The sequence below is a fragment of the Urtica dioica genome, chromosome 7, assembly GCF_054948205.1.
Source record: "Urtica dioica subsp. dioica isolate 48M chromosome 7, U.dioica_male_clone48M_v1_H2, whole genome shotgun sequence".
In the NCBI taxonomy this organism is placed as follows: Eukaryota; Viridiplantae; Streptophyta; class Magnoliopsida; order Rosales; family Urticaceae; genus Urtica; species Urtica dioica.
In genome coordinates, this window is record NC_142762.1 from 47,537,620 (window position 1) to 47,673,685 (window position 136,066).

Here is a 136,066-nt window from a genome sequence, read left to right on the forward strand (position 1 = left end):
TTTTCATTGACTTTAATCATTAATGCAATTAAAAAAAAAATCATATTTGAAAAAAAAACAACTTAAAAGAAAATGGTGCTAAACGAGGATCTTAGTTTCGTCTCATTTTTCAGATGGTTCTGTGACAAAAATTCCAGTATCAAATTTCATAATATGAATTTTTTTTTCTTATTTTATATGATACCGATAATACGGAAAATGGGGTCCTGCCCAACTTTACTCATAGAAGAAAGCTTTCAATGAGACACAATTCCACATGTTCTAATTCCTCGACACAAAGTACCAATTTATCGTTAAGAACAAAACCATGACAGATCTAATCTGCTCATTAATTATTAAAAAAAAAAATCGACCATAATCACATTAATATTAGACAGAGATGGAATAATATTCGACGCATACGATTGTGGTTGTGGACGTGTTCCCTTTATACGATTCTCAACGGCCATTTCTATCCATCCACGTCTTGGATTATAATCAACGCAATGCCCTCATTTTCAAATCACTTTTTTTTTCGAAACAATTTTCAAACCACTTTCCATTAACCGAATATTGTGAGATTCTTTTGAGCGTATCGCTGCCTATATTCAACATTCAACTAGCGCTGACCTAATTTTGGTTTTTTGGTTTTTGGTTTTTTTTTTTTTTTTTTTTTTCCCTCCTTGGCAATCATATAAAATCTAGCGATTCTTGATCCCTTTTTAGATCCTATAGCACTTTAACCTGGGCCTAGACCTTGATATATCAGGTTTGGGCTAATTTTGGTCCAACCAAATTGGATATCATAGTAGCCCAAAGGGGAAAAAATACGAGTACTTAATTTGAAAACGGTAATTCCTAAAATACCTCACATTTTCAAACTTTTCATACAAAAAATTCGGAAAATTTTGCCCATATTTAAAATGAAACAGTAAATACGGATAAATTAGCTAAATGAAACTATAAAGAAAATAAAATAAAACTATAGATAAAAAATATTGTAAAAAAATATGAAGAGAATAAAAAATAATAAACAAGGTAGTTGTGTGTGACGATCTAAATGGTAATTGGATTTCCCGTGGTCAAGTAAAGGACTAAAACATCAACTAATGGCAAACGACCCCAAACTGAACTGAGGTAGGATAAAAGAAACGACCCGATTCTGAGAACATTTGCGCAGTGACATGATGATTGATCTGCTAAATATGTTTACGCGAATTCTCAATCTATTTTATTTTTATGCAATCTTACAAAAAAAAAAAAAAAAAAAAAAAATACAGCACTGACCCAATATTTTTTGTTTTTCGTTCCAAATATATTGAATTCAATAGCTCCAAAAATAGAAGATTGTTTTACGTATTTTTCGAAAGACATTTCAAATGGACAGTTCAAATGACTAATTTGAATATCTAGTTTATACCGAAACAACTTGAATGAAAAAACCAATTTAAATAGTGTGCCAAACAAACCCATTGTAAATTTTCTTTCATAAATATATACTTGTTCTAAAGATATTTTTTTTGTTTCTTTCATAAATATAAGACATTTTGTATGGCGTGTAAAAAAAATTCCAGATCCCGCTAAGGACTAATTGTATTTGTAAGTGATTGTTTATTTGAATTTTGAACACATTTATTACGCAATAGCTATTTATATCAACCTGTTTATAAGGGAATCAAGTGGAAAAGAAGTGCCTTTACTTCTTTTACGTGCAATTATGAATTATTTCAACTGTACTATAGGACCTATAAACTATGTTGAAAATAAAAAGTGCAGTCATTCACGTGATAAGTCACACAAACATGTTACACACAAATAGATTTTCTTTGGGCAAGCACCGACGTAAACGGAACGGAGATCTAGCGAGACAAAGAATTATTCATTGGGAACTTAAAAAAAAGCTTTTATAATTTTCAGAAACAAACGGCGCATCAACGGTGTCCGCTGTTTGTTGCTCATGTCACGTTGCCACTCTACTATTTTACATTATCTTGTTTTAAATAATAATAATAAAAAAAAAGAATTATAAGGCTGAGTGGTGACTATAAAGTACGGAAGTGTTTCATTTCATATGATTTTATTAATATTTAAGAATATAGAACTTAAATCTTAGATTTCACCTACCACTTAATATTAATCTTGTATCAAGCATATCACATCAATGCCTATAGAAAATAGAATTGTCAATAGTTAAAATTTGTTTAAAATCAGTAAAAATATCTAATAATTAATTACTAAAATTGAAAAACAAAGAATATGATAGAGAATACTAAAACTAAAAATTAGGAAAATACAAAAAAATTGAAACTACACAATATATATCTCATATAAAACGTAAATATTTTACTACACCATTAAAAAAAATCTGAAAAAAGGAAGAACACAAAGATATAAAAAAGAAAAGAAAAAAAGGAATATTAAAGAATAATTTATAAAATGTATTAAAAAAAGATTCAAATTTGAATGTAATAAATCATGTTGCATTGATGTTAGCTACGTCATAAAAATAATTAAATGCGGTATTGTAATGTAATTAAAAACTCAATAGTCAAATTGTTGAAAAGCTTAAATAATTAATTATTTCTTTAATTAATTAGTCTAGAGAGACTATTTTGTAATTTGTCTAACTTTTCTAAAATTATTATTAGGTTGGCTGTAATTTTACAAAATCAAAATTCAGAGAATCTGATGGTAACAATTTCTCTGTGTGTTTCCAACTTTCGTTAGATTTAGACATTAAATCCTCGCATAATTGTTTGAATTATTGGGGGTGGATGAAAAATGTTATTAAATTTGGGGTGTTATAGTTAAATAGTCAATCGAAAATAATCGATTTGTAATGTAGTCGAAATTTGTCTAAAATAAGTGAAATAGTTAGTGTGAATAGTTAAATGATATAAATCATTAAAATTTTAATGACAATGTCAAAATATATTTTTGACTATTTTACTAAAAAAAATTAAAATTTTAGTTACTTCATTAATTAATAAATTGGATAATGTTTCCTTAAATTTGGCAGCATGCATATGGCCAATTGGCATAGCTAATATATGTCTCATATTTTACCTTTTAAAAAAAAATAGGAATATAACAAATTTTACCATGAGAAAAATAAATACTAAGAAAAGGGATAGGAAGGCGACGAGCAATAACAATCATATGTGCAAAAACAATGTTAGGTTAAGAGCAAAAAAAATATTTTAATCGCATATCACCGACTCTTAATAATTTCACAATAAACAGTAATATCCTTTTTGAAGTGTATGATATATGGTTGATAAACAACTCTCACAGATAGAGAGAGTATTTATCAAACGATGCATTATTCACATAGCTTTAAAGATGGTCAAGAGAGTCGAGGTGAAGAAAGCAAAATAGATCTTACGTACAAAATATTTATAAAAAAAAAAAAGGAGAAAGAGAATGTTGAGGTTTATTCTGGTCTGATCTCTATAATTATTTATGTAGGGTGTCATGTCATGTATCTATATGAGATAAATGTGAGGTGTAAAAAGACTGGATATTGGCAAATACAAAGTTACGCTAACATTATTTGACCCGCTGTCTAGGAGTGTTCAAGGCTACCTTTTGAAAAATAATGACAAAAATTGAACAATAATTTAAAATGCCATTAAAAGTGCACTGAAAATAGTATATAGTAGTACTTTCAGTTTGATATTTAAAGCTTACACATGGGCGTGGGTTCGAATGGCTGTTCTCTACTGGTCCATAAGAAAACACACGCGCGTGTATATATAGTAGACAAACAAATAAAAAAAAAAATACAAGAAGAAGAAAGGTAGAATTAGAAAGACAAATTAGGTTAATTATGTAATAGAAATTCGATTTATAAAGTGAATAGGTGTCAAAAATCATATTTATATGTATGTATCTCAAATCTTTCATACCAAAATACTCTTAACGAACAAATCATATTTTCAGCACTCTAATTTTCGAGGTGATTTTTGTCCAAATTTTTTCTTCTCTAATATATATTTTTCTATTAAAAAATATTAATAAAATCCGTTCTTTGAACATTTAACACAAATTCTGTGTAGGTTTACATCATGTATTTGAGAGATTTCGCAATTTGTTTTGAAAATATAGTTAGTTAGTTGTTTGTTGTTTTTCTATTTTGTTGCATGTGTTTTAAATAATTCTTTTTATATCATAGCATACAAAGAAATTGCAACAAACAATATATCTACTTCTTTGGGTAATATATATATATATATATATATATATATATATATATATATATATATTTTGGGATTTTCTTTGAAAGAATATAGTTTGTTTCTGAGTCTCCACGCCTGCAAAACAAAAAAAATATTTTTGCCCAACGACGTAGAACTACCTTAACGATTATCTAATTTTCATGCAATATTACATAATTGTACCAGATTTCTCATTGCAAAACTATCCTTAGTACTTTCTAATTAATCTAAAGTTGCACAATAGCAATTTAGTAAAATAAATAGCTCAACCAAGAACATCAATTTTTTTTCCTTGTAACAAACAAAGATAAATCCATAAAAAAAACAAATTAGTAAGGACGGCGACGTGTCCATTTAATGTAAAAAAAACACAAGAGGAGAAAACAAATAAAAGATCACAAAACGACGGGTAAATATTGTTGAAAAGGATACATACAAAGACATGAATAATAGCACATGGAATCAACTTATCATCCACTGACAAATCTATAAAAATGCATGGGACCAAAAACGCAAAAATTAATTTTTTTTTTCTCTTTTGTATTAACAACTGATAAATTGGATATGACATGGCACATGATGAACAAGTGACGAGAGAGAGAGAGAGAGTACATAAATGAAAACCTCATTTTGTTTATTTAATTTCATTTCATTGTCTCTCGGTTCGTATTTGATTATCAACGATGTCTGTTTGAGCTACTGAAATTTGCAGGCCAACTTATGCTTAAATGTTTTCAAAACAATCATAGTAATTGTTATTATTGAACAAGCTAACATTATTGCAATTCAATGTTACATTCGAACTAACTCTTTTTCCAAAGAACATAATAATATGTTTTAAGATTGCCGTTCATGATGCCTATACATGCTCTGTACGTGCCAGCACTAATAATAAATGCATGCTCTTTCTGTGACTCCATTGATGCTCTTTAATTTTCCCTTAAAAATTCAACCCCTATAACTCATTCATTCATTCATTCACACACCTCTCTTTACATAATTAATTTAAAGTTAAATTAATAAGCTGCCACGTCCAAATCTAGCTTTCTTTATCTGGGTAATTATTGGTTAATTAACCCCCATAAGAAAGGTTGATTCACTGTCTCAAATCTCAAAACGTAATGCATACGTACACAATGCTTTATTTATTTGACACATTTGAATTAAAAAGAGAGAACAATTATTATTAATTTTTTTTTTAAAAAGAGAGAACGAAACCCACTTTAATGATGTAAGAGATGTCGCTTTTCTGCTTAATTAATAACCTAATTATAATTTTTCAAAAAAAATGTTAAAATAGTAATAATTTTTTTTGAACTGGGACTAGAAGCACTTGCAAGCTGACACAACATATTTATAAAGGGCGAGAGAGAGAGAGAGAGAGAGAGAAGAGAGAGAGAGAGAGAGAGAGAGAGAGAGCATTACAGTCCAAGCAAAGCAACAAACAATGGTCACACTGTGCTCATATCAGTAGATCAAATCACAAAGCACCACATTTCTTCTACCTTCAAATTTCCCTCCATACACACACAAACACTCGAAGAACAGTGATTAGTCACTTAAAATGGAAACTCTCTCGGTTTCCAAGCTCGTCGGAGCTATGTTGTTCTTGATAACGGCCTTGTACGCAGAGCTCGCGAATTGCTCCGTGACTTACGACGGAAAAGCTCTGCTCATCGACGGCCAAAGAAGAATCCTAATCTCCGGCTCAATTCACTATCCTAGAAGCACACCTGACGTACATTTCATTTCGATTCTCTTTTCTGCTATCTCAGAATTCAAATTCATATTTTTCTTTTTTTTTCCTAATATTTGGGTTTGAAAATGTAGATGTGGGAAGATCTTATGCAGAAGGCAAAAGATGGAGGATTGGATGTCATTGATACATATGTGTTCTGGAATGTTCACGAACCTTCTCCAGGCAATGTATAGCCATACACACACATAAATATGTATACACTGGATCTAAAATTTGTTTCTTCTTTTCTTTTCTTACTAAGTGTAACTATACTGTTTGGTTTGTCTAGTATAATTTTGAAGGAAGGTACGATCTGGCACGGTTCATAAAGACAGCCCAAAAAGTGGGACTGTATGTTCATCTTCGAATCGGACCTTACGTTTGCGCCGAGTGGAATTTTGGGTAATACTTTGTCACTCATACCTTTGATATTTTGTACATATATATGTATGTTTTAACTTGGGTTTAACAACACAGAGGATTTCCTGTCTGGTTGAAGTACGTCCCCGGTATTAGCTTCCGAACAAATAACGGCCCTTTCAAGGTATATTCATTGCTTAATTACGTGATTAAAATTTTAAGAAACTTGATTGTTTATACTAATTAAGCTTTCGGCGTCTTAAAGTCTGCGATGCAAGGGTTCACTCAGAAAATAGTTGAAATGCTCAAGAATGAGAAGCTGTTTCAACCTCAAGGAGGTCCTATTATCCTTTCTCAGGTTTTGTATTCCTCTTTTAATGTCATGTTGATGGTGATTTATTTTAGTTACATTATGATTTTTCTGGCACTCGAATAATGTGTTGAGAGAATTTGGTTTTTTTGTTTATGTTTATGTTTATGTTTATTTATTTTTTTTTTTTGTGACAGATTGAGAACGAGTACGGCGGGGAAAGCAAGGCGATGGGAAGCGCCGGGCGGGCCTACGTGGATTGGGCTGCAAAAATGGCTGTTGGGCTCGATACCGAGGTTCCGTGGGTTATGTGCAAGCAAGACGATGCTCCGGATCCTGTGGTGAACGAAATGACTTTTATTCAATTATTATTATTTTTTTTATTATTCAATTTCGGCTTGTGAAACTTTACTTGTATGGATTTATGTGATGATAGATAAACACGTGTAACGGTTTCTACTGCGACGCCTTCGCTCCCAACAAGCCTTACAAGCCCAAGTTGTGGACAGAGGCTTGGACTGGCTGGTAATTTATATGTCCGAAGATAATGATAGGCTCTTTCTTTATGTCGAAACAATGGATCGAGATTTATTTTTCTTTTCTTGCTCGTCCGTGCTAAGGTACACCGAGTTCGGGGAACCGAACCCTCACAGACCAGTCGAAGATCTGGCCTTCGCGGTTGCTCGTTTCATACAATCGGGTGGCTCGTTCTTCAACTACTACATGGTCGGGTTTTTTTTCGCGCTCTTTTACTTTTTTTTAACCCATGTTCTTGTTGTCATCCGAGCCTTAGAATGTTTGCTCACAAAAGTCCATGATATCAGTACCACGGGGGAACCAACTTTGGACGCAGCGCCGGCGGTCCATTTGTCACAACCAGCTACGACTACGATGCCCCAATCGATGAATATGGTACGTCACATTTTCTTATGCTCGAAGCCGAATTTAAGAAGTTGGCAATTGACTTTTGACTTTTACGATGCGCAGGTCTGATCAGGGAACCAAAATATGGACACCTCAGAGAGCTTCACAGGGCCATAAAGCTGTGTCAACAGGCTCTAGTTTCTTCGGACCCCAGTGTCATCAAACTGGGAACATATCAGCAGGTCAGACCTTAATATGCCTCGTCTTCTTTCGCTCGTCTGTTAGTAATAATTCGAAAGAGAACACCTTAGTGAGAAAGTATGGTTGCGTTTTTTTTTATAGGCGCACGTGTTCAGCTCCGGATCAAGAAGATGCGCGGCTTTCCTTTCGAACTACCATTTCACCTCGGCCGCCAAAGTGTTCTTCAACAACATGCACTATGATTTGCCTCCTTGGTCAATTAGCATCCTCCCAGATTGCAAAAACGTCGTATTTAACACTGCCAGGGTAAGTAAAACTAAACATGTGAGCTTAGATTAATTTATATTTTGAAGAGACCTTTGTGTTTATTTTTTGTTTAATAATAATCTAGGTGGGAGTTCAATCTTCAGAGAAGCAAATGTCTGAGACAAGCACTAGTTTGATGTCGTGGGAGACTTTCGACGAAGACGTTTCTTCTCTCGGGGACAGCTCGAAAATCACAGGAATCGGCCTCCTTGAGCAGTTAGATCTGACCAGGGATACCACTGACTATCTCTGGTATATGACCAGGTGTGTGACTGTGATTGTCTCTGCAACTTTGTTGATGATACTACGAGAGAGACGAATAGAACAAAAGTATTAATCTTTGGCTGGTATACCTGGGTTTTCAGTGTTGATGTGAGTTCATCGGAGTCGTATCTCCGAGGACAAAAGCCGATTCTAAACGTGCAGTCCGCTGGAGATGCTGTTCATGTGTTCATCAATGGACAATATTCAGGTCTGCCTTTATTTTGGAAGTCCGAATCTCAGGTTATAATGAGAGCTCTCTTAGTTTTGTTTTGGTGACTTTTATGTAACCTGAGATCCACATTACAGGCTCTTCATTTGGGACCAGGGATCAGAGGCAATTCACGTACACGGGACCGGTCGATCTACGCGTCGGAAGTAACAAAATTGCGCTACTCAGCATAACTGTCGGATTGCCGGTTAGTTTCCAAAATTGTACAAGCCACGTGACATGTCCTGGGATTCAACAGCAAGTACTTACATAACTATTATTATATGTTTTTTTTTTCTTCTCATTATTATGGGTTAAAAGAATATTGGACTGCACTACGAGACATGGAAAAATGGGATCCAGGGTCCGGTGTTGCTGACGGGTCTCGATCAGGGAAAGAAAGATTTGACAAACCAGAGATGGTCCTACCAGGTAAAAAAAAAAAAAAAAAAATACTGGTCCATGATGACCATACCTTAATTATTTCACTGACATCATGAATTATTTTCCCTGGTTTGAACTTGAACAGGTCGGCCTAAAAGGAGAATCCATGAACGGAATATCTCCGAGTAATGCCAAGTCCGTAGACTGGATTCGAGCCTCCTTAGCCACCGAAACCCAACAGCCTCTGAGATGGCATAAAGTAAGAGGATTAAAATGAACCAAAGTCTCTTAAGCAGGGCAAAATATTTAATTTATCTGTGTTAATATGAGTCACTTGCAGGCTTATTTCAACGCTCCCGAGGGAAACGAGCCGTTAGCTTTGGACCTGCAAAGCATGGGAAAAGGTCAAGTGTGGGTCAACGGTCAAAGCATCGGACGGTACTGGACGGCTTACGCGAAAGGCAATTGCGATTCTTGCAGCTACGCCGGAACTTACCGGCCGTCGAAATGCGCCACCGAATGTGGCGGCCCGACCCAGAGATGGTACCACGTTCCTCGGTCGTGGCTGAAACCCGGACGGAACGACGTGGTTGTGTTCGAAGAGCTCGGCGGAGACGCCACGAAGATATCGGTCGCGAAGAGGTCCGTTTCGAGTATATGCGCCGACGCGTTCGAGAATCACCCCCACATGGAGAGCTACAGCGTGGATGCGGACGGAGGATCGAGCATCGACCACTCGGCGAAGATACACCTCCGATGCGGGCCCGGCCAGGTCATCTCGTCCATCGAGTTCGCTAGCTTCGGGACTCCTTACGGGACTTGTGGGAGGTTCAGCCAAGGAAGCTGCCACGCCGCAAATTCTCGCCAAGTCCTCGAAAAGGTATTATATATATACTTGATTGGATCCGAAAAAAGCCGTGTTTTCTTTTTTTCCGATGATCTGAGACTTGTGTTTGTGTTTGTTTCTGCAGATGTGTAGAGGCCAAGAGAGTTGCTGGGTGGGCGTGTCGAGCGGAGATTTCGGGACTGACCCGTGCCCGGGCGTGCTTAAGCGTGTCACTGTACAAGCTCGTTGCTCCTGAACAGCAGAGAAAATTTAAACTATTTATCTTCAAATTTATTTACTGGAGCGTGAGAAATAAACTATTCTATTCTACTGTATACTTGCTTGGTTGTAAAGTGGTGGTAAAAGCAGGCAAATCTCTTGCCTTACATTGTTTTGTTCATTGAAATGAGGCTTAATTACATATAAAGCAAAACGATTTCTTAATACATTTTTTTCCAGCCCAATATTCACCAGCTAAAGGCAACTAGACAATCGTTTATTAAAATGAATCTACTCGGAGGCATAAGAGTACAGTGAAGAACACAAAAGCCACAGGTCTTAGTTTAACTGAGGCAAGCGAAATCGTAAGACATATAGAGGTGTTAATCAAACAGAAAGCATCTGAGAAGAAAAAAAAAAAAATCAAACAGTAAGCTGGTCAACCAATATTTGACCAGAGTATTTTATTCTTTCACACACACTGCGCTAGGAAAGGAAACGAATTGGAGAAAAGTACTCAACTTAGATGCAGGCCCGGTTCTTGCTTTAGGGACCTAAAGCAAAGGCTTTAGGCCCACTAATAAAAAAGGCCCATTATTTTACTCACTTTGACTTGTTTTTACACAAATAATAGTAATAATAATGATAATAATACAATAATAATTAGTGACGCTGCCAATTTTACATACACAACTAGTAAAAAGAAGCCATCACACACAAGCCCACATCTGAACACCAATTCTTCATAAAAAAATAAAAAATGATTCCTTATTGTGCAGGGAAAAAAATGTTACTAACTGTTTCTAATATTGTTTAATAGAATCATTATTATTATCATAAACAAAAAAATTGTTTTAGATTTATATTATTATTTAATAAAATCATTATCATTATCATCTTATATAAAATTCAAATTGTACATGCTTTAATTTTTTTTGGGTTAAAATGTATCATATATTTTGAAAATCGCTTTAGGCCTCCAAACGTGTCTAGCCGGCCCTGCTTAGATGGAGTCAACTTTTCTTTTAAAAAAAAAATTCGATACTAACCGCCGATCAGATTCACACCAGCAATCTCTCTCTCTTTTACTCTTTGTAATTTGTTACTTGGAGCACAAGATCACAGCCACTTAAGCGATTTTTCTCAATTACATTTAATGCTATCATTTCCATTTCTCCTATTTTACAGCTGTATTGAAATCTTTAAAAGTTGTTCATATCTCCTATTTTACAGCTGTATACTTAACGAATTGAAATCTTTGAAGAATTTCTGACCGTTGCGTTTATTTTAATGGGAAATAATAACTGCCAAACTCCAAGACGGTGTGATATATATTCACAACCCACGCCAATTCCAAGCACTAAACTCTCTCTCTCTCTCTCGCGCGCGCGCGCTCTTTTCCTATAATTCTAGGGTTTCTTCGACTTTACGATCCCCAGTCGCCAAAGCTCAGCCCGGCGTATCTGAAGGTCGCGGCCTTGCTCCGGAACGGCATGGTCTGGTCTAGGGTTTGAAACGTCGGTATGTAACTATTTCCGTTTCTGGTCTTGTGAACTTCAAAGAAGAATTATCATTCCATGATCATATATATATATATATATATTTTTAACAGTGCATATAGTTATATCCTTGATTGAATCTGCTAAGAGGCTTTTTCGTCTCCCCTAGTTTCTATCTTCCTTTTCCAGTGCCTTGATCTATTTCTTTTGCGCTCTCTTATTTTAAAAATTGTGCGGTCATTTAAGAACCTTTTTTTTTAATCTCTTATAATTGTGAGACTTGAAACATAAATAAAATCTCCACCGCCGCCACAAAGCTCTCGGCGATGTGTCCGCTCGCCTCTGCGCTGCTATCATCACCGATGTGCTCTCCTACATGTGTTGTGAGGAGAGCGGATCGGAGGTGGTGATGAGCAGCGTTGTCCGGGCCGGCGATTTGGGAGACTCGCCGAGGATTTGTTGGTTGGTTTGTCTTTTTCGTCCTTTTATCTTCAAAACCACCCAATTAACTCTTAAAATGTTCTGTTTTTGTATACTGTTTTCGAAAACATTTCCTTGGTTGAAATCTATTGAGAGGGACTTCGACTTCATTGGTTTTTCTATCTTATTTTAAAAAAATATGGTATATAGGGGCCTATAAAAAGCTTTCTGAGCCTTGTTGCATAAAGAAACTTGTCCTTTCAAAAACTTGCTTGGTCACAATCACCTCTGACGGGGTTGTTGTACACTGTTATTGTTACCGTTGCCATTGTTCTCTTCTACATGTGTTGTGAGAAGAGCGATCGGTGGCGGTAATGATGCGGAAGAGCAGCGTTGTGGCGATACCATAGAGGTGATCAGGCCAGCGCATGGATTTTTTTTAAAAAAATTATCTTATAAATTTTTTCTTAAATCTGATCCTGTTGTATTAGAAAAAAAATGTTCACTATTAATTCTACAGTATTTTTGACTTGTGACAAAAAATAATGGTTTTGCAAGGAAAACTTTAAGGTTCAAATACCAATGATAAGCTCTCAGGATTTTGTTCATTGAACAAGATGTATTTTTTTTTTCTTTATACTATTTTCCCGTCTGACTTTGTATCTTTTTTTTTAAACTCTCCATGTCTCTCCACTAACCGCGGCCAAGGGAAGCAGGGTCTTCTAGCCCTGGTTATTGTGATCATGAGGCTCTACACCAAGCTGACCAACGCACTATCGAAGAAGGCTCTATTCTACACAAGTGATTCCTCTATCTATGATTGCCTTTCTTCTGGGCTTTCAGATTCATTTTGTCCCTCTCAGCAACTATATGCATTCTGAGGCTTTGGCTGATCAGCTTCTCGCCTCTCTCGGTCAGAGGTTTCTTGGTCCACTTCCAATGATGAGAATCTGGAGTTTCTTCTTGTTCGATGTCATGGCTGAGCTTCTGGAATTTTGCAACATGGGTACGTGACCGGTTATCTTTCTTGTCTTGTGAACTTCATGAAAGTTTATTTTTCCATCTCCATGAAAATTCATTTTTCCTTTTTTCTGATGTGCTCTCTAACTTTAGACATTGTAGTGTCTCTAAGGCTTCAAAATGTTTGTCTCTCTCTCTCTCTCTCTCTCTAATAGAGATGAGCCTTCATACATAAAACAGTAAGAATAATATAGTAACAATATGTCCCTTGAATCCCACCCTGGCCAACCAACAAATCCGCAGTGAGTCTCCCGCGTCGCTGACCCGACCGCCCCTACAGAATCGATGCACGCTGTTATCATCACCCATGTGGGTATGTATGCTCTTCTACATGTGTTGTGATCAGAGCTTACGTTGTAGCGGTGATGATGCGGAAGAACAGTGTTGCGGAGACACCGTATGGGCGGTCGGGTCAGCGACGTCGGAGACTTGCTTCGGATTCGATGGTTGGTTCATTTTTCCTGCCCTTTTTTTCTTCAAAACCCCTCTCTTAAATCTGAAAATGCTCTATTTTTTCTTCTGTTTTCAAAAAGCTTTTCCGTGTTTGGATCGTAGTTAATTTTTTTTCATTATTCTATCTGATTTAAAAAATTTGGTCTATTGCTGTTAAAATATTTCTGAGCCTACGTAGTTTTCAAAATAACTTGTCCTGATTGCCTTGAGGGTCGCTGCGCACTGTTATCATCACCGCTGGTGCAATGCTCTTCTACATGTGTTGTCAGAAGAGCCTACTTCCTGGCGATGATGGTGCGGAAGAGCAGCGTTGTGGCGATATTTTTTGTCCTCTAATCTTTAAAAACCTTTCTTAAATTTGAAATAAAATGTTTTCTTTCCTTTTTTTTCTCAACTGTTTTCAAAAGCTTTTCATGGTTGAATCTATTGAGAGGGTCTTGAACTTTATCAGTTTTTCTATTTTCACTTAAGGGTCTTGAGCCTTATTGCATAAAGAAACTTGTCCCTCCCAAAACTTGCTTGGTCATGATCGCCTCTGACGGGGTTGTTGCACACTGTTATCATTACTTTAGCCGTTGTGCGCTTCTACATGTGTTGTGAGAAGAGCGATCGGTGGCGGTAATGATGCGGAAGAGCAGCGCTGTGGCGACACCATAGAGGCGATCGGGCCAGAGCATGAATTTTTTAAAATATTTTTATCTTCAAAAGTCTTTCTTAAATCTGAAACTGTTCTGTTCATAAAATCATTCATTATGTAGTCTTCAGTATTTCAACTTTTTGTCCCCAAAAATAACGGTTTTCCACAGAAAACTTGAGGTTCTCTCAAGAGTTACTTCATTGAACAATATGTATTTTTTTTTTCCTTATTTTCTTTTCCCCGGTCTGACTTGGTATTTTTGTTGTTTACTCTCCACTGTAACCACCAAGGAGATCCTCATATCCACGGCCTAGGAACATCGCCGACGACTACCGCAACCTGAGGCACTTGTCAAAGGATTATTTGGCCGGAGACAGACGGCCGAGGCGGCGGGCCCGGAAGAGGGAGACCGGGCCTCGGATGAGGAACGCGAGCCAGACCCTAGACTAGTGGCTGGGCTGGGTCTGGAACGAGGACTGGTTGGTCGACTCTGCGGAGGCGTGGGACAGAGTCAACGGGCTTGGTGGATAAGAAAGAGGTTTCGTACGGAGAACTCGAGCTACACGAAGTGGACTGATCAGGAATTGAGGAAGTTGAGGTCGGTGTTTTGATTTTTTTTTTTTTTTTTTTTTTTTTAGTGTCGTACAACCCTTCTTTGTATTGCAAGAAACATTCACATAAAGAACCAGCTCTTTCACACCAAAACATATGAACCTTAGGACATAAATTTCCACGGCCGCAAGGATCGTGGCCATGTGTTCCTTGAAGCCCCACCTGGCCAACCGTCAATCTGCAGCGAGTCTTTCTGCCCTGACCGCTCCAACTGAACTGAATATGTATATGTATATATATATATGTGTGTATTTATTCTTTATTTTTGTTTGCCCTGGCTTTGGGTTCATGATGATGCTCTACACCAAGCGGGCCAGCCTCTGTTTGTGTAATTCTTCCATTTATCGCCTTTCTTGTGGGCTTTTAGATTCATTTTGTACCCTCTCAGCAACTATATGCACCCAAAGGCTTTGGCCGATAAGCTTCTCGCCTCTCTCGGTCTGAGGTTTCTTGGCCCTCTTGGAATTATGAGAATCTGGAGTTTCTGCTTGTTCTATGTCATGGCTAAGCTCCTGTGATTTCGCAAAATGGGTACGTTCTTGTCTTGTGAACTCCAAAAAATAATTATCATTCCATCCATGCTTCTATATATATATAATTTTTTTTTTCGTGGCCGCAGCTTTCTCTTGTTGAATCTATTGAAAGTCTTTTGGTTAGTTTTCCATCTCCAGTAATTATTTTTCCCTGGTGTGTGCTCTTATTTTAGAAATCGTGGTCTGTCTAGGGCTTCAAAAACCTCTCTCTCTGAAAAGAATATGAGCCTTCATATATAAAAGCAGTGTCACACCGTTGTGGCTATGCATTCTCTTATACATGTGTTGAGCAGCATTGCGGCGACACCGTAGGGGTGCTCGGGTTCGCGACGTGGGAGACTCTTATACATGGTTGGTCAATTCTTCTACTTTTATCTTCAAAATCCCTTTCTTAAATCTGAAATGTTCTATTTTATCTACTGCTTTCAAAAGCTTCTCGATTGAGAGGGTCTTCGACTCCAGTAGTTTTTTTTTTTCTTCCATTGTTTTCTCTTATTTCAAAATTTATTGTGTAGGATTTTTAAAACATTTCTGAGGGTTAATGCATGAAGAAACTTATCCCTGCAGGCCTTCCTTGGTCATGACCGCCTCTGCCCAAACATCGCTTCAAACTGTTATCATCATTGTTGCTGCTATGCTCTTCTGCATGGTTGGTCTGTAACTTTTTGTCCTTCTATCTTTAAACACGTTTCTTAAATATGAAAAATGTTTTACTTTTTCTTCAAAAAATTTATCACTACTAATTTTATTTATAGAATTTTCAGCGAGTTGCATCAAAATAACGGTTTTGTTACGTGTTTTTCTTCTTAATTAGAGTAATTAATTTTAAGAAACTTGGTTGCTAATTGTCGGCTTAAGGGCTGTTATGGAAGGGTTCGCTGAAGTAAAAAAGCTGTTTCAATTTCAAGGATCTGCTATCATCCTCCTCTTAATGTACAATGTGATATTCTGGCACAATGTATCAAAAATTTCCTTTTCTTGTTACAGATTGAAAATGAGTACGGGTGGGTATAGAGCAGGTCTCTAGGAGGAACCGGGCGGGCCTAAATAAAATGGGCTGCAAAATGGCTGTTGGGTTGGGAACCGAGGATCCGTGTTTATGTGCAAGCAAGATGATGCCCTAGATCCTAAGGTGAGTCAAAGAACTTGCAGTCAATTTTTTTTCGACATTGAATATGAAACTTGTATCAAATTATGTGATTTGTGGCAGTAGATAAATGCGTGTAACAGTTTGAACTATGCTTTCAGTCCCAGCAAGCCATACAAGCATAAATTGTGGACAGAGGCTTGAACTGTCTGGGGTAAGTATACTGATAGAACCTTGCTCTAACAAATATAGTAACAGAGGAAAGATAAAAGGAAATTCTACTGTTTGTATTGATAGAAATGGAAGTACAAGGTAACTGGCCTTTTGATGGACCAGAGCTCTCGAAGGGGAAAATCCCAAACTAGACTAATTGACTGAAAAGTGTTCCCAAACCCTGGATCTTTCCTTTTATTGCAACAGTCTAAAGAAAATAACCCCAGTTGACCTATCTAGAGTCTAGACTAACAAACGGGTAAAAATGCAAAAGTAATTAATAAAAGGACTATAGTGATAAACTGATTTATTTTCTAGATCTAGAGTCTTATCATACACCAAGTTTGGATGACCAAACCACCAGAGACCGGTTGATTTGCGGTCGCTCGCTTCATACAACTGGGAGGCTTGATTTATCCTCAGTTTTACATTTTTGTCTTAACCAATGTTCTTGTCTTTAAGTCTTAGTTCAAGTTAGGACGCAGTGCCTAGTCCATTTAATTTATCACAACCAGTATGACGCACCAATCGACGAATTCCGTTTGAATTTTTTTTAATACTCAAACGAGCTATAATTTTCCAAAATAAAATTTAGATTTTTTTTTTTTTCCTAACTGGGACTATAAGCAAGCTAACACAACATATTTATCAAGAGAGAGAGAGAGAGTCCAAGCAAAGCAACAAACAATGGTCACACTGTGCTCATATGAGTAGATCACAACACAAAGCACCACATTTCTTCTACCTTCAAATTGTTATCATCATTGTTGCTGCCATGCACTTCTGCATGGTTGGTCTGTAACTTTTTGTCCTTCTATCTTAAAAAACGTTACTTAAATCTGAAAATGTTTTACTTTTTCTTCAAAAGTTTGTTATCACTACTAGTTCTATGACTTCTATCTGTAGAATTTTCAGCGAGTTGCATCAAAATAACGGTTATGTTACATTTTTTTCTTCTTAATTAGAGTAATTAATTTTAAGAAACTTGATTGCTCTGACCGCACCAACTGAACTGAATATGTATATGTATATATATATATGTGTGTATTTATTCTTTATTTTTTTTTTGCCCTGGCTATGGGTTCATGATGATGCTCTACACCAAGCGGGCCAGCCTCTGTTCTACACCATAATTCTTCCATTTATCGCCTTTCTTGTGGGCTTAAATTCATTTTGTACCCTCTCAGCAACTATATGCACCCAGAGGCTTTGGCCGATAAACTTCTCGCCTCTCTCAGTCTGAGGTTTCTTGGCCCTCTTGGAATTATGAGAATCTGGAGTTTCTGCTTGTTCTATGTCATGGCTAAGCTCCTGTGATTTCGCAAAATGGGTACGTTCTTGTTTTGTGAACTCCAAAAAATAATTATCATTCCATCCATGCTCCTATGCTTTTTTTTTTCTTTTTTTTTTTTTAAATTTTTTTTACGTGGTTGCAGCTTTCTCTTGTTGAATCTATTGAAAGTCTTGTGGTTAGTTTTCCATCTCCTATGATTTTTTTTTCCCTGGTGTGTGCTCTTATTTTAGAAATCGCGGTCTGTCTAGGGCTTCAAAAACCTCTCTCTCTCAAAAGAATATGAGCCTTAATATATAAAAGCAGTGTTGCACCGATGTGGCTATGTATTCTCTTATACATGTGTTGTGAGCTGCGTTGCGGCGACACCGTAGGGGTGATCGGGTTAGCGACGTGGGAGACTCGCTGCAGATTTGATGGTTGGTCTATTCTTCTCCTTTTATCATTAAAACCCCTTTCTTAAATCTGAAATGTTCTATTTTATCTACTGCTTTCAAAAGCTTCTCCATTGAGAGGGTGTTCGACTCCAGTAGTTTTTTTTTTCTTCCATTGTTTTCTCTTATTTCAAAATTTATTGTGTAGGAATTTTAAAACATTTCTGGGGGTTCATGCATGAAGAAACTCCTGCAGGCCTTTCTTGGTCATGACCGCCTCTGCCCGAACATCGCTTCAAACTGTTATCATCATTGTTGCTGCTATGCTCTTCTGCGTGGTTGGTCTGTAACTTTTTGTCCTTCTATAAAAAAAAACGTTTCTTAAATCTGAAAATGTTTTACTTCTTCAAAAGTTTGTTATCACTTCTAGTTCTATGACTTCTATCTGTAGAATTTTCAGCGAGTTGCATCAAAATAACGGCTATGTTACATTTTTTTCTTCTTAATCAGAGTAATTAAAATTAAGAAACTTGATTGCTAATTGTCGTCTTAAGGGCTTTTATGGAAGGGTTCACTGAAGTCAAAAAGCTGTTTCAATTTCAAGGATATGCTATCATCCTTTGTAATGTATGGCCTCCTCTTCTTAATGTCTGAGGATATTTTTGAATTACAATGTGATATTCTGGCACAAATGTATCGAAAATTTCCTTTTCTTGTGATAGATTGAAAATGAGTACGGTGGGTATAGAGCAGGTCTCTAGGAGGAACCGGGCAGGCCTATATAAAGTGGGCTGCAAAATGGCTGTCGGGTTGGGAACCGAGGATCCCTGTGTTTATGTGTGCAAGCAAGAAAATAGTTGAAATGCTCAAGGATGAGAAGCTGTTTCAATTACCTCAGGGAGGTCCTATTATCCTTTCACAGGTTTTGCCTTATATTGATGGTGATATGTCTAAGCTATATCTGAACATTAAACCAAGGCAAGCGAAATGGTAAGACATATAAAGGTGTTGATCAAACAGAAAGCTGGTCAACCAATATTTGACCAAAGCAGTTTATTCTTCCACACGCACTGCGCTATAGGGAAGGAAACGAATTGGAGAAAAGTAGGGTGAAAAACTTCGGGAGTTGTTTTCCTCATTTTTATCAGTCAACTTTAGTCAAATGGAGTCAACTTTTATTAAACAAATCGATGGTAATAGCCAATCAGATTCACACCAGCAATCTCTCTCTCTCTAACTCTTGTAATTTGTTACTTGAAGCACAAGATCACAGCTATGTAAGTGATTTTTCTCAATTACATTTAATGCTATCATTTCCATTTCTCCTATTTTACAGCTGTATTGAAATCTTTAAAAGTTGTTCATATCTCCTATTTCACAGCTGTACTTTATGAATTGAAATCTTTGAAGAATTTCTGACCGTTGCGTTTATTTTAATGGGAAATAATAACAGCCAAACTCCAAGACGGTGTGATATATATACACAACACCGCCAATTCCAAGCACTAAACTCTCTCTCTCTCGCGCGCGCTCTTTCCCTAGAATTCTAGGGTTTCTCATCAACTTTACGATCTTCAGTCGCCAAAGCTCAGCCATCTGCCTCACTAATCCAGATCGCGACCTTGCTCCGAAACGCCATGGTCTGGTCTAGGGTTTGCAACGTCGGTATGTAACGATTTCCGTTTCTGATCTTTTTTGTCCTTTTATCTTCAAAACCCCCCTCTTATCTCTTCAAATATTGTGTTTTTGCCTACTGTTTTTCGAAAACGTTTCCTTGGTTGAATCTATTGAGAGGGTCTTCGACTTCTTTAATTTTTCCATCTTATTTCAAAAATTATGGTCTAGGGCTGTTAAAATCTTCCGGAGCCCTATTGCATAAAGAAACTTGTTTTTTTTTCCAAAACTTGCTTGGTCATGAGCGCCTTGAAGGTCGTTGCACACTGTTATTGTTACCGTTGCCACTGTGCTCTTCTACATGTGTTGTGAGAAGAGAGATCGGTGGCGGTAATGATGCGGAAGAGCAGCGCTGTGGCGACACCATAGAGGCGATCGGGCCAGAGCATGGATTTTTTAAAATATTTTTATCTTAAAAAACTTTTCTTCAATCTGATCCTGTTTTATAACAAAAAAAATTGTTCATTATTAATTCTACAGTATTTTTGACTTGTGACAAAAAATAATGGTTTTTGCAAGGAAAACTTTAAGGTTCAAATACCAATGATAAGCTCTCGGGATTTTGTTCATTTAACGATATGTATATATTTTTTTTCTTTTTTCTATTTTCCCGGTCTGACTTTGTATTTTTTTTTTTAACTCTTATGTCTCTACGCTACAACCACCGCGGCCAAGGGAAGCAGGGTCTTCTAGCCCTGGGTGTTGTGGTCATGAGGCTCTACACCAAGTTGACCAACGCACTTGCGAAGAAGGCTTTATTCTACACCGTGATTCCTCTATCTATGATGGCCTTTCTTCTGGGCTTTCAGATTCATGTTGTACCCTCTCAGCAACTATATGCATTCTGAGGCTTTTGCTGATCAGCCTCTCGCCTCTCTCGATCAGAGGTTTCTTGGTCCACTTCCTATGATCAGTTTCTGCTTGTTCTATGTCATGGCTGAGCTTCTGGAGTTTCGCAACATGGGTACGTGACCGTTTATCTTTCTTGTCTTGTGAGCTTCATGAAAGTTTATTTTTCCATCTCCATGAAAATTCATTTTTCCTTTTTTTTCTGATGTGCGCTTTAACTTTAGACATTCTCTCTCTCTCTCTCTCTCTCTCTCTCAGCCTTCATACATAAAACATTAAGAATAATATAGTGACAATGTGTCCCTTGAATCCCGGCCTGGCCAACCAACAAATCTGCAACGAGTCTCCCGCGTCCCTGACTCGACCACCCTTAAGGAATCGATGCACGCTGTTATCATCACCCTTGTCGCTATGTATGCTCTTCTACATGTGTTGTGATCAGAACTTACGCTGCAGCGGTGATGATGCGGAAGAGCAGTGTTGCGGCGACACCGTATGGGCGGTCGGGTCAGCGACGTCGGAGACTTGATGTGGATTCGATGGTCGGTTCCTTTTTCCTGTCCTTTTTTTTCTCTTCAAAACCCCTCTCTTAAATCTGAAAATGTTCTATTTTTTCTTCTGTTTTCAAAAGCTTTTCCGTGGTTGGATCTATTGAGAGGGTCTCTGACTTCATTAGTTTTCTTTCTTCCACTGTTCTATCTGATTTAAAAAAAAAATTGGCTTATTGCTGTTAAAATATTTCTGAGCCTACATCCATACAAAAAAAAAAAAAAAAAAAACTTTCCTGGTCGCCTTGAGGGTCACTGCGCACTGTTATCATCACCGCTGGCGCTATGCTCTTCTACATGTGTTGTCAAAAGAGCCTACGCAGTGGCAGTGATGACGCGGAAGCGCAGCGTTGTGGCGATACAAGAGGGGCGATATTTTTTGTCCTTGTCTTCAAAAATCTTTCTTAAATTTGAAATAAAATGTTTTCTTTCCTTTTTTTTCTCAACTGTTTTCAAAAGCTTTTCTTGGTTGAATCTATTGAGAGGGTCTTGAACTTTATTAGTTTTTCTATTCTCATTTATTTAAAATTATGGTCTAGGGCCTTTTAAAATCTTTCGGAGCCCTATTGCATAAAGAAACTTGTCTCTTCCAAAACTTGCTTGGTCACGATCGCCTCTGACGGGGATGTTGTACACTGTTATCATTACCGTCGCCATTGTGCTCTTCTACATGTGTTGTGAGAAGAGAGATTGGTGGCGGTAATGATGCGGAAGAGCAGCGTTGTGGCGACACCATAGAGGCGGTTGGGCCAGCGCATGGATTGTTCAAAATCTTTTTATCTTCAAAAGTCTTTCTTAAATCTGAAACTGTTCTGTTCATAAAATCTTTCATTATATATTCTTCAGTAGTTCAACTTTTTGCCCCCAAATAAGGTTTTCAATTACCATGATAAGCTCTCAAGAGTTACTTCATTGAACAATATGTATATTTTTTTCCTTATTTTCTTTTCCCCGGTCTGACTTGGTATTTCTGTTGTTTACTCTCCTCTGTAACCACCAAGGAGATCCTCGTATCATCGGCCTAGGGACATCGCCGACTACTAGCGCAAACGGAGGCACTTGTCAAAGGACCATTCCTTGGTCGGAGACCGGGCCTCGGATGAGGTATGCGAGCCAGACCCAAGACTCGTGTTTCTGGGCCTGGGAGTGGCTTAGCTGGGTCTGGAACGAGGACTGGTTGGTCGATGCTGCGGAGGCGTGGGACAGAGTCAACGGGTTCGAGGCTTACGTGAGTCAACGGGTCAATGGACAGAGTCAACTTGCCCTGGCTGATGGGTTCATGATGCTCTACACCAAGTTGGCCAGCGCGCTGTTCTACGACGTCATCTTCCATTTATCGCCTTCCTCGGGGGCTTTCAGATTCATTTTGTACCCTATCAGCAACTATACTGATAAGCTTCTCGCCTCTCTCGGTCAGAGGTTTCTTGGTCTGCTTTCTACGATGAGACTCTGGAGTTTATGCTTGTCCTCTGTCATGGCTAAGTTCCTGTGGTTTCGCAAATCGGGTACGTTCTTGTCTTGAGAACTTCAAAGAAAAATTATCATTCCATTCTCTTATTTTTTTTCCCGTGGTCACAGCTTTCTCCTGTTGAATCTATGGAGTCTTTTTGTTAGTTTTACATCTCCATGATTTTTTTTTTTTTTTTCTGGTTTGCGCTCCAAAACCTGTCACTCTCTCTCTCTCTCTCTCTCTCACACACACACACACACACACACACAGAAGAATATGTACTTTCAGACATAAAAGTAATGGCCAACCAACAAATCCGCAGCGAATCTCCCTTCGGATTCGTAGGACAAGAATTGACTTATACATGTGTTGTGAGTAGAGCGTACACTGCGGTGGTGATGATCCGGAAGAGCAACGTTGCGACGCCACCGTAAGGGCGGTCGGGTCAGCGACGTGGGAGACCCACTGCAGATTTGGTGGTTGGTCAATTCTTGTCCTTTTATCTTCAAAAACCCTCTCGTAAATCTAAAATGTTATGTTTTTTCTACTGCTTCCAAAAGCTTTTCCTTAGTTTGAATCTATCGAGAGAGTCTTCAACTTCGTTAGTTTTCTTTCTTCCATTGTTCTATCTTATTTCAAAAGTTATTGTTTACAATTTTTAAAAGCTTCCCGAGCATCGTTGCACACTGTTATCATCATTGTTGCTGCTACGCTCTTCTGCATGTGTTTTGAGCAGAGCCTACACGGTGGCGGTGAAGATGCAAAAAGCAGTGTTGTGGAGACTCACCGAGTCTTTACTGGTTGGTCTGTAACCATTTGTCCTTCTATCTTCAAAAACGTTTCTTAAATCTGAAAATGTTCTATTTTTTTCTTCAAAAGTTTGTTATCACTAGTTCTATCTGTAGAGTTTTCAGTTTGTTGCATCAACATAACGGTTCTGTTACGTTTTTTTTCCCCTCTTAATTAGAGAATTAATTTTAAGAAACTTGATTGCTACTTGGCGTCTTAAGGGCTGTTATGGAAGGGTTCACTGAAGTTAAAAAGCTGTTCCAATTTCAAGGATGTGCTATCATCCTTTGTAATGTATTGCCTGATCTTAATGTTGACAATGTCTTTTGAGTTACAATGTGATCTTTTGAGTTACAATGTGATATTTTGGCACAATATATCGATTTTTTTTTTGTTTGTGACAGATTGAAAATGAGTACGGTGGGTAAAGCGGGTCTCTAGGAGGAACCAGATGGGCCTATGTGAAGTAGGCTGCAAATTGGCTGCCGAGTTGGGAACCAAGGATCCATGTTTATGTGCTAGCAAGATGATGCCCCAGATCCTAAGGTGATTCAAAGAATTTGCGGTCAAATTTTTTTTTTTTTTTTAACTTGTTGATGAAACTTTTATCAAATTATGTGATTTATGGCAATAGATAAATGCCTGTAACAGTTTCAACTGCGATGCTTTCACTCCCAAAAAGGTACACAAGTGTCAATTGTGGACAGAGGCTTGAACTGAATATGCACATTACTTTCACATCTGTTAATTAATTGAAACAGACCCTAGTGAGAACATGGTTGGGTTTTTTAGGGGCACGTGTTTATCGCCTGATCAAGAAGATGCGGCTTTTCTTTCAAACTACCATTTCAGCTAGCCCCGCAAGAGTTTTCTTCAACAACTTGCACTTAGATTTGCCTCCATTGTCAATTAGCGTCCTCCGAGAACGCAAACACGTCGTGTTAAACCCTGCCAGGGTAAGTAAAACTTAGCCAAGTGTAATAAAAGTTCCTCTCCTAGTAAAGTGACCTGGATTTTATTTATTTATGTAAAGGTGGGAGTTTAATCTTCAGAGAAGCGAATGTCTAAGAAAAGCATTAGCAAATGTCTCGGAAACACCTTGAAAATCACAATAGTCAGGACTAGAGATACCTGACTATATCTGGTACATGCCCAGGTGTGTCTGATAAATATGTCTGCAACTTTGTTGATCATACTATGAGAAAAGAAAAACGAAACAAATATATTGTCTTTGTGGTATCTGGGTTTTCAGTGCTTATGTGAGTTCATTGGAGTCGTATCTCCGAGGAGGAGAAAATCCAATCCTTGCGTGTTCATGTATTTATCAATGGACAACATCCAGGCTTGACTTTGATTGGGAAATCAAATCTCTTTTTAGTTTTATATGAGGCTGAGCTTTTGGAAAGTGTTGTGGATTCAGTCCCCTTTGGGGTTACACTAATCAGGTTATAAAAAATAATTATGATCAATTTATGTATCTCTAAATATACAGTTGTTATTGGGAATCAGCTGCTTATTGGTTATTAGTTAATGGGAATCTGTTTTTTCTTAAATCTCTCGCTGAATTTGACATTAAGCAACAACATCACAGAGCAATTTAGCAATTTTCTTTCTATTAGCTTCTACGGTATGTGAACTTAAATAATTATTTTGTTTGTTTTTGGAAGCCAAGAATTTCTCTCTCTTGTTCAGACTGGCCGCGAATGTGCTTTTATCTTCTCGGGGCGGACAGTGAAGTACTTCTCACAGGTGAGGAAGGTTTTGGGATTAGTTGCCGGTGGTTGGGCTTTCTCTCTCAAGGCTAATAATTATATATCTGTTTTACTGATCCATCTAATTTAATTTTCATGATCGCTTCAGGTTATTGTTGTTGCCTGTGGTCATGATCGCCTCTGTTTGAGGGTCTCTCTCCACTGCTCGTTCCATTGCTTGACGGTCACGACTGTGTTGTCGGCAACCATATCTCTCTCTCTCTCTCTCTCTCTCTCTCTCTCTCTCTCTCCGATGATAATTTCAGAAAACAAATAATTAGGAAAACCCGAAAAACTATGACTTGTGTCGTCCTTTATATAGGCGGGACAAGAAACTTTGTTGATTCTGTCCTTCAACTGAGGATCAAGAAAATGTTAATGGAATCCCACGACTATTAGAAGGGCTCAAGTACAAATTACTTTTTTGGGACGTGACTCCCAGTCTCACTGATGTTTCGACCGTACGTTCCTTTCATCGAGGAGTTAGGAGGTCTCGAAGTCAAACACACATTGACATTTTTGATAGCATCACTGTGAAAGCTTTGTTTTTTCTTTCTTGCCTCAAGTATGACAATTTTATCAATGAGAATTTAGTAAGATTTTTTTGTTCAAAATACCGAACTCTTCATTGATAATCTCAACAAACGTTGACTTCGCTGATGATCTCGACTGTTTTGCGTCTTCCATTTACGCCTCCTCAGTTCTCATATTACCCCTAACTAGTAACGACCTTCTAAACCTCGCTAGCTCTAACTCATTTTTCCAACTATAAACTCACTTGTTCTGAAGTGGTGGTAAAGCACTGAAAGCAAGCAAATACCTTTAATCTAATTATTTTGAAACGAGGTGTTTGGAACAAAGCACAAGATTTCTTATTTAGCATATGTTTCCAGTACAACACAACCACACAAGGAGAGTTATAAAAGATCATATCCTTCATAAAAATAAAAATAAAAAAAAAACACCTCAACACATGGTGAGTCTAAGAACAGAGAGAGCAAAGCAACTCAAAGAGAGGCAGTGGCAGAGAGCTCTTCAACTTTCTGGACGAGCTCGTCTTTCTTGGCTCCGACGATCGTGTGAACGATCGCACCGTCCTTGAAGAAGAGGAGGGTTGGCATGGCCTTGATCTCCATCTCCTGGGCCACGCTGTCGAGCTCGTCCACGTCCACTTTCAGGAACACCACTTCCGGTTTCTTCTTCGCCAGCTCAGCCAGAATCGGGGCGATCACCTTGCACGGTCCGCACCACGACGCCGTGAAATCGACCACCACCTGAAAAATTTTCGGTCGCAAACCACTTTAATCAACTATTTTCATTGATTACACAGATTCAAATACCGTCATTTCGAACAAGGTATAATCAATCTCGTGCGAAAAAAAAGCTAACATTAAATCTACTACACCTCTTAATCGATAAATCAAGGTTAATATATCGTCACATTACTCGCCATTATTAAGAAAAAACAAAAAATTAAAAAAAATATATAAAGATAGACCTAATACATTCCAAGAAAAAAAGAAAAAGAAAAATTGGTGCGTAAAAAGTACCAATTTCTTGGAGTCCTTTCCGATCTGAAACTGCTCTTTCCAGGAATCGACGCTGTGGCAACCTACGACTGTGTTCTCAGCAGCCATTTCTCTCTTTTCTCTCTTCGAACGCTAATCTCAGAAAATGAAATAATAATAAGAAATCTCTGTCGAAACTCGAAACTCAAATGAATGATAAGCATGACTCGCCTCTTCCTTTTATTTATATAGCCGCGGCCCAAAAGGTTTTTTATCATTTATTTTTTCATTCCATTGCTCAATTACCAAAATGACCATGACCGACCGTGATGGGGGAATGTTCGTACTTCGTACGCGCTTGTGCGAATCATGTGTGACGTAGGTGTGTGCGTCACGTGAATCGCGTCTCCATTGACTCGGTCAACGTTGTGATGTCGGTTTAATTGAGCATTAAAGGAGGAGTAAAGTCAACGTACGTTGCCAATTTTTTTTTATCAACAAACATGCCACGTGTTCAAGAGCTCAAATGTGTTCCACCAGATGACACTCATCCAAGGCCAGACTCTGATTCGGCATGACATAAGGGGAAAATATGTTAGACCTATTTCTAGTACCATATGATGATATCAAGGAGATTTCAGTTGGGGTTTTGACCGAGGATGAACTCGAACGATGATTGTCCCCACGCCTTTTCGACCAACGGTCAGAACACCAAAGTGTGCGCAAAAGTCTCATTAGAGGCGCCAAAGATTGAACATCATCGAGAGGCATGGCGAAGATGATATCAACTTCGACGAATAGAACATTCTCTCGAGTCAGCTTAACGTTCCGATTCGCATTATCTAGGATGAGCTCGATGACCTTTGCTCCAGAGCCTAGTCGCCTCGAGGATTGAACTTTGAAGCTTGTCGGGGAGGGGAGCCACCGGTCTAATTCGTAAAAATTGAGTTCATATCTCCTAATCCAATCCGCCATCTCCAACTCTTTTTGAGAAGTTGTCGCCCCCAAGGGTCCGTGCCTTTCAAGGATCAACTATCTCCTAATCCAATCCGCAATCTCCCAATCCAGACACAGTGCCTTTCAAGGATGGATCTTTGAGGGAAGTACTAGGTACAAACAATTTGAGAAAGTAGTGACTCCCTAGCTCTCGCTACTCGCTAGTCGTCACCAGGGTTGACCTTTGTCTTAGGCCAGTTAGGCAATGGCCTAAAGCCTTAATTTTTTTTTTTTTTTTTTTTTTTTTTTTTTTTTTTTTTTTTTATGGAAAAAAGCCAAAATATATTTCTTTCATTATATAAAAGAAGCCTCAAATTTTAGGAATAAAATGCCTCAATTTTTTTTTGGAAAGGAAACTTTTATGTCCAAAGTCAAATTTCTTTATAATATAAAGCTTTTTTTTTTCATTCTTGCCTAAGTCTACATAATAGCTTGGGTCGGCCCTGATCGTCACACCTACTTAGCCAAAAGAGCCTTGTTAAACTATCAAAGGCTTCGAAATTCCATTCCTCATTTGGGGTGCCAAAGGTGCCTCCATTTAGCTCATTGCAGTTTACTTTTCCCATTGTATATATAATCCCCACTAGAAATTGGCACATAGCCCCTCAATCTCATCTCATCAAAGATACCATAAGGGACACGAAAGGTACTCAAAGTGCAATTAAGTAATAAGCGGAATGAATGCCTAAGTTTCAAGAAATAATTCATTCAATTCATATCTACTATCAACCATGGTTGAGCTAAATCATAACCAATTGATCATTCACCTATCATTTAAAAAAAAAATTGCAACAAAGAAAAAACGTAACATATACACATGAAATCCGAGACTTTCATATAGAACCAGAAAAAAATAAAGGCGGAAAACTAATCATGTACGGAATAAAACGATTTGAAGGTATGAGAAACCACCTCAATACATACCGTAAAGAACATTGCACAACGATCATGTCATAAGTATAGAGAGACTTAAAAATTCCATAAGATCACACATTGCTCCACTTATTGTAAATTACTTTTGAGATAGAGCTTCACGATACTTAACAAAAACAAGAGAAGCGAAATGGTAGGAAATCAAAGCGCAGAAAGCTCGGCAACTTTCTTGGTAATCTCGGTTTTGTAACCACCAACAATCTTGTGAAGGAGTTTGCCTTCCTTGAAGAAGAGAATAGTCGGCATTGCCTTAATCTCACACTCCTCAGCCACGCTGGCCAACTCATCAACGTCCACTTTGAGAAACGTCACTTCGGGGTTTTCCTTAGCCAGACTTTCCAAGAGCGGCATTATCTGCTTACACGGTCCACACCACGTCGCCGTAAAGTCAACCACCACCTGAATATTTTTTTTTAACAATATCACCCTCTAATTGACCAAAATCCAAAAATCCTTACATTTTCTTCTTTGAGCCAGGGTAAAAAATAAAAAAGTAAAAATAACTACATGAATAAAGTGGAATTTCATTTCCCATAAAAATAATTTTCCCACATTTTTAGGTCAACTTTACTTAATTTTCCTTGAAGCTAAAGAATCTTTCTAGTTGCGTTTTTTTTTTCCCCTCCAAACGCAGTCTCAACGATCCCTCAATTTTTTTTTTTTTTTTTTTAAATCGTATTCTCAACGATTACAAGCAACTATTTCGTAGTTGCACCGACTCAATATTAATAAATCTCGTAGCAAAACCAAAAGTGAAAACATAAATCCACCAAACATATCATCTGACTCGCTCGGCATCATCAGAAAAAAAAAAAAAAAAAAATTAAAAGCAAGTCCAAAAGTGTACCAATTTCTTAGAGTCCTTTCCCTTCTGTAAGTGCTCGTTCCAGGACTCGACGGAGTGGATACCAACGATTGCATTCTCGGCAGCCATATCTCTCTTTTTATCTTCAAACGCTAATCTCAGAAAATCACTTATAAGATCTCAAACACTGTTTTTTTTTTTTTTTTTTTTTACAATGTGCTGTCGTTTATATAGCCGGGACCAAAATGTTTATTTATTGTGTCCAGATACGTCACCCATGATATATGAAGACGGGCACCCATAATATTCCGACAACGTACGACAGTCGACACAACGTGCCTTCATTTAAGAAGGGAATATAAGTCAACGCACGTGTTTCTGCTAAGTTCTATATGTTGTTTTTAACAAAGATGCTGAGATTATGATCACATCACATACGTGTTTTTAACAAAATGGTATGATTATAGTTGGTTTATTTCCAAGTCCTGAAATGCTCACAATGCATCAATATAATTCATTTGCTTCAAATTTTATTGACTGGATAGCAGAATTTGTTGCTTAAAGACTATTTATAGCCGAACTAAGAGCTACACACAATAAGAACTGTAAAGACTCTGACTGTGCAGTTAATGTTATTTTTGGCTGTAGAAAACAATTTCAGGTCTGGTACTATTTAAAATAAATAAATAAATTTGAGACTAAAATATTATCTAGTTTTCGGGAAGAAAAAAAAAAGGAACAGTTGCAGACAAAAGAGAAGCGACAGAGCCAAAACATAGGTGCAAGTCCATGATGTAAATAATACAAAGACTAGATAGCTCTGTATTCCATTTCTTTCTAGTCTCCGTTATATGATATTTATATGCATAAATTATTCACGGATAGATTTGTATTAGTTTGGTACACGATAAGCAACTTCGACAGCAAGAAATGGTAGTCGGTTCACGTCTACACTCAAAATCTCCTGAATTGTTTTGTTCTAGCGCTACAAATAGATTTTATCGCTTGTTTTCTTTTTAATTTATTCTCACATCACACCATAAAAGAATGGAAGATCTTCAGAAAACCCAGCCCTCGATGATGGAGCCCCAGAGGCTCGACTTCCCATGAGACCCTCCAAATTTAATCGCTTCTATCGTCCCGTTGTTCTTATAACTTGAACGCTGCAACAACAAAACGTAACAATTGAAGCAAAATCTACATTTGAATATAATAAAAACCCAAAAAAAAATATATATATATACAATGAGTAAAATCATTTACATTAAAAAAATCCATCAAATAATTTGTTGGAACTTGGAAAGCAATCAAATACCAAACGTTAAGAGTTTTCTCTAGACTACAAAAACTTGAAACTATCTTTTTTATTTTATTTTTTATGTGATGCATGAGAAAAAGAGATTAACCACTCTATTTTATGAAATGATAAAGCTTAAAAAGTATTTGTATCCATAATCTTACATAAGGAAAAAAAAAAAAAAAAAAAAAAACACACACACACACACACTAAATGGAAATTTCTCAGGTTGACTTCGGCTAACCTTTATGGAAATTTCCAAGTCTAAAACCCGTTAAAAAATTACAAACTACTAAAAATTTTCGGTTAATTTCATTTCATCGTAAAAAATTTGGTTAAACTAACATGTTAAAAAAAAAATAGAATCAAACATTATTATTATTACAACTAAAATGTAGTAGATAATGTTACCTTGAAACACTGATTGTTGCGGGTATCGCAAACGGGATAGTCGTGGGGGCAACAATGGCGGTGGTCGTTGCAGCAGACGGCGTTTCCGATGCCGCAGCAGCCCCACGAGAAGCATATCCCGAAGAACTTGGAAGCGCAGCAACAAGTCTCTCCGTTATTGCAGCTCGTGAAGGCGCTGCATTTTGTGGGGCCCGGGGCCGGCGAAGGAGGCGGGTTTTGGCCCGTTTTGGTCGGGTAAGAGGCGAGCGAGTTGATCCCACACATCCCGTCCGAGTCCCCGGCGATGTTGCGCTGCATGTGGATGTAGCCGCTCATTCCCCACTTGGAACCCCACGAGTTCTTCACGATCCAGTAGTCCATCCCGTTCTCCGACCCGTAGCCCACTATCAGCACCGCGTGGTCCAACGCGCTCGAGCACGGGCCCGTGAAGATCCCCTGAGAGTATACAAGGCCGTAATGGATCAAATTCAGACCGTGGAACTGCGAAAGGACTCGTTATATCGGTTCTAGTTCGTTTGATGGTGTTTGCTAAAAAAGCCCGACTTTTATAAGAGACGCATTTATCGGATATAGTTATTTAGGGTCTGTTTGGAATACGGAAAATGCGAGGGAAAATGAAAATTGGAAGATAGAATGGGAGAGGAAATGAAAAATTTGGATAGACTTTATTTTTTACCCAAATTTTCCAAGGAAAGTTAATTTATACATCTTTCCTATAACTTTACCTCTCATTTTCCCCTTCTTTTTTTTTTCCGGGTTCCAAACACACCTTTTAGAATAAAATATTTTGTGAGAGAAGATCGAATTAAGTTTTGAGACAAACCTTGGAGTAAAATTGAAACGTTCTCTCGCTGCCGCAGATTCCTACACTCACGGGCTGTTTCGTCACGGCTTGCAAAAGCTGCGCCTCGTTGCTTTCGGGTACGTCGGTGTAGCCATCGATTGTGACAACATGCCTATTCAACTGCCAAGGATATATAATATGAGAGGTCATTGTCAACTGATTTTAAGATGGGAAACTCGTATTTAACACGGTATCAGAGTCCATTAAACATAAACATAAGAGAAGTGAGAATACGCGTTACTGACTTTGGCCTTGTTACATGAGCCGCCGCGACTGCCTACAAAAGGGTAGTCGTTTTCGGAGTCAATGCCATGGTTGTTGACCACGAATTTGTAAGCGGGGTCCATGAGACCGCCGTTGCACCCGGTGTTGTACTTCGTGTCGCAGTCGATCAGCTCTTGCTCGGAGAGGCTGATCAGAGACCCCGTCACGATCTTGTTGATGCCTTCCATTGCCCCCGTGGCCGAGAACGACCAACAAGCACCTAAAACAACAACACACCCAAATGCAGACACATCATTCATTTTGAATTGAGAGCCAGATTAGTAAAAGGTACATGAAGAAGAACCAAGGTGGGATTTGTATTTGAAAAACAAAACTTGAACCACAAAGTTCAATTTCAGTTTTTTATTTTATTTTTAAAAGAGTAAAAGCTTCCGACTTTCTTCTTGCAGTGGAAAACCACATTGAAAAAAAAAAAAAAAAAAAAAAAAACCTTTCTGTGTTGTTAAAACTTAAAAGAGGCAGGATCAGTTTTACACCAAGTCATTTGGGACTTCTTTGCAGACAAACCCAGAAGCTAATTAGCTATTAAGCAGCTGATAATTATTCGTTCAAGCTTTTCCCTTTGGTTAAGAGAAGACGAGTCTATACGGTGTAACTTTTGATGTTACGGTCTGACGTAATTAAGATCTATTATAGATGAGCCAAAAGAAGGAAAAAAACAAATTCAACATACCACAACTGCCTTGATCTTTGACATTGGTCACAGCCCCTTTGGTCCTCCAATCTACAGAAGCTGGGACGTCCTTCACTTCAAGGAACTTCAGGTTTGACCTCAGCTTTGGCTGGGAATTGGAAAAGCCCAAGCGAGTGGCTTTGAACTCTTGGTGGGTGAGATCAGCAAAGGCGTTCAGAGAAAGGGTATAAGTGGAATTTCCCATGTCGTTGTGTTTGGTGACGAAGTCATGATTGTCCTCAAACACCCTGAGCCTGTACAATCTTTCTTGCTCCGAAGAGTACGATTTGCCATGTTGCTCGGACCATGCTTGGAATAACCTTGAAGGGGTGGTAGTCACTGAAGAAGCGAGACAAGGTTCGTAGTTGAAGAGAAGAGTTAAGAGAAAGAAACAAAGAACATTCGTGTCCATTCTGTGGGAGAAATTTAGATTTTTTTTGGTGATTGCTTATTGGATTGGTGGAATATAAATCATTGGATAATGTGGAAAACCATAGAGGTTTTAACAAGTGACAACTTTTGGGTTTGTAGAAAAGACTCGAACTTTAGGGCTCGGCTCAGATTTTACCTACCACGTGCTAAAATGTCAGACCGATTTAATCATATAGCTCACAGCCTCACAGAGAATGGCTAATCGAAGATAAGACTTATTTTTCACAATTTATTATATCTTCTTCTTCTAACTACCAAGAAAAACAAAATTGTGTGGGCATTGTAAACGTGCTGTTCTTATTACGTGTGCCACTGTGCAACATGAAATTCAGTAGGTTTAGCGTCATTATTGGGGACTTTTTTTTGTTTTTTCCCCCGAAACTCGAGTATAATAGTTAATTTAAAATATAAAATCGTTAAAATAGTCGACATTAAATTTATTTTATATAATAGTCAATAAATCACGTAAATTCATTTGAAGAGACAATAATACATTCATTTAAAATGAAGTGTTACCAAATATAATTAGTTAACAAAAATAAATGAATGAAAAATATTACAAAAATAACTCTTTCATTAATAGATTAAAAAATTCTCTAAAAATATTACGAGATCTTCACCTCCGATCTTCAACGCCAAGTCGACTTGCTCAATTTTTTGTCGATCTTCACCGCCAATCCATCTCGAACCGTCAATTCTTCAATTGGAGACACATAGTCGCCAATTCTCCAACAGATAAATCAAAATTAATACGAATAAATAGAAATAAATCGAATTAACATGAATTGATTATGAAATAAACATAAAATAAACCGAATTAAGACGAATTAACATGAATAAACACATATTAACATTGGTGAGAGCCAAGCCAACCTCGCGAATTCCAAATCGAGGCGGAGGTCTAGTCGCGTCGTCGTGCAGATCTGGGCTTGACGTCTCCATGGATCAACACTCGCTTGATGGGATCGCCGGTGTCGACGCCATTGTTCCTCGCGGCGCATCTCCAACGACGCTTCCTTCAGATCCGATGGTAGACTGTCCTTTTTGTGCGCCTTCGTGAATCAGATCCACGTCGATCAGTCGTCTATCGTCTTCCCCACACGAGGACGTCAAGATCTAGCGAGCTTCTTCATACCACCGACCCAACATCAGACCGGTTGCCTCCTTCGCGCGCGTTGCCCACATTCGAGCCCAGACGCATCATCTTCGCGAGTCTGAGCTCGTCGCGCATCTTCGGCGACTCTCTGCGGCGAGAACTAGAACTCGAGGCTCCACTTCTGGCGGAGGGGGTTGTTCGACGACGGAAAATTGGTCGTGGGTCTAGAGATTGTTTCGTCTATACCCATTTGAAGAACCGCATATGGAGAGAGAAACATAGAGAAAAAAAAAAAAAAAAAAAAAATTGATTTTAATGGGTAATCAAATCCTTAAAACTACGAATTTGATTTTTCATTAACTATTTTTTTATTTCGAAAATAATTCAAAAAAGGGAAAATTTGGAAGCAAATATTTGATTTAATTGCCACGTCATTAAATTTGGTTACTTTGCTTAAAATTTTGAGACGTTGGCCATTTTACAATTTTAACATTTCAAATTGGCTACTTCATATAATTATCCCTTTTTTTTCAAATGTATAAATTATTTTTTATATCAGACAATAGGACAATAACAGAATCACGTAAAATCTTATTATTTATATGAACGTAGATTGTATTCCCCTCAAAAGAATTATTAAATAAATTTAAGTGATAATTAATAACTAATTAGTCATTTGAAAAACACATAAAATAGTCCTTTAAAACTAACTAAATAACAAAATAATCAAAGTGGTAAGTTTTGAACAAAATAGTGAAAGTTATTCTAAAAATAAATAAATAAATAGTAAAAGTTATGTCGTAAAAATATTTTTTTTAACACCATTCATGTTTTTTGACGTTGTATATAAGCAATCTACAATTGTACAAAAATTTAGTTGGTATTTGAAAAAAAAAATATTAAAAAAATTGGTCATTTCACTAATGTTATATAAATTTCGACAATTTTGCAAATTCATTAATTGGCAACGTGGCAAACTATCCAATTGAAAATATAGGTTTTAGAATTTAGCTCATGTTTTGATTAATTTTTATAATATAGCCATTAACTGAAATAAATGGTGCATAAAGTTCTATATTACCCTTACTTATTCACACACATTATACATAGTAGCCCGATTTTCATAAGATTTGAATAAAAAAAACATCAAACAGTTAACCAAAGTTGAAATATAAAATGGCTAAAATATTTGGATTCAATTATATTAGCTTACAGTCGTATATAATAATTTTTTATTGATATTTACAAATATATTTTTTTTAAATTATTTATTATTTTACGCTATATTTAATTTTATTTAATATTTATAATTTCATTCATAAAAAATACTCAAATAATTATTTACAATTAAAAAATACTATTTTTAAAAGAATTCAAAACAAAAACTATATAAAAAAAAATAAGATTTTAAAAACACTATTCTTTTTAATAATCTCAAAAACAAAAAAGGAAAAATTACATAACTAACATAAAACATGCATCACTTTTTATATCTAACTAATATTTTCAAAAAAATTCGGCATAAATATTTTATTTGTCTTCAGATAAAAATGTTCTTGTGTTCTAAATCTGGTCCATAGTTATTGTATATTTTGGTTATTAGTTATTGAAATTTAATCTACACTTTTTGAAATTTGGTTAATAATTTGTGAAATCTGATTAATCGTTATTAAATCAAGTTCAAAATATTGATATATTAAAATTTGATTAACAGTATAAAAATCTAATTAATAATTATTAAAAGTAAAATAGACACTTCAAAAATCAAAGGATTATTTATAAAAATATTAAATTTTTTTACAAAGTAAAACTGTCGGAAGATATTTCGACGAGAAAGAAAGCCAATAATATTAATCCCATCCCATCCCATCCCATTAAATTTTATTGGTTTCTTTGCCTCCCGAGACACTAGACGGGTCTGCGGATTACCGTTACGTTTCTTATTTATTTCATATTTCCATTTTATACAAATACAAGTATTTACCGAAATACTACATCGATTGCAGATCCGATAATCTTTTGGGTCTCTTATTTCGTACAATAGTCATTCTCAATTCTGAACCAACCATCCCTTTCTTCTCCGCCCAAATTTTGCAACCCCTCACATTTCGGACCATGGAGATCGATCCTCGTCGCTACGATCAAATCGTAAGTTTCTCTTTTTCTTTCGTTGCGATCGTCTCGCTAATTTTGCTCTCATTTATTGGCTGATCGATTCGTGAATCTTGATCAAGAAAAGCCCTAATTTTCATCTCTTTCTAAAATATCGCTACGAGTTAGGCTTACTTGAAATTGAACTACATAGTTAATTATTGAAGCAGTTTTGTAGTGTCCAAATCCAAGCCGAGCTCTGTAATTGTTGCGTTTGAGCCGTTTTGATGTCAACTGTCGAAACTCCTCTGTAATGAGTTTCTAATCAACTGTCGAAATGTTAGGGTATCAATGATAATGACATCCACAATGTTGTTCTATCATACCTCGTTCACAACTGTTATAAAGAATCCGCGGAGTCGTTTATTGCTGTCACTGGGACGAACCAATCCGCAGAGTTGATCGGTGATATGGAGAAAAGAAAAAGTAAGTCCAGAGAGAGGAATATGATTTGATTCGATGATCGAAGAGCTCTTTTTTAGTTAAATCGGCTTCGTTGATTCACGGTGGAGCTGATTAGGGTTTTTGTTTATTAATCAGGAATCATCAGTTCTGTGTTGGCGGGTCATTCACTCGAGGCCATCGACTTAACAGAACAAATGGCTCAAGACTTGCTTGAGAAAAACAAGGAGTTGCATTTTGATCTTTTGAGCCTTCATTTTGTGAATCTTATCCGCTCATCGAAATGGTGAGCAATATAAAATGACATGTTAATTATCTTTGTCGTATGTGTGTGTACTATCTTCACTTGACTACTTCTTTGGCAGCACAGAAGCTTTGGAATTTGCCCAGGCCAAATTGACTCCCTTTGGAAAGATGGATGAGTATGTCAGGAAGCTTGAAGTAAGGCTTAAAAATTTCGCCCCGTAATTACTTTGATTCGGAAGACTTTTTAGTTTAGTTCGTCGATCTGAATCACAGATTTCCAAACTGTGCAGGATTTTCTTGCCCTTCTGGCATACGAAGAACCTGAGAAATCCCCGATGTTTCATTTGCTCAGCATGGAATACCGGCAGAAAGTTGCAGATAGTTTAAACAGAGCAATTCTTGGTTAGTTGGCTTTTACCGTATTGGTTTTAGAATCATCATTTTTTTTCTTCTATGTTTAGTATGTTGATTCGTCTTCTGTTTGTGACAAATCTTAGTACATGCAAATCTTCCAAGCTACACCGCAATGGAAAGGCTCATTCAGCAAACAACGGTGGTTAGACAGCTCTTGAGTCAAGAAACTGACAAGGTAATTTTATATTTCAATCTTTTGTTCAACTCATCAAGCTAGATGGTTGTTTTCGTGGACCCTCACTGCTATTTTCACCGTATTGGTTTTTACAGGATGGCGTTCCGCCATTTTCACTGAATGACTTTCTAAGAAGCTAAATCGATGATAATTTTGCACGGATACGAGCCGCTGAGTGAGATTTGCGGTTCATCTCATGCCTCTCGGTTCGCCTGAAGTTGCTGATGTGGACTGTCTCACGAGTCCGAATCGACAAATGCCACTATCCATGATCTGTGTTACGTCTGAAAGAAAGTCAACATCAATGGTGGTTTGCTTTTTTTGCTATGACCTTTCAACTTTTTGTTGTTGTTATCCTGTCTGTAATTTCTCTTTTTGAAGTTTATCGCCACGACCACTGTCGTTAACTTTTCTTCTTACTCTATGCTCACTTTGTCCCATGAGTTCTTTTGCTTCTGGATGTATTAAAGGAAGAAAAAGGAACGGAGTAGCTAAGTGAAATTCTATGCCTATTTCCCATTCTTTTACTAATATCAATTTTATTACCTATTGGATAAATAGGCGATACAACGTACAAGTGTTAAACATAAGAGAACAAAATTTATATCAGCTGCCTATATATATAGAAGCTGAGGGGAAAAGTCTGTTATGAATTCAACATGACAAACAAATAAAAATAACATACTCTTACTGTACATAGCAACGATGATCAACTTGCAGTGTGTAGTTCGTCTGGAAAAAAAAAAAAAAAATCTTGAGGGTTGAGAAAATTATACTCCTTAGTTTAAAGATTTATAATTTCTTCTAAACTTGTAAATTTCCACGTACTTGAAAAAGTAAATACATCAAACTGTGATTTTTTAATCTCACATTAGATGAGCATAAGTTTCTTGTTTTTAATCATCAATCAAACTACCGTTCCCGTTGCCTAAAGGATAATTTTGGTGGGATATTTAATATTAACGCCGTTAAAAATATCGTTAAATAAAATACCAAAATCCCCCTAAAATATCCACAAGAAGAGTTCTGTGTCCTGTAGCGTGTCCCGCCTAAAAGCTTCGCCTGAGAACTCACTGGATATGGCGTCCCTCTCGGCGTCTCTCCGACCATCCTCGTCATGTTTCTCTCTCGACGACTCTCTCTTCACCTCCCAGCTCTTCTTCCCCGCGACAAGGTTCGTCTCTAGCCTTTAATTTCTTGTTTGAGTGTGTGTGTGTGTGTGTGTGTGTTCGTGTTCGCGATGTTCTCTTTGAAATTCGCCTTTTTAATTTTGCAGTTCGTATCTCCGCCGGAGTTTCCGACAGTGCACGATTAGTTGCCGAGTGGCCAAATCCAAAGAATCGCCTCCTTCGGCGAATTCTGAAACGTTTATAAAGGAGCCTCACAAGTACTTCGATCAGGTCGCCATCACCGTCCGGTCCGGCGACGGAGGCCACGGTGCCGTCCTCACGGCGCCGAACAACACGCAGAAGATCGGCGGAAGGAAGAAGAGTCCGTACAAGAGAGACTTCGACGGCTCCGTGATCCTCCCCGGCGGCGGCCAAGGAGGAGACGTGGTCATCTACGCCGACGAGGGAAAAGATTCGCTGTTGGAGCTCCACGCCAAAGTCCGCCACAACGCCAAGCGCGGAGGAAATGTTGACTCCACGGGCGTTTTGACCTCGTATCTCAAGAACGGGCTTTCCGCGCCCACTCTGCGTATTCCAGTGCCGCTAGGTAATTGTTTTGATTTTTGGTGGCTTTGATTTCGATTTTGATTTTGATTTTGTTGAAATGCGTTTGTTTTTGTTGACGATGTGACTCACTCAGGTACGGTGGTGAAGCATAAACGAGGGAAGTTGTTTGGTGATCTAACAAATCATGGAGACGAAGTCGTCGTGGCACGCGGTGGACAAGGAGGGGTGAGATATTGGCTTTGCTGCTAATATTTTTGGTTGCTGAACTGTGAGTCGGTTTTAAGTTTTTGTGTGTGTGTGTGTGGCAGATTAGCTTGCTGGACATGCCTGAACATAGAAAGAAGAAGATGATGGAAATGACAACAAACGTGATGAGAGATGATAGTGATAAGGTAGGCATTCTTGCTTATGAAGTCGTCTATAGTTCATGCTCGAGAGTGTTGTTGGATGCATTACAATTACAGTGATGATACTCAGTGCACGCATTCATTTCGTTGCTTGGTTGGTTCATTATGATATTCTAGCGAAAAATGGTTCAAGGGTGTATCAGTTTGACTTGTGTGTTTACAATTATTTTTCGTCGTGCACAAGAATTAGGTCTCTGGGGTTAATATTTTGGTTGATCTATTTTCTTTTTTTCTTTTTTAGACGTTGTTCGACTTGCTCAAAGTTTTCATTACTATATAGAACATAAAACTGAAGTCAGAGTTTGATATGCCTGATATTCTGAACCTTTTTTTTTCTCCCTGTTTCGGGCATAGGTTCTACTTTTGGGTCAACATGGAGAGGAGGTTAGCCTTGAGTTGATTCTACGCGTTGTTGCCGACGTTGGTTTGGTTGTAAGTAACTTCAACTCTCTAAAACATATTGGACATCATTGTTTACAAGCGCTTGTTTTCAGACTTAGATGTTGATTCGTAATATTGATTTCGCTTAGACGGTTGTATTACTTTAGGGTCTTCCAAATGCTGGGAAGTCGACCCTTTTGGCAGCCATCACACTAGCGAAGCCAGATATTGCCGATTATCCTTTCACGACTCTAATGCCAAACCTTGGACGCCTTGATGGCGACCCAAGTTTAGGGGCAGGCATGTATTCTTCGGAGGCAACATTGGCCGATTTGCCTGGTCTTATAGAAGGCGCTCATTTGGGCAAGGTGATTTATTAATCTCGCTTAACCTCCTTATCATGAACCCACAGATTTGTTTACGAGCTACATACTTTCATCAGGGTCTTGGTCGTAATTTCTTGAGGCATTTGCGGAGAACTCGAGTACTGGTTCATGTTGTTGATGCAGCAGCTGAAGATCCTGTTCAAGACTACCGAACCGTGAAAGAGGTATAAATGGTTAAGCTTTACAACTGAGTTTATCACGTGTTCGTGTGATTTTGTATGAATTGTGGGTTACGTGATTTGCAGGAACTGCGGATGTACAACCCCAATTATCTAGAGCGACCATACATTGTTGTGTTGAATAAAATAGACCTTCCTGAGGTTTGTACCTTTGAAAGCTTTATTTTTTTTTTTCAATCCCTCTTTCTTTTCATTGTGTTCTAACTTCCATACGAAATGCACTTTAGGCACAAGATAGGCTTCCCTATTTAACTGACCAGATATCAAGAATCGGATGTGATAATACACCTTCTGTGCTGGAGATAAGCCCGGGAAATGCTTCCGCGGAGGATCTTAAGAGAGACAGAAGAGAGAAACAAGTTGAGGACTATCCAAAGCCCCATGCTGTTGTGGGAGTCAGTGTTTTGTAAGTTAATCTCTTGGAACCCTTTTTTTTCTGATTAGAAAGTCAACTTAAAAATGATAAGGATAGGATCCTTTTAAAATAATGGTTTCAATAAAGTGTTTATCTTTGATGGGTGTGTTGTATTTTTGCTTGACAACGGCTTAAGATTACTAACCACAGTTTCTTTATCGTCTCATTTTGTTGGTTTCGTAGGAAAAGGATAAAGATAAAAGAGCTGTTAAGAGATATACGAGCAGCTTTGAGGAAATGCCAAGATTCCCCTGTGCCCGTGTAGCTTAGATTATTAGCTATGTGTTAAATGTGTAGCTTCTTGAATCCGAAAGTTTTGAACTGTTCACTGTTCTGATCTGTACTTAAAAACTCGTGTAATAGTAGTCCATTTACAGACCTGGTTACGGAATGTAACACATTTTTGAAGTTAAAAAAGGCAAACCATGGGTCTTCATTCATGCACCAGAGGTGTAGTTTTTAGTGTTAAACGAATTTGAAGAAAAAATGGGATTGTCTTCATGAAGAAGGTACATCCGTACATAGACAGAGGGTCGTGGCTTTACAAGAGAATCGTGATTCGCACTCTTATTGCGTACAATGAATCTCTTATACGTACGGATTTTACTCTCGATTTTTTTTTTCTTTTCAGGAAGAGAAGATTAGTTAGAAAGGGCACAGAGTCCGAAGCAGAACCAGAAGATGGGAGCTGGGAAAGCCTCCCACGTATCAGACAACTATTGCTATTTCGGAAATAACGCATTCCCTTATCTCCAAACCGTTTATACTTTTGTAATTCCTTTTATTTCATTTATCCAACTAGCTTATCTTCTTCCCACACTAGTATAATACTTATCACCATATATATATATATATATATATTGTATTGCCAGGTGAGCATGGGAGGCAAGCAGAGAGATGCCAAGTGTGCAGAAGAGAAGTGAACAGTGAGGACGAGGGTGTTGACACGGTCTGTCCTGTTCTTGGCGCCATCTATCAACCCTCGGTTTTCCAGCTTTAGCCACGTTTCAGGTTATTGCTTCTCTCGTATAAATAACAATCCCCTCTCCTTCTTTCCCATTAGTATTATTGTTATCATTATATCAAAACGAAAAAAAGAAAAAGAAAAAGAAAAAGAAAGAGAAAGATCTGAATCAATCGATGTCGTCTTCGTCGGGGAAGAAAGGGTCGTCGGCGCAGGCGAGCTCGAGGAAGGGGTGCATGAGAGGGAAAGGCGGGCCGGAGAACGCGGCGTGCACTTTCAAAGGGGTGAGGCAGCGGACTTGGGGGAAATGGGTGGCCGAGATTCGGGAGCCCAACCGCGGGGCCCGCCTCTGGCTCGGCACCTTCGACACCTCCCACGACGCCGCCCTCGCCTACGACCAAGCCGCCAGAAAGCTCTACGGCTCCGACGCCAAGCTCAACCTCCCACACCACCACCACCACCACCACCAACATCATCATCACGCCGCCGCCGCCGCTTCCGGCGGTGCTCCGATGGTGAAGCAAGACAACATTGGTGTTGGGAACGGTGAGAGTGTGATGAGTGGTGTGATTGGCGAAGAGCTGTGGGCGGGCCTCCCCGTCTACGACGACTCGATATGGGCGGAGGCGGCCATGTCGCTGGATTTTCCGATGACGATGATGGACAGCGGTGGCGACGATCACACCCACGCCGCCGTTTTCGCCGCCGGAGATGGCGGGCTTTGTTCCTGGGAGTCCTTACACTCCCCTCCCTGGTGCATGTAAAACAACAGTACATACCATATTATTATTATTATTATTGGTGTTAATTGTTGTGCATAATGTATTCTAGATATTAGTGATCAATAAGTATATGTGTACGTATATAGAATAGAATTATGTTATAGTCATAGATAGCATGCTACGCCATGAGTATTATTGCTATGTGTCCATATATCTATATGTTGTAAATAAATATATATGTCTCTTCTATTTGGTGCGTGTCCCTGGCGAGTCTTTTTGGTCGACTTTGTGTTCATGCGTGCGTGTTGTCTTAAGTTTCTAAATAAATTAGTTTTACGTTTTGGTGTGCTGAGTTATATCGTACAGACAGTGCCCTTTTTATGTTTTCTTTCTCTCTCCTCGAGAGAAGAAATCCGCGGCCAAGTGTTTGGAAAGATAGATACGTACTTAGAATTTATCCAACCCACTTTTGAGCTCTTTCTTTTTATATAAAAAAAAAAATACGAACCAAAGTGGAAGATTGTTTTGGAATTTTGTCTGAATTCAGTCGCGCTTTGGTTGGGGCGATGATGTCATACTTCTCTTTTAGGGGTCCTTCACAACCATTTATGAGTTCGAGGCTGTCATTTTGTCACCATGCATGTAATATAGCGGAAGTAAAAGCCGCAACGCTTACGCCATGTTACAGCAAAGCACATGCAAAATAAATATTATCCACTAGATTCCACCCTCTTTCCAATGCAAATATTTTTATTTATTTATATCGGATATTTTGGCTTTTTGTTTGTTTGGTTTGGTTTGGTAATAGAATTTATTAAAATTTGATTTACAATTTTTGTTAATATGGTTTGTGTTCTCAATGTCTTTTGAAATGACATACTTCGAGCACCAGTGCAAGAGATTACGAAGACAAAAAGAGCTTTGTTCACATCTTGAAGCTTGGATGTGGCTGTGATATGAGCAATTAACATGGATGAACTTGAACAGACGAGTTTTAGATAAAAAAATGAAAAACACAAAACTGGTAGTGCTATACGCCAGAAGGCAATGATGACTTCATCATTAGCCAATAACTCTAAATCATAGAAAGAATTTCAATTACCAAAATATAAAAAATTAATTTGCATACTCTTTCAGGAGTCAGGACTAGTGCAAAGTCCAATGACCATGGTGTACTTTTCTCTGGTACAGACAGGCAAATGGAAATTGTAAATAAAAGATAACTTGCTATATAAGATACTAAAAAAATTACATATATAGAAAAAAGACTAAACTTAGCTTTCCAGTACTGAAATTAGAGAATTCCATGGATCTGAGACCAATTTATTTACAATGAAAAAGAACACAATTTGTGAACATAAAATATTGAACGAAGCAGAGCAATCTTTCTGCTATTATTTTTGCTCCACCTAGTACTAATATCACGCAGCGAACGAGGAATGTCGATCGGAGGAGAATTTCCAGAATCTGTTGACAAACCAGAGAGAATCGGCTTGGACGGCGAAACCATCCTGATTCCTGTGCCAGCTGAACAAGGCGTGACTTCTGTTCTTTATGTCGAATGTCCCGTGCCCAAAGCTCGCTTCCCTGTAAGCCGAGTAGCTCGGCTGAGGCTCTGTCATTCTTCATCAATATCCCACACCCAAAAAAAAAGTTAGAAAATAAATGTAAAAAAATTCTCTTAATCATATGAATCTCAGGTAGTCTTACTCGGTCAAGAGTCCTTCCAGATTGCCTCCATCTCCGATGGTGATGTATACGGGCGCGGATTGGTCGATCACGGGAGTGCAAAGCCCGTTCACTATGTTGTACGCGATATTCGATATACGTTCCTGACGACGACAAACACGAAATTGTTTATAATATGTTAAGGTACATTTAGTTACTTGGCATGGAAGTATAATCTCATAATGACCAACCAACCCCACCCAAAATGAGCACAACTTGGCATAAAATTTCATGATGATTAAGGGTCTGTTTGGAACCCAGATGTACAAATCGGAATAGATTTTATTCTCTCTCGATCCAAAATATAGGAGGAATTTCATTTTTCGTCGTTGCAAACACACCCTAAACGGATTTTAACCAAAGGTTTTCACCGAAAGGCGATAGGTAAAAACTTACGGATCTTTCGTAGGCATGAACGTGGCCGGAAAAGACAACATCAACCTTGTGCTGGACCAGAAGCGGCTCGTAGATGGTCCTCATTGGCTCGCCCTCCATGTAATGGTGGACATAGCTGCTGTAGAGAGGCGAGTGCATGACCACGATGAGCCACGGCGTCTCCGATCGGTTCACTCTCGGAAGCTCTTCCTCGAGCCACTTGGTCTGAGGCGTGTATTTTCCGAAAGCCGAGTACGAAGAAAGCACGATCACATAAGCCGAGGCTCTCTTGATCGAGTACCAAAGCGGCGACGTGCTCCCCGAAGCCTTGTACGGCACGTGGAACCGGTTCTTGTACGGCTTGAACGGTTCACTCTCTCCCTTAACAAACAAAAACAAAAAAAAAAAATCAATCTCTCTCGAATTGAGTACTTAGTAGTATCAGAAAAAGGTCATGGGTTACTCGTCTCATTTTCAATTGGTTTTGACGTACGATGAGAGGAAGGAAATCGATCTCGTGATTCCCGGCGGTCCAAATCCAAGGCTGATAAGCGGCGCTTCTCTCGATAAACCGACCCCACGTGTCCCATCTCGTGTTATCATGGAACGGATACGCGTCCGCGTACGAGAGGTCTCCCACGAACAGAACAGCCTGACCACTCGCCGGGTTTCGCTCGTAATGAGTCAAAGTCCGGTTCGAATCGTGGGTTTGTCCCATATCCCCTAATTAGTCCGACGACGAAAATCGGAGAAACAAAAAAGCACTGGCTCAATCAAAATCCTAAACCAACTATCAGGGCCAACTTGAAATGGAAAGAGGTTGGGTTTTTTTTTTTTACCGATGAGGCCAAAAGTGTAGGGAACATCGGGGCCGACTTTCGGAGGAGTCCTGAACCAGAAAACTCTTTTGGAGAACCCAATCCCAAGTGCGTAGTAGTACTTGGTGTCAAACTGCATAGGAAACAGAGCAATGAAAGCTTGTGTAAGTGTAATCAAATGTGTCTATAGCTCCGAGTCTGACTCACCTCGAGATCTTTGATGGTGCAGTGGTGGATATAGCCAGAGGTGTAATTATAGTACTTGTAAGTGCGAACGATTCCACGAGCGATTCTTCTGAGCTCGATTCTGTTTTCAGGCCAGTAAAGAACAGCGCTCAGACCAGGCTCATCTGGGGTCACCCAAGACACAATCACGCCCTTTCCCTCGTGGTCTCCTTGGGTTATATGAACCTTCCACAAATACCCAGTGCATTCAGTAAAACACCCTATATACCTATATGTGCGAGAAGATAGAATAATATTGACCTGTTGTGGAGCGTTATAGCCAGGAGGCTCGGCGAAAACGTCGCTGTCAAGAGGCATATCCTTTCCCAAATCTTTGTTTCTGATATAAGCGCTTGTGCTTCCACATTCACATACCTCTGAAAACACCAGAAAGATCGTCGTCACTGCTAACAACGCAAGAGCTGAGACACCACGCTCAGTTTCCTTCTTCGCTCCCATGTTTGCTCTGTGTAATTACTTATTTATTTTATTGAATGTTGTGTTATATGGATATCATAATCATGGGAGCTTGATGATGATCAGGGAAACTTGTGTCTTTGACCTCTCTCGGCAGAGTGGTAGTTAGTTAGTAATAAATTAATAATTGCCAGGAATGGAATATTTGGAGGAATATTATTGTTCTGGATTAGAAATTATCTGTTGCAACTAACTAAGAGAAATTAGTGTCAATCTATCACCATATACGAGGATTATGACGAAGCTCCTTTCTTTACCGTTGCCACGTTTGTTTGTGTTATCTCCTTTTCTTTTATTTTTGTTACGGTTTTCTCCCAAATTATATTCCGGATAAGTTTTGGCATATTCGATGGGAATTCCAAGAATATCATTTCACTTCTAAAATAAAATAATTGATTTTGTCATTTTTTTATTTTCTTCTTTTTATTTTTCTTTTGTTTATATTCCTTTTTTTGTTACGAAAAATTTAAATATCTATTAAAAAAATTTACTGGGGCATTTGAAGAATTGCAAATATAAATAATTTCGAGAACTATATTTATAATTAAAGAAAATGAATACTTCCAAAATTGGTCATTTGAAGAGTTGGAAGGTAATAACTTCTTCTTCATATATAACAATTTTTAATAAATGTAAATAATTTGTGGTTCACAGATTGTTAATTCTATACCGTTTACATACATAGACAGTGATGGTCGTGAGTTTCAAACCTCATGTGATACAGATGTTCTAATTTAATTTATTGTTTGTTGTGAAAGTCAAAGTTAATAAACTCTCAACTCTAAAACATTTGTATTGCATGTATATAATATATATGATGTAATCCTAATTAAGACGTGTATATATTAATTCGTTGTTAAAAAAGTAAACAATATCAATAAATATATAGGACAAAAGAGGAAAATAAATATTAAAATGGCTATTCCAAAATTAAACCATATATATATATATATATATATATATATATATATATATATATATATATAAACTAGTTAAATTACTGAGAATAAAACCTATTAAGAACTAAGAAGTGGATACCAAATTAAAAATTTCATATTAGCCATAACCAATGCAGTTGCAATGTTGGACTTATAATTCGGGCCCTGGTTATGTTCAAGCAACGTGATTATATTTTGAAGGAAATTATGTTTATCATGGACTTTTGAACTTTAATTTCAAAAATACCTTTTTTACTAGTTTAATTTTAGAAATATCAATTTAAAATTTTTCTTTACGTTTCTATCCATGTGGTTACTTAAACCAATTCATTTCATCCAATCTTAGTTGGAGACGCTGCTTCCTTTATTGAAGTATGCTCTTAAAGCTTGCCTGATGGCTAACAAGTTGTCCCAGAGTTCGGTCTTTTATGATTTTTAGCTAGAAGGATTTTTAATGATAAGTTGTCCAAATTTTAATCAAATTAGGTGATTTTAAGATTTAAAAAGTTAAATGGTGTATTTAAAAGCTTTTAACATTTTTTTTAATCATTTTCCTTAGGAGCATTTTATATATTCCTTATTTCTCTTAATCATAGTATATTTGTCATAATAAAGGAATCCTTACTGTATTTTACTTAAAAAAAAAAATAATGAAACTTCCGCTTAATTATAAGTGGCTCTAGAATTTTTGGGACTATTAAAAAAGAATAACTAATTGGAAGACACTTCTCTAGTATCTATTAAGAAGCTATTTATTCCACTTTTATAACTAATTGTCATTATAAACAAGTTTTCATGACATGCTTATCATTCAATGATAGAGAGGCTTTTTTGTGTATCATAGACTTGTACTGATTAATTAAGATTTTCTGAAAAGGATCGGCTTCAAAAGCGTACGTGGAGCTTCCGCTCCATACGGCTCCTCTAGGAGGTAACTTGAGTCTTGATTTAAGCAATTTCTTAACCTCTCTCCCTTGAGATAACATGATTTGATGTATTTTAGATTATTCATAATTCTATCTAACTTTATATATAGGGAAATGATTTTTGACACGACTCACGACTACCCCCAACAAAAGTAATAAACACTAAAAACTGCTTAAAATTGTTCCACTTATCACACATTGTGTGGATCGTCCAACTTCGAGTCCGTCACAAATAACATTACTCTTATATATATATATATATATATATATATATATATATATATATATATATATATATTTATATTGTGAACATGTTTTGTAGTTGATTGCTTTTCATGGATACTTTTAACACGTGGGAATTTGATGTGGCGTGATAAACGAATAACAAACTTCAATATCATCAGCACATCATTCTTGTGTTGGTTTGACCGAACATACCTTAAGCTAATTTAAATGGACGATACATTTATAAAACCATTGATTTGAATCAATCACACAAATTCCATTATCATCGCCAAACCGCTAACAATTAATTTTCCGTGATATATAAGTAATTTTGTATTATATAAAAAGTCTCTTAATTAAAATCTGCCGTCCTATGAGCGCCATGACCCAACATCTAAATTAGTAATTTTGGAAGCAAAATAATCCAAAATACACGCATAATCGTTGGTTAAAAAAAATACATTATTTACAACAAACAAAAGAAAACACCGCTATAAGCAGATTATTATGCATCAAAATCCCACCGATGGCATATTAACTTGCTATACATAATTCACTTAAACAAAACAAAACAAAAAAAAACTTGATCATTATTTCCAACAATGGAGATGTATGGCGAGCCACGTGACTCCTTTTACCAGCCCTCACTGCAAAAATTCAAATACTATGCCGACGAAAACAATAAAGAGGTAATAATTGTGCTGTGTTATGCTTCTATATATGTCACCTAGAAAAACATATATTTGATATCCAAGCTTATTAGCTAGCAAGCGGTAATATCATTTCTCTTTCTACGACGGACATCATTATTCATATTTCTTTATTTTAAGGGGACGGACATCATTATTCATATTTCTTTATTTTAAGGGATGTATTTGTGTGGTAACATAATAAATTCTTATATTTATCCAATCTCATGTTTATATATATTTATACATAGGAAAGTGATCTAGTGAGCAACGGATGCGAGGATTTCAGAGGGAGAATCGCATCAAAGAAAACAACTGGAGGATGGAAAGCCTCTCCATTCATCATAGGTTTCAATTTATATTTCTTATATGGTAAAAAATAAAATGTTGTTTTGAGGAACATATAATAACAAAAAATAGTTTGGGCGCAGTGAACGAGGTGGCGGAGAGGTTAGCGTTCTACGCGATCGGGGTGAACATCGTGACTTATTTGGTCTCGCAAATGCACAAATCGCTGCCGATTTCCGTCACCGTTGTCACCAATTGGATGGGAGCGGCTTATGTTCTCACTATCCTCGGAGCCTTTCTTGCAGACGCTTACTTTGGCCGCTTCAAAACCATTGTCTTATTTTCTTGTGTCTACGCAACGGTACATAAAAATTCATTTATCAACACTTATAAATCATTCCATTCCTACCATTATTTTCTATCTTTCCATATAGGCCCGTCTCTAATTATAGACATTTTAGACATCGACACACGTGACATCAATTTTAAGAATTTGGATACTTTACTTCGTCATTGTGTCTTAGTCTATGTCTCTCTTACTAAAAATTATGAGATGTCATCGTTTTTATTATTATTCCATTTTGCCTTAAAAAATTATTATAAAAAATTGTCGTAACTTAATTTGGAATTACATCGACACAGAATGAAATTTTTATTATTGTCTCCAATTTTTTTTATTCCAAAATCGGTAAACCCATAGTTTGTTATGATTTACCATAATACAATTAAGGGGCGGAGCCACTAGAGTATGAGGGCGGTGAATGTCCCTCCTGAACTTAAAAAATACAATTTTTACCCTAAATTCTTTAATTTTTGTGATTTTTAGGTTAAATTTATGTTTTTTTTTTTTAAATTTGCTACTCTTGATTAGTTTTTTCAAATTTGCCTCCCTATTGAAGTTTCTAGCTCCGCACTGCGTACAATGATATATATTAAAAAAAAATTATATGTATATATATTTCCCACTGTGAAAATATCATGAGGTTCCATCTCAAAATCAATTGATAATGAGAGGAGTAACTCGTGATCTTTATAAACTATTGTTAGTTCCCATTTATTTTCAACGTGTGATTTCTAACACACACTAATACAAAGCATAACAAAATTTCTATTTATGTTTTATTGATCATATACACAATAAAAAAAAGGTGGAAATAGTCTCTAATAATAGTCGTTTTTTGTAATTTTTTTCAGTATCAACCGCTGAACTTTTTAGATTTTCATCAATAATCGTTTTAATTTTTGAAGTGTCTATTTTGCCCTTAAAAACTATTAACCAGATTTCAATAACTGTTAGATTTCAATAACTATTAACCAGATTTTAAAAAATTTCGGAGAAACGTGTATTGTCGATATATTTTGAAAACATAAGTGAGATATAAAAAGTGACGCACATATTCTAGGCTAATTATGTAATTATCATAAATAAATAAAAATAGATGTGTGACGTGGGTCACGCAGGGAATGGTATTGTTGACACTATCAGCGGGCATAGAGAGCTTACGTCCACAGCCATGCAAAGCAAAGCCATGCACGGAAGCCACGTACGGGCAATCCGCGTTCCTCTACGCCGCTCTGTCTCTGATAGCCCTCGGCACCGGCGGAATCAAGCCCTGCGTCTCGTCCTTCGGCGCCGACCAGTTCGACGACGCCGACGAGAGAGAGGCTCAGAAGAAATACGCCTTCTTCAACTGGTTCTTCTTCGCCATCAACATGGGCGCTCTGTTGGCCATCACGGTCCTGGTTTACGTGCAACAAGAGTTCGGTTGGGTGTTAGGGTTCGGCGTCCCGGCTGGGACTATCGTGCTTTCCATTCTCGTCCTCCTCGCCGGAGCTCCGTTCTATCGGTATCAGAGGCCCATGGGAAGCCCCTTTACGAGGTTTCTTCAGGTGTTTGTCGCTGCCACGCGGAACCATTTCAGAGGTGTGGAGCTTGAAAGTGAAGATCATCTTTACGAGGTCAAGACTAAGGAGTCTGATATTGCTGGTGCCAGGAAATTAACCCATACTTCACAGTACAGGTAATTATTGACATCACTAATTCTGTCATATTAAAATATTTACTTTTGGTTTGGGGGGGGGGGGGGGGGGGGGAGGGGGGACATATTTACAAAATATAATAAATATTTTAATATAAAAGTATAATTAAAAAAAAATGATCTAAAAACTATTTTTTTTTTCTTTTCTTTAATTTTTTATAGTAAAAAAGTCAAAAGATTATCTATAAAGTTAATATCTGTAAACATGTTTTCATTTGTTAGGTATTAAATTTTACAGAAAATAAAATAAAGATGTTACTATATTAATTAGGACTAAAATAATGAACGAACAAAGGGGGAAAAAAAAACATAGATGGGTCCGTATATTTTACGAGATAGCAGCATCATAGAGTAAGAGCAGTAGTGTTTTTGAAGTCAAAGTCAAGAGAATGAACAATCATGTTTTCATTATTTCACTATTGCCCATATATCTAAAGGTTCCTCGACAAAGCGGCGATCATAACGAACCCGGCGTCGAAAGACGACCGTTGGAGATTGTGCAGCGTAACGCAAGTAGAGGAGCTAAAGTCAATGGTGAGAATAGTCCCAATATGGGCATCAACGATCGCCCTGGCGATCTCCTTCTCCCAACTCTCCACCTTCTTCATCTCCCAAGCCGCCGTAATGGACCGAACCCTCCTCCCGAACTCCGCCGCAACAAAGATCCTCATCCCCGCCGGCTCCGTCCCGGTCTTCGCGGCGGTCAACGCCCTCGTCCTCGTCCCGGTCTACGAGAGCCTCGCCGTGCCCTGGCTCCGGTCCCGCACCGGCCGGCCCCGCGGCCTCACGTCCCTCCAGCGAATCGGGGCCGGCCACGTCGTCTCGATCCTCGCCATGGCCTCCGCCGCCCTCGTCGAGTCTCGCCGCCTCCGCCGCCACGTCAGCGAGCCCGAGCCGTTGACCGTGTACTGGCTCTTCCCTCAGTTCTTCCTCGTGGGGACCGCCGAGGTCTTGGCCTACGTCGGCCAGCTCGAGTTCTTCTACGACGAGGCCACCGACGGGACTCGGAGCATTAGCAGCGCTCTGTTCCTCAGCGAGATCGGGATCGGAAGTTGGCTCACCACCGCCATCGTGGAGATCGTCGGAAGAGTTTCCGGTGGAGAGAGGGAAGGGTGGCTTAGGGATGACTTGAATGAGTCCAGGTTGGACTACTTTTATTGGGTGTTGACCGGAGTGAGTTTGGTCAACTTTGTCTTTTATGTCTACGTGGCGTCGAGGTTCAGAGGGAGAGGTGGTAGTAAGGAGAGTGGGTTGGTGAGGGACGAGCCTGTGTTTGATGATGATGCCGAGACTCGGAGTGGTATTAGTTCTAGTGGTGGACGAGATTTGACTATGATTCCCTTGTGATCTTAGGATTTTTGATCCGATGAGTTTACCTAAATGCATGTATTGACTGTTTTGGGTTTATCTCTTAATTAGAAGGCTTAAATATTAGTACACTCACTATATTTTGTATTATTTAGAATTACATTATTTAGTGTTGGCTTATATATATATATATATATATATACTAGGATGTAGGACGTGCTTCGCACGTGGTGATTATAGATATAAATTGGTAAATTTATTTTTGAGTAGTGTTATGGCTTTAATACATGTTGTTAAAGAGTTTTACCAATATTTATCAAAGTAAAATTCAATTGAAAAATAATATGAAATTGTAAGAGATAATACTCCATAATAGACCGTGGGAGTAAAGTAAAATCAAATTCAATAAGAGATAATAGATTTTGAATCATCGTCTCTAGAATTTTCGATCTTGATCAACCTCCTCTTCCGCAAAGCCATACACAATGAGTTTGGCGGTCCAATATGGTGCAAGAGCTACTTGTTTCTTAACGCAATCTACAAGCATCATTGTAATGTGGAAAAAGCATTAGTACCATTATGAACTTTTAATTATTTGCTTCATTGCTTTACACTTGAATTTTGATGAGATTAACCACTTCGTCATTATACGGAAAACATAGTATACTTACAAATAGTAGAGTGATTAATTTGTGAACATGAAAATGAATAAATATTTTGTGAAAAAAAAAAAACTTGCCTCTGTTTAGTTCAAATCTTGTTGGATATGCAAAGCTAGAACATGCTCAACGTCATTACAAGTTGTTTAACTTCTTTACAATCAAAAGAAACCTAAAAAATAATTAATAACACAAAGAGTAGACTTCAATGCTTCAACACACATATGAGTTACTCAACTCAAAAGTTCACATAAAACATTTGAATTTTATTTTAAGGTATCAAAAAAATATGAGTTCTAAATATCGAATATGAACACAAACGAGCAAACAAATCTCATATAAATTCAACAAAAACGAACATAGACTAATTGAACCGAATTAACATCTATAAGCATCCAAATTCATCTAGGACGACAAAGGCCGAACCGAGATTGTAGACAGTCCAGTCTTATGCTTCTCTTACAAACTTTATGACACTCGAGTCTGTTGATTTCTCAAATGAACATTGCTGCAAAACAACGATTTAAATTTAGTTAAAAATTAGCCCATTTTCGAGATAATTAAATGATTATTTCCACGTACAAATTAAATTGGGCCTCTTGTAATGTAATTGCGACATGTCTAATATACTTAAAACAAAATTTGTGTCCAGAATTTGTTTCATGGTCGAAAATTCATGATGATTGGCAGCAATAATAGCTTTGCACATGTTTATGATATTCGTATAATAAAAAAATAAAATAAAATAAATAAGTGAGTAAGTAAAAAATGAACCGTAAAACACATTAGACTAATGGTTGGATAGCAAGTCCACGCTAGGACAGGTGACTTGAAGACCACAAAATAAATTTAAAGAACTATATAATACTCACAGTAGGCGCGGTTGGGGTAGCAGCATTGACATCGTTTTCCTGGATAAAAAATAAAGATAATGTAAAACTTGAATAGGCATAACTGACATGCATATCTACACATAAAGCTGTGTGGTTAGTTTTCTTACCTTTGAGATGGGATAGAGTATTTACCAGACAGTAAACTATGACCCAACTTTGTTCTACCAGAAAATATAAAGCCACATTATGTACATTGCATATCAGGAAAGCACAAGTCTAACTACTTAGACAGTTCTGGTACTACTCCAGCAACTAAGAGAATTTCTAGGGGGTTGTTTTCTTTCAAGAGGCGTTATGGGAGAGGCTTAATCGTTCTATCACCATTTGGCGTTCAGCTTTATGTTAAGATTTTATTCCTTTTCTTTGTCAGGTCTCACTCCAGATTGGTGTTAGCACATTTTAAGGCTTGTTTCTATCTCTGCTGGTTTTTTCGAGTTATTCTTATTAAAATTAATTTAGAGTTCAAAATAAAATAATATATGCTAGCGGCTTACAGCTGCATATTCAGGTCTGCAGTTGGATCAGTCGGAGCAATCTCAAAAGCCATTTTCAGGTCTAGTGGTGGACGAGATTTGACTATGATTCCCTTGGGACGAGCCTGTGTTTGATGATGATGCTGAGACTCGGAGTGGTATTAGTTCTAGTGGTGGACGAGATTTGACTATGATTCCCTTGTGATCTTAGGATTTTTGATCCGATGAGTTTACCTAAATGCATGTATTGACTGTTTTGGGTTTATCTCTTAATTAGAAGGCTTAAATATTAGTACACTCACTATATTTTGTATTATTTAGAATTACATTATTTAGTGTTGGCTTATATATATATATATATATATATATATATATATATATATATATATATATATATTGTCATTATAATTTTCCAGGTATTTATAGAAATGGCATTATTTTATTCTTTGATAGTGTTATTTCTATTATCCAAACTAGAGTTATTTATAGAAATGGCATATGATGGTGTGACTGAATATATTAAGATATGCAAGGATATAAGAAAACTTCACCTGTTTGGTCAAAGCAAACTCACATGCCACATGTTAGATTGTGGTTTCAACGAAGAACTCATGGACTGTACTTATATCATATAATTCTCATACCAACTATGTCGAAATCTTATTGATATGAACTGCCAAAAAAAACTTAAATATAATTTACTTCTTTAGATGCTAGTTGAATTAAGAAACGAAATGAAAAAAAAAAATGTTTATCACAAACACGTGTGAATATGAAATTTGTCGCATCAAATATCATGATGATAAGACGAACAGTGAAAAAAACCCTTGCTAAGGCTACGATTATGAAAGTAAATACCATTTTCTAGGTAAATTAATAATAATCAATTTTTGTTACGTTTTTTTTTTATAATAAAAATCTCCCTTCAAATTAAAATATCTCAATTCAAACATTTTTTTTTCATTCTCCCGCTTCTCTATCTTCTATATTTCTATCTCATAATCTCAAATCCCGACGATCTTGGATGAACACACGCAAAATCAATGATATAAAATAAAATAAAAATCACTTCATTTTCATTTTGATCACTACTATTAAATAATTAAAAAAAATATATCGACAATTAAGTCACTTTAAACGTGTGAATTTCAATCTAGCCATTGTTTATGAATGTTAAACAAATAGCTTATGTGGTATATTTTTACACCGTTATTATCCTTATTTAATTAGTTAATTAGATTTTTTTAAATTAAAAAATCCAATCTAAATTCCTAATTGGTAGGATCTCTTATTCTCTCTTTCATTTTTTTTTTAGTAATGTTTGTTTTGTTTTGTTTTTTTTTTTTTCTCTCTCTCATTCAATCAATCCATATTCTCTCTCTCCCTCTTGTTCTCAATTTTCGTTTTTTTTTTCTTCTAAACTTCAAAAATCCATATTTTCCTCATATGAATTCGAAATTGAGTGATTCCAAATTTCATGGACTCGTGGCAACGAGGGCCTCAAGAATATAATTATTGTGCTTGTTGAAAATTCATGTATATTTTCGTGAAATTCTTCCGGATTTGGGATCCAAAAGAGGCTGCGCTCTTTTCTCTGTCTAGCGTCGCGTAGCCAGATCTAGGCTCCGAGGCAGCGGAGCTCTTCGCCTCCGTTGAGCGTCACGCGACCAAGAGCTTCCAGGCCTCTGGCATCCCTCCGGCTACCAACTTCGTGTACGCACCGTTCTCTCGAACTCCGATTTCATGTTCCTCTTATAATTATCCGTGTTTTCGACGCTAAGGCAGAACAACACATGGTCGTTATCATTGTCGTCTTTTTCGCAAGATCGCGCAGTTTTGAGACTCCAAGTCTCTCTGGAGAACCGAAAAATTATGCATTTTTTTAAATAATTGAAAATGTCTGGATATTTTCTGAAAACAAGTGAAAATCACATTCTGAACAAGAATTCGTCTTCTTCGTTCGAATTTTTAGCTGATATACTACGCTTTAATATTTTTCTTTGCCTGAAATAAACCGTTACATGTTATTTTAAAAAATTAATTGATATTTAATGAGTTTTTTCCTTTTTAATAGAAATCGGTTACAATTTTAATATTTGTTAATATATGTTAATAGTTGTTAATATATGTTAAAAGTCGTCTTTACGTCTTCATCTTCTTCAACTAATTTTTTTCCCTTCTCGATTTTTTTTGTTAACGAAGAATCATGATTTTTTATTTTATTAATTGCATCTATTAAGGAAGTAGTTACTTAATTTGTGGATTCGGATCATTATTCTTTTTTATTTTTTTATTTTTTAAAATAAAATAATTTAGGGTATATGGGTAAAAGACTAACATGGCATGGCTAATTACCATAAATTAATCAAACTATGGCTATATTGCAATCTTATGTTTCAATTTCACTAGATCCCTACAACGCCTAATTAAAAATCATCAGATTTAGTCGGTATTCAAAATTAATAATCGATTTAAGAGCAACAATAACTCCTTTTGGAGTCGCTATGCCTCATGAAGTTGTTGTTGTCCTTAAATCCGATGAATTCTGGTACTATTGATGAAATTTAATATGTTTTTCAAATGATAGAGTTCAAAATATGTAGATAAAATTGATATTTTTTAAACAATTAATTGAGTAACTAAGTCATAAAAATTTAGAGATTTGCTAAGAAGCCAATTTTTTGTAAATTTTAAGTAAATAATCATTATGGTGATTTGGTATTGTTTGGATGTTTTTCGCATTCCATTTATATGCCCTTGGAGTCCGATGGTTATTTATAATTATTAACAAATATTTACAATTATTAATTTTTTTTTTTGCTTTATTAATAAAATCTCATGATTAATTATTTAAAATTTACCAAAAATTGGTCATATGGAAAATTTTGAGTTTTCATATGTTGAGGGACCTTTTTTTAATTGATTATGCGCATGTTCGATTTTTTATGATCGTCGGAGGAGTGAGAACTAAAAGAGATAGAGAATAGGGAGAGTGAGAGAGTAACCTTTGAAATAAGGTATATTGATCTTGATAAACAATTTTATAAAAAAAAAACCATTAAAAAAGTATATATACATAGATAAAAATAGAATATCTCTATCAAATCATAAATAAAAAGTGACCAATCTACTTTTCAGTTCCAATAAAGATCATTATAATATTTTTTTTAATAAAGATAGAATAGTCAAATTGAATATGGGTGATAGGAAAAAAAAATAGTTATTAACGCTAGCGATATAAAAAAGTAATTTTTGCAAGAGCAGCCGCTGTAGTGATTTTGAGGTGACCTTTTTTTGTTGTTGATTGTAAAATGTATAAAATAGGATAAAGGGTCATTGGATTCTAACGAGCACTAGTAGAAGCAGAAAAGCAATAGATTAAAACGATGCATGATATAGAGTGTACAAGAAAAAAAAATTGCATAATGAAGATCTAACAATTTTGTCGGTACATGAACTTCAATTTCAACTTGTGACCTAACTTACATGTTCGGTGAAATACCATTTGAGAGGAAGATGTTTCATTAATTATTACATCAAAGTTTTTGCTTTTGTCGCGGAAAAGAAACCGATACGGTTAACTTGCAAGTTGCAATGATGATGATTCTCTTTATTAGCATTTCTTAATCTAATTTAAAAAGGCTGGCTGGCCTACCGTGATCTGTGAACTGTGATCCATAATAATAAATAACACCTCTAATTAATAAGAACATATCTAAAGATTTTCTTTCTTCTTTTTTTCCTTTGGTAGATAGACACTATATAATTATGGCTGAGGAGTGTCCATCGATCAACACATGATTATATCTTGTATTCGTAATGGCTAGCAAAACAGTTTGGTTTAGCTTTCATGTTTGGTCCAACGCAACGCAAAGGTCAACAATATATCATTTCGGATGTATGTCAAAATTAATATGTTGAATATTCAAAAGCTATTTTGATTTTATGCTTGTCGTATTTGCTTGTGATATTTCTGCTCTCTCTCTCTCATAAAATGTCGCATTCGGTTGCGAAGTTTCATTTTCATAAAAATCATATGGTCACAACTAGTGGACGTCACTTCTTGCCTCCTATAGTGCTATCAATTATGAAACCCCCTTAAACAGTTAATAAATTGGCCTTTAGTGGGAATTTTTTTCGGTGATTTTGCCAATTGTACTTGATGGAATATAAAATTACTCATTCCTCGCATGTGAATCTGATGAGTGATACGCAATATTTATCTCGATACCAAGGAAAGTTAATCTAAAAAAGAGCATATTTCTATGATTATGGCTTGGCATGCATTGTGAATGATAAGACAAGTAAAAAAACATATATATATAAAAAACAAGCACAATGGGTAATTTAAATTCATAATGTTGAGAAATAATCTTTCACCATCTCTCGTAAAACAAAACCATAAATGAACATATATTAAGCATAGGGGAGATTTGTCCTACATGATTGACAATATTAATGATCACATCATCCCCTTTGAGATCAAAATAAGCTTCTTTTTTTTCTTCTTCCTTCCTACTATAGCTTTTCAACTTTTTCTTCTAATTTATAAGAAAGCCAATGGGAAAACAAAACAAGACAAGAGAAAACCAACCCAATACACACACACAAAAGCTTTCTGATATTGAGAGGCATTTTTTTTTCTTCTTCTTATCAAAAAGCAAAATCAAAAGCACTGCTGATTTTTTTAAGTTAAAAAGGGAAAAATATAGTAGGTCAAATATCGATGATGATGATTTTTTTTTCCCCCCTCTTAGACGTTCTCGGTTGAAGAAGGAAGAAGCGGCTGAGCGAGAGAGCCCTTGATGACGTGGCTTGCAGACCTAGAGTTGGTAGGGTGATCCGGGGTGGACTGGATCGCAGCCTTTTCTAGCGCCATAAACTTTCTTTCTTCGCTTTTACCCCACAACACCAAGTATAGTCCCACTATGATCAGCACCGCCCCAATGATTCTGTCACATTTTCACAATTATAAACAGTCAATACAACTATACAATATATATATATATATATATATATATATATATATATATATATTAATTTAATTTAATTTAATCCAACCCCAAAACATGATGTGTGTTATTAATAAATGCAATTTTTTTTTGTTTTTGGGTGTGGTCCTTCTGTTCATGCTGTGTCCGATTCCGCGTATTCTTAGTACTGTGTTTGACCAATAGTGTATTATAAACTAATTAATTAATTATTTAATCAATTATATCCCAACCGCATGTGTACATTATTCAAATATATATGATCTGTTTCTGTGTAGATCCAAACGTACAGACACTACATTCCCAACTAGCTAACTACACTTAAATAAGAAAGAAAAAAGAATAAAAGGAGAGACATCAATTAATTTTTGGATGAACTCTTATGTCAAAGATTTTGTTCAGTGGTCAAAGATCCCAATTAATCTATAATTATATTATTATAATTTTGATAAAATCATTCCTACGGTTAGGGTTTCTTCTTAGAAGTTGATGATAATGCATAAGGTATCAAAATCAAACCAACTAACAAATGCATTATTATGATCATTAAGTATTCTACATATACAGATTAGAAGAGGAACCATCAACTTGGCCATATCGTCTTTCGTGACATCATTTTCTTGTGTGAGTAGCGAAGTCAATTTAAGGGCGTTAATTACATATATATAAATGAAAATATTTAGGGGTTGAGCCTAATTTTAAGGATAACTAAAAAAAATTAAATAGTAGCAAAATGAAAAAAAAAAAAAAAAAGTTAACTGAAACCTCATCAGTGACTAGTGACGAAGTCAGAATTTGAACTCGGGAAGAAGAACATACTTGATAAAACATAAATATAAATATAAATATAAGAGTAGGGACACATATGATAAACATATGGATTTTTAAATACAGGAGCATGTAAAATGTTATCACTGTAATCATGGACGCAGCTAATTAAGCTTAAACCCACTTCAATTTATTTTATTTTTTTTAATTTTTACTCAATTCTTTGAAAATTTATTAATTAACCATGTTTTAAAAAAAAACAAAATTTCGGGGTTAAATTTAAAATCTAGTTCCGTCCACGTCCACTGTAATTATGTGTTATTATTATCTATGTGTAAAAATTATATATATGTTAGAATATAGAGGGTGGGACCCACGTACCCGCCGAGGTAGAACTGTTCGCCGAGAGCGAGAGAGGCCATGATAGCGACAACAAGAGTCTGAACAGGCTGATAGACTGCGACGAACACCGGGCCTCCTCTGTCGATGCACCATATCTGTACAGCGAACGCTATCCCTGATGCCACCACTCCCTGGCCCCACCATTTCATTGCCACGTCAGCTTTTATTATATCATTATAATATATACAATATCGTATCTCTTCTTAGCTTCATAATGCCTAATATGTACCCACCGCTCGTTGTGCATTATTGCCTAACAGCTCGTTTGTCATTTAATACCCATAAAATAAAAGTAGAGGAATAAGATAGGATAGGTAAAGTAGGAAAAAAAAAAGTTATATGTATGTATATGTGTAAATTATGGACATACATGTCACTTGCCCTTGTTTTTGCACATGAATAAAGCTCTATTCTCATGTGGCGACTTATTTTCAGGACTTACTAAACAAATTTTTTTTTTTTTTTTTTATCAGAATCTTCCATAGGACCCTCTGCGCTATCTAGCTTGATGTATCTTTCCTTAGTCAGCTCTGACACTCTGCATTAACTAATTTCTTAAAGAAAACAACAGACAAGCCTCTCTTTCAAACCCAAAGCTGAGGTTACAATATGATAAATATAGGGACATGCACAAGCTCCTATATCGCATGCTATGTTACATCAAATTTCATTATTAAAACGGCCAACAATAATAATAAATGAAATAAAAGTTTTTTGTTTCCTTCCACAACGATGATTATTAAAAAAATATATATATTCATATATGATATATATATGTAACCTAGCACTAAGCTAAGAACACTACACACGTACTACCACGCTTTGACCTCATCACTTTTCTTCTTCAAGAAACAAGCAATTAATTAACAAGAAATATAGGTTAAAAAAAACTGCTGTTCTTTTCTATTTGGGACTTCAATAACTAATTAATTGTCTATTTTTGAGCGACTTAAATTACTATAGTAAGAGCGTACTATATTTTTCTCTATACAATTAAATATATATTTTTTCCATTTATCTGTATCTATACTTGAGGGGGAAAAAAAAAACTCACCGCATACAAAATGGTGAAGACTTCACCAGAACTGGTGAAGAGCCAAGCACTGGCTTCTCTCTCGACTATGGCGGCGATGGCGACGAACTGAAGCAGTCCGAAGAAGCAAGTGTATGAGGTGACGGAGAGTCTCGCCGGATACTTCTTGAGCACCGGAGCTTGGAGAACCAGCCAACCCGACCACGACAAGCAATGGCCGATCAGATAAATACACCCCAAAGTCCAGTTCTTCCCGTTCGCGTCGCCCAGAGAAGGAAACGCCGGCTCCACCGCCGCGCTCTGCAGCCCCGCCGGAGACGGGCTGTAGACCACCGGACCTTTGTAGAGCGTGATCACCGACGCTCCGGCCACGCAGAACGCCGTCCCAACCACCTTCCCGATCCCGTCCTTCCGGTCCAGCCTCACCCTCTCAATTCTGCTCACAAAACCAAAAACAAACGATCACACAAAAAAACATCTCATTCACATCACGTCCAATAAAACACACGTCCACAAACTCACCGGAGTACGACGGCCATGAGAAAAGTGATGGCGGGAACGGAGTTTTGAATGGCGGAAGCGAAGGTGGGCGAGGTGTTGTCCAGCCCCAGCAAGTAGAATCCTTGGTTTGCCGTGATCCTTCATAAAAAATAAAAAAAACAAAAAAATTCCTTGAGTATATAATATATAACTATGAAACCCTAATAGTACGACCGACCATATATAACCATAAGACATATGTATACCCGATGAGAGCGAGGAGGAAGAACTGAAGCAGGAAGTTGAGGGTAATGGCAGGCCTCTCCTTCCTATATATATATAATAAACAAGAAGCGATTAATAAAGAGGTGTTATATATATGTATATATATGGATGTATATGTATGTATAGGTACTTTTCGAGGAAGTAGGCGAAGGGGAGGAGGAGGAGGAGGGCGATGACGTTGCGGTAGACGGGGAAGACGAGTTTGCTGATTCCCATGTTGAGGGCGGCCCTCGACACCACGTGGAAGCCGGCGTACCCGAACTGGAGTGCCAGCATGGCCCCGTGCAGCTGCAACCTCTCCGGCACCGAGCACCACATTCTCCCGCCGTCCCCCGAAGACCCTCTCGCATCCGCCATCCTTTCTTCTTTTTTTTATGATTAGATATTATCTGCGAGCTCGGCTCTGTGTGGTGTTTTGATCACCTGCCTGTGACCTCTGTCTCTCTGATGCTTTGAGTGTGATTCAAGGGGTTTTGTGGGAGCTATATATATAGTTGAAATGAGAGAGAGAGAGATAGTGTGTAATTTGTATGTGTGCATGGATCCCACAAAAGACCCTCTCTCTCTCCCTCGGACTATACACTTCTAATATAAAAGCTTATATTAGAAAGAAAAATAAAAACATTATATAATTTTGAACTAAAGATGTAAAAATTGATAATGAAAAAAAAAAATAAGAATTAGGGTGGAAATTATGATTTTAAAAAATTCGAAGAATTAAGATCAATCCCTAGACTTTTAGCTGATTTTATTAGTGCTTATAATAATAGTATTCTTAAGCCGTTCAATATATGTATTTAATTATATAGCGTCATAAGGAAAGTTTTGAACATTTTCGATCAGCGGACTTGCTTGGCACATGCATTAATATAATCATGGAGATGAATAAAATGAGTTAGCTCAGTATTAAACATAGTCAAAATTAAAGCTGGTCATATGGAACCCGGAAAATGGGATCCCTGGTCCCGTCCCATATTTTGCGGAAAATGGGACTCTCGGAACCATAAAAAATGGTACCGGGAAATCCCGGAACCATTTTCCACGGTACCGGGAATTCCCGGTACCATATTTCGCGGTTCCGGGATTCTCATATTTCCCGTATTTATATTATTCATTTTATTTTAATCATGAATGCATTTAAAAATAAATTAAAAAATTCATATATTTTCAATTAAAAAATACAATTTAAAAAATGTGGTACTAAATGGTACTAAACGGGGATCCCTGTTCCGTCTCATTTCCCGAATGGTTTTGGGACAAAAGTTCCGGTACCACATTTCTTAATATGGTTTTTTCTCATATCTCATATGGTACTAATAATACATGAAATGAGCTAGGCCCAAGAAAAACAAATTAAGGCTAGCTTGTTTTGATTATTAATTAAAAAGTTAACTTGAATTGAAACTTGTTTTACGATCTCAGTAATAAGATCAAAAAGAAAATTTATTTATATTTACGGAGAGAGAAGGTATAGTGTTAGTATTATTATTTTGGAGGCATGCCATAAATGATGTATATGATATAATTGAGGAGAGAAAGAGTTTGAGCCGATCGAGCCGCCATTAATAGATAGCACGCACGAGTGAGTGGGAAAGTGGGAACCCCCGCCCAACTAAATACCTATTCATTCACTATTACTGACCTCTCTTGCTTTTCCCATTTCTTCCTTTTATTTTTTTCCCCCTTCTCATAAAAGCCTACATGCATTATTATTTTAACAATAATACCCCACCACCACTCTCATCATTCATTCATCCATTCTATTCCCTTCACCCCTTCTATATTTTACTACTAAGCCTTAACTTGTCTCTCTGTGCTTTTACATTACTGTACAAATTTTTATTTTTTTTATTTTTCTGTTTCTGTGACTATTTTTATTTTACGGCTATGCACTGCTTTTCTTGTTTTGTATAGTTCTAGGGTTATGCTTTTCTAGCTACTTTATTATTATTATATCCCCTGCTCTTGGTCTATAGTACATTACTCAATATACTATATGTATATATATATACATACATGAATATACCCTGATTGATTAAGTTATGTATATATATAAGTTATAACTATGTATAATCGTACGTGATATATAGAAACCACACATGAGTTCCTGCTATTCAACAGGATGTAATCATTCAACGGAATGGTAAGCACAAATCTCATAATATGTTTAAAAAAAAACTTCAATTTATTTACATAGTATACATTTGGTTGTAGCGGTCCAACGCTACAGCCTTCAGATTTGTTTGTTATAAAAATATAATTATTCCTTGTTGTCTCCCTGAAATCAAGTGATTTCAGGTGCATATATATATATACACGTGTACATGGTTTGGTAGCTACAACTATTTAGGGCTAGAATCGGAATTAAGGTTAAAGCTACCTTTTATAGCATAGAGCTATTGATTTGCAGTTATATATAGCTGCCTATTTTGTGTACATGAAGTCATCATTAATATGAATAATCTCATTAATCATCTGAACTGTTTTACAAAACCTAAGTTCATTACATCAAGCTATATACGAGGATACTACCTAATTAAATTGAAATTTCATATATATAATATCCATGATATTAATTAATTCACTAGAGGTTAGATATCAGTCTTTTACTTTGAAAATTAATAGTGAATATGATAACACCTCTAGATATCCATGTATACAATCCAAACAATAAACATCTCTGTGCTGAGAACAAAAAGAAGAAAACAACTAACAAAATGGTTAAGATTATAACCCTTTCTTTTGGAAGAAAAAAAAACTATCAAGGGTCCACCCCCAATATTGTTAGAGAGAAAAAAAGTGAAGAAATAAAATTAGTACTATCGAATCGTTATATAGGACCATAGTATAGAAAGTAGCGGCCAACACAAAAAAGAATCCATCTTTTCTGGGCACTTATTTATTTATTCTAATAGGGTTGAATTAAAAACAAGAAAATAAAGTCCAGCTTTACTTTAAAATTGTACCATATATATTTTGAAAAATTAACACGATGAATTGGGCCAACGGGTCTCATTTCTTTTTAACCGAAAAAAAAAAACCCTACGAAATAACGTTTCCACTGAGGCAAAAATTTATTTCAAAGGTTTTTCCCCAAAAGTAATATAAATTTGTTCAATGGAGAGAGCTGTGGTCAGTACTCAGATATTTCAACTGCCTCATAACTTTAAGAGACATGTTGCCCCCCATCAATTAAGGCCATCATTATTTCTCTATATATGTTTACATACATATTTTTATTTATTAAAAAAACTAGCTTTAGGAAAATATAATTATGCCCTATGGAATATCGTTACAACTTACATGTTTTTTATTTGAAAATAAAACTATATATACATATATAATATATATATTGCAAAAGCTGGGTCTGAGAAGAGGGAAATTGAAATGTACAGGGTCTGACCCGGCCTGCATGAACCGGTCGGAGAATGGGCTGACCAAGCCAGTTGTGATATTTTAATTGCAATTTTGATATTCTTATTTTGCCCTATTTCACATCACATTACTACATGCCTAATATAATAGGCAATATAGATTTTGTTTGCACGAGCGAATCTTTGAATAAAACACCCTCGCTCTGGTGGTGGTCGAGACTCGAGAGAGAGTGCTCTTGATCATGATCAGTCTCTCTGAAATTACACACCTTTTTCTGTTGCTCTTTTTTTTTTTTTTAACCACTAATTTATTTATTTATTTTGTAACGCAAAAAAAGTTTAAAGCACGAGAGTTTCTTTTTCTTTCTTCTTCCTTTTTATTTTTCCTTTCTCTCGAGTAACTTTTTTACACGCTTTATTAGGATTTTGAAGCACAATAGCAGGGATATTCTGTCCCTAAAAAAGCATGGATTACAATTTAAAATGGCTATGTAGTGGACTTTTCTTTTGAATATAAAATGTAGTTATCTACAAATGTTTTAAAGTGATTAGCTTGATACGTATGCTTATTCCTTAATGGCGCTATTTATTGATAACTGTTAGTAAAGTGCTCTTAACGAATTTATTATGTAAACAATACATTCTAAATAAGGGGAAGAAAAAAAAATAGTCTATACGAGCGTACGTAGAAGATGACACCAACATTACATGTGCAACGACGACACGTGGCTTACTGACAGCTAGGGTCTGGTCCAAACACTTGGTTAAAATTTTATTTTCTCGTTAGAAAAAGCTAGCTAGCCATAATTTATTAGCCTACAACAATGGAGCTTCGCTTTTTCACATGGCCTGGTTTTCCCACATCACTAACTTAATTCAAATTTTAGAACATGTCATTTTAGATTACCGTTGGATATTTTTTGAAATTGATTCAATAATGCCTTTTTTAGTATGATAACTTTGCCCTATTTTTTTTTCTTTTCTAAACGTGAGTTTGGGCGTCAAATTCTCAAGCCAAACACGCGGAATTATACTCGGCCCATGAGCCCAAACACCAAAGCCCGATAGGCTCAAATCGAAGCGTGTTGAGCTCGATTTGGACGTCTTGACCCCGAGTTTGATTGAGCTAGCGAACGAAGTTGGAGAAGAACAAGTCTTACGGAAGACTCGACTTAATTAAATTTAGAGCCGTTATACACCACTTGGTTGCACTTGCACCAATTTAGAGACTTTAAATAGAGGCATAGACTTGCAAAAAATATCATGCAATCTTCTTAATTGTATCGATTTCTCTTATTATTCGAGACTGTTTGAGATGAATTCTCGCGTCAAAAATTATTATCTTTGCTCCTTACTTCTCGAATATAAAAATGTGCCAAGAATCACTTATAGATTATAACCAATATCATTCCAACTCAGACTATCTAGCTACATTTAACAAAATATGAATGTTCAATAAAATACAAATAAGTTGCAATGGGTCATACAGATCCAAATACGATCATACAAACAACTCATTTATAGGCTTTGGTAATTTAAAATAAATTATTGGATCAATCATTAGTTATTTGCTTGTATTGATTTAAATATCAAATTTAACTACTACTTTAATTTTTTTTCAGGTGTTTTACTAGCTAGCTAGAGCGCGTGTGTAAAGTCTGTTGATTTCTGGATAAATTACTAGGTATAAATGAATATTATTCTTTCAATCAGATGCACTGTGATTTCCTTTTGTCCTTGGATCAACAGTAATTAAGTAGTAGTTATTATGGAGCCTGGTTAATAATGATTTCGTGGTGTACTAAATTAATAATGAATATTGTTTTATTGCAAGGCGTGGGTTGAGAGACAGGGATAAAGGAAAAAGAGTGACAGAATATCAACTGCCTTGTACGGAATTATAAGGAGGTTTTGACAATAATATTGCTAAAAGTCCCACCCATGCCATGCCATGCCATGAATCCTCTTTGCAAATGTTGAATTAATATCAGAATTCATTGCTAGTAATTATGGTGTTGTTTGTATGTTTGTATGATAAATTAAACTTATAATTAAAGTTTAGTAGAGGTATGATATAGTAAAAACAGCATGATTATATATGAAATGAAAACTAATTGAGAGAACGAGAGGACGAACGCACTAGAATTGTCTCCCTTCACGCCTTGACCATTATGTTCAACAATCACCCAACAAATGGAACCTTTTTTTTTTTTTTTGCATATATATTCCAACATATATGTTCAATTTATGGTGCACCGTCCCAATCACATCCCACTGCTTAAAGCACTATAGCTCATAAGTCATCTTCGTTGCTGGGCTCAATATTCAGAACTTTCAAGATGCTAAATAATAGATAGCATTAATTGCAAAACAATTGTAATAACTGTTATTAGAAGTGCGTCTAACATATACAGGTGGCTCAACATCTTTGATATATTGGTATATAACTCGCATAAAAAAATTAACTAAAAGTTGGAGCGGAGAGAGTAAGCATACTAGCCCAATCAAACCACCAATATTAAGAGAATAACCAAAGTTTGAATAAATTAGGTGAATAGCTCAATTAATATTTTACTACCTAAATTACCCTTGTATATAAGAGCAAAACTTCAATCAAATATCCAAAATTTCCCAAACCTAAACCAGCTCCGAAACCCTAACCAGCTCCGATGGCGTCGTCCTCGCCGGAAACCAGCAGCCAAAAAGTCTCGCCGGAGACGCGGCGGCTGAGAGTGAGCAAGCTGGAGATTGCGCCGCCAATCATCTCCGTCGTTCATGCACCGGAACGAACCATCTCGACCACGGCGCCGAGGAACAAGACAAAGAAGGGAAGGCGATCTGCTGCTTGGCGACGCAGGGAAGGTACGGATCTCGATGGCGACGACGGCTCAGATTGACTCGAAAATCGGCGGGGGGAGAGGAATCGGCGGCGGAGAGGAAATCGGCGGCGATGGAGGGGATTGAGGAGAAGCACTTTGTAAATTCGCGAATCGGTTAATTTAATTAACCTACTGAAGTGAGTTAGGTCAATTAATTAACTGATTCGTGAATGATTTGAAATTCACAAAAAATTTACAAAAATCATAACTTAAGTCAATTGATATTCAAAGCATTCAATTAATTGACCTAATTCCGAATTCAGAGGAATCGGCGGCGATGGAGGGGATTGAAGAGAGACACTTTGTAAATTCGCGAATCGGTTAATTTAATTAACCTACTGGAGTGAGTTAGGTTAATTAATTAACTGATTCGTGAATGATTGAAATTCACAAAAAATTTACAAAAATCATAACTTAAGTCAATTGATATTCAAAGCATTCAATTAATTAACCTAATCCCGAATACAATCATTTAGTAAATTAACTTTACTCACAAAAAAATCAGAACCTAAAATAATATTCAACCAATAAGTTAATTAATTAATCTAACTCACTCCAGTAGGTTAATTAAATTAACCAATTCGCGAATTTGTCAAGGGCATTATGGTCTGAGCCGAAAATATGGGCTATTTGCTTAATAAAATGAAACTTTGGCTATTCTCCCAATAAGAATGACAAACTTGACTAGTTACAACAAATTTCACTGGTAAAACTATTCTAAATTTACAAAGGGTGTGAAAAAAAAAATTACTCAGGTATAATTTTTTTACAAAAAAATTACTCAGGTATAATTTTTTTACAAAAAAAATATGGAAAATGATAAAAAAAAAAAAAATTAAAAATAATTGACTAAATAATAAAAGTTCACAAGACATATATGTCCCAGTAATTCTTAGCGCTAGGTTCCTTGAATATGAGGGCTAATATATAGTACGTACTTCCACGTATGCGTTTAAGCATTTCATTCTGTGTTCACAATCACATGCATGAATACTTTGGGTTCGCTTACACAAATAATGCATTAACTTCCTGTGAAAATGACTGAACCCTTTTTAGTCTAATATATTTGTTTCATATATTCAGCATTTATGTAGAAATGGAAGAAAAATGTATATCATATCTAAAATATCTACATTGTTGAAATAAATAAAACATATCGGTAAAGTTTATATTCATCGATCGGTGTATGTCTATTATATTTTTTAGAATATTAAGCAGGATGATACATCAAACTATAGCTTCTATATATATGAGGACATTGTCCGACAGAAATGATGCCTCAACTTGTGCTCTTGGCCTTAATTTGGGCCTACCAATTTTACAGATGGGATCCACTGAGATTTCTGAAAAATAGTTTGGACTTTTATCCCTTTCTACTAATTTTCTCATTAATAATTGCATATAAGCATTTAAATTTTAAGGGGAAAAAAAGAAGAAGAAAGACATAGCTAGTTATTCTTTATGGTTTTGTACAAAATATATTGCAAGAAAACGTATGTTAGTTTCTGGTATATATTACCTAGACTACTAGAATAATTTTCCTCGCCCAAAAAAATTGCGCTGAGACTCTTCTGTAGGGCAAAGTCAGCATTAAAGCCAAAAATCTCACCTACAGGAAAAAATAAAAATAAATAAAATCACCACATAATGCCGTCTTTGCAAGTTATAGCCGCTGTGAAGGTGGAAGCTTGTCGTCACTATATGTTATTTTCGTATTATAATTTTATTATTAAAAAATATATATTTGCCCGACATAAATTTCATCACGTAAAAGTCAAAGATAGTGTTGCTGAAATTTTACCATACAAACTTATACATTTTTATGCAAAGATAGTACAACTCGTTTTTTTTCCCCTCAAAGTCGAATTTCATCCTCAAATCTTGGCCGCAAAAGTATTTTGCGCAATAGAATTGATTTCGTGCAAAGATTTCACACCATTGAATTTTCGACATAATGGTGATCGACATGCATAAATGTCTATGGCGCAAATTAGCGTAAAGATTTGTTTTTGTATTGCGAGGTGCCAAATCTTTTCATTTCAATATTTACTACAGGAAAACCCAATTAATTTATCATAAGATTTGAAATATTATCATGTGTGCTATTATTTTGAGCTACTTAAATTTTCTAATATATAATTACAAATTATATGTTTTTTTTTTACTTTCTTAAATTTGATTTCATGTAGGGTTTTCATTTGTATATCTGCTTCTCCCCTAAAGTTAATGTTGAAATCTACTCCGAAGAAAATGTTTCGAGCTTTTTTAATAATATATAGAGGGAACTAATTATTAATTGTTATTTATAGAGAAGAAAAAAAATCCCCAAGTGAAACACAATCATTTAACACCAAAGTATGCTTGATCCTATAAGCCTAAGTTTTGGTGTCGTCTGGTCGTTTCAGAGAATTTCGCCCGATTCTCATTAAGCCTTTATGCTGCCTTGAGTTGAAAATAAATAAATTATTTGACGTAGCAATCAAAACCACAACCAATAATACAACTGTGTCACCAAGTTGCTAAACGATGTGAAAGTGATACGGAGATAAATAACCATTTTTGGGAAGATATCCTTGTAACTTTATGAGAGAGATCGATCGTTGGACATTTTCAATTCACTTGCCATGTATAGTTGGTGATTAATCTCATCACACACAACACTATAGTGTGTGCCTTCTTTAATATTGCTTTTTTGCGTTTGGCTCTTTTGGCACATAAAGTTATTCCACCAACCGCGCACACTATGGAAACATAATATATATTCAATTTCATGCAACGGCGGAGAGTAAAGACGAATGAAGATATTCGCTGATGCTTTTGCTAAGAGATATACACTACATTATTATTATTATTATTATTATTATTGACAGACAAAAAAAAAAAGTTACAATAATTATCTTGCGAAGAATATTAGATACCAAAGAAATATGTGCCGAGCACGAAAAAAATTCTATAGAATTGTCTTTAAACATATACGTATCTAGTAAAATAGAGTAAATAAATTGAGCGTGCTAAACAATAGATGACGTTTTTTGACGAATGATAGTGTAAAAAAAATATCACTTTTTCAGTCATTCCCTCTAGTTTTTAAAGACATTTGCTTGATGTCGAGATACGCGTGTTGATCATAGCCACATTCTAGTGGTTACTTCCAATAACTGTCAAAGGTCGTGAGTGGAGCGTTTTAAGTGATAACCATCGGAATATGTGTTTTCGGACAGTTTTGCATTAATGTGACCACGTGTTTTATTATTTGACTAGTTTTTTTACCTATTAACTTCTCTTATCTTCGAAACTCAGTACTTCCGAGCACACTGCTTGGTATGTGCGAATTTCAATAGTAACAAATATATACGTGTATATATATATATATATATATATATATATATATAAAATATATTTGTGCCCGTTTCATGACTTGCGTGTTAGGAACTAATAGATTTACGGGAACTTCCAAATAAAAATGAGTTCGAGTATAAAGTAAAACAACATTAATATATATAAGTTTTAGTTTTTTTTTTTGTAGAAAACCTCTCATTTTTATGAGTAATTGCAAACGAGTCCTCAAAATTGGTTGAGTCTTTTGTCGTTTTTCTTTTTCTTGGTATTTTTTAAATATTTTGATATACGAGCCTATATTTTTATTTTTATTGACGTCCATAACTTTTAAATTTTGTAGATTTGGCACGTAGACTTTGCGTCAAATTTTAGAGGAAATTTCAAGCGTGTAACTTATGTGATCTCTTTGTCATATAAATGGGTCATTCGAGTGTCAAACATATACTTGAGGAGGTTATGTTTAAATTAAACCGATGGAAGTTAGGCAAAAATGCAACCAACGCAAAATTTTCATACTTTAAACCCCGTTGATGCAAAAAAAAAACAAAACAACAAAAAACAAAAAAAAAAACGTAAAGTTCAGAGATATACAAAAGCAAATATACCTTATATCGTAGGAAATGTATCTATAATAATCTAAAAAAAAGGGATCGATGCAATCGTTCTCAAAAGCACAAAATCATGAAGAAATAATCTATTGATTTTTTTTTCATATAAAAAAGTGATGGATATCTGTTAATTTGCCGTAACTGGCCATTCTTGTCAATAATTTATGCACTAAAAATCATTACCTTCTTATGGTTGGCGATTTCAGACCTTAAAAAATAAAGTATTAAAATAAGAGAAACTAGTTCCGTTGATAACTTTATAATCTAGTCGATCCGATATGATATATTCATAAGAATAATCTGTAGGATTTTATCATCAACTATTTTATACATACAAACATACTCCTACAAACCACACCACGCAAATATGATGAATTTTTATTATTATATTTTAGGGCTACTACTTTTTAAATATAGAGCTAACTCAGATCAAAATTTATTAAAAAAGACACAAATTTAGAAAATTAAATAGAAATTCTTAATTTTTTTTAAACTATTACAGTAATAAACCTGGGTTAATTAAAAAGATATAAAGTATGAGGAGTCTTTCCTATGTTAAAATAATTGACTCGTTGATATCTTCGTGTTAAATACCAAGTTTATTAAAAAAAAAATACTAATCTAGATCATGAGTTATGTATTTATTTATATTTCTATATTTTGTGAATAATTATGGACATTAACTTAAATACATACTAATAGTAATACTTGATTTGCATCCAAAATTCTTGTATATTGTCGGACATTGTATATTTTTGTAAGGGAATGCTTGATTAATTACGTATCACAAAGAATATCTACATATTTCCAAAATATGAATGGTTTTAAAATAATAATAATAATAATAATAATAATAATAATAATAATAAGGGTGTTGTAGATTTGTAGTCAAAACTAAACCATAAAATTGGAATGTAGTCAACGTTTACAAACATTTAGGAAAATAATCAATGACAATTATATTTGGCTTAAATATCCTTATATTAAACATGTTATAATTAACAAAAAAATTGTAAATAATTTAAAAAATTCGACAATTAATGTACCAATGGGGAATTCCTGCGGAATTCTACAGTAGTAGACAAGATTTTTCATTCAACACAATGAGTTTATTTTTTAATCCCTCATCGCCACGAATCCGTATGATTTGAATCACTCAATTTTGAGTTCATATAAGGAAGATATGAATTTTTGAAGTTTTGATGAGGAAACAAAATTGTATGAGAGAAAGAGAGTAACGATTCACAGTAGCAAAAAATATGGCTGGAATGATAAAATGGAAAATTTAAATGGTTAATTCAAGTGCCACTTTATATGTTTGACTATTTTTTAATAAGTTTCCAAACGTTTCTGTTTGTTGATGTTTGGAATGGTCTAATAAATTACAAATTTCTAATAATAAAGATAACAGAAAAGAGGAAGTGCCATGAAAATATATTTATATAAAATTAAAAATATAATAAATAAATAGCCACGAATATGTAGTATAAGTGCGGTATAGATTGTAGATATATACCCTTGGTCGGGTAATGGCAAACCATGAGACGGCCGATGGGGTTACGTTGAGCACATAATGGCCAAAAGTATATATTGATTTGAAGCCTTATGATAAATAACGAAAACTTAAGAAAATGAAAACGGAAACATATTGCCGATTCATACATATGACTCGTCACTATCATTTTGAAAGAATATGCATGCTTGGTCTCGTAACATAATGCTGGTGAAGAATACAACTTAGAAAGAAAGCCCACCAATCAACCCTAATTTTTGACCAATCTCTAGCCCCATATTTACTCAGTGATTTTCCTACATTTGGCATATGTTCATGGGCGTGACACCATTATTTCCATTAACATAACCAACAGTTAATTATATCGCCAGAGAAGCAAAATTAATGGGTCCCAAAACTAATAGTGTACATCGCTCTCTAGAATCGAACGATTGATTTGAGTTTGGAAGTCCAATTCAATAGTTGGTCTTTTTTTTCCTCAGTTGTTCCATCTCCTTTGAGACGACTGTATTGGAATCTTTATGAAAAAGAAAGAAAAAAAAAAAACAAAAAACAATTTTCTAAAGGTGACAAAGAAGATTCCTAGTTGGTCATTATCAAGATCCCCAATGGGCTCTAATCGTTGAATATATTGAATATGAATGTGATCATCAATGCTATTGGTATTAGTGTCTCTTCGTGATACACTAGGGTTCCATCAATCTGGGCATGTCAATAAAAAAAATCAACGAGACATCCAAATTCTTCGCATATACTCTTTAATTTCTTTATTGGTTTTGATGTATTCTAGTAAAGTATAATTGTCTTTGATGGAATCGAGTGGCCTTATCATCAGTGGGAAAAGCCATGCAGTTAGTTAGTAAATAAAATATATAAGCTCATATAATGATTGTATTTGCTTAAAAAAATATATATGTATCTTTGATGCAAATTAACAATCTTTGATCTTTTCAGCATAGGTATTACGAAAGTAGAATTAAACCCAACTTAGTTTTTGTCCTACTTTGGTATCTTCTACCTAGTCACGCAATGATGACATATAATAGACGATAGAATCATTTTATTAATTTGATTGCATGCTAAAAACAATAATTACAAGGGATAACTATAAGATTTAAGAGTCTAAATTCCTCATAAAAATATAATCGTGGTCCAAGCATGCAAATGTTGTCTGCCAATACAAAAAGCAAACCATTTTTTTTAATAATTGAACATATAACATGCATACTCACTTGAAAATGTTTTCTCATACGTAATTAAGTTTGGAGTTATTTCATGATGTGTGAAGGCTATACGTTAAGCACAGCTGTATGTAATTTCATAGAGTAGAATGCCACTAGGTAGGAACGGAATGTGATGAATCACTAGCATGGAATGGAATTGAAAGACGCGAGTTACATAGAATCCGGTGATTAAGATATATATATCAACATTGCCACAATTATTGTGTACACAAAATGCGCGTAATCATGATATTCGGATTAAATGGATGACTACACCCAATATGCTTGAACGTAAACATTTCGATACAACTTGCCTTTCTTCTTACGTCATCCTCCTCATTTTTTTTTTTTTTTTGAATTGCACATCCTCCTCATTTTCAAATAAGGGATTTTTTTCCAATATCAACCGTGTGATACGTAAGTTTTTCTTAGGAATAGTCGAGTTTTGTTTATTTGTTAGTCAAGGGGTTAAATGTATAATTAGATTGACCAGACCGGAAATTGCAGGCACTCTTGGGAGCTCTACTAAAATTCTTTATTTCAACTTTATTAAATCTATCTTTTATATATCTAAAATCTATATCCGTACTAAAATTCAATATCGATTTTTTTTCTTCATAATTTAAGATATTTTTCAAGCATGTTGAAGATTATTCAAGACCGCATTAGATTTAATGAGAGATCAAAAGTCTATTTGTAACTCTTCAAATCTCAATCATTTTTATACATAGATCAATCATTTTTATACAATTTAATATGTCAGTGGATCTAGTTAGTCAAATTTCTCAATATTTTGGTTCAGGGAGACTAAATGAAAGAAACACAATTCGAGACTATATATCGAATGAGTTTAAAATATTAATCACCAGAAAAAATAAACCAAAAATAGAAAATAAATAAACAGAAAAATCCCCTACAAGCAAATATTAGTTCTAGGAATTTCGGTTCCTTTGAAGCTTGTATTTGTGCAGCAAGAAAAACAAGAAAAGAAGAAAAATAAGTTTGAGAAACTCGTCGTTCTAAACAACTTAACTTATAACATGTTTTAGCGATTAGAAAGAAAACGGAAAAAAAAAAAAAAAAAAAAAAAATTAGAGTTCCTCATGCGAGTCTTGGTACCCGAACATAGTGATAATACAGCATTCTTGAAGAAATATTGAATACAAAAGTTTAAGCTGTTTTTCTCAAACTAGAACTACAAATCTGATCCAGTTCGCATTTTCACTCGTCCATAACTATGTTTTAGGAGACAATGTCAATTCAGTATATATATCATCTAGCTAGAGTTAGTCAGCATTCGTGTCCTCGACAGATTTCTTATATTCGGGCTTGAGCTCATACGTTCCTTGGTTAGAGCCTCTTTTGTTGTACACACACAGCTCGTTAAGTATCTCTTTCAAGAATTGCTGCGCAACAAACAAAAAAGAAACGCAATATTTGAGAGAGATTTCTATAATTTTACTACGGGTCTCATTAGTCATCACTTCATTTTCTTTTGTAAAAATATGCACACACACACAACAAGCAAAACCACTTACAGCTGGTTGGTCAGTCTCTTGGACGAGCTGCTTGAGAGCCCAGTTTGGCTGTCTTTCAAACAGCTTGAACATGATATCTTCAAGCTCTCCACGATCTCTTCTCGTCCTTTTCACGTCCGTCTGTTTCACCGGAGCTGCCTTCTTTTTATCCTGTCCAAGGTTCATAAGCAATCGCATTAAAACCCGTTGCTACACTCGTATACTATTCTAGAACTCACGGGACCAAAGCCACGTAGGTTTTTCACACTCAACTCAACTACTTTAGCCAGAAGTAACATTTCTACCCGAAAACCCCCCAAAGAATTCCAACATTACCTTGGAACCTGACGAAACCAAGCCGACCATACCAGGCATGGGTCTCATATGAACTCCTCGGTCGTTGTCAATCACCTATTCCAATCACAACAAGAAACGGTCAATCAACTATCATCATCAATCAAGGGCTGTTCTACGAGATTACCTGAATTTGTCTGTTCTTGACCATGGACTTGTTGGTCCTTTCGCGGCACATCTTCCCGTATTCCTCGAGATTCTCGCCGTGGGGCTTCATGTCGAACTTGTGCTCCACTTTCCCTTCCACTGCAACCTTCCCTGAACAGTACCCAAAAAAAAAAACTTAGAATACAATTAAAAAAGCCCTTAAATTCATGTCCAAACAAGATCTTTTCTTTGAAACACTAACCTCCGTGAGGGGCCTCAGAGAAGACGGACATGGGAACAAAGTCTTTGAACATGTTCAGATCGTAAGTCTTGGGCTTGTTCCCCGAGTCGCTGGCTGAGGTCTCCATGGTGAACTGCGTAGCGAAGAATGTCGTGAATTTAGGGTTTACAAAAGAAGAAGAAGAAGAAGAAGAAGAAGAAATTGAGTAGTACCTGGAGAGAAGAAGGGTCGTCGGGTTGAAGAGGGTCGAGAGAGAGGATGACCTTGGCGAGAGGGTGGGGATCGGAGGGAGAGTGGGACTTCCATGCCTTTGAGACGACCACCGGACATTTCATCAGCCACACCGATCTCTCTGCCTTCCCACACTCCAATTTTCCGATTCCATCTTCTTCCATTCACGCAGACCCTGAAAATTCCCAATATAAATACTGTTATCATCATCATCATCACACACACACACACCGAAATAAATAAATGAATAAATGTATACTAAAAGGCAGTTTGTCTGAGCTTGTTCAAGATTAGCCCTAGTGCCCCCTAGCTTGTATCTTTCGTCAAACTAGTTGAAGCTTTCTCTTTTCCCCTCTCTTTTTTAATTTTCTTTTTCCGTCTCCTCTCAAAATTAACACATACCAAAAGGTAGACGGTGATGCGAATGACAAAAATGTCTGGGTTAAAAAATAAAAATAATACTTCAACAAAAGTAGCAAAATTACAACGAAAAGTTTAGAAATGTAAACGTTTGGTATTGCTAACTTGGTATATTTTTACACATACAAGTACAATTCATACAATAATTGCTAACTTGATTGATCAATAACTATGAAACTGTTTAGAAAAATAAACGTTGCCAAAGTAGCGAATTCCCAAACATTTAGTGTGCATTTCCATTCCAATGCGAGAAGGTGTCCACTGAATTTACAAATCATCATCTCCTCTCAATTCAAGCTCAAACAGAATCGACAAAAGGCCTAATTCACATAACGATATAATCGGACCAAACAGAGAGCACGGAGGTAAAGCATAAAACAACATTTCCAGCCAAAAAATCTCGAATCATAACCGAATACTATCACCATATCCATTCAACTTCGAAATCCAAACTGAATCAAATGATGCCCAAATTCGCGAGAAAATACTAAATCACGAGATCGACGCAAATCCAAAAGAATTACCTCTGAAATTGATAACTCCGACAAGAATCTTTATTCCCGAGCTCTTTCCTTCTCCAACGCTTCTCTTCTTCTTCCTCAACCAAATAAACCAAACTTTAAATTCGTTTTTCCCTATTTTGATTTCAAATCGGTGAAGAAGAAGGAAATCGTACTTTACCTTGTACGATGGACGACCTCCGGCGAGCTGTCTCTTCCTTGCTCTCACTCTCTTCTTCGCGCGGTGTGCGCAAATCCCGACGATTCCTCGTCGTGAACTTCCGTCTCCTCTGCTTCTCTCTTTGATTCGCGCGCGACCAACACCGGCGAGAGAACAAGCGTCGTCTCTCTCTCTCTCTCTGTCTTCGCGGTTTTTTTTCTCGCTTTTTCTTTCTTCTTCTGCTTTGTTCTTTTTTATTTTCTCTTCCTGTTCTTATCAGCTAATGAAGAAGAGAGTCGGTTGTGTGCCGAGTGAATTTCCGAATTTGCCAGCTAATCCCTCCTTTATTTGCAACTAAATTCCTTATTTTCTATCTTTGCTAATTTCCGACCCAATATCTTTTGTTCTTTCTTTTTTTTGGTGCAAATGAATGTTTTTCCTGTTATTCCTATCCGGAAAGATGAAAAATGTGACAGAAAAATTAATTAATTCATTTTTCTTTTAAATTTATTTCACGTAGAAACTATTTAAAACCATTAGAATTTATTCTAACTTGCGCAGCCTGATGGGTGTGTCGTTCTCCGATGAAAAAATAAATTTCTTAAATAAATACCAAGTATATCAGTAAATAAGGGTCGAACGCACAAGGACTTAGATTAATTGAATGACTAACTAATTTCAGGAAAAGTAATTATAATACAAAAAGTCGGGGGTTTTTTAAATTATAAATTTAACAAAGAAAACCAAATGGAAAAAGACACGGTTAAGGTTTCATTCGCTCCCGCAATCATATTCAATCTCGGTTCAACAATACTCGCACAACTCGTATAAAATCAACATCCACATAAAATTAACGCACGCGGTCAATAATCTATGAAATCCTGTGATATTAGCTAATCATGACGTTGCATCGATAAAAAGCCCTAATTGCTAAGTAACCTAGAGAACACGTGCCTTAGATTTAATGTAACAACAATTAATTTAGAAAGCGAGACGAACGGAATAATGTACATTCAACATGAATTTTCATTTCCGTACGGATTCTCTCATAGCATTGTGCATGTGTGTGTGTTTGTGTGTGTGTGTGTGTATATATATATAATTTCATGCCAAACCTTAACATATGCATATATATGATTTTTGTTCTCGGGTATTGTTTTTTGCTCTCACTATATCGTTTTTGCCTTGTGAAAATGAAGGCATAACATTAATTCCCCAGTTTCTTGTGCGACTTGTCGTGCGGGAAAATTATCTTGTGTTCCCTGAGAGCTTCGTGGTTGATGTCTCTTGACCTTTTGATCTTGTGACTTGGCGACGTATCTTATACCGGCGCACCTCGTGAGGATCGACTTTGTAAACTTTGGTCATGCGGGCTATGTCTCGTAAGACGTGGCCTTGTAAGGCTATTCCCATAGGATCAATTCTCATGTGACGTGGTCTCGTAAGGCTGACTCTGTGGGGCGGTATCTCGTAAAACATGGCCTCGTAAGGCTAATGCGGTATGATTGAGTCATGTGGGATGTGGTTTCGTAAGGCTAATCTCGTGGGGCTGTGTCTCGTAACACATGGTCTCGTAAGGCTTGATCCCGTAAGAGACCTCGTAACGCTAATCTCGCAGGATTGAGTTTCATGGGACGTGGCCTCGTAAGGCTAACCCCGTAGAGCTGTGTCTCGTAAGACATGGTCTCGTAACGCTTGATCCCGTAGGATTGATTCTCATGAGACTTGGTCTTATAAGGCTAATCTCGTAGGATTGAGTCTCGTAACACGTGGCCTCGTAAGGCATGATTCGTCTTATTCCCGCTCGAGAGTTTGTTGGTTCGAGATGGGGATATTCTGTGGAATCTCCTACTGGGCGTTGAGTTGTTTCCTTAGGTCCTTGTCATGATGGGGGGCAAGTCTCAAGTCGTGGACGCTCCTCGGTGGCGTGAATCTTTGAGCGTCGGTGCTAACCGCCACGCGTTCTCCGTGGCTTATGCGATCGAAAGCTGACGGACGTGAGTGTCTCGTTCTTGCCTCAGATGAGGAGCGAAAGCTTCGCGAGCCGGCTTGGTGGTTTCGTGGCCTTGGCTCAACCACCGCTCAGCGAGCCTCATGCGTCCCATGACGTTGGTGACATTCATGGTTTTTTCTCGCCTCCATGAGGACGATGCATGTCACGAATACTCAAGTTAGGATGTCGTCGCTAACCTCTTGGCGGGGCTCGAGGTCCTTGCCTTCGAGGTTGGGGTCGTCATTGGAACCTTACTCCGAGTCTTGTAGCTTGGGTCTCAGTGGGATATACTTCGGCACGTCTTGCTTGTCTTGATCATTGAAGGTTTCTTTGACGAAAGTACCGCGGCCTCCAAACCTTCCAATAATGTCGGCAACTTGGAATATGCTTGTCTCAATTCGCTCCATTCGTGCTTCTCGGTCGTCACGAATGGTTCGGACTGAGCCTCATCTCGAGAGGCATTGTTCTCTTGAACTTGACAGGCTCGGGCCCGAGTGTTAAGTGCGACAATTCGCGCCGCCCTCGAAGATGGCTAAGAAGCTAGCCATTTTCCATTCGTGAATCTCGTGGTCTTTCGCGGAGGAAGTGAGTTTGCCAGTGAAGAGCTCGTGGTTGTTCTTGAGTTCCCATCCTTCTAGCGCCAACATGTTAACGCCAGTCAACATTTAGAACCGCCCGTGTGTGGTGAAATCTTATCTCCTCGTCGTCTTTGCTTCATCGAAAATAGGTTTTCGATTTTCCGTCACTTCATGAATAGTTCGTATTTGTATTCTTCGTGTTTTGTCATGTTCGTCGAGTCTCTTACATTCTTTGTGATCTTTGGGTTCTTCGCGATCTTCGAATCCTTCGTGATCTTTAGGTTCTCGTGATATTTGGGGTATTCACGTTCTTCTGTTTCGTCGAGTCTTTCGAGTTTGTCGTCTTCTTCGAGTTCATCATGTTCTTCGCCTGAAAAGACAAGAAACGTGAACTAGAGGGATGCATATGAGTTTCACTTGACACACGCTTCGACGCTCAACTTAGTCGAGGTTGGGGCTAATACCTCGTCTCAAGTGTCGAAAGAGAAAAATATAATGAATCAAAGTGAAGTAGATATTTCTTAAGTCGATAAAGACTTACCTTGAGAATTGATGTAGATGGGGTAGTTTTAGTTTTTCATATTAAAACTTGAGTAGGTCTTTGGGCCAAGTAAGACCAATAAAAAGTCATGTTTGCCCATGAACATGTATTTGTCCATCGACAAAGGTGACCGTCGACGAGAATCGCCTCCAACATGGATCTTTGGCGAGATGAACTTTTAAGGCTTTCGGCGAGGAGAACTTGCAAGACCTTCGGCGTGCCAAAAGTTCACGTACAAAAGCTTCGGCGTGAGATTGTGTATGCATTGGCAAGGCTGCCGATAGTCTGGTGCAACACTATCGGCTACGTAAAAGCATATATAATAATAATAATAATAATAATAATAATAATAATAATAATAATAATAATGCATACGTGATTGCATGCATAATATATATATATATATATATATATATATAATAGATATTATTATATATATAAAGGAGAATCCGGAATCACTGTTCACGCAGACACAGATTCCTGTTAAGTCTACAGTATCCGGAAAAAATTGACGTAAATGCTCTTTAAGAGCTTTATAATTACATGATGTGCCATTTTAATTAAACTTTTACAATTACTATGAAAAGAACTAAATATAAATGTTTGATAAATGTGCATGCATGAAAACATATATTCATAAAAACTATCGGCCATGTCTATGCCGAAGCTCTCATTTGGACGAGGGTGCCGATGGTTTCATCATGAACTTTGCCGACGGTCTTTTTATATATATATATATATATATATATATATATATATATATATGTATTAAATATATTAATATATATATATACATATTTATATTTAAGCATACACTAAAGTTATTGCATGCATTTCCTTATATCGTATATATATAAATACATATTAATATGCGTTCACGCATGCATTTTCATTTACTCATGGATTTTCTCAAAGCATTTGTGTATGTATATATATTTATGTGTATATATAATTATATATAATTTCATGTAAACTTTAACATATATATATACATATATATTATGTGATTTTGTTTTTTGTTTTTGGGGTAACGATTTTTGTTCTCAGGATATAGTTTTTACTTTGTAAAAATAACGGCATAACATAAATTATTAAAATTTTAGTGATTTACATTGAAATTGGGAGTTACTCTATGATAGTCCATATGAGAAGAGCTAAATTAATATAAGGGCCACAAAATATAATAGTCCTTCAGAAGTTGGGCTATATATATCACCAGTGGCGGACCCACGTTGAAGGCCCAAGAAGCCTGCCCCCCCCCCCTCCAAAAAAAAATTCAGGCTTAAATATTTTTTTTTTTTTTCCGGCCAAAATTCAGTTTTGGCCCCCCCGCCGCCCGAGTCTGGATCCGCCACTGTATATTACAAGATAGCCATACTTTTGTGATATTTAAATGAACACACATTGAGTTTATTAAGGAGAGAGTATCATTCAAACCCGTTACATTAAAATTGTAGTCAAAATATTTAAAAAAAATTAAGAAAATAGCTAAAATCAAGACATGTCACATTCATCATATAATGAAGACATAATCATATGTTTATGTTGGACTATATCTTTAATTATTTAAATAATTTAGTTATATTTTTAATGAAAGATTAGCTATTTGACTAATTGATATAGTTTTTTCTTTATTAAGTATAGATGAGACAATTAACATTCGTCTGATTAAGTTTGATTATTTGCAAAATAGTCATAATTTTAAAGCTTTTAAATAGATAGCCAGTAAGGACTGAACTCCATTGCAGATGACTAAAATATCCTTCATTTCATTTCAATTAAAAAAATATTAAAATATAATAAAAACCAATAAAATCTAATTAGTTTTTAAATTAAAACAAACAACCGTTCACACACGGCATTTAATGGATAAAATTCAGAAAGGAATCTCAAACTTCGCAACTATTAGCAAACAAACACTTACGAATATTATTGTTTTCAATAATAAAAAAACAAAATCTATGTTAACTAGGCAATTTCCTATGCTCCTTTGAAAGATTAGCCTAATCTTCATTAATTATACTAATCTTCCTTCTCTCTACAATATATCAACTCTTTTTTTCTTTTTTCACCACAGAGGAATAATTTTATGGACCTCAATTTCGTTTTATAACAATTTCATCTTCCTCCCCACTATTATGATATATCAACTCTTTTTTCTCGATACTCGTCAGTTTGGATTAAGCAACTAACCCAAATTACCTTCTAACCAGGCTTGGGCCCCCAAGATACACATTGGGCTTCACATTCCAACATGAATTAAATCTGCTTATAACATTATACTTATGACTCCAACATTATTGCAAACAAACACTTACGAATATTATTGTTCTCAAATTTTATGACGCACGCCATTTATTTTTATTTTAAAATAATTTTTTCCGATATTATTAATGAAACTGTAAATTGCTAATGATAACTTAAATAAAACTTTGAACAATAATTAGTAAATGCTGATAAAATTGAAAACATCAAGATAAAATTATAATAATGAACTATTTTCACAATAAAAATAAGCGAAATATTATCGAAAAAAGTTTTTGAATGAGGTGGTTCGAGTAATTACCACTTATATATATATATATATATATATATATATATATATATATATATATATATAGGAGCACGTAATTATTTTGTGGATATAAAAACTTGTTTCGCCCTAATCAATCTTACTTCGTATCTGTGATATTTTCTAAATAACTTTTCCAAATTCAAGGCTCTAAGCTAGTAGAATGACCATTGACTAAAAACTTGGAAAACAAATCATATAAATTACGTAAACGGCACACAAACAAATATAATTGATATGTATTTATACTTGATAGAGATTGATGGAGTTATATATCATTAATTGAAAGTTGGTATACCTTTCATGCCCACACCACCACACACACCATATACGTATTTGTCAATAATATCAAACATCTCAATAAAAACGGGGATATTTATATATAAATAAGAAAATTAAAGAGCCGATAGCCATAATTAACAGCTTCATTATTAGATATTTAAAAAAGTGTATCAGAGAACTTGTAGAAAAAAGGCATAGGAATATAACGCATCTGTTTTGTCTAGGTGATATCCTCTCGTTTCTACGATGTACTTCATGGCCAAAGTGATAAAAGCTAAGCCCACGAAAGCACAAAAAGCCGATATAATATACCATAAGATTTCCACACCCGAAATCATCATCTTCGTTTATACTATGATCTGCAAGCAATAATCAAATAAAGTTTTATGAATAAAATTAACCAACAAAAAAGAATATGCTCGATTGCAACGATATATATATTAAGAAGCATTCAAGTACTTGAAGTAATATCAATGTAATTATCTATGACGTATGTAACTTCAAAACAAAGAATGCAAGTCTCTTTCAAATTTCAACACCTATCTATGTAAAAAATAAATAAAAAGGTCAACAAAGAATAACTAACCTCTCGTTGGATTTATGGATACCAAGAAAAATAATGAGCTTTTTATAAATATGCGTTAACTACTACTTCCGCTAGAATTTATATGCGCCCCAATTTATAAATCGTATTGGAATCCTACTTTTCGATAACTTTGCACACACAACAAAACAAAAAAAAACCTTTTTAAAAATGTTACTTATTTAAAGAAAGAAAGTATATCAATTCAAATTAATTTAAAATAATTCATAAAAAAAAACTCAAATAACTAGGCTCGGAACAATCACTTATTATTATATCTCGTAATATAATTTTTTCTTTCGAAATTACAACAATGTCCTCAATTTCTTGTTTTTTTTTTTGGGCCAAGTCCTCCTCAATTTCTTGTGGATAAGGAGGGTGAGCCATGGACTCGTTTTGCGTGGCCTTCCCTGTACCTTGGAAAATAATAAATAAATCATTGAACTGGCCCAAATATCTATCTTCTATTTAATTCGCTTTCAATATCAAGTCTACCAGAAACGATAGCCACTTATATAACCACACGTGGCACCCTTTACGGAGCTGCGAAGTTTCCCAATAAGTCTTCCAATCCATATCGCTCCACAATCAGCGACTCTCTCTGAAGAAAAAACAAAAACAAAAAAATGGAACGTTTCACTCTCTTCTCCCTCCTCACTCTCTCAATTTTCTTATACTCTGCGGTCGCGTCCACCGAGTCTCCGGCGGAAAACGCGGCGGTGTTGGTGGACAACGACCTTCTAATCCGGCAAGTGGTCTCGGCGTCGGACGGCGACGATCCTCTTCTGAGCGCGGAGCACCACTTCTCGAGCTTCAAGGCGAGGTTTTCGAAGACCTACGCGACGGCGGAGGAACACGATTTCAGGTTCCAGGTTTTCAAGGCCAATCTCCGCCGTGCGAAGCGCCACCAGAAGCTCGATCCCGACGCCGTCCATGGCGTCACGCAGTTCTCCGATATCACTCCCGCCGAATTCCGCCGGAAGTATCTCGGCCTGAATCGCCGCCTCCGACTCCCCGCCGACGCTCAGAAGGCTCCGATCCTCCCGACGAACGACCTTCCTGAGGATTTCGACTGGCGCGATCACGGCGCAGTCACGCCGGTGAAGAATCAGGTATGAGAAGATTGATACCGTATGTTTCTGTGCGTGTGTTTGTACATGTGTATTTGAGTTTGATTTAGTTATCGAAAAGTGATTTTGATGTGTTTGGTTTGTTTGGATGAGAAATTAGGGTTCGTGCGGATCATGTTGGTCGTTTAGCACTACAGGGGCGTTGGAAGGAGCTAATTTCCTTGCGACTGGCAAGCTTGTGAGCCTCAGCGAGCAACAGCTCGTGGACTGTGACCATCTGGTATATACTGGTTTTTTTTTTTGTTATTTGCTCTTTTGTGTTTTGTGAATATATGTGATTCTGTGTGTGCTTAGATGAAGATTTTGAATTATTTCAATCTACTATCTCTAAATATAGATTACTAATCTGACACATTTAGGAAACAATTTTGTGATTTGTATCAGTAAGTAAGCTCGAGACAGAAAATATCAGTTTAAACACCTTTTTAGAAGGTGAAATTACGAAACAAAAGTAAAATTGTGTGTTCATATTTAAATTTTTGGCTGTGTTTACCGGTCGAAGATGATGGTCCGTGCAAATATGTGCGGTTGCGCGCTATGGACATGTCTGGAGGACTGCTAGGCAATTTATTTAAAATTTTAGTAATCATGTCATGAGTATGTTTTAACTTCCGAATTATTTCCTTGTAAATGAATATAGAAAACACGATATGATATATTTGACAATGTTGTAACTTCTGAATTGTTTGTTTAAACCAGGCAAGATCTTGAAACTTTGACCCTAACTTGTTGATTCAGTAGTTCGACTTCAACTTCGACGCTGAAACGTTGATTTGTTCATTTCAGTAAACCCTTAGAATTGATTACTTTTATCATACTAAAAGATAAACGAGCGACTCAGAATACAAAAAGAGATCGGATAAATAGTTGAGCAGTCATAAATTTTCTTATCTGATGTTCAAATGGACTCATACTTGGAGTTGAAACCTGTTCCAGTGCGACCCAGAGGACAAGAGGTCCTGCGACTCGGGCTGCAATGGCGGTCTGATGACAACTGCGTACGAGTACACTCTCAAGGCCGGTGGGCTTCAGCGAGAGGAGGACTACCCTTACACAGGTAGGGACCACGGTACCTGCAAGTTCGACAAGACCAAGATCGCCGCCTCCGTCAAAAACTTCACCGTCGTGTCCATCGACGAAGACCAGGTCGCCGCAAATCTCGTCAAGCACGGTCCTCTCTCAAGTAAGCGACAAGATTCACAGCTCTATGGTCTCGTTTCAATTGTGGAAAATGCAATACTGAATTGTGGATTTCGCGTTCCTCGTGTGTTTTTTTTTCTTTTTTTTTTGCGACTGTGCAGTTGGTATCAACGCGGTATTCATGCAGACGTACATAGGAGGAGTGTCGTGCCCGTATATCTGTGGGAGGCATTTGGACCACGGTGTGCTTCTGGTGGGCTACGGGGCGGCCGAGTTCGCTCCGGTCCGGCTCAAGGAAAAGCCGTTCTGGATCATCAAGAACTCTTGGGGTGAGAAATGGGGTCAGGATGGGTATTACAAGATCTGCCGCGGCCACAATGTTTGCGGGGTTGACTCTATGGTCTCCTCTGTCGTCGCTGCTATAAATTCCGACGCCAAAAACTAGTTCTTTTGGCATGTCAGAAATGGGTACTCAATAATTTAGTAGTAACATTTGCCAGTAAATGGATTTCTGGTGGGTTGGGATTATATATGTAAATAATGATGCTTCTCTTCTCGTTTTAGCTGAACTTGTGTTTAAGATGGTACTATTTCTATTGAAAACAATACTGTCGTTTCTCCCCTGGGAGACATGTAGAATAATAATAATCTGCTAGTGGCTTCTTCTAATGCTTTGTTGTAAAAAAAAAAAGGCTTATGAAAGTTAAATTTGCCCTTGTTAAGTTTGTTTGTCTGTTTTTTTTTTTTTTTGGCTTGAAGTCTAAGAATTGTTCTTTATTTTCTTCGTTAAATATAAATTTTGCAAAGTAGGTGCAAAAAAATAAAAAATAAAAACAACGCAAATGTTTCCCAAAACCAATTGAAATTCAATTAATTAAATCTAGGAAAAAATTTGAACTAAATAAAATCCATCTTGTCTTGCAATAGTAAAAAAAAATGAATTAAAATAAGTTAATGTTTAATTATATTTATGTAGTTTAAATGATACAAAATCCGTTGTAGTCTAGTTGGTCAGGATATTCGGCTCTCACCCGAAAGACCCGGGTTCAAGTCCCGGCAACGGAATTATATTTTGTATATCTACTTTAAATAATATTTATTTATTTAGATCCAATCTGCCAACGGACATTTTCATATTAGACTCGTTCAAGATTAACACAATTCCAAATATACATAGCCCAAGAGCTGGAGGGACATTTTAACATAAAAACTATTTTGACTGTGTTTGGTTTATTAAGCTTGTTTTTAGGCTTTTTCTAAAATCACAATCGTTTTAAAAGTGTTTGGTAAAATAATTTTTAGTAAAAATTAAAAGTAAGATTTTCGTAATTTAAAAAAAAAAACAGTTTTTTTTTTCAAAAGAAAATTTTAAAATTATTTATTTTTAAAAGCAAAACTATGTCAAACGGTGTCTTTATTTTACAGCAATGTAATATTCGTAGGTGCGCATAGAGACTGAGGAAAAAACAGTGGAAAAAAAAAATCCGGTCAATGCCTAAAATTTTTTACCCATTATTTCGGTTACATCTACAATAGTTTTGGTGCGATCCAGTTTCTAATATTGAAACTTTGATTCGGACTAGATCATAGCCATTTAATTTTTTTACACTAATTCGAAGATGTTTAACTTGATAATTTGGGATGAACATCTAAATCATAGAATGTTTATGTTAATATGTAAAATATAACTTCATTTTGTAGTTATTTTAATCACTAAATCCAAATAAATCAAAATGTGACAAATAAATTTATTATTTGTATTATAATATTAAATTTCTGTGCTTCTGTTATTTTTATTCCTTCTCCCGGATTATAGGTAGATGATATGTGCCTAAAAAGATCAACATTAATTTTGTTCATTCCCAACGACCTATCGTTTATAGGAACTCAACACTAGATACACTATTTGAAAGTGATTTTGGTACGCTTCTGGAACGACAAGGAGAATATATCAAAAGAAATAAAACAAATGGTTCGAGATAGAGGAATATATATTGATCTTGCCCAAAATAGTTGGTACAGACTTTCTCAATATTAAAAATACGAAAGGTACCTACTACTAAGACCTTGATCAAAATTTCATAAACGACACAAAACCCACCATCTGAAAAAAGACGTTCACCATTTTATTTTCCTGCTAATTAAAATAATAATATATAGCAAAAAAGAAAAAGTCCATATTGCAACAGTCCAATAACTTACTGTAACGCTCGTGCTACATCTTTAAACAAATTGAGGCGATCATTAAGATTATTTCCTCTAAAGGTTTAGAGTCAAACTCTGACTTCAAAACTAGAAATGATTCGCAAATCGATAGAAGTAGAACAACTCTTTCACGTGTTGCATGAGTAATTAGCAAAGGTTATTAAAAATTAATCCTTTAGTATGGCGATCAAGTGAAAGACCTTAATGATTGGCGAGAAACAAACATATTAATCTAAATGATTTGCATGTCCCCAAATCAAGCTACGAACTAGCTAGGTTAAATAGTTTCTGAATAGAATAGAATAGAATAGACACTTTGTTTAATATGAAAAAATGTTCCAAATACTTCAATTGTGGAGAGTTTAAATGAAGCCTATGAAGCATGTAACGTGTTAAAGTTCGGGAAAATTTTGAAAAAGCGAGTAATCTAATCAAAATGTCTCAAAATCAAGAAACATGCAACTGAAATGTTATCTAACTTTTGTCTATGTTTGGTAGATAAGAACAAATCAGCCTTAAAAAGATAGCTTGTATTGATTTAATCAAATGCATTTTTTTGTCTTATTGTACTCTTGAGTAAAAAGATCAGGCAGGGCTTGACTATTCAGTGTATTCATACAGAAGTTAATATGAATCATTACTCATTTGTATTATACTTATATATATTCATACCACCTAATATCTTCTTACTGGCAATCATATAAAATTAAAACGAATAAGAATAAAGCATGCAGAAATATGGATAAGATGTTAAAATGTCTTTTTTGGAAGTCACAAGGATTGAAAAGTCTAGAAGCAAAAAATAGCTGTAACAATCAAAGCTATATTATGCATAGAGATAAATGTATATCTATGTGTGTGGTAAAATAACCGGTGGTTTGGTTGGGTCGGAGTCGGACCACATATATGTATGTGGCCTTTTTTTAAATATATTTTATTCATTTATTTAAGAAAGAGAGGTGAACAGTACTGAGTCGCATGCGTAGTGGCCTAGTAATTAAAAAGAGAAACTCCACAACCCTAGAGCCCTATATTTCATATATATGATAATAGTATATATAGTACATTCATAAATTTTGTAGGAAAATAATCTTAGTAGTTTCATTTCCCTTACTTTACTTTTCTACCGCATGATTTGGCTTTTTTCATCTTATTGGAAGCACAAACTCATGAACTATAGGCTGCCAAATTAAGCCCTTCTTTCACGTCACAACCGGGAGTTCCCACTGGAATTCCACACTATAAGTAATATGAACAGACCTAATATATTAGGTTAGCTTCTCCATTTTTAATTCACTTTTTATTACAGTCATACGAATATATACCTTTTCTACATATAGTTAAATTATCTCGATATATTAAGTGTAGTTATAGCCAGTTTCAAGGCTATATAATAAATTGTAAACTTAAAAATAATTTTCATACGTGCACTTTTTTATTTATTTAGAAATGACACTATTTATTAATATTACATACATATATTAGCAGTTAAAGCGTAAAGCGTAGGTGGTATTATTAGGCAAAATTTTATGATTTAAGATAAATTCTAAAGAGGATTTATAACTACACCGAACTATCATCCAATACACAACACATCCAATTTCTAAAAATATTATATGAGAAGTCAATCACAAACACATTCACGACAAGAACGATAGATTACGAATCTCTTCATATAGCACGAATAATTAGCTACTTGATTTGCACTACTTCACCTATTCCAGTTAAGAAACAATTGCTTGTGACAGACACCAAATGATTTCTTATGTCCAACTCCAATACCATTCCGATGTATCAATGCCGAAATCTGGAGTCTCCCTCACTAGTGGGAGGCCGCGACCTTAAAGATGTGAATTAATAGTGTTTTTTTTTCCTAAAAGAATCCCTCGTATTGAGAATGTGTTTTAATTTTGATATATATATATATATATATATATATATATATATATATATACATATATACAGGGGCGGATCCAGACTCGGGCGGCGGGGGGGCCAAAACTGAATTTTGGCCGGAAAAAAAAAAAAAAAAAAAAAAAAATTTAGCCTGAATTTTTTTTTTGGAGGGGGGGCCAGGCCTCTTGGGCCTTCAACGTGGGTCCGCGCCCTATATATATATAATATATATATATATATAATATATATATATATATAATATATATATATATATATATATATATATATATATTATAGACTATTTTTTTAACACAAATAGTTAATGCATAAACTATTATTCAAGTCACTTTTTTGGTGACTAACTAATTTTGGGAAAAAAATGATCTTGAATTTCTGATTTAGTAGTATTTTTTTTTTGTAATAAATTTATTTTTGTGAAATGACACCTTACATACTAAAAACATATTTTCAAACTAATAACTTGTTATTTATCAATAAACAGTTTTAATTATATTTGGACCTTATAAAATACTAAATAAAGTAGTTAGACAATTTTGGACTTTATAGAGTAAGACTTTATTTAATTGATATTTTTGTAAATTATAAACAAGGTATTAAATATTTGGAATACATTTTTAGTTGTTGCGTGTTGAATTTTATTGTATATATTCATTAGAAGAATTATAATTCTACAAAACCAATAATATTTTATTCAAAGACTAGTTTATAAACACCCATACCCATATGCACCCATATTTCTGTTCATATCCATATATCACACACCCATCTGTTTCTTACAAAAAAAAAAAAAAAAAAGTATTGTCTTCTTCTCTCCTAATTTATTAAAAAGTTAACAAATTAAAAGGAAATGTCATGTCTTTCTGTCTAGACATTAACAGAAGCACTTTTTTTTTTTTTTTTGAGGAATTACCAGAAGCACTTTAAAATTTAGACACAATGCGGTAGGTGTCACGGTTGCCTAGGCAGGCAATAAATCTACAATTGCTATTTGCTATAGCTTTTTTTTTTCTGAGAGATAAAAATTTAAAAAAAAATCCCTACATTTGCTACGTATATATAGTTGCTACTCTACTTCAGTTCACAAAGTACGCATGATGACTATATACTATGTTACCTTTCAGAGACGCTTGACAAGAATAAACACAACTACTCTTACAATCTCTCAAATCTATCATTAAAATATTATATATACAATGATCTCCCACTCAATTCTTGTACCACAAAACATCTACTCCAATATATTTCTTTTTAGTTGCTCCTTAACAAATCCTGCTTAGTAAATATAACTTGAGTTTCGTGTCCATTAAAAGACAAGACAAGAAGGCTTTTAATTACACATTGTGATTATTGGCCTCAAAGTTTGAAACAAAATAATTGCACGTATACATTATATGGGCAAATTAAACGTATACACGCAAATCTGCAGCCTTTTTGCGCGTAACATTATATACATAAATGAACCGTTTTCCGGACCACTCTACAACATAAATTGTTCCTAACAACTTTATATCACGTTTTGGACAGGCAATAAGGGAAGGCTATATATATAGCTCAAAAGAGATTTACTAAGCTCAGAAACTGCCGGTTCTAAATTCATGTTTAACCATCAATAATAAATATATATTTTACTTGTAAGATACATACTAGGATTCAAATATATTGTTGGGTAGCTAGTTGAGTTTATTGAGTTTTGTACGGACTGGCTGTTCACTACTCATACGATTGTTTGTCAGACTGTTCTGTTTTGTTTTAACCAGGCATTTCCTTGTAATCAAGTATTTGTGTATGTACTATAACTATTGAAGACCAATTTGCTTTTTGATTCTTTATGAGCTCTAATGACTGTGTAACAAACGTGATAATTAAACAGCATTTATACTTAGTACACGTCTAAGTTTACTCTCTTTTTTTTTTTGCTGGAAAAGAGTGTAAGTTTACTTATTGAACGTGATGATCAATTCATTATTTGAAGTTATATGATATGTATATATATATATACACACACACATATATAACAAACAAAAAAAGATAGCTTAGCCAGCTGGGTATAAGGATTAGTACCTACATCTATACGGTTACTGAAACCATGCAATATATTAATTGTTTAATAACAAGAAAAATAGAGGCTTTACAATGATCGGATATCACCTGAATAATTATAAAAAAAATATGTTTTGACGGTTATTAATCTTGATTTTGTATAATGAAAGAAGTAATTATTTTTGTAAATTAAGTCACTGAAACGCCTGATAATATACAAGTATATACAAACATTGATTTATGTGTATATTAAACACGGACTAAAATACGAAAAGAAAAATCACTTTACATATCTTTAAAAAAGAAGAATTTTTTAACTAATTAAGCCACTTTAAACTTAAAGTTTGAGATTTAGCCCACGTTTGGAGAGTTTTAGAAAAATAACCAATTATATTAAGTGACACTAGATGTAATGAGTTAAAATTCCATATTTGTCCTTAAATAAATATAACGTTTTTTTTTTCCTAGATTCATAATTTTCTCTCTCTCTTTCTTGTTTTTTAATTCGTCACTTTCTATCTCTTACTTTTTTTCAAACATTTTTTTTGCATCAAAACTTTAAAAATTCATATATATCTCATACGAACTCGAAATTGAGTGATTCCAAATCCTACAGATCTCGTGGCGCCGAGATCTTCAAAAATAGACCAATTGTGTTTGATGAAAAATCATGTTTAATGCATCATCTTTACGTTTCCATTTATTTCCAGATGATTTCCGAAAATTTTCAGTTATTTCCATGTCTAAGGCAGTAACATGATTTTTCTACATATATGGCATTAAACAAGATTTTTCATCTAATACAGTTGATCTATTTTTGAAGATCTCAGCGTCACGAATCCGTAGGATTTGGAATCACTCAATTTCGAGTTCATATGAGATAGATATGGTTATTTGAAGTTTTTATGAAAAAAAAAATGTAAGAAAAAAATATGAAAGAAAAAATGACGAATTTGTTAATAGATAATGACAAATCAGATTTTTTTTTTTTGTTTATCAATCCGTTTGGCTTTAGGAATGACTATATTTCTAAAGTTTGATAAACATGGGCTAAAACAAAAAATTAAAATTTATTTTTGGTTATATTTCTAGAACGTCCAAAAAAGAACGAGCTTAACTAGGTGTAATTCGGACCATTGACCATAACACCACATCAAACCATGCATATAAGTTATATAGAATTTATGCAAATAAAATTTTATGTTTTCAAGAAACTTAGAGGTCAAAATTAACCATTCAAAATTTTACTAGCTCTTAGCGCACATGATATATTATTACAATCTGCTACTATAAAGCCACATCTAAAGCGCGGAAAGTAACAACATTAAAGATAAGAGGTGCTAAATAGTAAAACTTATAGCATATGTATTGACTATATATATAGACGTGAGCGTGAAGATACAACATGATAAGACATACCTAAGATAACTACGATAATCAATGAAATACTTGTAGATACTCAGATCCTAACTTTAAGGAAAATAAAAACTATACTCAAAATTTGATCAATTCTTTAGAGTATTGTGTATATGTAGCGCTTGAATACATAATCCTTTCAAACAAACTAAGATACGAAATGAGCAAATAATTTGAAGTGATAGAGTGTCATACTTTTTGTTTTTGTTTTTTTGTTTTTTGGCGACACAATAGATATTATAGTTAGGTGACTCATAGACATATTTCTCGTATATTCACTCATCATGATATAGCTTATCTAATCTAGTCCTTTTAGATTCGGCATGATTTTGGGATCACTTTTGATATGTCCATCGTAGTACTAGTTGTGACATGACTTTTATTGATAAAATCAGTTGTGAATAAAATAAAATTCAATATTTTACAAAATACTATGAAAATAAGAGTACAAATTAGACTTGTAACCTTATATAAAACTACTTGATCGAATTAATATAATAGCTAAAATCAGAGCATTGTGATCAGGTGCATCTAAAATATTCTATAGAAGATAAAAAAGAATTATAGTCAAAGTAATAGTTTCTTCAGTTTTATGACACTGTATTTATTTATAGCTTTTTACCGTATATCATAACGATTTATACCAACTATACCAATTAATGAGTATCACAAATTCTTACAAATGTTTATCGACTGCAGTTCACGGGATCGAAGGGTTAATTGACATATTATAATATTGTGTTCCTTAACATATTCAAGTATACCAATACTGTACAGACAAGAATCTCATCCTGTGAACTTCTAATTGATATGTAATGTACACATGCATGTAAATTATTATTCTCTACACAAATTTCCGTATTCCAAATGACGCCAAAATAACATATATATGCAATACAAAAAAAAAAAAAAAAAAATTAAATTTTTATCAAGAGAACTAAAACGAGAAAAGATTGCACATGTCAAGGGGTCAGAAGAAGTTGCGAAACAAAGGAAGTTTCTACTGATACTTGTGATCTTTCACATATACCAAATCTAGCAACAAGTCTGTGAAAGCGTTATCTTATGTACTTCGTATATTTACATATCACAAATATACATATGTAATATTACACAAATGATAAAATTCATATAAAATATATAAATACATACGATGAGTCACATCCATGCATGTCAATTAAAATGCTAAAATTTTATTGTTTTGCAGATAAGTAGTTGGCACGAATATATTAACATACTTGTAATAAGTGTTTGCATTTACGTGAACATAATTGGGTGTGATAATCATAAAGGGAAAGACCGAGACCGAGGGTTCTTCAATGTTTCCAATTTTCGGGCTGATAGATGATGTTATTAATAATAATAATAATATCATCGTATCAAAAACAATTGGCTGGCTGATAAACCTACCTAACTTGGCCGATTGCCATTTATGTTACATGAACAAGGAAGAACCTTCGTAAAGACTACTAGTGGACTTCCCATATACTAATAATAATACTCCATTTTTTTTTTCTTCATGCCCAAAATGAATTGTTAGAGGCTAAAAGGTAAATAATAAAAGAAAAGGACAAAAATATATATTGGTATATAATATATCTTTGGGTAACCGAACACGAAACCTATTCAATATTCATCACATAAACTCAACCGGCAAGCAATCGGATAAACAGGAAAAAAGCAGCTTCGAGTTCAGAACCAACCAGAAAGCGCATTCAATATCACACCCGGTTAAGAAAACACACACATGTATATATACACACACATACAAATATATATATATATATATATATATATATATATATGCCCAAATGACCACTCAATCATCAATCACAAACAACACATTGCGAGAAAAACCGGCACCAATTCACATAAATAAATAATAGCATGACCAGTCATCATTCACGACCATCATAAAATAAAATAAACCAATAAGAAAACGCGAAGCATATATATTATCCGAATTGTCATATTATAACAATGATAATTGATAATAATAACAATAATAACAACAAGAATTATAATAATAATTATAACAATACTCTCTTCTCTTCTCGGTTACGTCCTATGATCAATCTCTAGTACGTACAACTACAAATCCTAGGTCTGATCTCCAACTACTTGAGTCCATAGAGAACCATATAAGATATAGAGATCAGAACAAAGAACCCCAAAGCTCTCTCAGTTAACTCTAAGAATTAGAACCTTTTTTTTTTTTTTTTCTTGTTACTACCTTGGTGGTGGGAAGAATTGCGTACCGGCCATGAAGGCGTTCATCGGAGTTGGGTAAACAAGAGAAGCGTCCAAAAACGACACCGATTGGTTTGTCGTTGCTGCTGAGGTGCCCGAAGTTATCAGATTGAACTGCTGAGTCGTCGTATTCGTCGGTGCCACGTCATCTCCGCGTCCGTGAGAGCTCGATCCCTCCCCGCCACCTCCGCTGTGCGTGAAATGACCATCGGGCCCTTGATCGTACAGAATCCCCTTGAAAGTGTGTCCCCCGATATTCACAGCCGTCTGATACGCGAAATGCTCATCCTCGTCGTCCATCGCGCTGACTCTCACGCATCGAAACACCGCCGGAGAGTTGACTTCCGCTGGAAACACCCCTCCCAACTCTAACCCTAGACAAACAAAACAAAACAAAAAAAAATTAAATGAATCCAAAAATAATAAAAAAAAGAAAACATGATTATATATGATTTACCAGTAGTGGTGGTTACAGGCAAATTACGAGTGGTGGGATTGGAAGAGGAAGAGTCTCTGTGACGCTTGGTGAGATAGTGGTGGTGATGATGTGGCGTCGGATCTTGCTGGTGCTGTTGTTGGAGCTGTTGCAGAGATGCCAGCTGTTGCTGCCTCTCGCGGCGTTTGGCCGCCGGAACCCACGTGCTCTTCACGTGCGTGGTGCACTGAAACCCTCGGCTCTTGCAACAAGTCCTACACCTCATGTGAGAGCAGTCCTTCTTCGCCTGTGTTTTAGATATAAAACCCTAAATTAGAATTGATCTCGAGTTTTGAATGTCACTAATTACGATTATGCCACCCTATACCTGGTTTCCACAGTCCTGACAGTTCATCCCGCTCGCCGATCCCGACGCCGAAGAGCCTCCGATTCCGACGCCGAGGTTCCCCGGCCGCATCATAAACCCTAGGTTGATCGCCGCCGGGGAATTCTGGTGGTGGTGCTCGTCCACGACGTCGTTTATGTTGAAGCTGTAGTTTCGCACGGCGGCGGTGGCTCTCGCCGGAGGAGTGGGAGTGGCGGTGGTGTCGTCGGCGCTGCTAGAGCCGGCGCCGCCGAACGACATGTAGTTTGTGAAGCCGTGGTGGTTCTGGTGGTGGTGATACTGCTGAGGCCATATCTCGAAGCCTTTGTTATGAGTCGTCGTCGTCGTGGTGGTCGTCGTGGCGTTGGCGATTTCGTCGGCGGATCTGTAGAGGAAGAGGCTTCTGTTGCGGTGGTGGTCTTCGTTCTCTTGCTTGCTTGCTTGTGGCTGATCTCGATTGCCTAGGCAAAACAACCCAGCCATGATGATCCGAATTTTGGTTCGTCGGCAGACACAAAATCCATATCACAGTAGAGACGACACTGTTATTTGATTAGTAATTAAAGGAAAAAGAGAGAGTAGAGATCATGATCAGATCAGACAACAGGGAATCGAGATCTCCGGGTTTTCGCGAGTCACTCAGCGACTGTAGAAGGAGGAGCAAAGTTTTTATATATATATATATAGTATATTCTGAGGAAGAGCTATGTATGTGTGTATATATATATATATAGTAGTATAGTATTACTATTAGCACTGTTTGATTTTGTTGGTGTTGTGGTTGTTTTATGTTTATGGGAGAGGGGTTTTATGTTTATGACCAGCTTTTGAGATTCTGATTCTGGGCCTCTCTTCTGACTCTTTTCGATCTCGTTGTTGCTGCTTTGCAGCTTTTTTATGAGACCAAATTTCTCTCTCTCTCTCTCTCTCTCAAACAATTAATTGTTTTTTTGGAAAGAAAAAAGAAATTATAGAAGGAAATAAAAAAGGGAGAGGTTCTTTTTGGTTGGGTTTTTCAATTCTGTTTCGTTGTTGGACTTGGAAGCAATAATGGCACGGAATTAGAGCCCTGCAACGCCGCCATGGTAATTGCACTCTCTCTCTCTCTCTCTCCTCTGTTACTTACACGACCCTCATTTAAGATAACCCACGCCAACTTTCTCTCTCCTCTCGATATCGCTTTCACATAATGCAACTGGGTTTTTGCTGTCCTAATTCGCGTGTGTTGTGTCGTTAGAGAGAGAGAGAGAGAGCGTGTGTTTATGTGTGTGAGTGAGTGAGTGAGTGAGGGAACAAAGAGAAAATCTATCACTGGCTCTGTTTGGGCTTCAACAGTACTTCTCTTCCAGTTTCAAATTTCAATTTCAATCCAATCCAACGCTCACAAAGATTCCACGTGTCACCCAGTCAGCTTTTTTCCCTTATTCGTCCTTGAACCGTAAAACCCGCGTAGACCTTTTTTTTTATTTGACCGGTCCCTGTAATTAAGTTTTATTTATTTATTTATCACCTAGTCTTTTCGTCCAACTAGCAATAACCCAATACGCACATAAAAAGGTTTGGGTAGAGTCACGTGTGACTCTCACGGGTTACATCAAAGTCCATTTTTCTCCCGCCACGTGTAATTCGTCTCGAGATCAACGGCTAATCTAACTTGTCTTCTCACCTTTTTTTTTAAAGCTAATTTCTCAAGGCTTAATTTGTGCGCGTTACGTAGGAGGAACTAGGAAGATATATATCTTGTCAAACTATGCCTCGTATTCCATTGAAATTTATTCTGGTAATCTATTTACGCTCGACTAATAATTTGTACATTATTACTGTTATTATTAGCGAAGAATTAAAAATAATCGCCATGCACTTGAATAGTAAAAAACCCTAGATATATGTATTTTTTTGCTCGTATTTATTACATGTCTACAAGAGCTGAGAAACTAGGGTTTTTGGAACTTCTTTACGCGGCATTTTAAAATCTGTGGTAAAATTCTCTCTCTTGCTTGATTCATTCGCGGTGTATATATATATGTATATATTACTGCAGATAAGTGCGAAAAAAAAAACACTGTAATGTACTTCTGATTTGACTTCCATTTACTCTTCACGAACGTGAACCACTAGCAACCCATTGTATATATTTCCAAAGATATAGATATCCAACAAAATCTCAAAAATCATAGAACTATATGTGTTATCAATAGATTTGCATTGCTTGTTTGTTTTCTTTTTCCTTTATTTTAATGGAGATGTATATTTTCTAAATGTATAAAAACAATAACTTTATGAGATTAATATTACAGTATAATGGTATACATAGTAACGTAGGCCCTTGGAAAACAAAGTGTACAGAGATATTTCCCAATCTGAACAATATTTGATACATGAACTTTTTGTTTTGTTCTATTCAGAATTATTCTGTTGATTTGGATAGGAACATTAGGGTTGACAAGTTGGATGAAAGATATAGAATAGATGGGATGAACTTAATGTATTACAGTTGGACCCCACTATCTCGACTGGAAGGTCATCTTCTACACTACTCCGTTCTATTTATTTCGTACGCGAAGATTTACTCATATTCTTTCTTTTCGTATTAATTAAAAATTATTTATTGGTTTTTCTTATTTCACTTTTTTTTTTCAATGGCTATCTCTAGGTTTCAAAAAATTGTTTGTATATCTGCTCATTAGTGAAAATGTGATATAAAAAAAATACACAATTCTTTGTTTTGTTTTTAGACTCTAGTATATATAAATAATTTTTTATTTATTGACTTAAATGAAGAAATTTTTAAATATTTCCAAAAAATCTTATAAGCATTATAATACGTACATATAATACTAGCGAATATGTTCATAGCCATATATACACAAAAACTTATACACAAATCCCATATAAGATTTTTGAAACATATTTTAAAATATTTATTGCTTAATCACGAGTGCTTAATTAGACTTTATACATTATATACAGACACGGACAAAAATATTAAAGTTGTAATCCATGAAGATTACAGTCTACTATATATTTCGTGCATCGAATGTGGTTGACAATAAAGATAATATTAAGCACTAATTAAACTTGAAAATTTTCATTTCTTAAGTTAAACAAACAACATAAATAGACACCGTCCATCGACATAATGTTGACTTTTTTTTCCGCAGTTGAATCCGCGAAAAGAAATGACGCCACAAAATTCCAAATTTTATTATCTTTATAATTTGCCGTCTTAATCACGTGTTCCCGTATAAGACGACATGCATGATCCAAGCCTTGGATGTTAGATGGAAAAAAAATATGGATAGTCTCTACTCTCTAATTGACAAAAACGTCCTTATTAGTTACTAGAACAACTCCTTATGCGCAACTAATAATCCTACATTAAAATAAAATTATATTAGACTGCTATATTTTGAAAGGTATATAGTCGCAAAAACCGAGGTTTTAAATGATTAATCACGTGCTTCATGGCCACGTATTGTATTCACATGATAACCAATATAGTGTAAAATATAATTATTGACTTTTGCAGAAGATTAAAAGTAGTATGGTATATAGAAATTAAAATAAATAAATAAAAAACTATTAAAATTTTAACGGATTGATCCCCCATTGGTTGGAGGACTACTAGTATAGTAGTAGGGCTCACTCATTTAGTGAATTCCACTATAATTGGTTGGTAGATAAATAAATAAATAAATAAAATTGTATAGGCAAACCTCTATTATAAATTTACCTATTTAATTTTTTATCATCTCAGAGTAGCAATAGGTTTAAGTAACTTGTTCCCTTAAAAAAAATTCTCCTTGTAAATTATGTCGGAAGAGTTGGTATTAAAAAGTATTTAATATATATTGTGTGGTTTTTTTTTTTTTTGAATAAACAAGAATTTCATTAGATAGAAGCGATTACAATCACTAATGCAGACTTTGAAAGTCCCAATACAAAGATACACATGATCTCGGACTGAATCGAACCCATCGATATGAACATATGAAAGCGATCGTGGGGTTTAAACATGACTTGGAATCCAACAATGGAAAACCAACAATGCATACAGCTAATCGAGCACAACATCAGCTCTTTGACAAAAACCTCTATGATTGATAGGCAAACCCGAACAACCAAGACCGAAAGACCTCGAAGGAGAGTCTCAAACCTGCATTAACCTATGTCTAACAAGAATTCCACTACGGATGGCTGAACGATGGCTGATCCAACTTCAGAAATACATACAAATAGTGCAAAAAGCAAATATAAACAAGAAAATAACAAACCAAAAATTAAAAACTGAACACACCACCAAATGAACCAATCGTAACCAAGACCAAAAAAAAACCTTTCACTCGGCAGGATTCGACGGCTCGAACCAACGGCGCGGAGCACCTCAAGTAAGCGAAGATGATGTAAAAAGTGGGAAGTTGGGATGGTGTGGAGATGGAGCGGAGGATCTTGCCGGATGAGTGGCCACGGCCGAGGAACCAAGGCGACGGCGGATCTGGATGCAGATCTAATGGCGGGAGAGAGCTGCGTCAACACGGGGAGGCCGGCGTGAGAGAAAAAGACCAACGCGAAGGAAAGGAAAGAAGGAGATGGTCGCTAGGGAATAGGCCACGGCGGAGACGAGGACGACGCCTACCGAAAGAAAAGGGGAGACACCGAAAAGAGCGAAGGCACGCAGAGAGCGTATCGTCCTCCCCTCTGGGTCTAAGCCGAGCCGCTGGATTGCTCAGCGCCGGCAACCGAAGCCCAGAGGGGCGGCGGAAAAAAAATTTAGGGTTCGCAGAGAGAGAGAGGAGAAGCTGTTCAGCTGTAGAACTTTAGACGTTTTAGGGTTATATATATATATATATTGCGTGGTTGATTTGTGGTAAATGTTTGACTGAGATTTACTCATCAAATTTAAAATGTTAGAGCATATTCTAAATAATCATTGAGAGGGGTATAGATCGATTATTAATTAATTTGTCCAAATCGAAAATTGAATTAAAAACTAATGTTCAAAGTGTTAAAAACATAAAAAATTGTGAAAAAATGGATGTATTGTAGTTGATGTGTACATACAAAAATCTCACGTGAAAAAAGTATGGATTAGGCATGAGCCGTGGTTTATAACCGTGCCTTAAAGAATGAACGATTTTCTAGGTTGAATGTTTACAAACATTTGCAACCAAGCAATGAATGCTGTGAGAAGTTTAAAAAAATTAATAAATATTTGTGAGTATTAACGTGCACTAATGGTTACTTTTTTTTAAACCGTGTTTGACTAGCCTATGAAATGAGACATGAGTTCTCATTCGAAAACATTGTAATACAATTTCGTAAGCTTTCCTCTCCTTGCATAAATTGTTTTATGATTTCCTTTTTAGTCTTGTGGTAATTTACGGCTGTGGTTTAAGTTGTTGGAGGCATTTGTTGTGGTGCACCGCATGTCCTTTCGTCTTTGTATTTTGCGAGGCTATTGCTCACTTCTTCCAATATATGTGAGAATGCGATAAAAGCTTCAACAAAATCACTCAACGCTCGTCTCATACGAGCTTTTCTTCATACCAATTAATGTTTATCCGATTTTGATTTATTTTCTTACTGCGTTATTGTTTGTCCACATTCTTTACTTATTTAGTTACCATCTTCTTAGTTTTTCAAAAAAGTAATTTAATAATTTTATAAATTATCTACATTCCCCCCAAAAAAATATATAGTGATTATCTATTTTCAACTCCTATTAACTTAAATAACCCCTTAGCTTAGAGGACAATAACCGTAGTGACGTAGTCTCGCTGATGGATAAAAGACCTCTTATAATATTTTAACAAACAGTCACGTGATTACCCCGCAAATAAATGCCCACTAATTATTGTATTTCAATTATATAATTACGAAGTACGGATTACGGCCGCTTTGTCCCGCCGTACAACGCCTCTTGTGTTTTTATAAATTAAATTTGTGTGCCATGTGCAACAGTGTTAAGTGTTAAAATCAATATCCATGTATTATATGCCAATTTAATGATTATAATTTGCTTGAATTAGGGGCCCGAGGAAAGGCGACATTCTTTGTTGCTACTTTGTTTATACGACCAGTCATATCTAATATCATCAAATTAATGGCATTTAATCAAAATTCATGATTAACCACTTTGGGTTATTGACATGATTACGTGTTGCATTGTCATTTTTTTGTCCATCTTTTAAATATTGTGGCGATTTAATTAAAATCTTTCTGTTTGATAGAGATAATATTAGTCAAATACCGAAAAAAATGATTAAAAATAATAATATTAGATGGAGATAGTGACATCCTATTTGAAACAATTGTGTTCAACCATTTTTATCATTACAGATTGATTTTCGGGATTCGATGGTTCGTTTTAATTAAATGATGAATTATATTACAAGAAGAAATCATGCATTCAAACAGATGAAATCAAAGTTGACCGCCTCTTAAATTTAGACGGCTTGAAAATATAATGATTGCTAAATAGTAAAATTGTCGCATTTGGAAACAACGACGTTTTTCCAAATAAAAATTATATTCACAACTTAATTTCAGTTCAAAGTCGAAAAGCTATATATATATATATATATATATATATATATATATATATATATATGTGATAGTTATGATTCTTAAATTATATGGTGAATTAAAGATGGAAAAAAAAAACACATTTTCAGGGTAGTTTAGATATAGATTACATTAATATGAATTTTATCTATTTCTACCAGTAGAACCATTCCTTTAATATACCATTTGAAGGGTTTTTGACAAATTAATAATACCAAAAAAAAAATGAAGGGTTTAAATCCTTTGACCATGACTGTACTTGTAGCCCAGCTTGACCCTTATTCTGGGCTGCTCCTATAGCCTCTGCCCAGTCCAACTATGGTCAACTTCTTTCAATTTTATTTTTTAAGTAATATATTTTTAATCCGTTTAGCTATAGTAAACTTTCAGTTTGCTATTGTTGTTAGTACGAGGGACAAACTTTATAGACATCGGCTATTATATCGATGCTACATAGAATTAGAACACATAGCGTTACTGTTTTTTTTCAGTATATTTGTTTAATATATATTTCCACGTAGCAACTTCTTTTTCGTAAGTAGTACTATAACACATAGTGTAGAGAGCAGTATAAATTAGATGTCTATGAGGGAACAGAACAGCCCACCAATAACGTTGTTATCAATTTGAATTGATTCGAGTTTATTGGGATCTGGTTGAAATTATACTTCCTTCAAAATAATAAGCAGCTAATTATTATAGCACAATGTACCGTTGTTTGTATCGATTCCATTGCTGAAAATTGTAATGTTTCTGGTTTATTATTCTTCGATTGATTTTGTCAAATGATGTAGCACAATCCCATGTATGCTTATCTTGTATATACATACATACAGGGACGAGCGAAACTCCTAATTTAAGAGGGACTAAAATGAATATTTTTTCTAGGAGAGGCAAATTTATAAATTTAGGGGGTAAAAATTAAAAAAAATATATAAATAAATAAAAAAAAATTAAGGGGGGGCTTGAGCGTCTGCTGGAGTCAAACTACCTCCGTCCCTGCATACATACATACATATATATATATATATATATATATATATATACATGTAATCATCGTCGTCAAATTTTAAATTACATGTAACTATCCACATCATCTCATTAAGATAAATACAAAAAAAACATAGGACTTTTAACATAATTTTTTTTAACTAATTAGTTCTTTTGTTAGCACAAATTTCAATTTTTTTAAAAATGTTTTTACTATTATTAAATTAATATTTTTCATTTTACTTTGTGCAAATGTGCTACGACATAAATAAGAAACGATAATCTGTCAAAAAAACAGTAATCATCGTCAAATTTATATATAATTCTTACAAGGTCCTAGAACTCAAATATTGACCAACAAATATATTTTTTGATTGGGTTGAAAATTGAATATAGCCATTAGGGTTTTTTTTTTTCTTTTCTTTTAAGGCAGTTTTATTTCAAATGAGGATTGAACCAATGATCATTTTTTTAGAGGTAGGGGAATTATCAACAAAGCTATGTTATGAATCAAGAAATTACTTGAGAAATTGACAACTCTAAAAACATTATTGGTGATCCGAAAATTTATTGAGCGATCGCGACTCGATAACAAATGGTGAGAAAACCTCATAAGGAAATTATGCATATTTAGGACACGTCATTTGAATGATAAATGAATGAAATATAAGCTCAAGTGGTCAAATAGCTGAACCAAGTCAAGTGTAATCAGAGAGGAAAAGGATTGGAATTAATTGGATGAGGGAAAAAATGAGGCGAGAGCCAATAATTGTGTCTTTTGTCTGTCACTCTCGAGCCCAGTGCTTTCATATATTCTTCTTATTTGACCTCTCTCTCTCCGCCGATTGCTAAAAAGCCCAGTTTTCACAAATATTAAAAAAAATTGTTTTGCTTTCTAAAGTGTTACTTTAATTTGCCCAAAATCATTTCTTTCATTCTCCATTTAGTAATTTTGTCTTGATCATGCACATGGCGAAAAGTGTTTCTGTTAAATGATTTCAATAATGTAATGTATATTTGGGTTAATGATCAATCTGTGCCTCATATTTTTAAATGCCTCGTACTTTAATTATAAAAAGTCAAACTACGCTATCTTATTAAATTTAAATTTGTATTTTAAAATTGATAAAATAACATTAATATTCAATTATCGACTGCTATCGTTTTTAGAAAAATAAGGTAGGAAATTGTTAAATGAATTCTCTCAATTAAAATTATACCTTAATGATTAAAATATTAAAGAAATACTCAATTTTTGTTTATGCCTCTATAATATGATTCATGCATATTGTTTTAATTAAGATTATTTTTTTAATTTTTAGACTTTCGACTAAAATTATAATGTAGGATTTTTAAATGAATAAGTTTAACTAACCTTATTTTTATTTTATGTGATTATTTAAGTAATATAATATGTTAATTTGACTATACGTGTAATAAGTTATGTGAGAATGCGTGTAGAACAACAATCAAATAAACAATAATTGATAAAAGTTAATAACAAGCAATATGGGAACTAATTTCGTTAATAACATAACTTAATGATAACCAAAATTGATGACTCTCAAAGAGTCCGATTGAACCCAAACACCGAAATTAAAGATGAGAAATTCAATTTGCTTTGACCCCAAAAAAAAATTAGTTTTTTAACAGAGCAATTAAAAAAAAGTTAAAAGTCGGCTTTGAGTGTTCTTTTTAAAGAGCCGTCGGAGGCTCTTTGAAGATGTGACTTTTTTCGGTTAACTAGTTTTTCATAAGAGAAGAAAAACTATAGCAATTAAAATAAGTAACTAGACGTTGGTCATTGCCAAAATAAGAAAATATATAAAGCTTAAAAAAAGCCACGTAAATCCATCACAAGGCTATACGTCTCTGTCAAGTCTTTCCCTTGAAATGATCTTACGACCAACTCATCCCAAATTATAAAATACCAATACCTTTTTTTCGTACAATAAACCCATATGATTTATTGGTTGTAATTTATAATCAATTTTATTTTTCAAACTGCACTAAAGAGAACGAATGGTCAAAATGCATAATTAATTTGAAAGTTGAAACCTAACAAATGGATATAGAGAGGGGTCAAGAGATGGCAATTAAAACCTAAATTTTATAAAAATAGCCGACTATTTTTTCTAATATCTGTTAAAAGTTTAACGAAGTACATATAGGTAGTCCTTTCCGTTTAGCCTTTAATCTAAAATATTTTTTTTTTTCTTCCTCTAATTAAAATCATATATTGATGCATGCAGTTCGAGGATAAAAAAATAAAAAAAGATTCCTACATACATATATATATGAGCACCAAATTTATTTTAGCTACAAATAACGTATCAACTACTAACTAGAAGCCACCACTTCTTTTTTTCTTTTTTTTCCCCCTCAATTGAAACTAAATAAATACCATACCGAGTTTGGATCTCTCGTTTTGGTTATTCATTTATTGATGTATTAAAATATTTCTATAAAAAAAAAGATGTATTAAAATATCTGGATCTATAGTTCGGAGTCAACATTTTGTAGCAATTCCCCTTCTATTAGGAAAAGGAAAAAAAAATCTTGCAATTTATGTCATACGAGCAACTTATTGAGTTTAGGCAGCTTTGAAATGGACGTCCAAAAACAAAATAATTAAAAGACCTACAAGATACAAGCACTTGTATGCATTATAGACATTTATAGCTTTCTAGGGTTGTAGCAAGGAGGCTGTAATAATAATAGCAATACAAAATAATTTAAATATATAGAGTGGACCGATTTCGATTTGGTGTGAGAATGTGGAGAACATCATAAGAACGTCGACGAAGTAGATTATGATTCATAGATAATAGATTGCCATAGGTTTTACCTTTCTAAAGCAAATTATTTGTGGTCGTTTCTTTTCCTTTTTGTTATTCTTTTCTCGGAAATAACGTCTTTATGTCTCATCAAAGGCTACAACAAAAGAACTAATAAAGAACAAAATGATCACTGAGATGCCACTGATTATAAAATTATAAATAAATTAACAACAAAAGATGATGAAAATCCTTTTATTTATGCATCTACTAAAGAAAAGAAAAAAAAAGTTTTGGTGGTGGTGTATGAGTTACATAATTAAACTAATATTTGATTCGGAAATTTGATCAAGAACTCAAGATTGACGAATGTCTCTTCTCGTGAAGTCAGGATGTCAAATTTGAGTAGATCCAAAACCCACATCCCAAAAGTGAGAGAGAAATTTTATTTTTTGGCTTCAAAAATGAAAAAATATCAAAGCTACTAAACCTTATAGTTGCAAAATATCTAAAATTGTACTTTTGACCCAAAATCTGACAAAAATGTCATTTCAGCCAATTTTTCCCTCTTTCACTCTCTTCCTCATTTCCACTTAAAATGATTCTATTTTTTTTATCGGATTTAGAGTTCCGACGCTCACCATGACAAAAAAGAGTAAAATTTTCTTCTTTATTTCGTATTTGAATTGTTGTAAGATAGTTTTAATAATGGTTAGAGTTATTATTACATGATTTTGATTGATTTGGATCGGTTTTGAAAAAGTTAAGATTTTGAATTTGAGATTTTTTTTCAATAAAATACGATGATTATAGATAAAATCCGATGAAATTCATAGTTTTTTTTTCCAATGAAATACGATAATTTACATATATACTTCATGTGAATATAAATATATGATAAGGAACTAAATATGTTTTTCTCAAAAAAAAAAAAGGAACTAAATATGTGAGTTGGATTTCGGACACTGAAGTGTATTGGAGCCCAATTATTGGGGTCCAATAAGGAGTGTGAAGGGCTAGGACTGCCAAGGCAAGGGCTAACGTATGTCACGTCCTCTTTTCATGCATTTTAGATTTTTTTTTTTTTTTTTTGGAACACATGAGATACAAGACGAAGACTTCTCATGAAATGCATTTTAGAAGTTGTATGTTCATGTGTTCTTAAATAATTTCGGATTGGCAGTGAGGTGCTTCCACTCTGATCTAATCGTCATTCTCTTGATAAAAACATTATAGAAATCCTTTCAGTTTCGCGTGATACAATGAAATTGATAATTAGTTTCTTGATATGTTTCTGTATTTAATATTCACCTTTAGAAACATCTTTCCGACACTTTGATAGATTCTATAGAAAAAGAATAAAAAAGAGGAAACTTAAGATCAATAGGTTACTGTTAGTGAGTATCTAAAGCGGTTGGTTTTCTAATGCATCAACATCCGACATCTCCTCAGAATTATAATATTTAAAAAATAGAGCCGACGTGCACAGGATTTTTTTTTTTTTTTTTTTTAAGAAGCTGCAGTGGGGATTATCCTGTGTAATTTCTTATTTTTTATATTGAAAAAAGGTGTTCTTCTTAATACAGTTGGTGGAGATTATTGTTGTTGAACCCAATTCCGCAATTTTTTTTTTTGTTTTTGAAGGTATCCCAATTCCGCAATTCGTTACAGTCAATTCTGCATATACGAACCTCTGTACCTGTGTACACTCTGTACCTGTGTACATACAACGATGAGGCTTTAAATGGTCCTTCAAAAGACAGGCAAATCTGCTCTAAACAATCATCTACCGATCAAAGGGTAAACAAAGCAAAATTATAGCAAGAGTTTTACCAACCAATCAATCAAAATTTCCAACTTACACATTAATGAGAAATTTAAAAAAAAAAAAAAAAATTATAACATATCCCAACTCAGCCTGCTATTCTACTTCTCGAAGTCCAGAAGTTTATTACAGTAAAGTAAAAATATGATAACCACCACAGAGAATATATAAAACGATGCCAGAGATCAAAAGTGGAAGAGACTGATGAAGCCTGGCACAGTAGAGAAACTGGAAACAAAAATAAAAATTACATTAAAGCAAAGCGCACAATCTAAAAAATCTTTGTGTAGTCTATTTGGAAATAGAAACAAATTTTTTAAAGATAAAAATACCCGACTAGTAAAAAAAGCCACGTCCATCCCCAATCTTTTGCTTATCTGATCTGAGACGGAGAGCAGAGCAGACCCGAAGCATCGGAGCCAACGACAGAGAGATCGCAGACTGTGCAGAGCTGGCCTTGCTGAGCGGGGACAAAACGGGAAGTGCAATAGGGGCAAGTCACGTCTTTTTGTCCGCGGTATATCGGCACGTACGTGGCTCCGCAGATGACAAAGGGGTTTCTGAAATCGTAGTTGAGCTGGGTCGAGTCGCTCATGTTCTTCTCCGCGGCAACGAGGACTTGCCTCGCGGTCTTGGCCTGGTTCTCGACGGTCGGGTTGGTCTCCAAAAGCCTCCTGGCGAAATTGGCGGCGGTGCTCAGGTTGCGAGCCTTGTAACACACGGTCATGGCGTTGAGGAGAGCGAGTCTCAGGTGAGGCGTCTGAAGGTTGCAGTGGGTGAAGTAAGCAGCGAGCTCTTGCTGGCGGACCGGGTCGCCCTTCAGCTCTCTCCTCTTCAGCTCCATTTGCAGACCCAGAACGTACTCCTTCACGATGATCACCAACTCCTTCACTTCATCCACCTCTCTCCTCGTCTCCACCACGATCAGAGGGATTGTGTGAAGGATTCCGAGGAAGAGTCTCAGAGCCTCCGTGAACTTCCCCGTCGTCGTGGCCTTGTAGCCCGCTTTCAGTTTTTCCTCGAGCTGAGAGAATCGGAACACGAGAGAGGGTGGTCCGCGCACGTTGGGGCTCGCAGATTCAGTCCATCCCCGCTCGACCGCCAGAGAGATCACCGGAGCCGACGAGAAGGCCCGGAGGTAAGAATGACTCCCCATCTGCAGCTCGAGGAACAGGGATTTCAACGGGGCGAAGTTCTTGATCCCGAGCTGGCGGCTCAACAGCCTCATGGCGGTATCGAAGTTCCCGGCCGCGGCGTGTTCAGCGGCGAGCGATGATTTCTGGACCCAAATCTGACTGACGGGCATTCCGGGAGTCGGAGCGACAAAGACCGAGCGAGAGTTGTTGGCGATTTTCGGGGTGTCGGGCTCGGCCGGAAGGTCGAGGTCTTCGAGATCCCAGCCTCCATCTTCTTCGTTCTCTTCCTGTGCGTCTTCACCGTCTTCCAACGCCAAACTGGCGTCTCCGTTCAGCCGATTTTCCACATCACCGATATCCAGATCCTCACCCCAGTCAGCTTCCCCCCCAGCTTCCTCATACTCTTCCTCCACATTCTTACCCACGTTGTCGAGACCGCCCTCGAATATTCCCTTCATGACCCTCAACAGCGGCCAGTCTCCGGCGCATGTGATCGGGCTCGGAGGCACCAGAAGAGACGGTGATTTCCCGGCTGGTAAAACGGGAACGTTATCCCCAAGTTCGCCCGCCAGACGTTCCGCGGTTTCGTGAAGACCGTGAATTGAGGCCGTGACGTAAGCAAGGGGCAAATGGCCAGCGTTCTCCAGTATTTTCACGCGCTCCGCGACATCACCCAGATAAAGAGCGTTGTGGAACTGACCCATCACGTCATTCTTGACTTCAGCGATTTTGAGCATCTTAGACAGCTTGTCCAAATTTCCGGTGATGAGATACAAGAACGAGAGCCTCTCGAAATTCTTTGTCCTCTGGTACGCGTACTCCACGATCCCAGCATTTCCCTGACGAAGGGCCTCAACTCCCAAGCGGTACCACTGATCCTTCTCGTCTATTTCCTTGGCAGAAGCAACGGCAATCTGGATGTTTCCACTTTCCAGTGCCAGATTGAAGCGGGTCCGCTCATCTTTGACAAAGTGAAGAGCCACCTCGGGAAAACCCTTCTGCTGCAAATACGCAATCACGGCCTGCCCACAGAGGTCAGAGCTTCTGATCATGCTCATAACCTGGTCATATTTCTTCTTCAGCAGGGACAACTTGAAGACATACTCAGTTGTATCAATGATAATGTCACGGTTCTTCCCTTCACGATCCAAACAGTGGATGGTACTCTTGTTCACTTTTGTTATGTATAATGGCACATCAAGAGTCCTGACAATCCCACTGTCTCCATTAGGTAGACAGTACTTGATGTGGTTCAGGGTTGTGTAGATGAAGACACCGTTATCATCCCAAGCCCCACTCTTAACACGAATTGTCTCGTGGAGAGTGCACTGATGCACGAGCTTTTTATCAGCAATCACAATGGAATGTTTGCTGAGCAGAGCAACAGACTCCATGTCATTTGACCAAACAATATACCTGACAAACGGGGTCTGAAGCTCCCCAAGAACAAGCCTCTGTTGAAGATCAAAAATAACTACTCTATCTTCTGCCCTGCAAAGCAAGTTCCCAGTTCCAGCATAAAATATCGCATCAACGACAATGGGAAGAGCGCTCTTTTTCACAACCTCATTCTTAAGGTTCTTGACCAAGACTTGATTAGTGCTCTTATCGAGCACTGCAAACCTATTCCGGGCTACAAAAACAGCCGATCCTCCACTTCCTCTTTTTGCTTCCTGAGCATTGTCGCCCCTGCCAAAGCTGTCCTTTGGTACGACGTATAGTTCATAAGAACCCCCTTCCACATCAGAACAGATCAGAACAGCATTCTCTGTGGGACTATATGAAAGCGTCTTAGCTCCCTGATTCAAGGAGGACGAGCCCGGCCTTCGGATTGGGATTACCTGAGTGTCTTTTTGAGTAGAGTATTCATAAAACCGCAAGAATCGATCTTTGACATAGTACAGTGAATCTCCACTAACAGAAAAAGCAGGGCGCTCCCTCTCCAGCTTGAAGACAATCATGCCACTATCATGACCAGCGGCCAAGAGGTTCATCTCGGGATGAGCAGCGAGAATCCAGAATCTATCGTGTTCCCTCCTAAATGTCTGAAGACCAGTTCTTTTTGTTGCATCCCAAACCCGTATACTTCTATCCTCAGAATTAGACACGATGATGTCCTGCTTCGCATGGAACAGAACACAGGACACATTATTCATGTGTCCTCTCAGAGTGTCTACTTCCCACGCCTTTGTGTCTGAAATAAAATTATACAATAGTCATTAGTTATCTCATCTGAAGACTTTACACTGTCAGAATGAGCCTCATTAGCTTTCGTCTTACAAAAAAGAAAGAAGAAAAACACAAAGATGATATCATATAGAAATTAATAATCTGACAGTTTCGGTTAGAGAAAAATTATGATTCGTATAATTAAATTTTAGGGCTGTTTCATGTTTCTTCTTCTCTTATTTTATCTTCATAATCAGTAACATATACGGTAAAAATAAAAAAGGGCCAACTGTCAAAATCCAACAGAAAAAAAAGTAAGAAATTAAATTACCATTCATTCGCCAAAGCTTCACTTGACGATCATCTGCTCCAGAGACAATAAGAGGGAGTGATGGATGGAATGAAGCCCAGTTAACCCCACGATCATGACCTTCTAAGACATACTTAACAACAACATCAACTCCGCCGAAAAAATCAGAGTTGATCTGACCCAACCGCAAGATGTCATCCACGGGAGCAGCGCTCTTCTTCTTAAGAGCGCCAATATCCCAAACACGAACAGTTTGATCCAAAGATGCCGAGACAACAAGGTCCTCCTTTGGGTGAAACGAAGCGCACATGACATAGTGGTTGTGCCCCGTGAGCACAGAGATGCAAGTACGCGATTGCCAATTCCAAATCCGGATTGTCTGATCATCACTAGCACTCACAATCCATGGATGCTCGTGGTGAAACTGGACAGTACGGATGTAATCGAGATGCCCTAGAAGAGTAAACAAACACCTGTGCAACTTGTAATTCCACACCTTGATCTTGTAATCATCACCTGCAAAACACATACACCAAATCACCTCCTGTACAGATTCCTAGTTTGTAAAATTTATCAAGACTGAAATCAATTCATCACAAAAAAAAAAAAACTTATCATGGTCTTGAGATTCTAACACAACAATAATCCAAATGTAAGTTCAAATGCCAAGGAGATCAAAACAACATGATACACCACTCTTCATTGATCTCCAAACGGACTCATTCATCAAAATCATCCCAATTCAATCAAGTCTTGCAGATCTTAAGAGCCTATAAAGTACCCATCAATCTTTTACGGGTAAAAACAGCAAATACATCAGCAATAATACAGAAAAGAGAAAGCACAAAATTCTCGATACAAGATATATTCAATTCGACAATATAGTTCATCAAACCGGCTATTTATTGAAACCAAATAGATTAAGCCTCTCAGATCTCAACAGCCTTTGAAATTCCCAACATAGTCAGCTATCAACATTGCATTAGATTCAACCTTTACACAGAAAACAAACGAAATCTCAAGGAAGTTTAGAAATGAATATACCTCCGGAGACGAAAAGCGGCTGAGACTTGTGGAAATGGACCCCACGGACCGGACCATCGTGCTCGTCAAATCTGTCGATGAGAGTGCCCATCCGGTAATCCCAGAGCTGGATCACACCGCTGTGCAGACTCGCCAAGATCCATGGCCTCTTGCTGTGGAAACTCAGCCCCTTCACTCGGTTACTCTTCGTCTCGAACTTCGTCAACATCGTTCCCGCTCAACAACAACGGAATCAAGCCCTAGCACATTTCAAATATTCGAATCAGATAATTCCGATGAGAAATCTACTCAATTCAATCTAAGTCGACTAAAGAATCAATCAAACCACCGTTCATAGAATTCGGCTATGATAAAAAAAAAAACCAGTCCGAGTAGCTGATTGAAACTAGTTTGATTGAGATCATAATCGTACCTTTTCAGATCTGGGAATGAGATTAGTGGATCAATGGGATTTGAACATTGGCTGGGATCGGAATTGGGAGAGAGAGATTCGCTTAAGCGCGTGAATCGGAAATGAAATTATATCGAAGAAAATGAAAATTAAAAGATATACAGAGAGAGAAACTAGTGAGGGAGAGAGAGAGCGATAGAGTTTTTGTAGATCTGGTAGCTTATGGAGTAAAAAAAAAAAAAAGAAGTTTCCTCGATGGAAATTGTTTTTTTTTTTAATGCAAACCTTTTTTTTTTAATCCGAGTAAAATAAAAAAAAAAAAAGATTGAGACAGATTAAGAGCGCGTGTGTTTCACTTCTCTGTCAATAGAAAGAGTAAAATTGGCTGCCCAAGCACTACGACGACGTTGTATGTGTATTTATTAAAAAAAAAAAAAAAAAAAAAATTTAGAAATATTTACTAAACAAGTTTACCTGAAATGAAAATGAGTTTTTTTTTTTGCATCGATGGAAATGATTTTTTTTTTTTTAATATGAAAGCAGCTTTGGCTGAGTTACCTCAGTTGTTTTAGTAGGCCGTCGTTGTTAGAGCATCTTTAATGGTTTTTTGCTTAACAATTGTAGGGACTTGTTTGTAAATATAAAAAATGTTTAGCTAGTTGCTTAACCATTATTTTGCATATTGACTATTGATTTAGCTAAGCAAATTAGCTCTATTAAACTAGTTGCTTAACTATTTAGCTCTAGAAAAATCTATATGGTAAATAGAGCTAATACATTTAGCTAAACCATTAAAATGCTCTTAGTGGTACATAGTATTTGATCTAAACTGTAGCACAAACTAGTGGGTAATTTGGGTAAAAAAAAAAAACTAGTGGGTAATTTTACACAACTTTCAAAATGAATGTCGTGAGTTCAATCTTCACTAAGTTTGCTATTTTAAAAAAGGAAAAATGGTACGAAGTAGCCAATTCAAACTATGACTTTTGCAAAATAGCCATAGTTTCATTAGCTATAGCAAAATAGCTAATTGAGAGTACTGCGATTTTTAATCCTGCCTCGATTAATTTTAATCCAGCCTTCATAAAACTTACATTCTGTCTTTATAGTTCGTTGGGATTAAATTTAATCCAGCCTAGATTAATCTTACTTTGGCTAATTTACTTATAGTTGGCAAACTATGGCTATTTTGCAAACACTTAAGTTCTATTTGGCTATATAGCCGCTAAATGCACACCTTTATAAAAACTTGATTTATTTATCATACATTTATTTATTTGATTATGCATCTTGTAACGGGAATGGAAAAGAATGATTCGTTACTATTCGGTGTATTAATAATTTAAGGTTTGTATTAATACCAATACAATTATTGATATATAAAAAGTTACCGATGAAAAATATCACTTCTAACTCCAAGTTTAAGTTCAATTGAAAGGTTGAATTTTATCGTTAATTTTAAATTAGGATCAATTACATAATTACTCTTTTAACTACAACATTTATAATAATTTATCCCTAGATCATTAAAATTTTGAACACTAGTCTTTTTGCAATTGACATCATTCTGTCAATTTTTATGTAACTACGTTACTTTCGAACATGTGTCATGTATTATTAAACAAATTTGCTAGGCGAATTTTTACTTTTTAGACTTAACAAGTAATAAATAATTGTAAATGGACTTTTTATTTATACATTTTGAAGAATTGATTTTTGTCACGTTTTAGACAAAAATGCCCCTCCTAACTTATATACCTCATTTCAAACACTTTCTGGCATTCTCTCACTTCTTCTTCTCTCTAACTCTCTCGGTTATCAGTCCTCACTCCTCCAATGACCCCTGATGACCGTAGACAAAGCGGAATGAAATTTTTTATTTTTTATTTTGAACTCCATTGAATAACATATTTAATTTATGCAAATCCTTAGTGAAGGCGAACTCGCCATAGCTGCAATTCGCGAGCAAATTCTAGCGAACGTGGTCCTACGTCACCTAAAAAATGCCAACCCAAAACCAAGGCATTGATGTCTCTCTCCTTAGATCTTGCTGGAAATTTTCTTTACACCCAAGGCCTAAAAATCTCTCAACGACGACAAAGAAGACAGCCTCAGCTTTCGCGCTCCCTCTGCAGATCTTCATCCCCCGGCTTCCCATTTGTATTAGTTCTCACTCGTTGTTGCCTTCGGCAGGGCATATGCCCTTCTTTTCTTCTCTGACGATGTCGATCTTATCGACTCGATGTATTGTGCCTCCAAAATTTCATTCTCGCACCACCCCCAAACAAAATTGGAAGTTGCATATCGAGAAAAGTCTTTATCGCAATGGACGACCCAACCTAAAGACACTCATTCGATATCTTCATCCACAACTTCGTACGAAATTTTTCGTTGCTATCCTCGCTAAATATTTCAACGTCGTTCATGCCAGAGGAAATCAATTGTCAACAACAGTTAGTTGGATGACGTATTTATCCTTGATGAATTTGACTTGCTCAACCTTGCGATGTCTTCATCCACAACTTCATACGAAATTTGTCGCTCCTATCCTCGCTAGATATTTCAACGTTGTTCATAACAGAGGAAATCAATTGTCAACAACAGTTAGTTGGATGACGAGTATATCCTTGATGAATTTGACCCGCTCAACCTTGCTTTTTTTACGATTTTATTGGGAAACTCGTTGTTCTCAAGTTCAAGCTATTAGGGAGGTTGGAGGTTGGTTTGGAGGTAGACGTTCTCAAAATAAATTGTCAATCATAATGCTATCAACTCGTGATTTTATAGATGTTACCAGCTTTTTTTTTCTTCGTACTAAGATCATTACATGTTTCATCAAGATGGCCGATGAGTTGGACTCATCGTGTATCTAATATGTCATTATCATATTAAGTGTTGTTAAGTTTCACCTCAAAACTTATAAATGTAAGTAACTTATGAGTTTATAAGCAGGGTGGTCCTTTGTGGAAGAAACGAGCAAGGCAGGGCTTTGACCCTCTTTTTTTTTTATGCGTTTTAGCCCTACAATTAATTTATTAAGAGTTGTACATACATTTTATATGAAAAAGTTAATTTTTAACTCCTATTTTAAGTTTAATTTTGTTTTCTCTAGAAAACGACATGTACAATAAAAAACGACTTGAAAACAAAACAACAAAATACAAACAACAAGGCTGATAAGATTCTGATAAAACGAGGCTTATAAGAATTCTATTAAACAAACAAATAAGATATGGAAAACATCAATCTCACCAGCTTTGGCCCTACTAATTTTTTTTTTAATACATTTTAGCCCTGCAATTGATTTTGTTTATATAGCAAAATTAATACTTAATTATTTACTCTAGTGACCTTTCCTTTTTGTTTAACTAATGAATTATAAAATGATATCTTTAAATATTTTTATAATTAATAATTGTAATTTAATTTTATATGAAAAAATTTATTTTTAATTCCCATTTTAAGTTTAATTTTGTTTTCTCTTAAGTAAGATTTTCTTGACTATATAATTGATAAGTGAAGCTTATATTCTCACCACGCTCCCTCTCCTTTTGTGAACAACAGAAGTTTGCTTCGTCCGTACCGTGGTTTTGGCAATTTCGTGTGTTTGAAGCCAAAACCCTAAAATTAAGGGAACAAATTAATAAACTCGTACCATAAAACTGCTCATTGACTTGTCTTTTCTTTTGATTACGTGATTCATGAATATATATTACTTTAGAATAACAACAACGTTGGACTTGGCGTCTTCGTTGGACTTCGAACTATATGGTGTTGAGCAGCGTTTTACACAGAAGAAACCGCTGGTTTTCACAAAGTACAGTCAGTGCAATCTCCGTTTATCTCTCTCTCTCTCTCTCTCTCTCTCTCTCTATCTATATATATATATATATATATATAATATACAGTATGAACTTTCTCGTAGTCATGCAAATGCAATCCCATCAAGTTTCAACACAAAATACGCCGACATCATTTTAAAAAGAAAACGACATGTACAATAAAAAAAACGACTTGAAAAGAAAAACAACACAAAACAAAGTAACAAACAACAACGAGGCTTATAAGATTATGATAAAAACGAGGCTTATAAGAATTCTATTAAACAAACAAAAAGAAATGGAAAACACTAATCTCACCAGGCAGATTCGAGCATCATATTTATTTTTATACCCAAGAACTTAAACATTGGAAAATCAAACATATATAACTTAAAAAAAAAATACATAAATTTACCAAAAAAGCCATCGAATTAATATTAGAAAGATACAAAACAATTTGAAAATGAGCTCTAACTCTATGAAAATACTTGAATCAAGACACCACTTTTCCCACAAGAAATTATTTCATCGACAAAATGTGATATGTTTTTCTATACAGAAACTCAAGCTTCCCAAGTAGAATTTTTATCACAAAACTTAAACGAAATTGATAAATGAAAAATAATACGACAAAGAATTTAATTTTTCTAACTACTCCAGTCGCGCCACTAATAAATAAAATGAAACAATGATTAAAAAAAAAAAAACGGAAAATGTGTGAAAAAAAAAAAGCGAGAGTATACCTAGAATTTATGATTCGTAAATTATTGCTCGGACTCGGAGTAATAAGTCATTTTTTTTTTTCCTTCTTCTTTCTTTTTCAATTTAGATGGTGGACCCCACATTGTAACCTAATTCTCAATCCACTGGCAACGTCCTTTCGCGGTTCGCGAAAAACCCTATTTCCGTTTTGGGAAAATGTCCTCTTCTTTTTCTCCTCCTCTTCTACTTTATCCTCTTCCTTCAATTTTTTTTTTTTTGGGAGACGGAGAGAAAGGGAAAATATCAGCGTAGAGAGCTTTGGATTTCAATATCGAATAATCGATGGCGAGAGGGAAGATTCAGATCAAGAGGATCGAGAACTCGACGAACCGACAAGTGACGTACTCGAAGAGAAGAAACGGTCTGTCAAAGAAAGCCCACGAGCTCAGCGTTCTCTGCGATGCTCGTGTGTCTCTTATCATGATCTCCAGCACCGGAAGAATCTACGAATATACCAGCCACTCTCTCACGTAATTATATAAATATAAATATATGCTTGTTTCCTTTTTTTTTTTTTGTTACCGATATAATTATAACTTAATTACATATTTTGTTTTTCTACAGAACGAAGCAGTTTCTGGATCTGTACCAGAAGACTCTCGGCATCGATCTTTGGAGCTCGCACTACGAAGTCTTTGATCTTTTCACTTCTCCATTTTTTTTGCCTTTGAGTTTATATATTATTATTTTATTTAAAATTTTTTTTTTTGGGTGTGTGTGTGTGTCTTAATTTTACCTGTTTTCTTTTATACAGAAAATGCAAGAGACGCTAAAAAATCTGAAAGAGAAGAATGCGAGTATTCGTACACAGATCAGGTGATACATACATTTACATACACACATACACATGTATGGGTTTGTGTTAATATTGGTATAATATATATATATATATATATATATATATATATATATATATATATATAGGCAGAGGATGGGACAATGTCTTGACGATCTAAACTTTGAGGAACTGCATACTCTTGAACAAGAAATGGAAAATGCATCCTGTGCCATTCGTGAGCGCAAGGTACGACTATAATATATATATATATATATATATATATATATATATATATATATCATCTATGTATGTTTGTGTGCATATATAGTTAGGAACCGTTTGTTTTATTGTTGTTGTTGTTGTTCCTGTGTCGCACTACTGTAGATGTGGTTTTTTGGTTGTGATTTAAGATTTTTTTTTTTTGGAAGGCTTGATGATTTAAGATTTTGACAAACACAATCATGATATCCAGATCAATTTGGTTTACTTTTTTATTTTGACTTGTTGAGCTCGTTTTATAAATAAATAAATAAATTGTAGTCGTCCTTATATATATATGTATATATATATATATTTGTCTAAGTTTTAAAAATTGCTTAATGGTAATGAATCGCGTCTGTGCCTTCCTAAACTTTTCATTCACATCGTTGGTGTATTAAATGAAGAAGAAGAAGGAGTTTGTAGAAGTCTTTTCTTTTTGTTGCAAAGCTAATGATCATATATGTTTTGAAATATATAATTGGCAGTATAAGGTGATGACGAATCAGATTGGAACTACTAACAAAAAGGTAATAATAAATATATATTAATACTATTCCATCTCTCATATTCTGTGCCCTTTCGTTGGTGTGTTTGTTTATTTGATTGATATATGCTCTCGTATGCAGTGGAATCAAGCAAAACAAATCCACAATGACATTCGCTCCCACTCCCATGTAAGCGTCTCATCACTAGCTAGCTCATCACCATCTCTAGTGTTACACTGTTAATAATTATCTCTCTTTGTTTCGATTCAGTATATATTGATCAGAGAAAAAAGAAAAATCATAAACTTCTCAATAGCCGAATACATGCTTAAATTTATACTATTTTACCTTTTATATCGGTCACTATCATCCTCTGAATATTCACAACATATCACTAGTATCCTTTCAACTAATTTTTATTTTATTTTATTGACGCTATAGCACACTTTGGTGATCATGGACTAACTTAGCTTTGAAATGTTACTAAGTAATTAGATTTGTTTAAATTTAGTAAAATAATTGAAATTTACAAATGTGCAAATACTTGATTTCAATAAAAAAAAATTAAACTTAACCAATATATTTTATGACAACGATAAATTGTTTATATATATGATCAATACTTTTATTGATAGAACCTAATTTTAACTATTTTGTTGAAAATTTACAATTTTGACTATTTCGCTAATCACTTAACTTCAAATGACTGTTTTATGTAATGTTTAAAAAAAAAAATTAGTGTATGATCAAGATGGCGAAGTTTTGGTATAAACATTAAGAGTAATTTAGTTTCTAAAAAAAAATATCATTTAGAAAAGTCAGGAAAAACTCCAACGTAAAAAAAAAAACAGTGGATAATTGTGACACCATGGAAATGTATGGGATGTGATCTAGCATTTGCTAAAAATGTCATAGCTATCGTAGTTTTCTTATATTAATCTCAATTAATTTATATTGGTGAATTTGGTTATTAGGGCATGAAGGATGATCCGGAGTATGGATTAGTGGACAATGGAATGGATTATGAGGGCATTGATGGATACACGAATGGAATTATTCCAAACAACATACTTGCTTTAGGGCTTCACCTTAATCAGCCTAATATTCTTGCAGCCAAATCTGAATCAGTTCTTACCTCTTGCTACACCACTACCAATTGGGGTCTCCCTAAATTCTAATTAAGAGACTGTAATATATATATATATATATATATATATATACACACATATATAAAGGATCCTATAAGTTGCTTATGTGTCTTCTTGCCTGGCTAATTATGGTCTTTCCACGGATCAACAATTAATATGTAGTTAAGCATCATTAAGATGTGTTTTTTTTTTTTTTTTAATTGACGATATAATATTTTGTGTGCTTGTTTTAAGTACCAAACTTCTTCTAATGGATATATTTCTGGATATATTTTTTCTAAGTTTTATTTTTCCAAAAATAAAATCATGCCTCTTCTTGTTGTCTATCGAAATGTACTAATTTTCTCACATGTATAAAAATGGCTGAATGGCATAAGTGTAATTATCTGGAAAATACCATAGGACGATGTGACCACTTTCTTCCAAAACAAGAAAGCCAGAGAGATGGCTTTACTCGTTTCCAGCTCCCACCTTCTCTTTGTTTCCCGTTATTCCCCAAACAAAATGTAAAACGTTAACATTCTGATGTAAATACTTCCTCGATTTCAATGTGTTACTTCAATACGAAACAAGAAAAATCAAATAGCAAACCTAAGAAGAAAGAGCCTTGATCAACTGCCCAAAAAAAACCCTTTACCCCTTCTTTCACATCAATGTGTTCTCACTCTTATTTTCTTTCTCATATTCCCATGTATAATTTTATAAGTTCAAAGATTTGAGAGGAAAAAAAATGAAAGTCAATTTTAATTCAATTGTGCTGTTTCGACTATTGTGAAAATTTTGAGTGGAAAAAAATTTGAGTGAAAATATACAACTGAAATTGAAATTTCATTTTCTTGAAAACGAGTGGAAAGTGAACTCAAATGAAATTTGCTCACATGTTATCTTACTTGTATCAAGTTTCTAACTTTCTCTTTTTGTGCTCTCAAAATCTCATTATATTCTCGCCACAGCGAGAATATGGTTTCCATGTTGATTTTCCGCAGCGGAACAGAGTTTCGTCGTGAAATCTTCGCAACACTAGAAATAACTTTTCATGGTGAAATTAATACCAATTTTACGTTTTTTTTTTTTTTTAAATCATCGCTTAAACTACTTTTCACGATAAAAAATTATGCCGTAAAAATAATTTCACAACGGATTTTCCAGTCGTGCAAACTACTTTTTTGGTGTAGTTCTCCAAATGGAAATCGTTAGCATTAGTTGTAATTTGTTTTCTTTTTATTATTGGTGTTTAATAATGGAATATTTTAAAAAAAAATTAAAAAAAGGGGAAAAAGAAAAGAGAATTGTAACTGAATAAGCCTATTCAAACCTAATAATTTCATTTTGTCATACGTTTAAGATTTTTCTAATTTCCAATCATTCTGCTTATGTGGGACATTGTTTATACCATTTTTACCCTTATTAATTAGTTAATATAATTTATTTTCGAAATTAATAAAATATAGTTTATTATTCAAAATCTCTAATTATTAGGATCTCAGTTATATATCTCTCTCTTTATATTTTCACGCTTACTCTCTCTCTCTCTCTCTCTATCTCTCGTCACATTTTTTAGTTATTGACAAAGGTCAAAAACATTAAAATCGCAATTAATAACCGTTAATAATTGTTAATAGGTCTCTGCTTTAACTAATAATTGGTAATAATCATTAATAGATTTCTACCAGAAACCTATTAAAACAGTTATTATCAATTATTAACTACGATACTGTTTTTTTCGTCCGTCATTATTAAAAATGTAACGAAGAGAGAGATAGTATTTAGGTATAGATAAATTATTTTTATTTAATTTATTTTTGACAAAGAATGAGTGGAAAATAATAAGGGTAATTCGGTCTTATTCCATTAAAGATTGGCTAATTACCAAATATCACTGTAACTTTGACTATTTTACAATTTTAATTTTTAAAAAGGCTAATAAATCAGGGTGCTCAAAAGAAAAAAAAAAAAGAAAAAGAAAAAAAAAGCATTATCTGCCGTCAGATGTATTAAAAAAGAATCACCGGAGCGGCCGTTGGATCTGAGCTCATCCTTGCAAAAAAAGGTAAAGACACAGAAAGGACTTCTTTCTTTGCTTATTTCCCGCTCTCCCCTGTAAATGCCTAACTCAAAAACCCGATGTGGGCCCCACTATTCTTTGCCCTTTTCGTCACTCCCTGCGAAAACCTTTCTCTGATCGCCTAAACTCTGATTTCCTCTTTCGACAATGGTCTCATCAACTATTTTCAATTCCTTTTTATATTTCCACATTCCTTGTTAATCTATAAGCTACCCTCTCAAACCCTAACCCTAGACTTTGTTCCTTTGCTCTGTTTTTTTTTTTTTTTTGTTCATTTGTTAGATCGCGGGGAACGAAGATGGAGAAGATAGCGGATCCGATTCGCCGGAGAGTCGCGTTTCGGAAGAGGCGTCGTGCGCTCTTCAGGGAGGCTCGTGAGCTAAACGTCCTCTGCGATGCCGGAATATTCTGTATAGTGGTCTCTGAAACACGGGACTGTACCTCCTATATCACTCCCTCTATCAAGTAATGTCACTCTTGTTCAAACCTAGATATATTGCCCTTCTTCTTCGTTGATTAATTGACTTGTTTCTGAATGCGTGAAGCGAGAAGGAAGCGATTGATCGGTACCAGAGGGCTCTAGGGATTGATCTATGGAGCGAGGAGTACGAGGTTTCTCTATTTCTCTTCGACTTTGTTGTGTCCGTATTTCTGGTTTTCTTTTTGAAGATTTTTGAATTGTGGTTAGTACTGATTTTGCTTACAGAGATTGAAAGAGACGTTGGAAATATCGAGAGAGGTTAATACCAGGCTTCGGAGGGAAATTGGGTAAGAGAGACATTGATTTCTTGTATGTTACAGTAAATGGGTATATAAAATTACACAATTGATTGATAGGATGAGGACTGGGGGTCAATGTCTGAATGATCTAAGCTTTGACGAATTATGTGATCTTGAACTTCGAATGGAAGATTCTTTGGATGCTTTTCGTCAACATAGGGTGAGATCTTCAACGCCTTTGCCTTTTCTAACTTTTCTCAACACACTAAGATTCTTGATGTCCCTTATGCAATTTCGGATTGATTCTCCAACTTGAGCTTCTTTTATTGTCTTTGCTATTATGCTCGAACAGTGGCTAATTCTGATTAAGATAATTATGATTTGTAATCAGGATCTTGGTGATGTCTCTTATATTTTGGATATTCTCTTATGCTATAACCACTGAATGTGTACTTGTGCTATAATTCAATGAGTTATTTATGGCCGAATAAAGTTAAAAAAATATTTGTTTTTGGCAGCATAGGAAGATTCGCGAACAAATTGACCATTGCACACAAAAGGTAATTGGTGATTTTGGGACCTCTGTTCTTATATTATCTGAATCAGTTAAATTATGAGAAAAAATCATAGTGTGAGGGACCCCAATCAATTTTTTTTTTCATTCCCTTTGTGTGGTTGCAGATACAGATTCTGGAAAGTCTGATTAACGATCATGCAACTCATTTGGTAATCCTCAAACAAACATCGTGAAGCATTATTTCATCTTCCGTTTTCCCTGTCATGACATGAAGTGTTCAATATTAAATTAGGGTCATGATCAGGGGTATGGGATCGTAGACAATGGAGACGAATTCGAATCTTGTGTGACTACCAACTCAAGTATTAGCCAGCCGAGTCTTGACAGTGATGCTGAGTCAGTTCTTACCCCTCCACTATGAATAAACATGACGCAGCATTCAAAGACTGAATATTGCTTGTTTGTAGTAATGTAATTGAAACTCGAACCTACCTAATGCCCTCGAAATGCTATGCTATGCTCTGCTCTAAGTGTTAACTCTTTCTTCTCTTTCTCTGTAGATGAACCTTTTCATTTCCTTATCAAAGTTTGAAGCTGAACTGTCTTCTGTATAAATGTGTGTGATAAGTGATAACTACTATATATAACTTTTTTTTTTCCCACAATGTTGAAAGTTGGTTCCAGAATTAGCTTCCGGGTTTAGAGTGCTCTAAACTGATATACTGCTTCAGGTATCTGCACTCTCTCTTTCTCCCTTATAGATCCACTGAAATATTTTGTTTTTCATTATTTTACTTGTGCCTCAATTAGGAATATGCTTGCCTGGATAATCTGTCACCCAAAAAAAAGGAACTCTTTCTTTTTATGTTTTTTTCCTCGAAAATCATCCATCCTGAACTACGTGCACTTGATACTTGATATTTATACATGTTGCTACTCGTTGTTTTCTTGTTAAAAAAAAAAAAAAATTCAAGATACTTACTAGGTGTCATTTATTGGGACTATTATATTCCAATTAGAGGGAATATACGAAACTATGGCACTTATTTGATAGCAAATATTCGTACTGCCATTTGCCAAAGATAGATAATATCAAGTTGTTAAAAAAAAAAAAGATGAAGACATCAAGCTATTATAGCATATTACATCGTTGGCAACGAAACCAAGTGTATTATAATTTCTTATAAGGACTGATGTCAAGTGTCAAGTCAAGGAATTTAATGTCCCTTTCCCTCTATGACTTCCTATCAAAGATCTTCTTAATTAAAATTATGCCTTTGTTTTCCGTTGAGATTCTTTTGAATCTCTCTTTATTATTTACCATTTATATTTTTTGTATTGTTTTTTAGTGCATATAATATTTTTCGGAATGATTATCAGTTATGCCCGCCTTTTTTTTAATTAAATAAATGCTCTTCAATAGAATATATTAATAAAAACCAGTCATTATCAAATTCCTATACGGATTGCTTGCCAAAAACGCCTAAGTTGCAAAATATCAGTTATGCCCTTAATTGAGCTTTTTATAATCAAATTCCAAGTTAATTTTTTATACGAAATAATGAATCCAAAGAGAACGGAAATTGGTGTCTCACATGAGTGGATCTCACAGAATTGGGTCCCACTTGCTCTCTTTATATGAGCGGACCATAAAATGATTTTGGTGTTTCAGATGGTTCACTTGGTACAATCTCCGTTAGTAAGAAAAATTGTCTTGTATTTCATAAAAAAAAAAATAATAGACGCCAAATTTAGATTTAGCAGAAAATTAGATTTGATTCTCACTATATTCCGTTTCACAAAAAAAATCTCACTATAATCTTTATGGGTGGTGTTTCCTTAAAAAAAAAAAAAAAAAAAAACCGTGGCGCTAGGTTAAAACAAAAGAACCTTGCAATTAACAGATTTTGCATAAAAAATAATAAATTAATAAAAAAAAAAAAAACCCCCTTGATAAATACTATACCATTGGTACCGGACTCTTCGGTCAACGACTGTACGGATTTGCGGCGAACCGAATAGTCCACCTGACAACGATTTGATGGAAATCCCAAATATTTCCACTGGTGACTTGAGAGTTGAGAGACTAGACACACCCTAAAATCTCTTTTTTTTTTTTTTTTTTTGAAAAATTCTAAAATCCCTTTATTGTCCACGTTTCGATTTTTTTTGTATTCGGGTCTTTATTTATTTTATTTTTGTTTCCTTTTTCTTTTCCCTCTTTCTTCTCCTGTATATATTCTGTGATTATTTGTCTCGCACACACTTACTCTCTCACATAACCACAAAGCCTTTTTCTAGAGAGAGACACTGTTTTGAAGGTCCGTACATCCATGGGCGCTCTCGGTCCGGTCTTGCCTTGGATTCCAGAGGACGACCTTTTGCTGAAAAACGCCGTCGAGGTAATGTCGCGACCACCATTGATACTATTGCTTCGTTTCCTTCGAGTTTTGTCGGAGTCGCGACTCTGTTCCGCATATTTCGAAAACATGAACTCTGGGCTGAATTACTTTATTTACGGGTTATTTAAAAAAATTCGTAAATTTAGTTTTTTTGTGTAACGCTTTGTGTCTCTTGCCGAGGCCCGAGAGTGGATTCTGAACTTCTTGTTGGTATGAGCCTTTGCCTCGTAAAGGATAAAAAATTAGAGCATAATTTGCTGCGATTATAGTTTCTAATATATTTCTCATTTCATATCTTTTTCGCTTAGAAAACGAGGGCTGAGGATTGAGTGATATTTGCCCTGAAATGCTTGACAGTGAGCTAGATTGGTAGTTTTGGATAAAACCAGGATTTCCATAAGATGCAGATAAGAGATACCTCGCTCCTCAAACGTTCTCTGGAAACTAGAGAGAGCACAGTGAAGTGCTTGATTATAGAACAATTGAATCAAAAAAGAAAAAATAAACTTAGATTTAAGACCGTGACCGGAGATTGTGTAGACACGTTTCCCTTGGACTTTGTATAGACTCGTTGACATCCACTCGTTGATACTTCCTAAAACTTTGTATTTTGTTTTATAACGTACGGGTGAGTTCGTTAGGTTTGTTTCGAAAATCTGCTGTATTGTTTTCTTCAACTTAGGCCCAACCTTTTGCTATTCCATTTAAGCTAAAATCTTGTTCGTTGTGGAAGAACGTGAGGAGCCAATTTGTAGGGAAGCGATATGAATTTGCGATGATGTCTTATATAGAAGTACAGCATGGATTGCACTCAGATGAAAAATTATCAAGAAGCTGTAGAATCTATTTAAGAAATTATGATAATTCACACATCTAACTTTCCATTTTATGTATGTCAAAAACTACCATTTCTTTTCGAATAACTAAGTTTAAAATAACGTTTTGGAGGGTATGACGTATGTGAATTTTGTCCAATAGATGAGAAGGAAAACAGAGAACTCGAGTAAATATGCTGTTATAGCAGGCTCTCCGTTTATCCTAAATGTTTACAGATTGTGTACGTGAATTGTTTTCGTCAAAGCTACGATAGAAAAACACAAATATTAAGCTCCAAGCACTAGATTTTATTATGGAAAGCGTAGCATGTCTTCCTGATTTTACGGAGCGAGAATTTCGACTAATGCCATTGAATAGTAAGTACCGTTGATGTAGAAAGGAAAATGCATTGTACAATGAACAATGCATTTTAATAGTGCTGCTGATTTTAACAGTGTTACTGATTTTTTTTTTCACACTCCGTAACCCTTTCGCAACTACGATTGACATGGGTAACATAACTGATATAAATTGAGAGCCAATAAAAAAATCCATCTCCTAACTATTGTCCATTTCGGGCATCTGGTAGTATAATTATTCTTATAAGTTGGCAATTCTTGTCATGTTTGTCCATATTTTTCTTACTCAATGAAGTTCCTAAAGTGTCATCCTGGCTGAAACTACTAAGTGAATTTAATGATAACTGGAAGATTGAATGAACTAATTATTTACCTGGGTTTTTACTTTTTATCAACTTATGAATCTACTGAAGGCAATTTATCTGCTTTAACTGTGTGCAGGCTGGTGCTTCCTTGGAGTCGCTTGCAAAAGGTGCTGTTAAATTTTCTCGGAGATTCACTGTTCATGAATTGCAAGAGCGGTGGTATGCTCTCCTTTACGATCCTGTTGTTTCTTCCGAAGCATCCATTCGCATGGCAGAATCGGAGCGCTCAACTTCAGCGCACCCATCAAAAGTCAACAAAACCGGAGCTTCAAAAGAAAACAAAGCTACAGGGAAGAGAAAAGCAGAAACTGTTAGCAGTTGTTACTATGCACTGCGTAAAAGGATCTCCAACGAACACTTTGGGAATATGGACCTAAGTTTTCTCGTGGCCCCCGGAAATAGTGCTTACGTCGGAGATGTAGACGGGCCTTTGTCGGCAAATGGCGACCATGGACACCCAATCCCGAACCCTTTCGCAGATGAGGTTCCGGAAATGGATAATGTTGCTAATGCTTTTCCGGATGATCTGATGGATACTAGCGCTTTTCCAACAGAACTTCAAAACTTGGCGGTGGAGAACTTTCAGATTGACCAAAATGGCATGGATCAAGATTTTTCTCATATTCTTGGAGAGGATACAGGAAATATACCGGAAGGTGGTGTGGTGGGAGATCCAAAAGACTTGCCTGACGACCTGTTCTTCAAAGCCGGCGATCAAGTTAGCGGTGACCAGTCAAACATGTGCCTTGATTTTGAAGAGGATAAGATCTTTGACTCGCCCGTTTCAGGATGTGTTGCACCATTTAGCAACATGGAGTTCTCGCCACTCCCGGAGATGCCTATTTGGAAGACAGTCTCCGCACCAGACTTGCACGTAGACATGGGTCTCGGGGATAAAGATCTCTTGCCTGGAGATGCTTTTCGGCTTCCTGATGACTACGATGGTATGAACGCCGAGACATCCGGTTATGATGGTCACCAGGGTGTCAAGGTTAAAACAGAAACTGGCTTCGACGACTTTGAAGCCCGCAATAGCTCTGAAGGTTATTTGGCAGAGATATCAAACTCTTTGTTGAACTTTACAAATGAGGAAGAGCTGTTCATGAACGGGGCTGGAAAAGATATCATCGATAAGTCTTACTATGACGGTCTGAGCTCACTTTTGTTGAATTCGCCGAACGACATTAGTCAAGAACATGTAGCCAGTATGACTGAAACAGAGGAGCCTTCAGGAGCTCCAGATGTGTGCCCTGCGAGCTCACTGAGTCCACCTCATGAAAGCAACAATGTGTCAGACGAACAAATGTGCTTGGATTCACAGCCCCAAATCCAATTACTCGTATCAGTCTCAGTTACTGAATTTCCCGAACTTGAAAATGGAGTTATTTGCTGTGTGTTGAACACCGAGGACCCAGATATCCCGTGCAACGATATTCCTCTACAGATGCTCTTAAGAGCAAGGACCAGTGGGGCATCTATTCCCTCATCTGCAAAGGACATGGCTGGTAACCAAAGAATCAGTGATATACCCAACCAAGTGCGTAAAGAACAACACGTTACTGGGGAGTATCGTGTATCTTCTCAGAGAATAGGGTCACATGCTGTACAAGGAACTGGTCAGAGTCCTGTGGTCAATAATTCCGTCGTTTCAAAGCCTGGCTCAAATGTTGTGGCATCTAGGGTTTCGGGTGTCCCCTGTGTTGTTTCCGAGCAGATTAGCTCAAAGCCTGGCACTGAAGGAATCGTCTCTGAGCATCAGAATGAAAAGGTTCAAGAAACGTTGAACTCAAAGGATTGTTCAATGAAGAAATCGGTTGTAGCTTCTTCCGGAATTAGCTATCCTAATACAAATTCCATCTGCGTCATCAAAGAGGAAAATGGCGTGGATGGTGCGATCGGAGATCAGGAACATCTAGAACTCACGTCCATGAATATTGCTGTTTCTGAGCCCGTTCCGAATTCTCCAATAGTGGGTGAAGATGGATTAGTACCTTCTGGGAGCAATGAGGATGATGATATCCCGTATTATTCGGATGTTGAGGCAATGGTAGATCCCCCAAATACAAAAATTTTACAGTTTACGTTTGTTGTTTGATTCCTATTTATTCAGGTTTTGTAACTACCTGTTTCTCTCCATCTTCCAGATACTTGACATGGACTTGGAACCTGAAGGGGAAGACTTGATTGCTAATGAGGAAGGTAAAAATCAGGGTTATTCATATAGAAAAAATTAAATTTACCCTATATTATGTTCTGTTCTCTTTTGGCATGCATGCATAGCGGAATCATTGTAATTTTAACATACATAATATTCTAAAGAAATTAGGAACAGAGATTCAAGGTAAACTCAATTGACTAAAGGAAGATATGTAGAGGAGGGAGGGGAGAGAGGTGAAAGAAGCGGGATAGATTGATAGGGCAGAGAAAATGAAGAACTTCGAATAAAACTAGATAAGTTTTATAATTTGTATTTTGCTTTGGGTTTGTGCTCTTGTTCCGGATTTTTTTTTCTTGAACCATCTTTTAATGTTACCAAACAAACAAATATATACTTTGTGGATTCCATATTTGGCTAAGGTCAGATAGTTTGAACTGTGCAGTCACAAAGTATCATCAGGAGGACACAAAGAGGACAATCGTAAGGTTGGAGCAAAGTGCTCAGTCTCGAATTCAACGGGCCATTGCATCTCACGGAGCACTCGCCGTTTTATACGGCCGACACTCAAAGCATTATATCAAGAAACCCGAGGTACTTAAATTTTTATGTTTATGTACCTGTGTACTTGGTCTCCATCGGTCTTTCCTTTCTTCTGTTAGAATAACGTCTCATTACAAGCAATAATACACCAGACATGAATGATGCTATATATATGCAGGTTTTACTTGGTAGAGCAACATTCGAAGATTTTGTTGACATCGACTTGAGTAGAGAAGGTCGGGCCAATAAGATCTCCCGGAAGCAGGTAAGAATAGTATTTTGTTAGGTGCTGATTTGTATAAAAGAAAGTATTTCTGAAAGATTTCAGATACATAGGTGTAGAAGTGTGGAATTTATTGTCGTAACTTAATGTGTATACAAGTATGGACTAGAGTTGGGGATTATTTATATGTTAGCTTACCATTCTGTCCATTTTTTTATTTTATATTTCCTTTTGGGTGCACCGCAGGTGTCCATTCTGCTTGACACGGGTTCTGAATTTTTTTTTTTTATTTGCTAGGCAATAATAAAGATGGACAAGAGTGGTTCTTTCTCCTTGAAAAACCTAAGCAAATTTCCAATCTGGGTGAATAGCCGAGAAATAGGCCTCAAACAAAGCATAAATCTCAATTCCAGTTGCTTAATCGAGGTACGGTTCCTTATCTCGTTTGCTCCGTGAATCATTCGAAGATGGTTCTGGCTTTTGCAGTAAAACAATCTTTTGTCATTCAATGATTGCATATTTGTATGTATACTATGTATGATATTGATTGAGAACCTAGTATTTTAGGTTAAGGTTCCAAATTAAAAATTCTGAACTTGTTCGAATGTCTCTAGAAATGATAATTTACAGTAACCAGGTGTAATAATACGGCTTTATTAGCTCGGTGCCTCATATTAAACTTATGTGATATGCCGCGATTGATGATTTTCAGATACGAGGAACAGCTTACATATTTGAGACGAACAGAACATGTGTGAAGAAGTATCTGGATAGCATGATGAACTCTTAATCACTCGAGCAAACAGAGGCGCTTTAATTTTGAAATGTGCTTTCTAAGAAATTTGCATTTCTGATCAATCCACTGTTATTACTTTCTTTGAAGGAAAACATTTTTTTTTTAACTCCTGAATTGTAGGAAGTTTCAGCACATCCTTAGAGCTAGTAAGCATTAACTAGAAAGAGAGTACTTTAGAGCTAGAAAAAAAATGTGAGAGAGAGAGAGAGAGGACTGGAAGAAAATGTGAATGGTAGTGTTAGCTGTATAATAGTATAGGTGATATTCTTTTCCTTTTTAACAGATACTTGATCTTGATTCAGCGTTACCAATTTTGCTCTTGGTATGATTTTGTTGTCTTTTTTCCCATGGATGAAATTCAAGCGTTGTTTTCCCTTTGGTAATTTGAAAACAAATACATAAGAAGACTATGATAGCGTCATTCAAATAGGCTTCTGGTTTGGATGGACAAATAATTTTTTATTCGAGTATGTATAATATCAATTACAAATTTAAACTTTAATTTACTAGACCATTTAACTTGATGTAACATGTAGTAGGTTAGTACTAAAACAGCTCACTGATTCACCATTTTATACTCGTGCCGAGTCACGTTGACGGTTTTTTTACCCTCCCTGAAGTTGGCACATGTTGGACGATTTTATTTTCCACTTGAAAAGGCCTCCCTATTGATATAGATCCAAATTTGGAGGCTCAGATATCAACACTATTTTTACGTCCTTGTAATTTAATTTTAATATGATCCAATTGTTGTCCCTCGCTCAATTCACATTATACTCGTAAAATAGGTTAATAACGAGAACCGTTTTGGTAGGCTCGAAGCATAGCCGGAAAATCATGTTCGAGCTATGTAGTGTTGTTTACTTATAAATGTAACTCAAATTATTTGATAACTACATCAAATATAGACACTCGTATTAACACAACCAGGGTTAATTTTATTTCGTCATTTTCACGCTCACAGAAATTCGTCGACATACATACCTATTAAACTCTCAAGACAAATTTGATGATTTGAAAGTGTCCATTGTGTATAAAATTTAAGGAACAGCATTTATAATTATTATGTGAACGTCATTTGTGCTCTAAACGAAATGCTAGTCTCCATCACTTTTTTTGGTGAACTGAACTTATGTGACTATTTTTGTGGTCCTTAAAATTGAAAACATTTATGCCTTAAAAAAAATGAAAACATTTATGATTTCATTGATATAGACACAGCCTGCGCATTCTTTACTTAATCAAAGCTCTTGGACTTGCGTGTATAATATATAGCTGAAATAATGGCCGGTCAAACTTGAAATCTGGCCTAATTTCATAGTTTCACATTCATCTTTTTTGTTTTCTTCATTTTTTGTCTTTTCAGTTCCTTAGCACATTATATACGTGTTCTCACATTTATACAAATCATGTATTTACTGAGAGATGTGTATAATAAAAAGAAAAGAGGTCGTTTTATTGAAAAATACTATAAATGTTTCAGAAAGCATTTGTAATATCACTGTGTAGTGTGTACGTCCCCTTTTTAAAATAATTGAGATAATAATATGAAAAGTACACTATACTAAGACTCGTTTTGAAAATATCACATAATTGATCCGTCTTCAACAATAATGCATTTTGTTATATTGAAAATCAGTTAGCTAGAAATAGAATACATGTAAAACAAATTTGATTGCAAAGTCAATCACATTGACACGTAATAATAATAATAATAATAAGACAAATCAATTGAAAAAAAAGCTTTGCTTACGTACTTTAATTATGTACAAATTTGTAGTATTTATCATTATTCGCATTCAAAATGATGCCACAGATGATTGCGTGTATGTGTATATACATGCAAATATCTGAAGT

The 136,066-nt window shown here is 35.7% G+C and overlaps 16 protein-coding genes, 1 long non-coding RNA gene and 1 other non-coding gene across 27 annotated transcripts; 10 read left to right on the top strand and 8 right to left on the bottom strand.

The window, feature by feature from the left end:
- Positions 1 to 5,503: 5,503 nt before the first annotated feature.
- Positions 5,504 to 10,123, top strand: LOC149392376 (beta-galactosidase 5-like). Its single transcript, XM_089620189.1, has 18 exons — positions 5,504 to 5,934; positions 6,027 to 6,122; positions 6,224 to 6,336; positions 6,412 to 6,478; positions 6,560 to 6,652; positions 6,802 to 6,945; positions 7,041 to 7,129; positions 7,225 to 7,330; positions 7,429 to 7,516; positions 7,592 to 7,710; positions 7,811 to 7,975; positions 8,061 to 8,239; positions 8,341 to 8,447; positions 8,546 to 8,655; positions 8,769 to 8,879; positions 8,977 to 9,090; positions 9,172 to 9,711; positions 9,803 to 10,123. The coding sequence occupies exons 1-18, from the start codon at positions 5,761 to 5,763 to the stop codon at positions 9,911 to 9,913; spliced, it is 2,526 nt and encodes an 841-aa protein (XP_089476315.1). The 5' UTR covers positions 5,504 to 5,760; the 3' UTR covers positions 9,914 to 10,123.
- A 12,680-nt stretch (positions 10,124 to 22,803) lies between these two features.
- LOC149392377 (uncharacterized) lies at positions 22,804 to 25,664 on the top strand. Of its 4 annotated transcripts, none has more exons than XR_016300122.1 (5): positions 22,804 to 23,015; positions 23,730 to 24,281; positions 24,359 to 24,481; positions 24,578 to 25,074; positions 25,186 to 25,664. It is a non-coding gene; the product is annotated as an uncharacterized LOC149392377 (long non-coding RNA). The 4 variants fall into 4 exon arrangements; XR_016300121.1 differs by having other exon boundaries at positions 23,730 to 24,007; positions 24,118 to 24,281; positions 24,359 to 25,074; XR_016300119.1 differs by having other exon boundaries at positions 24,359 to 25,074.
- Positions 25,665 to 25,879: 215 nt separating this feature from the next.
- On the bottom strand, positions 25,880 to 26,834 carry LOC149392378 (thioredoxin H-type-like). Its single transcript, XM_089619360.1, has 2 exons — positions 26,627 to 26,834; positions 25,880 to 26,350 (listed from the first exon to the last, which is right to left on the bottom strand). The coding sequence occupies exons 1-2, from the start codon at positions 26,711 to 26,713 to the stop codon at positions 26,084 to 26,086; spliced, it is 354 nt and encodes a 117-aa protein (XP_089475486.1). The 5' UTR covers positions 26,714 to 26,834; the 3' UTR covers positions 25,880 to 26,083.
- Positions 26,835 to 28,479: 1,645 nt separating this feature from the next.
- Positions 28,480 to 29,518, bottom strand: LOC149392379 (thioredoxin H-type 2-like). Its single transcript, XM_089619612.1, has 2 exons — positions 29,361 to 29,518; positions 28,480 to 28,912 (listed from the first exon to the last, which is right to left on the bottom strand). The coding sequence occupies exons 1-2, from the start codon at positions 29,445 to 29,447 to the stop codon at positions 28,655 to 28,657; spliced, it is 345 nt and encodes a 114-aa protein (XP_089475738.1). The 5' UTR covers positions 29,448 to 29,518; the 3' UTR covers positions 28,480 to 28,654.
- Positions 29,519 to 30,113: 595 nt separating this feature from the next.
- On the bottom strand, positions 30,114 to 33,455 carry XBCP3 (xylem bark cysteine peptidase 3). Its single transcript, XM_089620260.1, has 5 exons — positions 32,829 to 33,455; positions 32,116 to 32,354; positions 31,850 to 31,990; positions 31,027 to 31,461; positions 30,114 to 30,481 (listed from the first exon to the last, which is right to left on the bottom strand). Exons 1-5 carry the CDS (start codon positions 33,238 to 33,240, stop codon positions 30,377 to 30,379), a joined length of 1,332 nt encoding a protein of 443 aa, XP_089476386.1. The 5' UTR covers positions 33,241 to 33,455; the 3' UTR covers positions 30,114 to 30,376.
- A 2,803-nt stretch (positions 33,456 to 36,258) lies between these two features.
- Positions 36,259 to 38,312, top strand: LOC149392381 (LisH and RanBPM domains containing protein). The gene is made up of 7 exons (XM_089620330.1): positions 36,259 to 36,504; positions 36,792 to 36,933; positions 37,048 to 37,195; positions 37,275 to 37,350; positions 37,446 to 37,557; positions 37,653 to 37,744; positions 37,840 to 38,312. The coding sequence occupies exons 1-7, from the start codon at positions 36,472 to 36,474 to the stop codon at positions 37,882 to 37,884; spliced, it is 648 nt and encodes a 215-aa protein (XP_089476456.1). The 5' UTR covers positions 36,259 to 36,471; the 3' UTR covers positions 37,885 to 38,312.
- Positions 38,313 to 38,760: 448 nt separating this feature from the next.
- Positions 38,761 to 43,226, top strand: LOC149392382 (putative GTP-binding protein OBGC2). The gene is made up of 12 exons (XM_089620107.1): positions 38,761 to 38,918; positions 39,021 to 39,460; positions 39,554 to 39,645; positions 39,729 to 39,812; positions 40,182 to 40,259; positions 40,376 to 40,576; positions 40,651 to 40,758; positions 40,840 to 40,914; positions 41,001 to 41,179; positions 41,372 to 41,449; positions 41,820 to 41,893; positions 42,225 to 43,226. The coding sequence occupies exons 1-12, from the start codon at positions 38,824 to 38,826 to the stop codon at positions 42,914 to 42,916; spliced, it is 2,196 nt and encodes a 731-aa protein (XP_089476233.1). The 5' UTR covers positions 38,761 to 38,823; the 3' UTR covers positions 42,917 to 43,226.
- A 731-nt stretch (positions 43,227 to 43,957) lies between these two features.
- LOC149392383 (purple acid phosphatase 2-like) lies at positions 43,958 to 46,734 on the bottom strand. Its single transcript, XM_089621407.1, has 7 exons — positions 46,282 to 46,734; positions 46,003 to 46,206; positions 45,817 to 45,928; positions 45,471 to 45,700; positions 44,999 to 45,358; positions 44,585 to 44,706; positions 43,958 to 44,497 (listed from the first exon to the last, which is right to left on the bottom strand). Exons 1-7 carry the CDS (start codon positions 46,477 to 46,479, stop codon positions 44,296 to 44,298), a joined length of 1,428 nt encoding a protein of 475 aa, XP_089477533.1. The 5' UTR covers positions 46,480 to 46,734; the 3' UTR covers positions 43,958 to 44,295.
- A 2,454-nt stretch (positions 46,735 to 49,188) lies between these two features.
- LOC149392384 (protein NRT1/ PTR FAMILY 8.2-like) lies at positions 49,189 to 52,949 on the top strand. The gene is made up of 5 exons (XM_089620108.1): positions 49,189 to 49,275; positions 49,527 to 49,623; positions 49,707 to 49,924; positions 51,025 to 51,584; positions 52,040 to 52,949. The coding sequence occupies exons 1-5, from the start codon at positions 49,189 to 49,191 to the stop codon at positions 52,947 to 52,949; spliced, it is 1,872 nt and encodes a 623-aa protein (XP_089476234.1).
- A 6,375-nt stretch (positions 52,950 to 59,324) lies between these two features.
- Positions 59,325 to 63,428, bottom strand: WAT1 (Walls Are Thin 1). Its single transcript, XM_089619010.1, has 6 exons — positions 63,025 to 63,428; positions 62,876 to 62,938; positions 62,652 to 62,768; positions 62,151 to 62,565; positions 61,076 to 61,227; positions 59,325 to 59,887 (listed from the first exon to the last, which is right to left on the bottom strand). Exons 1-6 carry the CDS (start codon positions 63,249 to 63,251, stop codon positions 59,689 to 59,691), a joined length of 1,173 nt encoding a protein of 390 aa, XP_089475136.1. The 5' UTR covers positions 63,252 to 63,428; the 3' UTR covers positions 59,325 to 59,688.
- A 13,528-nt stretch (positions 63,429 to 76,956) lies between these two features.
- Positions 76,957 to 79,631, bottom strand: LOC149392386 (Transcription initiation factor IIF, beta subunit). 4 transcript variants are annotated; one of them, XM_089620651.1, is made up of 8 exons: positions 79,362 to 79,631; positions 79,205 to 79,271; positions 78,242 to 78,435; positions 78,051 to 78,162; positions 77,829 to 77,959; positions 77,684 to 77,758; positions 77,369 to 77,518; positions 76,957 to 77,236 (listed from the first exon to the last, which is right to left on the bottom strand). In XM_089620651.1, exons 3-8 carry the CDS (start codon positions 78,422 to 78,424, stop codon positions 77,117 to 77,119), a joined length of 771 nt encoding a protein of 256 aa, XP_089476777.1. In that variant the 5' UTR covers positions 78,425 to 78,435; positions 79,205 to 79,271; positions 79,362 to 79,631; the 3' UTR covers positions 76,957 to 77,116. The 4 variants fall into 4 exon arrangements, with proteins under 4 accessions (XP_089476777.1, XP_089476776.1, XP_089476778.1 ...); XM_089620650.1 differs by having other exon boundaries at positions 79,205 to 79,274; XM_089620652.1 differs by having other exon boundaries at positions 79,205 to 79,278.
- A 6,823-nt stretch (positions 79,632 to 86,454) lies between these two features.
- On the top strand, positions 86,455 to 88,879 carry LOC149392387 (cysteine protease RD19A-like). Its single transcript, XM_089618943.1, has 4 exons — positions 86,455 to 87,001; positions 87,120 to 87,239; positions 87,956 to 88,202; positions 88,321 to 88,879. The coding sequence occupies exons 1-4, from the start codon at positions 86,516 to 86,518 to the stop codon at positions 88,602 to 88,604; spliced, it is 1,137 nt and encodes a 378-aa protein (XP_089475069.1). The 5' UTR covers positions 86,455 to 86,515; the 3' UTR covers positions 88,605 to 88,879.
- Positions 88,880 to 89,151: 272 nt separating this feature from the next.
- TRNAE-CUC (transfer RNA glutamic acid (anticodon CUC)) lies at positions 89,152 to 89,224 on the top strand. Its single transcript has one exon. It is a non-coding gene; the product is annotated as a tRNA-Glu (tRNA).
- Positions 89,225 to 97,630: 8,406 nt separating this feature from the next.
- Positions 97,631 to 100,002, bottom strand: SRS5 (SHI-related sequence 5). The gene is made up of 3 exons (XM_089618615.1): positions 98,791 to 100,002; positions 98,445 to 98,709; positions 97,631 to 98,361 (listed from the first exon to the last, which is right to left on the bottom strand). Exons 1-3 carry the CDS (start codon positions 99,268 to 99,270, stop codon positions 97,967 to 97,969), a joined length of 1,140 nt encoding a protein of 379 aa, XP_089474741.1. The 5' UTR covers positions 99,271 to 100,002; the 3' UTR covers positions 97,631 to 97,966.
- A 10,917-nt stretch (positions 100,003 to 110,919) lies between these two features.
- On the bottom strand, positions 110,920 to 116,234 carry LOC149392390 (coatomer subunit alpha-1-like). Of its 2 annotated transcripts, XM_089621186.1 has the most exons (5): positions 116,015 to 116,234; positions 115,603 to 115,841; positions 114,580 to 115,074; positions 111,276 to 114,273; positions 110,920 to 111,171 (listed from the first exon to the last, which is right to left on the bottom strand). In XM_089621186.1, exons 2-4 carry the CDS (start codon positions 115,808 to 115,810, stop codon positions 111,317 to 111,319), a joined length of 3,660 nt encoding a protein of 1,219 aa, XP_089477312.1. In that variant the 5' UTR covers positions 115,811 to 115,841; positions 116,015 to 116,234; the 3' UTR covers positions 110,920 to 111,171; positions 111,276 to 111,316. The 2 variants fall into 2 exon arrangements, with proteins under 2 accessions (XP_089477312.1, XP_089477311.1); XM_089621185.1 differs by having other exon boundaries at positions 110,920 to 114,273.
- Positions 116,235 to 120,858: 4,624 nt separating this feature from the next.
- LOC149392391 (agamous-like MADS-box protein AP3) lies at positions 120,859 to 123,278 on the top strand. The gene is made up of 7 exons (XM_089620109.1): positions 120,859 to 121,046; positions 121,141 to 121,207; positions 121,331 to 121,392; positions 121,501 to 121,600; positions 122,101 to 122,142; positions 122,242 to 122,289; positions 123,075 to 123,278. The coding sequence occupies exons 1-7, from the start codon at positions 120,859 to 120,861 to the stop codon at positions 123,276 to 123,278; spliced, it is 711 nt and encodes a 236-aa protein (XP_089476235.1).
- Positions 123,279 to 125,225: 1,947 nt separating this feature from the next.
- LOC149392392 (agamous-like MADS-box protein AP3) lies at positions 125,226 to 127,165 on the top strand. 2 transcript variants are annotated; one of them, XM_089620813.1, is made up of 8 exons: positions 125,226 to 125,298; positions 125,596 to 125,778; positions 125,859 to 125,925; positions 126,020 to 126,081; positions 126,151 to 126,253; positions 126,552 to 126,593; positions 126,715 to 126,759; positions 126,843 to 127,165. In XM_089620813.1, the coding sequence occupies exons 2-8, from the start codon at positions 125,612 to 125,614 to the stop codon at positions 126,969 to 126,971; spliced, it is 615 nt and encodes a 204-aa protein (XP_089476939.1). In that variant the 5' UTR covers positions 125,226 to 125,298; positions 125,596 to 125,611; the 3' UTR covers positions 126,972 to 127,165. The 2 variants fall into 2 exon arrangements, with proteins under 2 accessions (XP_089476939.1, XP_089476940.1); XM_089620814.1 differs by lacking the exon at positions 125,226 to 125,298 and adding an exon at positions 125,350 to 125,463.
- Positions 127,166 to 128,696: 1,531 nt separating this feature from the next.
- On the top strand, positions 128,697 to 134,537 carry LOC149392393 (uncharacterized). 2 transcript variants are annotated; one of them, XM_089620770.1, is made up of 7 exons: positions 128,725 to 128,952; positions 130,569 to 132,539; positions 132,637 to 132,691; positions 133,093 to 133,241; positions 133,369 to 133,455; positions 133,711 to 133,839; positions 134,126 to 134,537. In XM_089620770.1, exons 1-7 carry the CDS (start codon positions 128,884 to 128,886, stop codon positions 134,201 to 134,203), a joined length of 2,538 nt encoding a protein of 845 aa, XP_089476896.1. In that variant the 5' UTR covers positions 128,725 to 128,883; the 3' UTR covers positions 134,204 to 134,537. The 2 variants fall into 2 exon arrangements, with proteins under 2 accessions (XP_089476897.1, XP_089476896.1); XM_089620771.1 differs by lacking the exons at positions 133,093 to 133,241; positions 133,369 to 133,455; positions 133,711 to 133,839; positions 134,126 to 134,537 and adding an exon at positions 132,812 to 133,075 and having other exon boundaries at positions 128,697 to 128,952.
- The last annotated feature ends 1,529 nt before the right edge of the window (positions 134,538 to 136,066 follow it).

What these genes read in the sequence shown, in the direction of transcription:
- LOC149392376 (XM_089620189.1), top strand. Translation starts at nt 5,761, where the DNA reads ATGGAAACTCTCTCGGTTTCCAAGCTCGTCGGAGCTATGTTGTTCTTG. An exon ending in ACAGAGGCTTGGACTGGCTG is followed by an intron (nt 7,130 to 7,224) that starts GTAATTTATATG and finishes GTCCGTGCTAAG; the next exon opens with GTACACCGAGTTCGGGGAAC. An exon ending in GCATAACTGTCGGATTGCCG is followed by an intron (nt 8,656 to 8,768) that starts GTTAGTTTCCAA and finishes ATGGGTTAAAAG; the next exon opens with AATATTGGACTGCACTACGA.
- LOC149392378 (XM_089619360.1), bottom strand. Translation starts at nt 26,713, where the DNA reads ATGGCTGCTGAGAACACAGTCGTAGGTTGCCACAGCGTCGATTCCTGG. An exon ending in GAAAGGACTCCAAGAAATTG is followed by an intron (nt 26,351 to 26,626) that starts GTACTTTTTACG and finishes AAAATTTTTCAG; the next exon opens with GTGGTGGTCGATTTCACGGC.
- LOC149392379 (XM_089619612.1), bottom strand. Translation starts at nt 29,447, where the DNA reads ATGGCTGCCGAGAATGCAATCGTTGGTATCCACTCCGTCGAGTCCTGG. An exon ending in GAAAGGACTCTAAGAAATTG is followed by an intron (nt 28,913 to 29,360) that starts GTACACTTTTGG and finishes AAAAATATTCAG; the next exon opens with GTGGTGGTTGACTTTACGGC.
- XBCP3 (XM_089620260.1), bottom strand. Translation starts at nt 33,240, where the DNA reads ATGGACACGAATGTTCTTTGTTTCTTTCTCTTAACTCTTCTCTTCAAC. An exon ending in GCTCATGTAACAAGGCCAAA is followed by an intron (nt 31,991 to 32,115) that starts GTCAGTAACGCG and finishes TATCCTTGGCAG; the next exon opens with TTGAATAGGCATGTTGTCAC. An exon ending in CGTTTCAATTTTACTCCAAG is followed by an intron (nt 31,462 to 31,849) that starts GTTTGTCTCAAA and finishes GTATACTCTCAG; the next exon opens with GGGATCTTCACGGGCCCGTG.
- LOC149392381 (XM_089620330.1), top strand. Translation starts at nt 36,472, where the DNA reads ATGGAGATCGATCCTCGTCGCTACGATCAAATC. An exon ending in CTCGTCGCTACGATCAAATC is followed by an intron (nt 36,505 to 36,791) that starts GTAAGTTTCTCT and finishes TCGAAATGTTAG; the next exon opens with GGTATCAATGATAATGACAT. An exon ending in TGATATGGAGAAAAGAAAAA is followed by an intron (nt 36,934 to 37,047) that starts GTAAGTCCAGAG and finishes TTTATTAATCAG; the next exon opens with GAATCATCAGTTCTGTGTTG.
- LOC149392382 (XM_089620107.1), top strand. Translation starts at nt 38,824, where the DNA reads ATGGCGTCCCTCTCGGCGTCTCTCCGACCATCCTCGTCATGTTTCTCT. An exon ending in GCGTATTCCAGTGCCGCTAG is followed by an intron (nt 39,461 to 39,553) that starts GTAATTGTTTTG and finishes TGACTCACTCAG; the next exon opens with GTACGGTGGTGAAGCATAAA. An exon ending in CACGCGGTGGACAAGGAGGG is followed by an intron (nt 39,646 to 39,728) that starts GTGAGATATTGG and finishes TGTGTGTGGCAG; the next exon opens with ATTAGCTTGCTGGACATGCC.
- LOC149392383 (XM_089621407.1), bottom strand. Translation starts at nt 46,479, where the DNA reads ATGGGAGCGAAGAAGGAAACTGAGCGTGGTGTCTCAGCTCTTGCGTTG. An exon ending in GCACCATCAAAGATCTCGAG is followed by an intron (nt 45,929 to 46,002) that starts GTGAGTCAGACT and finishes TTTCCTATGCAG; the next exon opens with TTTGACACCAAGTACTACTA. An exon ending in TCGATTTCCTTCCTCTCATC is followed by an intron (nt 45,359 to 45,470) that starts GTACGTCAAAAC and finishes TTGTTTGTTAAG; the next exon opens with GGAGAGAGTGAACCGTTCAA.
- LOC149392384 (XM_089620108.1), top strand. Translation starts at nt 49,189, where the DNA reads ATGGAGATGTATGGCGAGCCACGTGACTCCTTTTACCAGCCCTCACTG. An exon ending in AGCCTCTCCATTCATCATAG is followed by an intron (nt 49,624 to 49,706) that starts GTTTCAATTTAT and finishes GTTTGGGCGCAG; the next exon opens with TGAACGAGGTGGCGGAGAGG. An exon ending in TTTCTTGTGTCTACGCAACG is followed by an intron (nt 49,925 to 51,024) that starts GTACATAAAAAT and finishes TGGGTCACGCAG; the next exon opens with GGAATGGTATTGTTGACACT.
- WAT1 (XM_089619010.1), bottom strand. Translation starts at nt 63,251, where the DNA reads ATGGCGGATGCGAGAGGGTCTTCGGGGGACGGCGGGAGAATGTGGTGC. An exon ending in TTCGCCTACTTCCTCGAAAA is followed by an intron (nt 62,939 to 63,024) that starts GTACCTATACAT and finishes ATATATATATAG; the next exon opens with GAAGGAGAGGCCTGCCATTA. An exon ending in CTCATGGCCGTCGTACTCCG is followed by an intron (nt 62,566 to 62,651) that starts GTGAGTTTGTGG and finishes TTTTGTGAGCAG; the next exon opens with AATTGAGAGGGTGAGGCTGG.
- LOC149392386 (XM_089620651.1), bottom strand. Translation starts at nt 78,424, where the DNA reads ATGGAAGAAGATGGAATCGGAAAATTGGAGTGTGGGAAGGCAGAGAGA. An exon ending in ACGACCCTTCTTCTCTCCAG is followed by an intron (nt 78,163 to 78,241) that starts GTACTACTCAAT and finishes TTCGCTACGCAG; the next exon opens with TTCACCATGGAGACCTCAGC. An exon ending in TGGTTTCGTCAGGTTCCAAG is followed by an intron (nt 77,519 to 77,683) that starts GTAATGTTGGAA and finishes AACCTTGGACAG; the next exon opens with GATAAAAAGAAGGCAGCTCC.
- LOC149392387 (XM_089618943.1), top strand. Translation starts at nt 86,516, where the DNA reads ATGGAACGTTTCACTCTCTTCTCCCTCCTCACTCTCTCAATTTTCTTA. An exon ending in TCACGCCGGTGAAGAATCAG is followed by an intron (nt 87,002 to 87,119) that starts GTATGAGAAGAT and finishes ATGAGAAATTAG; the next exon opens with GGTTCGTGCGGATCATGTTG. An exon ending in CAAGCACGGTCCTCTCTCAA is followed by an intron (nt 88,203 to 88,320) that starts GTAAGCGACAAG and finishes GCGACTGTGCAG; the next exon opens with TTGGTATCAACGCGGTATTC.
- SRS5 (XM_089618615.1), bottom strand. Translation starts at nt 99,270, where the DNA reads ATGGCTGGGTTGTTTTGCCTAGGCAATCGAGATCAGCCACAAGCAAGC. An exon ending in GTCAGGACTGTGGAAACCAG is followed by an intron (nt 98,710 to 98,790) that starts GTATAGGGTGGC and finishes TCTAAAACACAG; the next exon opens with GCGAAGAAGGACTGCTCTCA. An exon ending in GCCTGTAACCACCACTACTG is followed by an intron (nt 98,362 to 98,444) that starts GTAAATCATATA and finishes TTGTTTGTCTAG; the next exon opens with GGTTAGAGTTGGGAGGGGTG.
- LOC149392390 (XM_089621186.1), bottom strand. Translation starts at nt 115,810, where the DNA reads ATGTTGACGAAGTTCGAGACGAAGAGTAACCGAGTGAAGGGGCTGAGT. An exon ending in GCCGCTTTTCGTCTCCGGAG is followed by an intron (nt 115,075 to 115,602) that starts GTATATTCATTT and finishes TGTGTTTTGCAG; the next exon opens with GTGATGATTACAAGATCAAG. An exon ending in GAAGCTTTGGCGAATGAATG is followed by an intron (nt 114,274 to 114,579) that starts GTAATTTAATTT and finishes ATTTTATTTCAG; the next exon opens with ACACAAAGGCGTGGGAAGTA.
- LOC149392391 (XM_089620109.1), top strand. Translation starts at nt 120,859, where the DNA reads ATGGCGAGAGGGAAGATTCAGATCAAGAGGATCGAGAACTCGACGAAC. An exon ending in AGTATTCGTACACAGATCAG is followed by an intron (nt 121,393 to 121,500) that starts GTGATACATACA and finishes ATATATATATAG; the next exon opens with GCAGAGGATGGGACAATGTC. An exon ending in TTGGAACTACTAACAAAAAG is followed by an intron (nt 122,143 to 122,241) that starts GTAATAATAAAT and finishes TCTCGTATGCAG; the next exon opens with TGGAATCAAGCAAAACAAAT.
- LOC149392392 (XM_089620813.1), top strand. Translation starts at nt 125,612, where the DNA reads ATGGAGAAGATAGCGGATCCGATTCGCCGGAGAGTCGCGTTTCGGAAG. An exon ending in TATATCACTCCCTCTATCAA is followed by an intron (nt 125,779 to 125,858) that starts GTAATGTCACTC and finishes GAATGCGTGAAG; the next exon opens with CGAGAAGGAAGCGATTGATC. An exon ending in ACGATCATGCAACTCATTTG is followed by an intron (nt 126,760 to 126,842) that starts GTAATCCTCAAA and finishes ATATTAAATTAG; the next exon opens with GGTCATGATCAGGGGTATGG.
- LOC149392393 (XM_089620770.1), top strand. Translation starts at nt 128,884, where the DNA reads ATGGGCGCTCTCGGTCCGGTCTTGCCTTGGATTCCAGAGGACGACCTT. An exon ending in ATTCGGATGTTGAGGCAATG is followed by an intron (nt 132,540 to 132,636) that starts GTAGATCCCCCA and finishes TCCATCTTCCAG; the next exon opens with ATACTTGACATGGACTTGGA. An exon ending in ATTATATCAAGAAACCCGAG is followed by an intron (nt 133,242 to 133,368) that starts GTACTTAAATTT and finishes ATATATATGCAG; the next exon opens with GTTTTACTTGGTAGAGCAAC.